The sequence below is a fragment of the Schistocerca cancellata genome, chromosome 12 (assembly GCF_023864275.1).
Source record: "Schistocerca cancellata isolate TAMUIC-IGC-003103 chromosome 12, iqSchCanc2.1, whole genome shotgun sequence".
NCBI classification, from domain to species: Eukaryota; Metazoa; Arthropoda; class Insecta; order Orthoptera; family Acrididae; genus Schistocerca; species Schistocerca cancellata.
Window position 1 is genome coordinate 63,446,564 of NC_064637.1, and position 144,179 is coordinate 63,590,742.

General features: G+C 41.3%; 1 protein-coding gene across 2 annotated transcripts; it reads left to right on the plus strand.

Annotated features, from left to right (window-relative positions):
- Positions 1 to 18,853: 18,853 nt before the first annotated feature.
- Positions 18,854 to 80,613, plus strand: LOC126109606 (peptidyl-prolyl cis-trans isomerase G). Of its 2 annotated transcripts, XM_049914649.1 has the most exons (11): positions 18,854 to 19,024; positions 19,249 to 19,560; positions 19,659 to 19,746; positions 21,979 to 22,008; positions 26,489 to 26,634; positions 38,606 to 38,717; positions 41,854 to 42,151; positions 59,897 to 59,992; positions 70,735 to 70,883; positions 73,987 to 74,324; positions 78,956 to 80,613. In XM_049914649.1, the coding sequence occupies exons 2-11, from the start codon at positions 19,269 to 19,271 to the stop codon at positions 79,930 to 79,932; spliced, it is 2,526 nt and encodes an 841-aa protein (XP_049770606.1). In that variant the 5' UTR covers positions 18,854 to 19,024; positions 19,249 to 19,268; the 3' UTR covers positions 79,933 to 80,613. The 2 variants fall into 2 exon arrangements, with proteins under 2 accessions (XP_049770606.1, XP_049770607.1); XM_049914650.1 differs by lacking the exons at positions 18,854 to 19,024; positions 19,249 to 19,560 and having other exon boundaries at positions 19,700 to 19,746; positions 21,905 to 22,008.
- The last annotated feature ends 63,566 nt before the right edge of the window (positions 80,614 to 144,179 follow it).

Here is a 144,179-nt window from a genome sequence, read left to right on the forward strand (position 1 = left end):
GTGTTGGGCAGCTGAATGTGAATAGCGCGTAGCGTTGCGCAGTTGGAGGTGAGCCGCCAGCAGTGGTGGGTGTGGGAAATGAGATGGCGGATTTTTGAGTACAGAATGGATATTATGAACTGCTATGTATATTATGCTTTTTCAACACTATTAAGGTAAATACATTGTTTGTTCTCTACAAAAATCTTTCATTTGCTAACTATGCCTATCAGTAGTTAGTGCCTTCAGTAGTTTGAATCTTATTTAGCTGGCAGTAGTGGCGCTCACTGTATTGCAGTAGTTCGAGTAACGAAGATTTTTGTGAGGTAAGTGATTTCTGAAAGGTATAGTTTAATGTTACTCAGGGCCATTCTTTTGCAGGGATCTTTGATAGTCAGATTGCGTTGCGCTAAAAATATTGTGTGTCAGTTTAAGCACAGTCTTGTATAATTGTTCAAAGGGGACGTTTCTTATGTCGACCCTTAGCCGAGGATACCTCACTGGAATCTTCTGATTTTTTCTTGTAGTTTGTGTAATTAGTGTAGCTATTGTTTATTGCTAGTGCGTAATTGTAGAGAGAATCTCCTTTGTAGTTGCAGTCTTTCATTGTTGTACAGTAAAACAGTTGTGGCATGCATGTAGATTTGCACCAAGTATTTCGCAGCTGCGCTTGCAATTAACTACATATTATTTTCAGTGCTATGTTAATCATTTTGTGCTTTTCTGTGTTATCGTGTGAAATATTGTGACAATAATGGCGTGTGAAAAACGTAACACTAGGCTTCAAAGTACACTGAGAAATAATAGTGGCGACGAGCGTAGCTTATCAGCACCACTGTGTAGTAAATTAACAGACATTCGAAGTAGTAATTTGGTAATTGTGCATAGGGAAATGGAGCGGGCGGCAAATAATGGTGTAGACAGTGAAACAGGTAGTGAACAAGGAAGCATTATCGATCGATCGGTCGGCAACAGCTCGCCTCAGGAATCCGAAATGTCGGAACACAATATTGCAAATTCTGTAGACTTAGGTTTTGGGTCCTCACCGTTTTCTCAAATGAGTCAAGACACATTTTCTGCTTGTCAAAATGTGAATGTTGCCGGTGAAAATGCACTGCCAAAAAGCATAGAGAAACAGATTCCAGACACTAATACATTATTATTGCAATTAATGCAACAAATGGAACAAAATCAGAGACAAATGGGACAAAGGCTTCAAAAGTTAGACACAATGGAACAACACCAGAGACAAACACAGCAACAGTTAGACACAATGGAACAAAATCTTCGGAAGTTAGACACCACACTTGAACAAACACGTGAAGATTTAACTACTGAGTTACATAACATTGAATCGTAATGTCAAAAAGTCTGTAATGACGTAAAAACACAAATTTGTGAGCATTTCCAACCTATTTTTTCGCGTCATGAAAATGCATTACAGAATCACGAAGTAGCCATAAAAGAACTGCAAACTATTGTTCATGAAAATCACGACACCTTGCAAGCTAAAATTGACTCAGTTGCATCTACCGATTCGGTAACGCAACTTGCAATAACTCAAGAAAACTTAAAGGACACAGTAGATACGATTTCAACACAAATGGACACTCTGAAACTTGGTTCAGAAAAACACACTGAGGAAATAAGTACACTATCGGAGAAAGTAACCAAACTTTCGGATCAGTTCACTAACTTATCTGCAAAGGTAGATGATGATCTGAATGATACAAGACCTGTAGCCATCACTGACACAGAAGAGTATGAACAAATTAAGAAATTCAAACAAAATCAGAATCAAATTAATACGCGATACAAAAGGAGAAAACTACACGGTAAAGCAAATACAAAGAAATTATATATTGGTCAGAAAGTTCTCATTGAAGCTCATTCATTGTCACATAAGAAGAAACACTTGAGTCACAAATTCCTTCTAGCTTACAATGGACCTTACAGAATCTGACGTATACCACATGATAATTGCGTTGAAGTTGAAACTCTGCGTAGTAGGAAGAGTAAAGGTTTACACCACATTTCACATGTAAAACCGTTTATTGAAAGATAATCTGCTTTTTAACTTTGTCTTTGCCATATAACTTTTCACTTTACATTGCTAGTAGGCTTTGTCAGACTTAGAATCTGTTAATATGCAATAATGTTTGAAGTTAAATATCCAGTCAAGAACCAAGAGAACTTATTTCAACAGAAATTATGAATGCATTGTTATAGTGAACAGACGACACAATGTTGTTATTTGTACATTCTTGCTTGTTAGTTGCACGATTACGTAACGACTATAAGGCTCACATACTTAGAACATTTACCAGTACTGATAATGAGATTTTAATGCAACATTTTGGTTTACTTGAAAATACATTCTGAATTTAAGGTACTTTCTGTGAGATACCAGATGAGACAGTAGTTAGTTTATGCGACAGCTTCACGATTTTATCACGACGCTACTAATGAGTGACAATTTACAATGTTGCTTTTGCAGTGTTTCTGTTTCATATCTGCACAGTTTTTCTGTATTATTCTGGAAAATAAAACATGTTTTAGTAGTAACTTTTGTGGTATAGCTACAATGAGACAGCCTTTTCCGTAGCACAACAATACGTTACAGTGCAGTAATTTCTTCATCACAACAATAAGCGTAATAACTAAGATATCTATACGCAAAGCATTTTACTTTTGTTTATCATGAGGTAAGTACATTGACTTCTGCAGAACTTAGCTTTCGGAGGACAATAACTACGACACTTCCACAGAGATTATCTTACAGCAAGATGCACATTTAGCGCTACAGGACACGTGTTTGAGTGATTAATTTTGTACTTAAATCATTTATTTTTAAAGATATTTGAAGTACAATGATACAAAGGTTTTCCGTAACACATTTCATTCCATTCTTGTAATCTGTAACACCTGAGGGTATAATTACATTAATCCTCAGGGGGGTACACGCTTACTTTGTGTATCATGTGTTTGGCAAGCTCAAGGAGCCCTAGCTAATATGGTATTTGCTTATACAACTTTACACATTGGTACCATATTCCTCTAACACATAAATTACATAGCTATCTGATCATTTAACTGAGAGAGACAAACTTTTTTACTACGGCAGTGACAGATGTTTACGTAATTACACCGTTGGATAACTTCACACTTACGAAATTGTATTTTGTCTGTACTTTGTGAACTGTTCATATTTTTTCGGACCCATTGTGATATTATGAGAGCTTTGAATGATATATTTGGTACGGGATCACGATTTTTAAAGTACGTTTGAGGTAGATGACACTACTGAAATGAGCAGAGAATTTTCTTTAGGTTTTGAAATTATTGCAGAAAGCTACGACGTTTTTGAGATTTGACTGAGGTGTTATGATGTCATTATTACGACGACAATGTGTATTATGCTGCTGAGGTATGTTTATGATCAATAAGCTGATGCTATATGAGTTATTTGATTATGCTACGTATCTGTTATGACGAAATATTGAAGAAGTGTCGACGAATAAGGTAAGGAGTAATGAGAAGTGGTTAGGGACTCTGGTTTGTGAAAAAGGTTGTTGGAAACCAAGAATCGTACTTTAAGAGTTATGAAATGTATGTAAATTCGTGAATGTATTACAATGCCGACGAAAATTTTTGAACACTGTTATCAATAGGATTTTGTTTCTACAGCTTTGTAACGCAAATTCTTGACCTGTGAAATATTTTTATATGAGACTGTCACTGTAGCGGAAACTGCTGTCGTAAATATTTCTGTAAGAAAGTTAAGTGACTACCTGCACGTAATGCGTCGTGGGCACCCAGCTGTGTCAGACGCCTGGAGAAAAAGCCATTAGTGTGTGCCTTTTCAGAGGCACAGGTAGGAAAATAAAGGGAGGCCATTTCCCTCGCTATTGACATTCCTTTGTAAAAAGCATCGCAAATACGACACGCTCAAACTTGAAAACATAATATGATTATACTCTGGAGCTCTTAATTTATGATATTTACTAAAATGCCTAATGAAATGATGAGAAACATTTCACGGCTATTGTCTTGCTAGTTGAGAGAAATGCCATATGGCTTGCTTTATGTATTTATTTACTCATTTTGTTTAATATCAAGTTTCTAGCTGCAGCAGCATTGGTTAAAATAAAATTTAATAGATGTACTAATATAAATATTTTATGCCTACAGATTCAGTAAATAATTTTATGATCTATTCAAAAAAATGAAGGAGCATAAAAAGACATTTCCCTTCACAGGAATTGCATACGGAATTTTCTTTTCAACTACTTGGTAATTTTTTTGGTAGAATAACTTCTTGTGGTGCACCACGTTAATTACATAGACATTAAGATGTGAATATACATTTCCCTTGTCTGCATTGTTGTCTTTAATGTAATATTTTTTCTGCTTGAGCTATGTCATGATCAGATGTAAGTTATTGCATTTGCTGCTGCTGTTTGCCAGGAATAGTGCTACTAAATTTCACTTTGTATTACTCTGTTGCTGCACATTGGCTCATATTAGTTGTAATGTTGCATTGCTTGGTAATTTAGATTTACTGTAGCTTGCTTTGCAATTTTCCATTTTTTTTGTCATTGCTGTTTGTGTTAATTGTTTTGTGCTGCTGCATTGCCTCGTCCCTTAGTTTAGCATCTGAGCTCAGTAGATTTAAGTTGGCTTAAGAGGGGGTAGACTATATAAGAAACTAACTATGATGGATTGGAAGAAATGCATTGAGAAGCTATAAGAAAATGGTTTGGCCAAAAAAGTAGTGTACAGTGGAGAAAAACTATTTTTGTAAGAGGATATGAACAGAATACAGAAAGCATGCTTAGATAGGATATTTTTGGTGGAAACAAATGTTGAAATAGGAAAAAAAAGATCTATGGAATGAAGTTTTGGGTTGGACTGCAGTACCAAATGTTACACTGAAAACGAACCCTGTCCGAACCTTTTGTGTTATCCCACTATGTGTTTGTGTACTCTTGTATATTTGTGCTTTTCCTGTCTTTAGGTGTTTAGCTAATAAGATTTATGTTGTAGAAATTTTCTAGTACTAAGCTACATTCACTATGATGAGGAATACTGTTATCCTCAAATATAATTGGCATTAATAATATGTTATTTACCTTGTAAATATGCTTAGACATTATTTATCTGTTCTGTTTTGTTGCTCATGTGTGAAGCTGATGTTTCAAAAGTTATTCTGATCTTTTATGTATGTACTTATGTCATAATTCCTGTAACACTGATGTATCTGTTTATTTCTATTGTTTTGTGAAGCCTGTACTACTACAAATTTATCTGTATTGTTATGTTCTTTAATGATGTATCTTGTACCTTTGTAATTGTATTCTTATGTTATAAAATTGTAATTGACACCAGTTCATCATATTATTAACTTGTAAGTTACATTTCACTACACACATTTCTGTTGGTCATAGTATATGGACAATATGTGAGAAGTAGGGACTGTTAGTGTTTGCATGTGTGTTAATAATTCAGCAACGGACTGGATAACAGCATTGCTGGTTCTAAGGACAATTCCAAAAACTTTGTGAGTGCACAAGTGATGGTTATAGACTTGCTATATTATCTGAAAGACTCTTCAATGGTGATTGTGTACCCGCACAGTCACAACAGATGGCTGCTGGCCATCTCTACCAGGACTACAGTGGGTCTGCATCTCTGATGGCCCACCAATATCATTATTTCTACAAGGACTGCAGTGGGTCTGCATCTCTGGTGGCCCACCAATACCGTAATCCCTACCGGGACTACAGTGGGTCTGCTCTGTGATGACCTACCTACCAATCTTCTTTAAAACGTCTAATGACTCTGCTGTGGGTTTGCTCTGTTGTGGCCCATTACCTGTCAGCATGTCAAGAGTCAGCACTGTCTTTCCGTTGGAAGGACAACACTACTTCTTCAAGACTGCATCGAATTCCACTACTTCCGTGTGCATTGTCTTTTACTGCTCAGACTTTGAGAAAAGAAACGGCAGTTTTACTGTGATGGATGATCAGGACTGTCTTTATGGACTGTGAGAAAATTTTAGCTTTTGACCAACATTTTATTAATAAGTGTGTGCATTTGATATCTTTCTTACTGTGATTATGAAAATTTTTTAAAATCTATATTGGCCAGTGCCCAAAACAATTTGTAAAATTTTTTGTGGGGAGCATGGGGCTATGTAAGTAGGCTGTTTATGTTTTCTTATTGGCAACGTTACGTAGCGCTCTGTATGAAAATCACTGGCTGTGCTGTGTGCAGTCTGTGGCTAGTTTGCATTGTTGTCTGCCATTATAGTGTTGGGCAGCTGAATGTGAATAGCGCGTAGCGTTGCGCAGTTGGAGGTGAGCCGCCAGCAGTGGTGGATGTGGGAAATGAGATGGCGGATTTTTGAGTACAGAGTGGATATTATGAACTGCTATGTATATTATGCTTTTTCAACACTATTAAGGTAAATACATTGTTTGTTCTCTACAAAAATCTTTCATTTGCTAACTATGCCTATCAGTAGTTAGTGCCTTCAGTAGTTTGAATCTTATTTAGCTGGCAGTAGTGGTGCTCGCTGTATTGCAGTAGTTCGAGTAACGAAGATTTTTGTGAGGTAAGTGATTTCTGAAAGGTATAGTTTAATGTTACTCAGGGCCATTCTTTTGCAGGGATCTTTGATAGTCAGATTGTGTTGCGCTAAAAATATTGTGTGTCAGTTTAAGCACAGTCTTGTATAATTGTTCAAAGGGGACGTTTCAGCTGTCTCTGAAAGCTTGTCTAATTATAACCTTTTTTTATGTGTGTCTTCTGTCACTGCTTGGTGAGTAGTTTTTTATCTATCCAATGAAATTATAAATAGCTAAGCTCAGTAATTCTAGGGTAGAGAATTACTATGACCTCTCGAATTATGTTATTAAATACATCAAAAATCAAATTTTAATGCCACTGACTAAAATAATCAATAACATTTATAATGAAGAAATTTATCTGGCATGTTTAAAAATATCTGTAGTTAAACCAGTACATAAGAAAGGAGATATAGCGCTTCCAGATAACCATTGACCTATTTCACTTATACCCATAATATAAAAAATGATAGAATTCTGCATGCATAAACAAATGAGTCAATATTTTGAACATAGCGAGATACTTGCCTCCTTACAGTATGGTTTCAGATCCACCCTTTCTATACTCGAAGCCACTGAGAACATGGTAGCAAAAATATTCAATTATTTTGCAAATAAAGATATTTATCTGTGCAACACTATTGGACCTCTACCACTACAGAGTGAGAAAGAATGCTCTATGCCTAATTCAGTCTTACTCAGACAATAGAAAACAGTTAGTTGAGATAAATAACCAAATAAGAGAACATCTTCCAGTTGTAAAGGGTGTATCTGAAGGATCTATTCTTGGACCTTTCCTTTTCATTATTTACGAAAATGATGTAGCATATGATGTATTGCTATATGCAGATGATACGACACTCATTACATGTGGTACCAACCTTGAAGTTGTGCAACACATAATGGTAGTGGCAGTGGTGAGATATATTTCTTGGTCTGAGGCAAATGTAGTGCAGAAGAATGATAGCAAAACTGAAGACACTGTATTCAGTCTGAATGCTACCAATCATGACAACAAAACAGTGAAATTAATAGAATTGCAGACGATTGATGGATTGTTATTTTTATTCATCTGTATAACAATACAAATTGTATGAATGTCGTTAATTGTGTCTTATGAACTTTAATGTAAATGGGTTCTTAGAATGTTTACAGTCCAATTTTTACAATTTTTACAGGTCAATTCGTACAATATTTATAATAGACTGTCGCTATATGGTATATATGTCTACTAAATACCTATCTACAGTTATTCTAAACACTCATTCCCTTGTAACATATTTTCTTAATAAATATGTTATTTGCTTTTGGCTGAAGATATGAAGTTCATTTACATCTTTTACTTCCTGTGGCACCCTGTTGTACAGTTTTATGCCATTATATAGCATACTGTTCAGTGTTTTGGATGTTTTTTTTTGTTTATGCATAAGGTGTGGCTGGATCTAGTTTCATGGCACTTATTGAGCTGTTTGTAGCATATTTTTCCTTACATACATTACAGCCTGGAAAATGTATTCACATAAGGCAGACAGAATTTCTAGTTTTTTGAGTATATCAGTACAATGGGCCCTATTGCTGCTACCCATTATTACCTGTACAGCTTGCGACGGATTATACGTTGCTGCTGCTGCAATGCAATTTCTTTTGTAATTTTTTGTTCACCTACCTCTTTACAGCGGTAGATCTTCGCATGTAAACTCCTGACTGCAGCTACTTACAAGATCACAGAAAAGCTGGAGGCCGCTAGCAGTAAAATTTGCTGAAAATTGTCTATGTACTTTAAAGAAATGATTCGGAAAGGGGCTGTCACGCGTACTTTAAACATGAAGTTCAAATTTAAACCTTCAATAGATCTTTATTGCCGTTAAGGAAGATCATCAGCCCACATTTACGAAAATTACTAAAGTTTTCGCTCACAGTTATCACCATACCTAAAACAGCCAGAACTTTTACCTTCTCAAACTCTGAAACCAATTACTTGTAACACAGTCAATGATCGGCCAATTACTTCTGCACACGATATTCAGTGTTTGTCTTTAGTTAAAGTTTATGCTAGCCATAAAATACTCGGTAAGAATATACTCAGTACCGCCACGCTATATAATTCAAAGTTCACTCGCGATTTTCGTCGGAACGAATTAGCACAACACTCTAAAGTTTTCATAAACAGTTTCTGGTCACAACCAGATACCATTAACACTGGACCATAACGCAGAAGTCATCCCAAGACTTCATCTTACACATAATGCGAAAAGTCACATCCAGCATAATTGCCTCCAATCAAAGCTAGCTCGCGACTCCCTCTCTCACTCTCCCCATACTCAAAACTCTATCTCCTCACTAGGCGGCCAATTGTCTCGCTTCTCATTGGCTGTCAGCACTTACGACCAATGAGAACCCACTTCTAGGGCGCGGCTCGCGCCAAAATCTAGCAAGCACCAACCACTTCTCTAGGCTCATTGACGTCATCAAATTAAGTAACACAAAATTCTCTAATTAAATAAACAAAACAAAATGAACTATAAGCTTTATATCTGGAAATTTATTATATAGTCGCGAATGTTCTGGCTGTCTTATACATAAGCATATATACTTGAACATCTGACATTCACTAGTAGGGGAACCACTAGTGGATTCTATCCCACGTTACAGAGTTGGAACACTTGCCAGTTCCTGTAGAGAATTACATGAATGATTTTTAATAATGCCGAACGTCCCACATACTCTCATGCACGCATTCTCATTCACACACACTCTAACACACAATACACATATTTACTTAGAATTCTTGAAATTATTATTATAGAAAAATCACAGAGGTTTTCTGAAACTAAAAACTTTCCAAATTTATATATGAACACTGAAAGTGTTATCAGATCATCGTACATAGTCACTAAAGGTGAACTATTACATCACTGTATTTATTTAAATTCTTGACTGTTGGAAAATTACGTTTTTTTATGGAATTTTCCTAACTTCCAAAATACAACTATTTTTGATCTCAGAGTTTGACATATTGTTTGTTTTCACAACAGAAGGATGTACATCAAATATGATGTTCCTCAGGTTATTCCTTTATCAGTTATTAATATTTTTAGTTTCGTAAGTGGCCTGCCAGCGCTACTCCACTGCTTTTACACGCGCAGCTGCAACAGATGGTCGTGACGTCAGTCTGCAGGACATAACTCGTCCGTTACTGACCATATAATACTCTACCGGCCTACATTGCAGCCCACATACATTCTGAAGTAAAGCTTTTAATAGACAAATGGGGATCGCACACTAGTTGCGACGCCACAAGCTCTTTTCTGTACCTAGGGGACAGACTGAATATTCCCATCACTTGTTCCCCAAAACATGATTCCATAACTGAGGACTGGGTGTATGTATCCAAAATATGTCATTTTGAGGCATGAAATATTGCACAGTGGTGCAAGTATTCATAGAGCATAATATGCTGTGGATGGCCTCTTTGTTAAAACTTTTACATGTTCTGTCCATTTCAACTGACAATCTACCTTCAACCCCAAAAATTTGGTATCCATTACATATTCTGTTACATCATCATTTGTTAATTTACCATCATTGCGTCTTTTCTTCAACCAAAAGTACATACAGTTAGTTTTCTTTACATTTAAAGTTACTTTATTTTTCAGAGACCACTTGTGAACATCTTTGGGGGCTGCATTAGCCTTTTTCTGTCAACTGTGTTAGAGTTTTGGCTGTGATCACTATGTTGCTGTCATCAGCGAATCATATTTTCCCCCCACTTCTGATACTCCACAGAAAATCATTATTGAAAAAAAAGTATTTGACCTAATATACTACCTTATGGAACGCCTATATTAATATTCTTTGGACATGATAAGTGTTTCACTAGAAATCCTTGTCAAGTATGTGAAATCTCAAAACACTGTAATCGGTTTTATAGGTAGGACTTAAACCACTTCTTAACCACACTTCTTATTCCTAGTAAGTCTAATTTATATAATAAAATTTTATGGTCTACTGTATCTAATGCCTCTGATAAATCCAAGAAAATTCCATTCACATGGTCATTTTCGTCAGGTGCCTCAAGAATGACCTTTGTAATCTGCACAATACCCATTTCTGTATCTTTTTTTTGTCAGAAAGCATGTTGTTCCTTGCAAAGAAGGTTAAAGTTATTTAGATACTACATTAACCTATTTTTCATAACTTTTTCAATAATTTTGGAAATGGTGCACAGTAGAGAGATTGATCTGTAGTTTTCTACATTTTCTGCGTCACCATTTTGAAGTATGGGTATTACTTTTGCTTGTTTTAGGTGCTAAGGAAAACAGGCAGATTTGAATGATCCATTGATTATTTTTGTTCGTGGAACCTTTATGGAATCTGCACATTCTTTAAGAATGCAAACTGGGATTTCATCTATACCAGTCGATTTTTTTATTTTTTCATTTATATATAACTTGTGCGACCTCTTTCTCAGTTGCCAGACAGAGTGCCATTGAGTTTGGTGGATGGTTCTGGATGGGTAAGACATATGTGTCTAGAACATTCTGTTGTAAATTCTTAGCAATGCTGTTGAAGTACACATTTATAAAGTTAGTTATTTCTTTTGGGTGGTTCATTTGTGTACTTTTGTTTTTATTTCGTGAGTGCAAATGTTTTTGCTCTGTGTTTGCTGTTTCCCATTTGATAATATTAGACAGTGGTTTGCTTTTGTTTTCTGCCTGCAATAGTATTTTAAGGTTTGTGATTTTTTAGCATCTAGTAATACTTTTCTGTAGGTTCTCTTGTAGGTTTTATAAAGTTGTAGAAAGGCTGGATCTGTCTGTCTATTTCTGATTGAAGTGAGATACCTAAGAGATACAGAGGATTTTTTGATACCACTGGTTATCCATATATTTTTTTCTGAATTAGCAATGGTATGTAAAGTTTTTGGGAATGCTTCCTCAACTTTTAGTTTAAAAATAGACATGAAAGTATTAAACATTATGTTGACGTTCATTTCTGCATAGACTTCCTCCACACTTCACATTGTACCTGCGATGAAAATTCATGGACGTTTGACTTTGAGAAGGGCCTTTTGTATACTTCTAATTTAGCGGGCTTTTCTACACTCTATTTACTTTTAATATCTGACACAAATGATCTGATAAACCTAGATCTTGAACATGTATACAGCATTATTTCCTGTCTATATCTTTTGCTACATGGTCTATCAATGTAGAAGATTGTTTGTGTACTCTAGTGGAACAATTTACAAGTGAAGTCATATCATAACTGTACAAAACATGTAAATAGGCTTGGCTGGCGTCATCTGACTTCATTGTATAGATATTGAGGTCCCCACAGACGATTATGCTTGTTTTTGAGCAAGATGCACTAGCTAGTGTCTCATTTAGTTTTGAGAAAAAAATATCCACATCACCATTTGGTGATCAGTAGACACAATATCATTAATTTTCTTCAAATGCTGTACTCTGTTATTTCAGTAGCTGAGAGTTCAAAATGTTTATCAACATTTAAGCAGTAAGGTTATTTCTGTCTTTAAATGAAATACCTCTCTTCACATAAATACATGAATCCCCACCTTTCATGGAGAGTCTAGTGTAGAAACAAACAAATTCTTATGAGGCTAAGGTTAAATATGAGATTTCATTCCCTGTGCACCAGTGTTCCACACAACACACAACTGAGCTGTCTAGTGTTTGTAAGATTACTTCTAGTTGCTGATCTTTATTTTTTGTGGACTGTATATTCTGGTGAAGCACTGTTAAACATTTAGTTGTACTTACCTTGGTGGCCTCCTCCTTTTCACACTTGATGTTACAAAATCTTTCAGAAGGTGTAGAGGCAATGTTTTCTGCCTACTTGCTACACTGTATGTTTCAGTTGCTGTTGTTTCCTTTCCTTCTGGTGGAGTTGCTCCTGAGTCATCTATTGCTGCTGTTGTTGTTGGTTGTGTAGATGTACCTGTGATCGTTTACTTAACCTCTGTAGACATTGGTTATGGCTCTTTTGTTGCTGCTGTTGCTGTTGTTACTAATGCTTTCCTGTTGACACTTACTTCTATATCTGATCCTTCTGTACGTTGTAGCAGTGCTACAACTGGATTCGTTAGGCAGGCAGGGTTTTCCACGACATTGCCAGCCTTGCTTGTGGCAGATACTTTGCAGGCCTGTTTTGCTGTTGGCAGTGCAATTGTGTCATATTTTCCACTTCTACAAAAACACTTGTCAGACACATTTTGAACCTCTAGCAGGTTAATGATTTCTCCCACTTATTTAGGTGCATTCTGTGTCTTGTAAAGTGCTTTCCTTCCATGTCATTTAGGGTAAGAAAAACTGCATTTAAAGTGGATTGACCTATCTTTTTGTAAGCCTTGTTTGCCTTGTGGATCTCTTTGTTTACACATGACGATTCAATAAGGTCTTGCCTAAATCGTATGCCTAGCATAATCATTTTCTGATCCACAAATGTACAAAGTGTCTGTCTTAATACTCTTGTTGCTACTTTCAGTTCATTTCTATATACGTCATTTGCGCCGCCTACAGTCACAGTACACTAGTTTTGCGACACACATTACTGTTTTTATAGTCCTTCAGTATTTCCTGTAATCCTGCTCCTGTTTTCACCACACTTGATGTATTGAGGTCTTGTTGGTAACGAATAATTTCTGCTATTCCTCTGCCGTGGCTGTCAGAGAGCAACACTATACTAACTCCTTTTGATAACCCTTCATTTACGTTGTTGCACTGTTGTTTACTTTCATTTCATAACAGTTGGTTTCTGAAGCTGTATTTCTACATAATGAATACATTGTACGTTTCTTTGCTGCTGCTTCATATCGAAATGATTTATCTGGATTGCCAACCTCTTTCGTTTCAAGTTCGCTGTCTAATGGTAGATACTGAAAACGATTTCTTAAGGGTAACTGGAATCCTTTTGAATTAAGTTTGGGTTTTGTAGATTTCTTTCGTTAGTTGTAAGTTTGGGAATTTCCAAGTTGTGATGGTGTAAATAGGTATTTCACTGTATTTTCGAGCAGCTTTACGTGTTCTTTTGCGTCTTTTACGTCTTTCTGCAATGCTTCTAACATTTTTCGTTCATGGTTAGAACGGTACATTTCAATTGCATCCATACATCCATTATACATTTTCCCACATACACACGATGTGCTGTCTTGATTTACATAGATCAAAATTTCAGCCTGGATACCCACACAGGGAAATTATGTTGCAAACTAGTACATGTCTTCTGTCTGCTGTACAACCGCAGTAGAAGTGTCAGTCAAGAACTTGTGTTAGGTGTATGTAGCATACCTGTGTTATGGGATACTATTGTGGGGCAATTCTGAACGTTCGAAATTAGGGTTTAAATGGCAAAAGAAAGCTTTAAGGTGCATTGCAGTATGTAGCCCATACGAATAAGGTCGAGATTATTTTAAGAAACTAAATATAATGACAAAGCCTAACCCATATATTTACAACTGCCTTGTTTTTGTTAACGAAAATCTATGTGAATTTGACCTAAGCAGGACCATTCATGCTCATCACACAAGAAGTGGACATACAACTAATGTGCCATATGCTGTACCTGCAAGAACTCATACCAGCTATGAATATGTTGAAAATGTCTACTTCAAAAACTTACCTGAAACTGCTTACACAGTCCCAGTAAATAAATTTACAATTAGTCTTTCGATATGGATGGAAAGTAAAGTAATTTACTCTACTCAAGAGTACCTTGAGTGTGTGTCAAATGGCCCACATTTCTTATGATAATGAACAATAAATTAGCTACAAAATTTTATATTTTCAACACTGTGTAACTATTTTACTACTGTTTCATATTCTTATGGTTTATTATTTGTTTGATTACTTAGTATCTTTGCAATTCACTTAATTGTGGAGTTCATTTATCTACTAATTTCTCTATTAGGAAACCTCTTGAGGTTATTTGCATTTATTTAAATATGTAGTATATCTATCTTTGACTATATTCTTTTAGTTCATGACATTTGCCCAATTTATATTATTGTTATTACAGCTATTGTGCTAAGTTTGATGACAACAATTGCATGTAAATATGCTCAAAGGTCAAATAAAATATTTGTATTTGCATACTTCACACAACCAGCACATATATTTAACAGTGTGGAGGCTTCTCCTTAAGTTCTTTTTGTAATACATTCACTATATAAATAACAAGTATGTTGCTGACAGGGTCTCAGTACAAATTTCTCACACAAATTAGAACACTCTTCACACAACCAGCACCCTTGATTTAGCACTGAAGGAGCTTCTTATGTTTTTCATACACATATTGGTATATAAAGTTGGCTGTTCTCACTTTAAACGAAAGTTATCAAATTTGTAATGAATGAAATAGCTGAACACATAATGAGCTTCTGCTTTAATTCGTCTACTACAATGGCTGCTGCAGTAACTACAATATCTTTACCTTAACAACAGACATCTAATGAAACCTTGAAGAAAGCCAAAGTGTATCATTGAGAGGAGTGGAATATAAATAAAGGCACGTCAATGTTGGAAGGATAGAAAATTTTAGTGGTGGGGAACAAATCACAAAGGGTGTTCTAGAGGATACAATTTTGGGTCCACTTCCAATTCTTATACGTGTGATTGAACCCCCACTTAACATACAATAAACAGACTTGGTATTTTTTGCAGATGATATTGGTGTTATAGTAAATCCCATTAGAGAGAAAGCAACAGAGGAGATCGTAAATCATGGTTTCCAAAAAACTATTAAGTTGTTCTCAGATAATAGATTCTCCCTAAATTTTGATAAAAACATACTATATTCAGTTCTGTACAACAAATAAAGCTACCATGAACAGTAGTCATTTAATAGGGTAGAAATCTGCAAATATTACTATAAATGTATTGATGTATCACTGAACTGGAAGAGGCTTACAGACCTGTTCACACTGGTCATCACAGCACCATCACGTCACGTCAAGGTATATTCATATTGTCCGTGCGTCACGTCACAGCACTTCATGTCATGCGATCTCATCGCGTATGGGTGTCCGCAACTGTTTTTTCTGAGGAAGTTCGGTGTTGGAAAGATGATTTCCAACTGTTTTTATGCACAAAGTACACATACACAGTGTGGTAGCTTATACGCATGGATGCTGGAGTCTACATTTGTATTTAAATGATATTTATTGGACTCAAATGGTTTGCAGCTTGCAGGGATAACTTTTATATTAGAGGCGGAAGACAGAAGTGCAGAACAACACAAAAAAGGGTGTGGGTCCAAAAAATGTCATTACGAGGTACAGAAGGAGAAATTCGCACACTATACAAAGAGCTCAAGGAAGAGGAATTTTCATTTTATATTTTAGAAATTCAAAGCATAAGCTTTTTTAATTTTTATGTCAAATTGCACCCAGAATTACTAAAAGGAAGACAGAGTTTTCAGTTGTCATCACATCCTACAAAAACTGGTTTGTTTAAAGTTAAGTTTAGTTGCTAGTCCAATGCAAATTTTAGTGCAATAGTCGTTTCTCCCTCAGTATCTTTTAATTAGAGATTTGTAGGTTTCCTTTATGTCTTATATTTGGGTTTTAATAGTGTAAGAGCTTTATTTGTACTGGAGTTACTACTGAAGGCACATAAATATTGACCACTGATGCTTGCAAAATTGTTTTTCACATAATCCAGAGAGCTAATCAACAATAAATAATCCTGATACAAACTCATATTTAAATAAACAACTGCAGTGTCTGAAGGTTTCAGTCTATTTCTTTACAGAACGCTACAAATGACTAACAAAAGTAAAATAAATTCCACCTACTAATTAATCTGATTATACCCACGTTACTTTGTCCACATTAAGTTGCAGCCACACTGCAACGCATTTTACTGCAAAATATTAAATATTGTACTGGTATGTATAAAAATCCACTTTATAAATGTGGTAGAGAGCTAGCAATTTAGTATGCTGATGTAGTACAATTCAGACCGGCGCCTCCCGACTTCAATTTATCTTTGATCATTTATTATAAATTTTAACTGTTAGGATAAAAAGTTATATATCCAATGTCTAAATGATTGCGCAAAGATTTATTAAAGTGCCAAAACTGAACGTAAGATCAACAACAGAACAACTATACGTTTTTTTTAAACTTTACAGATCTCTAATACAAGGAACAAATACATCAAACATTAACTTTGCATCAAAGATACTTGCACACATATAAGAGAAACAAATATGAACTTGTAATATTATTTACAGTCCTTTAACATTAACAAAAGAAGTGACAGAATGAAACAATTTATAACAACTAAAAAACAAAAACAATGAAATGGAATATAGAGACCTGCGCATGGCGGTGCATTGGGACTCAGGAGGAAATAAACTTGGGGGTCGCATCAAAACTTTCTTCCTGAGATACACTGACGATGCTGTGACGTTATGTGACGTGACCGAAAGGACACTGTGGATGCCATCATTTGAAATGCATCGCAGAATGTTTTGAGGGGGCAGGACGTGACATTATGTGACAGACAGTGTGGATTAGCGTCTCAAACATTTAAGATCAACTAGTTTTGCTCTTCGTATAAAAGCCAATTCGCACTGTCAATCACGTCATGTCAGGATGTATTTACACAGTCTGTCATGTCACTTGACCTCAATTTGCTTAGCCCTGTATGGGATGAATGAAGTGAGGTTACTAATCACCTTCTGTGACACAAAAAGTTGGAGTATAGGATCGGAATTGAGAAACTAACAACGATAAAATTCATTAACGGCCAAAGCAAACTTTATAAGATATGTTCTTGATCCGTTTTTTATTGGTAAAGAGCTCAGAATTGACATAACATTTCAAAGCATTGACATTCATTTGATAGAGATAATATATACATAGAAACACAGGAAATAATATCTATAAAGGAATAATCTGGACTATTAAATTTTTTGGTTTATGTAATTAATGACATGATAGACAGCTGCATTCTTCTCCCTCATTAGAGATCTTTAACTTGAAATGTTATTTAGTGAAAATTACATTATCAAATCATGTTCTTATTTATATACAGTCTGGTCGTTAGCTCTGTTCTGTTATTTTAAAATCTTATTACTTTTCCGCTTTCATATATCTGGTCTCTCTCGTGGAAGAACACTCAATGGAAAAAACAGCCCAATTAGGCCCGAAAGTAAAGTATAATAATGTAAATAAAGCTTGACAAGGCACTGAACCACGAAATACGACAAGCGTGAGAAGGCGAAAATGGGGTAACTTTTGATGTCAACAGATGACGGCACCGTCAAAACTTACTGCCCGAGAAGCTTTGACGTGACGTGACGTAACGGCCCGTTGACGGCCTATGTGAATGCCACAATTTAGAATGCATTGTGGAATATTCTGACGTGACGTAATGTGACATCCAGTGTGAATTGACCGTAATTTCCAATTCTAGAAACAAAAGCATTAACCTCCTGACGTATTTTGCGTATTTCCATTCAATAATGTCTTACGTAATAATTTTCTGAGGTAACTCACCACATAGAAAGTACTGATTGCACATGAGGGAGCAGTAACAATAATATGTGGTGTTCATAAACACAGACGTCATGTTGCTAGCTCTTCACGGAGCTAGACATTCTAAGTGCGCCGTCACGCTGCATATATTCGCTAATGAAATTCGTCATAAATAATCCATTACGATTTTCGGTGAATAGTGATATCCACACCTACAATTTCATAGGAAAAATGAACTTCATTAGCTTTCATTAAAGCTGTTGGTGGCTCAGAAACGAGTTCTATATGCAGTAGCGAAAATCTTTTATCATTTGCCCAATAACCCAAAATGTCTGACAGGCAGCAAATGAAATTTTAGATTTAACCTAAAATCATTTCTCCCGAACAACTCCTTCTGTTACAGGGACAAAATGCTGCTTAAAACTGGTAGCCAGGAAAAAGAACTAAAAACTATATAATTCTAGTGTTTACAGTGTAGTGACTTCGGTAAGACTAAAAAAATGTTAACGCTAATCATGTACCTGTCTACATGTATTCCGTAACCTGACCCGTTCCACATGATTTCGATCAAGGAATATGTAACTGACTAACTAATTGGCGCTTGGTTTTCTAAACTAACTTTTTGGTTATTTCATTCGAATTATTTACTTGACTTGTACTAATGACATGCTGGTCTGCATTTAGGATGTTGGTACATTTCAGAAAATTGTGTGTAGCGTAAAATCTTTGACAGTACGTGACGTCCATTTGTTGTAATGGGGGTCAATGCTAGTTACTGTTTATCTTTGGTGTGAAGTTAATAGTGTTGGGGTAGGAAAAGTGTTTGTTTTCGGGAACAAATATCGTAGCGTGTCGGAGTATTTTTTTGTCTTCAGATACGGTTCAAAATAAGTAGCAGTAGATTGCATTTAAGGTGTGTTATTGGAGTGTGTCTTCATTTGATGCATATTTCTGAAGCATGTGATTAAAGCAACGTATAGCTGCCTACTAAAATGTGTTTTGTTTGCTCTTAAGATTTTATGTCCATTGCATTGCTTATCATCGTGTTCGTAAATGTTCAGTGATATGGGCTTTATGTTGATGGTAAGCGACTGATTAACATAACGTCAGGTACATTTCTTTCTCAATATGTTACAGGCTAAGTGCAAGCTGTAAAAATGACGGTGACGAAGCAATACAGGCCCCGCTGTTTCTTCGATATCGAAGTTGGGGGGTTGCCCATGGGCAGAATTGTTTTCGAGTTATTCTCTGATACATGCCCAATAACATGCGAGAACTTCAGAGCCCTTTGCACCGGAGAAAAAGGTGAAGGAAAAACTACCGGCAAACCTTTACATTACAAGGGAATTATCTTTCACAGAGTAGTGAAAGATTTCATGATTCAGGGAGGTGATTTTACAGTAGGAAATGGCACCGGTGGCGAATCAATTTATGGAGGAACATTTGCAGGTAACATGTCACTATTAGAAAAATCACTACATGTAGTGTTACTTCCTGATGATCTAGATGTTTGAAGCCCCTCAATGAGTATTGTTATGGTTTTTCAGATGAAAATTTCGAGCTGAAACATGATAAGCCATTCTTGCTGTCCATGGCAAACAGGGGTAAAGATACAAATGGGTCTCAGTTTTTCATGTGAGTATAATTGATGAAAGAAATTGAAAACACCGGAATTGTCAGTGGATGCCATTTGTTAACTCATTATTTACTTCATAATACTTCATTGTATAAGAAATTGAAAATAGTTTTATATTGGAAGTGGAGCTGATAATGTGAAATATGACTTGCATTTACTCTAGACTGTAAGATGTGTAAGTAAGAAAATGAGAGATTGTTGTTAAAAAAGAAATCTTGTAGAATCAGTTTCTATTCACGCTGGTTTTTATTATTTAGTATTATTGTCCATTTTTATACAAACACCCGTAGCACATTATGTATGTTATTTTTTGCATAGGGTAGTAGAATAAAAGTAATTGAAGGGGGTCAGAGTCTTTCCCATGATTTTGGGTTGCAGTGATTCCTCAGATTTGTTTTACTATAAACACCTGTAGAATGGTTCTGGGATAAACGTTGATGTGCAGTATGAGTATGGCAATTGTTACACTAATTTAATTGGTTTTAGTCACTGAATGGGTTTGCATGTTTGTGTTCCTGTGGGTGTTAAGATCGATGTTTTGGTCACAGTGTTGGATACGCTCAAAATTGGGATTTTCAGCATGGTGATAATGCCATTGGTAAAAGTAGACGAGTGGTATTCCAGTATCCAGTAATTCAACAAAGTCACACAACCTCATTAAAATGTGTGAATTTGAACACACAGGAATCTGATGATAGGATTAACCATTTCTTCTGGGCCAAGAAAGTGTTACCCTATTGAATTTATAAGCGGATATGTGTGATGTGCTTGACTTTTTGAACTACAATATTTTTTAAAAAAATTTATTTTAATGTGTGTGAGTTCAGGTCAACAAATTCCATTGTAATGTATGACAATTTTTGTTTTCAAGAAGATATACATTGACCCACAAACGGAAAGAAAAGGATGAAATTGACCCTGGGATCAATGTTGCACCAATGGGGTCAGACTCATACCAGTTGACAGTACTGTACTTTATATTCAATGGGAAATGGTTTGGGAGTGTCTAGTGTATTGAATGTAAAACTATCATGTGAATGGATAGAAATTTGAAGTTTTCAGCTAGAGATTTTTAGATTAAAGTGTGGTATTGGACCATTTGCCCTCACCTGAAATTTTTGGTATGGCTACAGACTGATCTGCAGGACAATCTGAGGTATAGGTCTGCAAAGTGATAATTTCGTTGTGACTTAGCAAAACAAACAAATTTGATAGCCAAGTAAAAGTTGCAGTGACAGGTTAACTGATAGTGCAGCTTAATGTTTGTGTCAATGCCATACTAAAAAAACGCAAGGAGAGGGAGTTTCCAGTACGTGTGTGTGTGTGTGTGTGTCAGCACAGCATTTATCGTGTGGTTTAAAGTACTGTATTTGCGTAGTGTCCCAGTATAATTTTACAACAGAATTAAATAAATGTTAATATTCACGTAGTTCCACAATCTTGCCATTGCCATGTAGCTGTCTTTAATTTGATGAGGAAATTTGACTACACTGATATCAGAAATATGATACTCTATCATAATTATGCAGTGTGAGTGTGGGGAATGTTAAGTGCTCTCCCTCTCTGACATTTATTAAATTAAGAGTGCAAGTTTGTGTAATTAATGTATACAAGACTTGTGGTTACTTTGCAATCAGATAATTTTTTTCTTCTTGAGATGAGAGCTCATGCTTTTAATAAATACTTATCACTCTCTAGTTATTCAGTTGAAAGACTAAAAATTAACTTTTTTGAAAACTATACAACCAGTGAAACAACTTTTTAAAAATTTTATTGTATAAATTTTAAGTTTGCAATGTTTTTATGTAGTATTGTGTTGTGAATCTTGTCCATAGACATATGCACTGCTGAAAACATATGTTTGTAATTATCTGTTGATTTCTTGTGACTTGTAGAAAAGTGTCAATACAGTGATATAAAATTCTTCAGTTAATATTGATGGACACATTACTGAGTCTGGCCATTTTCATTTTATATTGTGAGACTCCTTTTTTAATGATTAAACTCATCACTTGCGCTGTTTCACAACTTGAATGGTTTTCAACATTTGTAAGTGACGCTCGAATTTTGTCATTGCCAGTTACTGCTGGAGTTGGTTCTGATTAGAGATATGTAGCTACAGTGCCAGATGTGAACTGCTGTTTTGTTTCTGTGTAGTTGAGATGTGGGCGCCACTGCGGGACCCGTTAGCCGTGGCCGACTTCTTGCTCTTTAATCATGTTTTGTTCTAGTACGACACAACCGGCGCCTCATCTCGACGGGTAAGTTGAATGTAGTTCTGTAATTATACGAATTTCTCATAATGAATGAAAAGTATTTTGAAAAGTTACAGTAATGTTTTAGTGTTATCTATTTGGAGTTGCTTGAACCTAGTGATACCCGGCATTGTCTTTGACTTGTAGCATGATGGTGATGTGGAATGTTCTCATACATACACAGAAAGAGAGAACAGAACAGCGGCGGTATTTATTTTGCTTCTTTATTATTTTCTGAAACAAATGTGAAGATAGTGTTAGTTGTTGTGGCATAATTATCTGTAGATTTTTATGATGTGAGGAGGCAAAGTCAATGGGTGGTATCTACAGATTCAATGTTTCCTCATTATATAGATTCAACAACAAAAATAGACAGAATGGAACAAAAATAGGACCATTCATTTCGAGGGACACTACTAAGACAATTTAGAGAACCTGTATTTGAAGCTGACGCAGATCAGTTCTACTGCTTCCACTGTACGTTGTGCGTAAATACCACAAAGAAAAGATTGTGCCACAAGGAACAGATGTGCGGAACTGTATCGAATGCCTTCCGGAAGTCAAGGAAAATGGTATCTACCTGGGAGCCTTTATTTAATATTTTCTGGGTCTCGTGAACAAATAAAGCGAGTTGGGTTTCACACGATCACTGTTTCCAGAATCCATGTTGATTCCTACAGAGTAGATTCTGGGTTTCCAGAAATGACATGATACACGAGCAAAAAACATGTTTAATATTCTACAACAGATCGATGTCAGATATATAGGCCTATAGTGTTGCGCATCTGCTTGGCGACCCTTCTTGAAAGCTGGGACTACCTGTGGTCTTTTCCAATCATTTGGAACCTTCCGTTGCTCTAGAGACTTGCGGTACACGGCTGTTAAAAGGAGGGCAAAGTCTTTCGTGTACTCTGTGTAGAATCGAATTGGTATCCCATCAGGTCCAGTGGACTTTCCTCTGTTGAGTGATTTCAGTTGCTTTTCTATTCCTTGGACACTTATTTTGATGTCAGCCATTTTTTCGTTTGTGCGAGGATTTAGAGAAGGAACTGCAGTGTGGTCTTCCTCTGTGAAACAGCTTTGGAAAAAGGTGTTTAGTATTTCAGCTTTACGCGTGTCATCCTCTGCTTCAATGCCATCATCATCCCAGAGTGTCTGGATATGCTGTTTCGATCCACTTACTGATTTAACGTAAGACCAGAACTTCCTAAGATTTTCTGTCAACTCGGTACATAGAATTTTACTTTCAAATTCACTGAACACTTCACGCATAGCCCTCCTTACGCTTACTTTGACATCGTTTAACTTCTGTTTGTCTGAGAGGTTTTGGCTGCCTTTAAACTTGCAGTGAAGCTCTCTTTGCTTTCGCAGTAGTTTCCTAACTTTGTTGTTGAACCACGGTGGGTTTTTCCTGTCCCTCACAGTTTTACTCGGCAAGTACCTGTCTAAAACGCATTTTGCGATTCCCTTGAACTTTTTCCGTAAACACTCAACATTGTCAGTGTCGGAACAGAAATTTTTGTTTTGATTTGTTAGGTAGTCGGAAATCTGCCTCCTATTACTGTTGCTAAACGGATAAACCTTCCTCCCTTTTTTTATATTCCTATTTACTTCCATATTCAGGGATTCTGCATCGGCCTTATGATCACTGATTCCTTGTTCTGCACTTACAGTCGAAAAGTTTGGGTCTGTTTGTTATCAGTAGGTCCAAGATGTTATCTCCATGAGTCGATTCTCTGTTAAATTGCTTGAGGTAATTTTCAGATAGTGCACTCAGTATAATGTCACTCGATGCTCTGTAACAAAGGTCATAGTTCACTTTGGCGTTTGTTAAAGGAGGCTGAACAATGGCGTTTGTTAAAGGAGACTGAACAATGGAGGCCATATACAGATCACTGAGACTTCTTGTGCTGTCAGGTAAGGCACTGTGCTCTTCCGGCACTATGCTTCACACAATACTCTGTGTGCTCTTGGAATGGTTGACAACTGCCTTGTTCTTGTGACCAATGTGACACAACGAGCCTAGCTTGTGTGGGGGAGGACAACTTCTGGCTTGGTCTGCAGTACTGGCAACATCTTTTGTGATGAATGAACCCTGTCTTTCAAGACTAGAGGACTCTACAGAAGGCTGTATACATGTTTGTGTCTGAAGTTGATAGCCTGTGATTATGGTCGTATTCATTGTGTAGGACGTAGAACGTTGTTTTTATGTATTTGGTATTCACCTTTCATTTTGCACCTATGCATTAGTGAAATTAACTCCGAAAGAGAATATTTGTAGTGTCACACAATGAAAGTTCATGAAAAAAAAGTTTTCAGTGGATTGAGTAAAGTTCGCAGTACTGCTGTTCTGTTTTTAGCAGTTAATGTAACTGCCAGTGCTTTCTGTGAAGTAAAGGCTGTGGTGATACTGATCAGTAGTATAGCCCAAGGTATCAGTTAGTTGGGAAGGTCAGAGTTCGGTTAAGAGGTGGCGTAATAGCAATCTGTTTTTTAAATATTACATTTTGAAGCTGTCTTTACATCCCCTTTGAAAACCCCTTTTTTCTCACTGTGGTCTCATATTATCAAGTTTGTAAGAAAGTCAAAGGCATTAATAATTGTCCCCATTCAGAACCTCCATATTCTCGCAAGTGTTAGAGTACTTCGATACTTAACATAGGTATGAAAAAAATAAGTACTGTCTCAGTAGCAGTTTCGGTTACGTAGTGCTAACAGGTAGTTGTCTTGTTGATAGCTTAATTGTTCGAAACAGACTGTATTGTCCTTGTAAGTTATATGGTTTTTCCTCAAAATTTAACGTCTTGAGGCTGATCAACAATTGTTATAAATACTGTGTAAAATTGTGCGCTAGAATGCGAGATGTAGCTAATCTGCAAATTGTTGAAAATAAGTTACTGGTATATTTAGATAGTACTATTATACAGGGTGTCCACAATGAGACTCCAACATTTGAACTCATAAAATCTGAGAGAAAACACAATTTACTGTCGAACAAATACAGACAAATCATACAGCAGCTCATCAAGTTTTCATACACAGGTGGACGGTTCAGTACACTTGAACATGGGCACCACGGGTGGCGCGAAGAATATCAAGTCTATAATCGATTCCGTGCCTTGTGTTGCGGAGCAACTGCTCTGTCACACAGTTGATGACAATTCTTATGCACTGTTCAAGTCTTGCAGGTCCTTTACTGGTGTAGCGTATACCCGGTCTTTCACATAACCCCACAAGAAAAAATCGAGGGGGGTGGGTATGTCAGGCGAACGTGGCGGCCAAGTAATTGGACCTCCACGGCCAATCTATCGTTGCGGGAACGTGTCATTTAAAATTTTTCGGGCATAAAGGCTCCTATGGGCTGGTGCACCATCCTGTTGAAAAATCACATTTGGCTGCAGGTCTTTTATCTGTGGCATGGCAAATTGTTCCAACATGTCCAGGTAGATGGCTCCATCCACAGTCGGCTCCTGAAAGAAAAACGGCCCAACAATGCGATTTATCATCAAACTACACCACACATTAACTTTCGGACTGTCAGGCTTGTGTTCCCTAGGTGCATGCGTACATTGTGACGATTGACAGCCCCTGACACGTGAAAGGTTGCCTCGTCAGTAAACATCACGCTTGATAAAAAGTCTCGTCCGCGGCAATGCGATATAACATGACACGTGCAAATTCTTCTCGCTTTATTCGATCATCAGGCTTGATTTCTTGCACAACCTACACTTTATAAGCATACAAATGTAATTGCTGATGAAGCACTTTATGCACTGTTGAACGTTTCATACGAAGTTCTCATGCTGCCTGTTGCACTGAATTCTGTGGACTTTGTTCGAATGACCGCCGCACTTGTTCCACATGATGTTCGCTGATCCTAGGCTTACCACCACCGTGCCCTTTCGCAACACTCCCAGTAGCCATAAACTGATCACACCACTTCTTTCTAGTCTTTGTTATAAACCCGACGAAAGTTTCTTTGCACTTGGGTCGCCGATTTTGTGTCTGCGTACCACCAGATCTCTTGTGCACGCTCCTTCATATCCTCCATTTTGCTAAAACAATTGATTGCAGCTCCACTACGGCCACTTGGCGTATCAAATTTGCGCACCACAAACTTGTTGAGTTGCTCTGTCTGCCCCTTCACGATTCACAGGTCCACCATCTGAAATGAGAAAGATATAGGACATTAAAATGTTGGAGTCTCATTGTGGACACCCTGTATATTTATTTTCTCATAATAAATGAATAATTATTAGCCACATTTACTCTTCCATTTTAGAAATGTTCCTCGTCTGTGTGGGTTGGTTCCCTCTTGCATTCCAGTCCTGGGATGCTGCAAAAGTTGACATTTATATAGATTAACATTAAATGCCACACTGCCCTCAGTTGTAAAGCTGTCTCCAGCAAAGGAGATTGTGCAGTTGTCACTGTTGCAGGTGATTTGTTTTCTGCTGTTAGATTATTGTGTTATGTTGTGTTGCAGAGTACACGTGGTCTTTGGCCACGTGCTATCTGGCCAGCACGTCGTCTCTCACATCGAGGGCCTGCCGGTCGACCGCATGTGCCGCCCCCTGCAGGACGCACGCGTCACAAACTGTGGAGAGCTTGTTTTGAAGATCAGAGGCAAAGGTGAGGCTCTCAGAGTGAAATTTTTATTTCGGGATAGTTTCCAGAGTTACAGCTCATAAGTATTCAAAAGAGAGAGAGTTCGGTTTCCGATATCAGCAGTTGTTTGTCGTCTGGGGAGGAAATGCTATTGCCTACATCTGTATTCCCTAAACCCCAGTGAAGTGCTCGGAAGAGGGTACTTCACACTGCACCTGTTATTAGGGTTTCTTCCCTTTCCATTCACATACGGAGCAGAGGCAGAATGACTGTGTAAGTACCTCTGTACATTCTGTAATTAATCTGCTCTCATCCTTATGAATCAATCGTTACTGGTGTTTGCATAAATGTACAACATTTTGGGCATTTGAAGGATGCCTAGACAGCTGAAAGTTAAGATAAAGTTGACAGAGTTTGTGACTGCCTCCTTGTACTGCACAGAAATCACTGCAGAGAATTGGCCTGCTATTGCAGTTACTGTCATAAGCAGTGAGATACTCAAAGTTTACCATAAAGGTCTCGTGAAGAGGCATGTGTTTTGTGAGAATTATGACCATTACTGAACAGTGTGTGTATTTGCTTTAGAGCGTCATTGTGAGTAATGGTGCTGAATTTCGTTTATCTGGAATTATTTGTAAGCACAGTGTGCAGAGCAACCGTGTTGTCATTGATTCAGATGTGGCAGCCCAAAAGTGAAGGCTAAAAGGAATGTTTAGTATGCCCATTTTATCTCCACGAAGAGAACTACAACCTCTGACAATAAAGTTGGGTGAATGAAGTCAGAACGGTCGATCGGGCAATACTGGTGACTCACAACGCTGCACCTGTGTAGCAGCCGGTGTTGACGACCTGTCCCCACTGTAGTTCAGTTGAGCATCGTGTGTATTCTGTGTTAGACCTGTTGGACAAAGTGCTTGTTTAGTGCGTTGGTTCTGAACTGACAACAGGACAATGAACGAGCAAAGGATCAATTTAAAGTTTTGTTTTAAGTTTGGCAAGACACTAAAAGAAACGCATGCAATGCTGCTACTTGTTTATGGGAATAGAGCACTGTCCATGAAGTGTGTGTACGAGTGGTTCGCCCATTTTCGATGAGGCCGGGAAAGTGTTTCTGACAATCCCCCGGACGACTGGTGACTGCCGTCAATGACGAAAACATTGAGAGAGGGAGGACATTAATCGTGAATGACTGTTGATTAACTGTGCGCACATTAGCCGATGAACTGCAGATGAACTGTGAATCAGTGTGACAAATCCTTACGCAGGAGTTAGGGGAGAGGAAGACGTATTGTTGTCTTGTGCCATATCACTTGACTGACGATCAGAAGCAGGCACATTTAGAGGCTTCACAGAATTTTGTCAAAACGGTGGATGCAACACCCGTACTGTCACTGAGGATGAAACCTGGTGTCTCCGGTATGACCGTGAAATGAAACGGCAAAACATGGAATGGCGTTCTTTGACATCACCTCGTCGGAAAAGGTCAGAGCCAAAAAATCGTGCATCAAAACAATGCTCATTACATTTTCTGATAGTCGAGGCACTATCCACAAGGCATTTCTACCTGAGGGAACGACGTTGAACGCTGCACGGTAAGTTGAAATTTTGACCTGTTTCATGCAATGTCTACACAGGGTATGTCCTCAGTATGTACAACAAGGTTCCTGGTTTTTTGTTTACAACACCACTTGCCCACACAGCAATATCGTCACACAGTTCACTTGCTTTGACCCCCCAGGGGGTCCACAACTCTTTTGTGGATACGTGCGTAGCGAGCACGGGACCCCGAGCTAATGTGGCCTTCCTTCCTTTCCGGGCTGCATACCTTCCCATTCCGCATCCTTCCCCATCCCTATCTTCGCCCCTCCTCCCCTCACCTCTGGCTCTTTCCTTCCCTTTCTCCCCATCTGGGAGTATGGTTTGTGCCTACGTCCGGAGACGGACGCTCGTAAATGTACTGCATTCTTCGCCTTTCTTGCTTTTATGTCTTCTTCCTTCCTTTGTCCTTCCCTTTTTCCTTACCTCTTCTCTTTCCCTTTTCTCCGCTGCGGCGTTTGAGACCTCTCTTCTTTCCTTTCCCTTTCTCTTTCTTCCTCCCTGTGCGTGTCTGAAGGCCGACCCACGCCCTTCGTGCGTAGCCGGTGACGGGGTAACGCGTAATTCCCCGCCCCGGGTAGACAGGTAGGACACGTACGTACCCCCTGGTAACGGCCAGGCCCAGGGAGGGGTGATTACCCGAGCTGATACCTTCCGAAAGTGCCGATTGGTCCCTCCGTCCGTTTGTCGGGAGGTGTGACCTGAGGTGTGAACAATCACCTAAGGCGGGAGTGCCCTCAGAGAGGGCCCCCACAAGGGAGGAGCGCGCCATCGGAGACGCCGGTAATCATGGGGGATTCTTCCGCAATGGTTTCCTCACCTTCCACTATGTCTGCTCACAAATGTAAGTATACTGAGTCTCAGCCACAGACGATTCTTCCATCGTTGCCACAGTTCCTTGTTGTTTCTCGGACTGATGAAGGTCACGACTTCTCCACGGTCAACCCTTTCATTATTCAGAAAGGTGTCGACGCAATTGCAGGTCCTGTAAAGTCTTGTTCCAGATTACGGAATGGCACCCTGTTGTTAGAAACACACAGTGCCCTCCAGGCACAAAAATTGCTGCTTACTTCTCTGCTCCACACCTTTCCTGTCCGGGTGGAACCGCACCGAACCTTAAATTCCTCGCGTGGAGTCGTTTATACACGCTCCCTCGATGGATTGTCTGACGAAGAAATTCAGCACTATCTGTCTGACCAGGGCGTAACGGCAGTTCATAGAGTAATGAAACGGGTTGACACGAACATCATTCCAACCCGCACTGTCTTCTTGACATTTGACACAGTTCAACTCCCATCGAAAATCAAAGCTGGCTATGAGATAATTTCCGTTCGCCCTTACGTCCCAAACCCTACGCGTTGCTATCGATGTCAGCGGTTCAATCACACCAGCCAGTCCTGTTCCAATCCAGCCAAATGTGTTACGTGTGGCAAGGATGCCCATGAGGGTGCTTGTCCACCTCCATCCCCTCGCTGCATCAACTGTATGGGTGACCACGCTGCTTCCTCTCGAGATTGCCCCGTTTTTAAGGACGAAAAGGTCATCCAGGAAATAAGAGTGAAGGAAAAGGTGTCGACCTTTGCTGCTCGAAAATTATTCGCCAGTCGCAAGCCCACCGTGCCTCAGACAGGAAAATACAGCACTGTCCTTGCTTCTCCTCGGCCAACAAAGGAGGCGGCCACGCAGACTTGCGACCTCACCTTTAGTGCCACGGTCGTCAGATCGGCCAGCGCAAAGATCGCTCATTCAACCTCACCACTTTCGCCTGCCCACTCTATGGCTCACCCTTCATCGGGTTCTGCTAAATCTCGAGCCCAAAAGTCGGACGCCAAGTCTTCGAAAAAAGAGCATACTCGTGAAGAGTTTTTACGTACCGCAACTTCCCAACCATCGGTTCCTCCATCTAAACATCATTCTTCCAAGAAGGCTACAAAGAAACCCAGTTCCTCTCCTTCTCCGCCAAGGCGTGTCCCATCTACAGCACCACCTGGCGGAAATCGCCCTCGGCCGTCTTCTGTGTCGCCGAGGCGCACTGCTGGTGGCCGGTCAACCGGCCGATCGCTGGTGGCAGGAGCTGCTCCTGACCAACCTATGGATCAGGATCTTCTGCCTTCGGCTGACTGCCATTCCATGCTGTCGGTCGCTAGCTCCGAGCAGTCTTTGACTTGACAGCAACTTTGGTCACAGTCCTCCATTTTCTGTTCACCCCATGTCCATTATCCACTGGAATATCCGCGGCATTCGAGCCAATAGGGATTAATTGTCGATCCTCTTAAGATCCTACTCGCCGGTCAGCTTCTGTCTTCAGGAAACGAAGCTGCGTCCCCATGACCGCTTTGTTCTCCCTCATTTTCAGTCCGTCCGATATGATCTCCCCTCTGTTGAAGGCTCTCCAGCCCATGGAGGACTCATGATTCTTCTCCATGATACTCTCCATTATCACCTAATCCCCTTAAACACTTCCTTCCAAGCTGTCGCCGTCCGTCTTTCCCTTTCCGGATACACGCTCTCTCTTTGTACTGTATACATTCCATCGTCCACACCAATGGCACGAGCTGATCTCCTTCATCTTCTTGGTCAGCTTCCACCCCCCTATTTGCTGGTTGGGGACTTCAATGCCCACCACCCGCTTTGGGGATCTCCACATCCTTGTCCACGTGGCTCCATATTGCTAGACGTCTTCCACCAAGCGGATCTAGTTTGCCTCAACACTGGGGTCCCCACATTTTTGTCTGCCTCCACGACAACCTTATCTCATTTGGACCTTGCGGTCGGTACTGTTCCGCTAGCTCGGCGCTTCGAATGGTTCGCCCTTGATGATACACACTCGAGTGACCACTTTCCATGTGTCCTCAGACTGCAGCCTCAACTGCCATATATGCGCCCGCGACGCTGGAAGTTTGCCCAAGCCGATTGGACACTTTTTTCGTCTCTCGCGACATTCGATGACCGTCGCTTTCCCAGCGTCGACGATGAGGTCACACATATTACCGACGTTATCCTTACAGCTGCGGAACGTTCAATACCACGCACCTCCGAATTGCCCCGGCGCCCCCCAGTTCCTTGGTGGAACGAGGCATGCCGTGATGCAATACGTGATGCAATACGTGATGCAATACGTGATGCAATACGTGATGCAATACGTGAGCGGCGACGTGCTCTTCGCATTTTCCGTCACCATCCTACTTTGGCCAACTGTATCCGCTATAAGCAGCTCCGTGCGCGATGCCGTCGCGTCATCCGCGATAGCAAGAAGGCAAGCTGGAAATTCTTTATTAGCTCATTTAACACCTTCACTCCCTCCTCGGAAGTTTGGAGTCGGTTTCGACGGTTCTCAGGCGCGCCTAGTTTCTCCCTGGTCTCTGGGCTCACTGTCGCGCATGATACCTTAGTGGACCCCGTCGCAATTTCTAACTCGTTGGGTCAGCACTTTGCTGAGATTTCGAGCTCTTCAAATTACCCGCCAGCGTTTCTCCCGAAGAAACGTGCAGCGGAAGTGCGACCTCTTGCTTTCTCCTCTCAAAATCACGAAAGCTACAATACTGTTTTCTCCATGCGGGAACTCCAACATGCCCTCTCATCTTCTCGCTCCTCCGCCCCGGGACCGGATGGTATCCATGTCCAAATGTTGCTGCATTTATCAACCCCTAGTCTGCGTTACCTCCTTCGCCTTTATAATCGAATTTGGACCGACAGTACCTTTCCCAAACGGTGGCGGGAAGCTATTGTCGTTCCTGTTCCGAAACCTGGAAAGGACAAACATCTCCCCTCTAGCTATCGCCCCATTTCTCTCACGAGTAGTGTCTGTAAGGTTTTGGAGCGTATGGTGAATTACCGTTTAGCTTGGTGGCTGGAATCCCGCAGTCTTTTAACACCAGCCCAATGCGGATTCCGGAAGCATCGTTCTGCAGTTGACCATCTTGTTGCTCTCTCCACTTATATCATGAACAATTTTCTCCGGAAACGCCAAACGGTAGCAATATTTTTCGATCTGGAGAGAGCATACGATACCTGTTGGAGGACAGGCATCCTCCGCACACTGTTCTCTTGGGGCTTTCGAGGCCGGCTGCCCCTTTTTCTTCGCGAATTTATGGCAGAGCGCACATTTAGGGTGCGGGTGAACACTACTCTCTCCCGTACTTTCTCCCAAGAAAACGGGGTACCCCAGGGATCCGTGCTGAGTGTTGTACTGTTTGCCATCGCCATAAATCCAATTATGGATTGTCTCCTTCCTGATGTCTTGGGCTCCCTCTTTGTGGACGATTTTGCGATCTACTACAGCTCTCAACGGACCAGCCTTCTTGAACCGACGTCTTCAAGGATGTCTCGATCGCCTCCACTCGTGGAGCATCGAAACCGGCTTCCGTTTCTCACCCAGTAAGACCGTTTGTGTCAATTTTTGGCGACGTAAGGAGTTTCTTCCGCCCTCCTTACATCTAGGTCCTGTCAACCTTCCGTTTTCAGACGTCGCTAAATTCTTGGGTCTTATGTTTGACAGAAAACTGTGCTGGTCCTCCCACGTCTCCTATCTTTTGGCTCGCTGTCTGCGATCGCTTAACACCCTCCGTGTCCTGAATGGTACCTCCTGGGGAGCGGACCGAGTGGTCCTTCTCCGCCTCTATCGCGCCTTAGTGCGCTCAAAATTGGATTACGGAAGCATAGTCTACTCCTCTGCTCGGCCGTCTATTCTTCGGCGTCTCGACTCTATCCACCACCGTGGATTACGTTTAGTGTCTGGAGCTTTTTACACTAGCCCTGTGGAAAGCCTTTATGCTGAGACTGCTGAACCTCCGCTGTCCAATCGGCGAGCAGTCCTCCTCAGTCGTTATGCTAGCCATCTGTCTTCCATGCCTGCTAATCCAGCCCATGACCTTTTTTTCGACACCTCCTTTGATGTAGGGTATGCAGGCCGCTCCTCCTCCCTACTACCCCCGGGAGTCCGCTTCCGTCAATTGCTCGATTCTCTTTCCTGCCGCTTTCCGAAAACCTTTTTGACAACTTGGGGTAGAGCACCGCCTTGGCTCCGTCCCCGGATCTGCCTGCTCCGTGACCTTTGTCAATTTCCCAAGGATGGTACCCCTACACTTGTTTATCGTCGGGCATTTGCTGCTCTATGTGCACAAATGACGGACGCCACGTTTATTTACACCGACGGCTCGAAAACATCATTAGGTGTAGGGAGTGCCTATATTGTTGGCGACACCCCAAATCGCTTTCGACTTCCCAACCAGTGTTCGGTTTATACTGCGGAGCTTTACGCTGTTCTCCAGGCTGTCCACTACATCCGCCGCCATCAGCGGATACAGTACGTTATCTGCTCAGATTCTCTCAGCTCTCTCCTCAGTCTCCAAGCTCTTTACCCTGTGCACCCTCTGGTCCACCGGATTCAGGACTGTCTGCGCTTGCTCCACCTGGGGGGCGTCTCGGTGGCGTTCCTCTGGCTCCCGGGACACGCTGGTATCTGTGGGAATGAGGCGGCCGATATGGCGGCCAAGGCTGCAGTCTCTCTTCCTCGGCCAGCTCTTCAGTCGCTTCCCTTCACCGATCTACGGAGCGGTTTATGTCACCAAGTTGCTCATTTATGGCATGCGCATTGGTCAACACTTCCCCGTAATAAATTGCGGGAAGTGAAAGCCCTTCCTTGCGCTTGGACTTCTTCCTCCCGAACGCGTCGTCGGGAGGAGGTAATTTTAGCTCGACTCCGGATAGGGCACTGTCTTTTTAGCCATAGACATCTTTTAAGCGGTGATCCTCCTCCACTCTGGCCCCACTGCTCTCAGCCGTGGACGGTCAGACACCTTTTAATTGAATGCCCCTATTTTAATCCGTTACGCTCCCGTCTACAGCTATCGCCTGATCTATCATCGATTTTAGCAGATGACACGCGCTCAGCCGACCGCGTTCTCCAGTTTATTAGTGACAGTGAAATGACGTCAGTCATGTGAAGTTTTTTTTTTTGGGGACAACCACCCCCTGTCTGTACTGGATTTTTAAGCATTCTTTCTACTTTTAGTTTCTCCAATTTTATGAGTTTGTTTCCATTGCTGCTGGTTTTCAATTTCGGTTTTTTACTGTCTTAAGTCACGGGCTGGGCGCTAATGACCATAGCAGTTTTGCGCCCTAAAACCACAACCAAAAAAAAAAAAAAAAAAACTTGCTTTGAAAGGAGAGAGATTTGATGATATTGCTGACATCTGACAAAAGGTGATGTGACTTCTGGACACCATCCCAAAAGAAGACTTGGTGCAAAGTTTCCAGGACATGTATCGTAGAGCTCAGCAGTGCATGGTTATGGGAGGTGACTATTTTGAAGGACGGTAAGGTAACTTTAGTTTGTAGTTCATCTACGTTAATGTTACAGGACTATTGACCGAACTTTGCCAGAGGCTGTATTACACGATATGTTGGGACATTAACTATACCACAACTGGTAAGTATTGGTGGGAGAGGAATAGAGGTACATTTTTCAACAAGAAGAGCCCCACTGCATCCACGTACAAAAGCCTGGAATAACCAAATTTTAAAGCTCACCAGGCACTTTCACTGCAGACAACACGTTCCATGTGCAGACCTCCAGTTCCAGATTGTCGGATCTTTGAAATTTCTTCTTGTGACTTTTCAACACAATCAGTGTTAGCACTTAAGACTTGGAGTTTCTGTGTTTGAATTAACAAGACCCAGAGCTGCTAACGTTTACTAATATGTCAGTGTATTCTTTCAGAGGATTTTCTAAAAATGAGACTGCTACTCAGGTTGGTTGTATTTAGAGATTTGACAAATTCACAGTCTCAGTAAAGGCATTTCAAGTGCACGTTTTCATTTTTTAGCATGTATGGCATTATGCTATAATAAAGAACCAAACATGAGAGGAGACCGTACTGGTACTCCAAGAAAATTTACTTCTGAATCTGGACATAAGAATCTGCACTTTTAGCTGAATTATGCATTTTTAGCATGCTTCACAAAATTCTGATGCTCTTGGAGTATCCTCTAATGTCTTGTTTCTTTTATGACATAATGTACGATCTTCTAATGTTTTACACGTAGGAACATTCGGGCTTCCTGCATAGTCATAGCTGCACAAGTGCGGTGATGCCTCTTATCTGGTGCTCTCTGGCAACTGTTGAAACAAACCTATTTCTAACAGGTTGTGAGAAAATATTGCGAATGGTTGTTTGAAAAGCATTACTTTCAAAGTAATTTTCCTTTTACCCAAGAGGAACTGTGTGTGAGAATGTACGATGAACTTCTAAAATCACACAGCCTTTGACTCTCATTGAAAAATCAACTCTGAAGACAACCGTTTAGAAGAATTTTGAACCCAGAAGATCAGACATATATGTCGTTAAAAATGTTACTGGCACATTTGTGCGATGTATCTTAAAGTGTAACACACGCAAAAAAGATGAACATTATATGTGAAATCTTAACTTTTCTTGCAGCTTTTTAATCTTGGAGACCACTATTATATGTGAAAGCGTTTAGTTTCTTGCAGCAACAGTATATATATACTAATTTAAACCATTAATTTTCTCGATTTGTGTGTTAGCACTACTTGACAGTGATGATGCTTTTGGCTGACATCGTCACATGTCCATATGCTCTGAGTAGTATCTGCTGTCATTGGCCGGCGATATCATGTGACGTGAAATATGACTGGGTTACAAAAGCGCATTGCAATCTTGATTTCAATGCTTCGGAAAGTAACATGCGGTGTTTGGTGGAATATGAATTTATACTTTCGTAATACGGAAATATGTACTGTATGTGTTGCTGCACATCAAAGATCTTTCCAAAACATGAGTTTTTTTCCCCGATTTTTGTTTTCTAAAGTGCCGGGAAATTCTACACCGGTGTATAAAACCACCTCTCCCTGAACTTAAATTCCTTCAAATTAGGCTTCACTGGCCATGGAGCCACGAGGAGATTTGTTCATCATTCTTCTACCAAGCACATCAAGGTCGTTGAAAGGAGCTGTTTTCTTCATAGGGTACAATCAAGTTTCTGAGGGAGAAATCACTTATTGTAACATCACATAATCATCATCGCAATTTTTATTATTTGGAAACAATTTGGGGGAACCATGATAAATCTAATGAACGAGTAAACCAGCTTCCGAAAAATTACTATTAGCTCTCAATTGTTCTGTCGTCGACTGATTACTTACCATAGCTTCAAGACAGAAGTACCAGTACCAGTGTCCTTGTTGAGACAATTTCTTCACAAGGTGAATATGCTTTTGTTGGAATATTCTCACGAAATTTCATGTTACAAATGGCGCTTTGTGCAAGTTCAGTAGACATGACGATGCGTTAACGTTCCATTTGTAGGTCGAAATGCTAAACGTCTTCTGTTGCATGCTTCCGTGTTTAGCACTTCAAGAGATACAGTAGCCATTGGGAATAGGTTATGACACTCTCACCCCCTTCTAGGCCACTGCTTCCCTTTCACGTCCTTGACTCTTAAGTATAGTCTGGTTTCTGTTCAGGTTGTAAATAACCTTCACTCACTGTGTTTATCCGTGCTGTCTTTAAAATTTCGAAGAGTGTAGTGAAGTCAACATTGTTAAAGTCTTTTTCTAAACCTACGAGTGCCTTAAACGTAGGTTTGCCTTTCTTCAACCTATATCCTAAGATAAGTTGTAGGGTCAGTATTGCCTTGCATGTTCCAACATTTCTCTGGAGCCCAATCTGATCTATGTTTTCCCATTCTTCTGTAATAATTTGGTAGTATACTGCATCTGTGGCTTACAAAACCGACAGTTCGCTGATTTACACACCTCTCACCAGCTGCCTTCTTTGCAGTTGGAATTGTGTTACTGTTCTCGAGGTCCGGTGGTATTCACCTGTCTTGTGTGTGTTTCCCACCAGGTGGAATAGTTTAGTCACGGCAGGCTCTCCTGAGGGCCTAGAAGATTCTATGGGATTGCTGTCAGCTACACTGGCTTCGTTTCAACCGACTGTATCTTGAGGCTCGTTTTCACATACTTCATCTTCCCTTTCTATAATATTGCCTGAGAGTCCATTTTCCATTCGCTGCCCTGTAGTATAATTGTGATGGGCTTGTGTGATTGCGCATCAAAAATCTGCACTTAAAGGGGAGGGGGCAGGTACCTGACAGTTTTGTGGGAGGGGATGGGTGGAGGAAATGAAGTGCAGTTTCTAACAAAATGCAACTAAAAACCAATGAAAACTGTTCATTGATCGCCACATGTACTAATTCTTTGTAATGGTACCAACTAATCTTCAAAGTACTTATTTGAGAGAATGTATTTTGTAGGAGATTTGCAAATATTACTTTGCTATCAGGCAGCTAATGTTCAGGTACACAGAACTGTTTTCTGTGTTCGCCTTTTTAAAACTTTTTGACATTGGCTGGTAATGCGAGAAAAGCATTGCAAACTGAATGTATGACTTTACCGGAAACTTTTAGAACAGAGGGTTACCCGGCATTTTCAGTCGCGAGGAGAGTACCAGTGGGTTGCGGAAGTTAGAGAGTTTGCGATCGTGCTCCGGGTTTGTTTGTTACTAATGAACACAGATATTGTGTTCTCCTTTTTTCTAACTGATACCGAATTGATACATCTGTCTGTGCAGTGAAGCCGGATGCAAGTTTTTTGCACCATACAGTTAAGTTGTCTAACAGTCGATGTACTCGGACACGAGATCGGAAACCTTGTGTGTGTACACACTCGCACAGAACTACATTATTTTGTGTGTCTGTGTGTTTCTGTTCAGTTTCATTATTCGAACCCAGACTTTTGAGTGCAGTATTAATAGCAAGTATTAATATTTGGAGTATCGTAAGCTTGGCTCTCGTCGCCCTGTCCTCTGTCGAAGTATTGCTACAATCTGAGTGACAGGAGGAGGGACGCCTACCCAACCTGTCACCTTCCTGTGCTCTCACAGCACTGCCCACTTGTGTGCACCTGTCTGTTGTGTACGACTGATCCATGTGGATTGCCAGATGCCCGCAACTCTGCTGTGGTAGCAACATGCTTCAATTGCGTTGTTGCTGTACATTTTCTGGCCTTTGTCATATCGGTTATCCCCTCACCTAGGCACCTGAGGTACCGAAACTATTGTTATTTTTGGTAAATGTTTTGTGCAAAATTTACAGAAATAAAAAGTTACAAATTATTCCTTGTGAAATATTTTTCAAAAAGTGCCGTTTCAGATACAGTTTATGCCGACGTAAAAATGAAGTTGTTGGTGCTCATAACCCAATATACTTTTCAATTTTAAGTTGCTCGGGTTAATGTCATCAAGGTGGTAGTATGGGAGTATATAAATACTTTAATATTTCTGTCATGTAGAATAAGCTATTTGTAACTTGTAACTGTTGTCGTACTTATTTCCCAATTTTTGAGAAATTCATTTTACTTGTTTCTCTGCTGCAGAGAAGAAGAAAAGGAAAAAGGTATCGAGCAGTTCTGCTGAAACAGGTAGTGATTCTGATGCAGATAAGAAGAAAAAGAAGAAGAAAAGAAAGAAGCAAAAGAAAGAGAAAAGGTAGAGCTCACAAATACTTAGTTGCGAATGTCTGATAATCTATTTTTGTCACTGTACGAAGTCACTTTGTTAACTTCTGTGCCATTGGCAAATTGAAAGGTGACATTCTGTCATAACCTTTATGAATATTGTCTTAATGTTAAACCAGAATAGATAGAGTTTGAAGAATATTTTAATACTTGTTAATGGCTTTGATGTGTCTTCAGAATATTAGGTACGACTAGGTTACTTTTTCAAGGTACCATTTGTCATTAGTGCTGACAGGTATAAATTAGTGAAAAAAATGCGGTTTGGTAATGTTAGGTATCGGAGAAGATTCAAATGTCTGGACATTTTTGTTGCAGTAGTGCTTCTATCATAGATAGCAGCTGATCAGGTAGAATATTAAATGCTAACCTATCTGATTACACACACCCATAGGGAGAACATCTGAAGTAAAAGTTAATTCTAGCAAAAAAGAAAACAGCACTCAGCTATTGTTTAATAACACTATTTGTTTACACAAATAATGCTGTTACTGGATAATTCTTGTACAGTTGCTCACTTTTATGTTTCGTTTATCAGCTTTTACATTAGTTGTTGGCTCTTTTTAGACCTTTTGACAAATTTTCATTGGGAGATGGTGGTGCCCTACATAAAAAAGTATAGGAGAAATATCCTACTTAACTGTAAATGTACTTAATAACGGATGAAAACAATGTGAAAAAATCTCCGAGTCAATGTTATTTTCATTCTAGGTTGCTTTTGTTAAAATTGCCACTTCATTGTGTTGCACACTGTTGACTGCTTGTGTTCACGAAATAGTAAAAAATATATAAAGCAATTTTTTATATATTTATATAGCAGTGCAACATAAAGACATGGGGAATTTCAACGTAAGTAACCTAAAATGACAACAGTTCTATCATAGAAATTTGTTGAAGCTATTTTATTCATTACTTACCGTTCCAGTTAAACAGGGAATTTCACATATAGTGTTTTACTATAGGACACAATCACCCAAAGGACCTTGTACCACAAGGGAGGAAAAATGTCCAAAAACACATTATTTTGCTTTTTAAAACCAATGAACATTGTCTGTAATTTTTAAAGGAATTTTCATTTTAGTTTAGTAGACGTTTGCCCTCTGTGTGTGTGTGTGTGTGTGTGTGTGTGTTTGTGTGCAGCTTTTTTTCTTCTCTGTACGTGCACCTCATGCTGGGGTGAACGCAGTGTATTTGTGAAATGGGTAAGGGGACGGTAATACTAAGTTGTGTTTGCAGCACTTGTTGCTGCATGCAATTACTGTGCCACTTATGTCCCGCCTAGGAGATATACTGTTGTCTTTATGAACAAAAGTTAGCTATCAGTCGAGAGCCCCGATGTACAAGAGACACTGTAAGAGGTTGATGTTGTATGACTTAGGGTTGTAAGCAGTTGTTAAAAATGCAATGTACACATTGTAATGGGATTTAAATACAACTATTGCTAGGAAGAATAGCCAAACTCCTTCAGTAATAGCTGGTCTTCCAAGTAACTTTTCTGCCTGATGCAGGCATTGCAGTGGACGAGGAGTAGTCTGAGACAGAGATACCTGGGCATCAGTAATTGAACTAGCTGTGGCGCTGTTCATGTAAATGAGTAGTATAGTTAACATAGGCTGCTTGCTGTTTATTCTTTGCAACAATCGGCTTGTGTTTTTTATGCACCCAGAGTCTCAAAATGACAGTTTTCGACAAAATAGATTATCTGAGGTTTCGACAGAGTAGCTAGTACAATTTGAGTCCTGAGAAAATGTTGAATAGTGTTGTAACTTTATTACTTGCATAGTCTGTGGTAGACAGAGGTACATTTCCATTCATAAAACAGCAGATGAGGTTTAAGTAATTGTCACAGGGCTTAACTGAAAACCGTGGTCTTCTGTCTTCCCTGTCAAAGATACAGTCAAGGGAAGTCATGTGTTATATGATTGAAGGTGTAGGGAGTGGAGGGGGGAGGGCAGGGAAGGTTGCAGAGAGCGGCGACATGCCTGAAAGAAGAGACACCACACATTTGTATAATTGAATTACCTCGATGGGAAGTGAATTGACAAAATTCAGTGCAAATGCACAATATCATTAGACATCTGGCGGGAATCTAAAATTAGTGAGCATGTAGGACATGGTTAGGTGGCACTAGGTGGGAATGATCGTTAGCTGGGGAGTGTTCAGAGGTAGTCCATGCATTTGTGTGCTGAGCACTGTGTCCAGATGGTGCAGTGGTTAATGCAGCTGCCTAGTAAGCGAAAGATCCCAGATTAAGAGTCCCAGTCTGGCTCACATTTTGACTTGTCGCCTCCAATCCTGCAAAAAATCCTGATTCAATTGATATCACCAATTCCTCTCCTTTTCTTTCCTTTCACCCTCTCCACTTTCAATTTACATATGTCCGCTGCAGATTCCACGTGATGTCTATTCTTTTGGATGTGTCCAAAGAACACACACCACACACTCATATAAATGAAGTCACGTAGTTGTTACGCTTCTGATTTGGGGAGTTTGTTCTTTATCAGCAGTTTCTCCTAAATCACTTTGCCTCAAAACATTACAAATGACAATGAGGATTTCCAAAACTAGTTGGGTTTTTACAAATTGCCTTTCTTGTTTAAGAGGGCAAAGTTCATAGACTCTGTTAAATATAGAAATTAAATGCAGACATATCAAATATAGAAAGAAACAATGTTTTGAAGAACATTTGCTGTAGGGGATGCTGGGATGATTCCTTTGGAAGTCATGACAGATTTTTCGTCTCCATACTTCCTCAACCTGAGCTTGTGTTCATCTCTAAGACCTCATTGTCAGTGGGATGTTAAACCCTGTCTTCCTTATTAACAAGAAACGGTATTGTATATTATGTAGATAACCTCTTATGATTGATACAGCTTACTAGTATCATAATCTGTAAGTGACTTCTGTGGGTCTTCATGTTATTTCTGAATTTAACATTTTACTGACTATCTTATTATTGTGTGCCTGTTTTTGTACACATTGTTTGGTTAAAGCTTTATTGACTAAAACTGTTTCGTTGTTGCCTATCTTAACAAATGACAGTTGTGGATGTAGCATCATTCATATTCGGGCTTTGTGCGTTGTCGTTGACTGTTTGTGTGCGCCCTCAGGAAGAGCCACAGTTCCAGTTCGGAGGACAGTGACGCCAGCGCAGAGAAAGATGACGTCTCCAGCCCGGAGGGGCAGCCGCACCCTCTGGTCACACTCACGAAGATCGATCCCGACGAGATACCGGACGTGCCACGCAACAAGTTCTTGTTTCGTGGTGGCAACGTGGCCGCCGACAAGGAAAAGAAGGACAAAGAGAAGGACAAGGATAGAGACCGCGACCGTGAGAGACGGCGGCGGAAGGCACGCATACGTGGTATTACCAAGAGTGGCCGTCTCATCAAAGGCCGTGGAGTATTTGTAAGTGGAATATGTGTGGGTCTCACTTGTGAAACACGCAATTCAGTTCTTTGGACTTCTTTCGATATTGTGAATATTTTTAATTTAAGAGCAACCTAGAGTACTCCTCCTGGCATTAACATTTTGTGTGATTATGAAAGATGATTTTCAGATTATAATATGCGCATTTCTGATGAAGGGTTTCTTGATAATTCTTTCTCTTGCTTCTGCTACAACCTCTATGAATATATTATGTGTATAAGGAAAAAAATCAAACCGACAGCAATTCATACAAAGCTGATGTATGTTATCAAGAATCACTGTTTCTACAGTTAAGAATAAGTGTCTGCATCCAGACTAGGCCGTATCTCTCTGAAAGATAATGTGTGGGAAAGATGTCTCGAAATTGCAACATCATAAAAAATCCACTGAGAAAGTGCAGCATTTGTAGTAGTGTGATATTCTGTTGCTTCTTTACTGTGATGTTGGGTGGTGACGTAAGGTCAGATTGGGAGCTAAGACTTGGTATTATTCAATCTTGCTCACCTTATTATTTCGTCACACTGCCGGAAGTTAACAGTACATCACAAATAATGACATTATCATGAAAGGGATAGATCGCTACTCGCCATAAAGTGGAATGAGTCACAGACAGGCACAGCAAAAGGACTATAAACGTGTGCTTTCGGCCAAAATGCCTGCTTCTAAAATAGACAACTCTCTCTCTCTCTCTCTCTCTCTCTCTCTCTCTCTCTCTCTCACACACACACACACACACACACAAAAGCACATTTTGTGGCCAATGAGGCCGGACAGCTGGCAACTGCGTATGAGAAGTGGCCTTGGTGGTGGTGGTGGTGGTGGTGGTGGTGGTGGTGGTGGCTGGGATACGGAGGGAAGGATATGTAGGACAGGGATGGGAGACAGTAAACTGCTGCTGGTGGGAGTGTGCAGGGACACGGTGGAGGGGGAAGGGGAGAGCAGGACAAATGGGTGCAGTCGGAAGGTTGGGTTGGGAGGGGAAGGAAGTGTAAACAAAGAGGAGTAACTGGGTGCTAGGGTGGGAGCAGAGAAGGGGATAGATGGTTGAGGATGGGGACTAACAACAGTCGAGGTCAGGGAGATAATGGGGAATCAGTCTTGCAACAATAAGTGCACAAATGGGGAAATTCACCTATGTGAGCGACTTTGACAAAAGCCAGATTGTTGTCGCACAGTGCGTGGAAGCGAGCCTCTCAGAAACACTATTTTTTTTATTCTCTCATACATTTTCTCCCTTCTCTTATAATAATCTATTGCAATTTGATGTTATTCTCACAAGTGGTGTTATTTCTACAGCATTTTGGAAGTTTAATTATAATCACCCTGTATAACAAGGTCGTACAACTTGTTTCTCGCATTCACAAGGTCAGTGATTCGTGCTTGACATATGTACCACGTTTATTCACTTGGACAACAAAACAAATTAAAATATCATCCAGTAGAACTAAGAGTCTGAAATTGAAATTACTAAGTAAATATTTGCTTTCATAAAAATTTTGTTCACTTCATTAGTTAAGAATCAGGTGTTTAACTGACATTTCTTCATTGACTTCTGCACAAGACTTACTGATGTCAAGAAGATATGTTTCAAGGAAAGTTTTAAATTCTGTGTTATTAGGTAATAGTGTGTTTATCATAAGTTACTTTACACAAAATGATGAAATTAATACTTTTTTTGATTATTGTCTTCACAAAAGTTTATACAAAGTTCCAAAAAATTGGGTTGTTAGAATTGTCTTTAATAATTCGTAGCAACATACACATTTTATTGCTACTCTGTGCTCAAAGTGTGTGCTGGTTCATGTGCAAACATAGGGTACTGTCAGGTTGTGAAAACATTCTCCGAGCTGTGAATTTTAAAATTTTCCTGGCGAATTGATTGTTCAAACAAATTTCGGGCTTGCAGCCGGTCGTCGTTCAATACTTCGCACGATATTTCAACTGGGCACCTGCCAGTCATCTTCAGGTGAGCCGTCGCAGACTGGCGATAACGTCCTCCGCTCCACAATATATAGCGTACTATAACTATTCTGCGCATGCGTCGAAAACTTGATAGTTGAACCGACACTGCCCGCCGGCAGCGCCCTCGCTGGTGGAATAGCGGAACTCAGTCGCCCTCTGCGTGTTTGCCACGGCCATCTTCGGCTTAGCAGTGTAGACCTTCTAGTAAGTTTTAATGTGGTCTCACTTTTTACAAAAGTTCCTCTTACAGATTCTTTGACACTGATTGGTAACATGTTTCCTGTTGATATCACTGCTTTGTTCAGGCACGCACTTTCCTCAACTTATTTTATGTTTAATCAAGAATATTTTGAACAGACTGACGGTGTTGCCATGGGTAGCCCCCTGTCTCCTTTGGTCGCCAACCTTTTTATGGAGGATTTTGAAGAGAGAGCGCTTGAATCAGCTACCCTGAAGCCAACAGTTTTTTGGCGGTATGTGGATGACACTTTCATAGTGTGGCCTCATGGAGAAGATAAATTAATGGAGTTTCTACATCACCTCAACTCCATTCATAGCAACATCCTGTTCACCATGGAAATAGAGAAAGATGGTTGTTTGCCTTTCTTGGATGTCCTGGTTCGTAGGAAGAATGATGGTTCTCTAGGGCATTCAGTTTACCGGAAACCCACTCATACTGATTTGTACCTGCAAGCATCGAGTTGCCATCACCCATCGCAAACCATGAGTTTGCTTAAAACGCTTGTTCATAGAGTTCATACTGTCTCAGATCTAGATAGCTTATCTCAAGAACTCGCCCATCTAAAGACAGTATTCAGCGAAAATGGGTATTACATCCGGCAGATTAACAGGGCACTAACAGTTAAAACTAAGAAGTGGGAAGTGAATATTCGTTGGCAACACTTCATTTAAAATAGCAAGAACCCTCCGAAAATTTCAGGTAAAAGTGGTTTTCCGCCCACCATCGAAGATTGCGGACCTTGTGGGATCAGTTAACGACAATCTGTTACTATGAAAGGCCGGAATTTACAAGATACCGTGCCAATGTGGTATGGCTTACATAGGTCAAACCACACGCACCGTGAAAGAAGGCTGCACTGAACATCGTTACACCCGCCTTTTGCAGCCAAGCAAGTCCGCTATTGCTGAACATTGTATTTCTACTGGACATTCAATGGAGTATGAGAAAACAATGATTTTGTCCACAGCAACGTCTTTCTGGGACTCCATTATTAAAGAATCCGTAGAAATACGACTGGCGGAAAATCTGTTAAACCGTGACAGCGGCTACCAGCTGGACAGTGCATGGGATCCCATCATCTCCACGATTTGCTCAAATCAAAGACGACAGAGTGCGTTGACGGCCGTGGCAAACAGCAACGCAGAGGGCGACTGAGTTCCGCTATTCCACCAGCAAGGGCGCTGTCGGCAGGCAGTGTTGGTTCAACTATCAAGTTTTCGACGCATGCGCAGAATAGTTACAGTACGCTATATATTGCGGAGCGGAGGACGTTATCGCCAGTCTGCGACGGCTCACCTGAAGATGACTGGCAGCTGCCCAGTTGAAATATCGTGCGAAGTATTGAACGACGACCGGCTGCAAGCCCGAAATTTGTTTGAACATTCTCTGAGCTGATGACTTGTCATGTGTGGAAAGTGAGCTTCTGTCAGATTCCCTACAGCAATGTATATTGCTATGGCCCAGTTTGTTCTGTCCACATCTGATGAAGAACTTAGTCCGATAGCTGAATAATATGTCTTTTTATCAGTATGTCTGCCTGCCATTTGATGCCTCCTGTGTGATAAGTGGCAGTCTATACTCTTAGTATAGTTACTATTCATTCCTCAATTTTCTGTTGTTTCATTGTTAATTCTTGGCAGGGTTTGTAAGAAGTATTTAGTCGGCTTATTCCTCTGTAGTTCTCAGACATTTCGTCCTCATCTTTGGCACACTGGTATCACCTCCACTGTTTTCCACAATTCAGGTACTACCCTTGTCGTTCGGCTTTCAATTAAGACGGGTAAGAGCCTCAGTTGTAACTTTAACCCTCTGTATTTAAGGGGGTAGCTCTCTTGTACACATGAAAAATAACTGATAGGGTTTATTTCTTCCACTTTTGTCTCTGAAGAAATTATTTATGTATTCACATCCAGTGCTCCCTGTACACCAGGTGAAAGCCCCCTCATTGCCAGAACATCAGTCCACGATGGGAATTCCTGAAACCTTCCTATTTCATCTGTAACAGTATTTCATCTGTAACAGAATAATTTTGTATGTCATTTTCAATATATTCCTATCAGCATGATTGATAAATATTTAGTTAAAAATGTTCTCAAGTTACATTTCCCGCCAATTTGAAAAATACAGTTTAGAGAGAAACACATTTAAAGTTTCGGTCACTTCTTTTGCAGTTAAAACATACCTCTACTCAGCAATCCCTGGACCATACAGCAATGTTTCCAGATGCAAGAGGAGACTCTACTCCATCATCTTCATGGCTATGGCAGTCTTGTGGGCCCCCTTTGGCAGCTTCTGTCATCTGCTGCTCTGCCTACTCGATAGGTTTCTTGTCTGTTTTTTTCTAGAAGTTGTAACAGGCTGGTCTGATCTCAGGTTGGAGCACATTTTTCATTTCTATAATGCCTTTTAGGCTGTAGTGGAAATTACACCGTCACATTCGCTGCAATGTTGACAGTTTTTCCCTCCACAGTAAATGGTTTTCAGAGAGACTTTTTTACCTTTTAACTTGATAATGGAGTTTCTGGTGAACATGGGATGCAATAAAGGAGACATCCCAGAGAACAAGTCAAAAAACAAATAACTATTTTCTGAAGATTTCAAATAGGACTACCCCTATTTTCACCTGCTTTGTGGCCTCCTGTGTGATCTCTTTAAGTTTTTTGTTTTTATTTCATTGCATTCTATATTTCATTATTCCTTATTCTGAGACCATTCTTCTTCCTGAATTTCTTCTTTAACACAGCATCATCCATTGTATTTCTTTTAATGTCTGACGGGATGTTTTCCATTCCATGTTTACATTGTTCGGCACGACAGCCCTGCATTGGCCACATGTGGCTGACTCTTGGTCATCTCCTCCATCTTGAGGATCTCCCACACTGTCATTGTGGTGCCCATTTTGCTGGACTGTCCTAACCTAGTCACTCTTCTGCAGGCTCTTGATCTTGCTGACTAGCTACCCCTGGTGTTAGTGGACGATGCCTCAACGGCTGACCTGGTTTTATTGTTTATTTGTGAAGGTTTTTTTATCTCTCTAGGGGAGTGTGCCTAAGCATTAACGGTCCATTGAGGGATTGGCAGGACACCCTGTTGTCTCCTCTGCCCCATGTGGGCAGTGGTCTGCCCCAACCCTCACCCTACCTGTTCTTTTGCTCTTCTTTCCTCTTCTCGCGTGTTCTGTTTTACTGAGTGTAATGCCTGTGTTTCCCTGTGCTACTCTTATGCATTTCATGTCACTTGTCTTTTCTTTGTATTGTTGGGTAGGGTGCCTCTGGTAAGTGGCGTAGGATATATGTCCCCCAGCACACTTTCTGTCTTTGAGGGCCTCCGTTAGACCTTGGGGAGTTTTCTTTCCTTAGGTTTAGTGCTCTAGGCCTTTTGTGTGCAGTTTTGGTGACTTGACTTGTGTTCCAGGTAGAAGGGACCAGTGACCTCATAATTTGATTTCTTTAGTTGTTAAATCAACCAATCTTCCCTGTGGGCTGTTGTTTTGCTGATTTACTGTGTAACTTTACAAATACATGCCAATCTTTTTGTAAGTCATATTATACTTTTTCACGACTTGACTGAAGCTATTACTTATAATTTGCAGCTGATTGAAGATATACAAATGGCATGTGTTTAGTAGCTTGCATAAATATGATGATGATGATACCTGACCATTATTTTATAAATTTTGGCATGGGGAAAAGATTTCTTCAAACCTAAATGGTGAAGTACCCTTAAATTAGCAAAAAAACGTTACTCTAAATTTAAATTTGTATATCAGTTATAACAAATGACAGTAGGGTAAAACCTGACACAATGATCACTGTCGTTCATTACATCTAGTGTGTGTGATGAAGAAACAAGAAGACAGTTCACAATGGCTTCTCACATAGTGTCTTTTCCTCCAAATGCTGTATTACATAAAATCTAAAATAACAATATTTAGTTATACACAAATGTATCACCACATCTTTTCTCACCACTGAGTGGAAATAACTCTATATAATTGCATATACGTTAAATATCTTATGGCCTGTATCATAAAAACATGTAACTTATGTTGCATCTTGGTACATAGGGTATAAATTTTCTTGTACATTGATATTGCAAAAAAAAAAAAAAACTGTGTGTTTTTGAGCATCATATTACATGCATTTTGAATAAAATTAATCACCAGATATTCTTCCTGTAGTAGCCCCTATTTGTACATTATATCACGTCTACTAAAAATCTGCTAAAATATTCATCTCTTAATTGTATAATGCTTGGCAGAAAATATTCCACTGACCTCTGTATAATGGTAACACATTTTCGTATCAAGAAATTTCTTCTTAACTCGGCCATCATGCCTATTACTAGAAATCTTACGGGTTAATTATAATTGACCACATTTTTGTGCTCTCAGTTACACGTTTAGAAGTCTGATGCAACTGACATTATAGCTATCAATGCAGCAATAATTAAACAAAAAGTGTAATGAGAACTTCAATAAAGAGCTTAAAATAACATAATGAAGACTTCTTAGATGCAATTACTTTGTTTTGACTAGCAAGCACTGGCATTGTGCAAGCAATGCTAAGGTATTATTAGTGTTGTTATGACTAAGATAGCACTGATGCAAGGGACTAAACACCCATCCTTTGTTGTACATTTCTAATTAGCAGATAATTTTCTTGTTCTGATTGCAAATGGAGTTCAAGAAAAAGACTGCCTATAGGCTTTCGTAGGAGCCCTGGCATGACTTTCTGCTCTTTGTGAGACGTATGTCGACTCCTGACCATAAGTGCTCGTTCCATTGTGTGTCACTTTGCACCATTAAATGTAGATATTTGATCGATGTGACTGTGTTTTATACCACACACCACCAATACTGCATTTCAACATTATCGGATTGTTTTTTCTACTTGTCTACATTTTTCCATATTTAGAGCAAAGTGCCATTCATCATAAGAAATAAAAATTTGTCAGTCACTCAAAACATCCTACCTTACTTCCCTGAGGGTACATTGGTATCCAGTGAACACCTGCAGTCCAGGACAACACACTGAAAACATATTCTGAACTGTCTGCAGTGGTGCATTCTGTCAAATGCTATCCAAACACTTTATATATAGGAGTCACCTTCACTTTTTTCCAGTTGTTTGGGACTTTCTGATGGTTGAGAGGTTTGTGATAAATGTGAGCAAAGTATTGTGTGACTCCCGAAGAATACTCCCTGGACATTGTGAATTATTTGTTTTCAACTCTTTCATTTGCTATTACTGCCAGAGCTGCCTTTTTCTATCTCTTCTGTGAGGTAGTTCGTTTGTATATCTGTTTGATCCTGTATGAATCATTTTTTAAATGTAAAATTCAAAACTACAGCTTTCCTTTTGCTGTGTTTTATTACCACACCAGACTGGTCTGCAAGTAACTGAATGGAAATGATTAACCCACTTTTACACAGGATGCAATGGTGGAAGTTCGTGCTTTTCACAACGATCTTTTCATACATGCACAAATTTCTTTATCTTTTGCCTGTCAACATTTCTGTGTTCTTTTTTAACTGAAAGTGCAACAGTCTCTTTTTCCCCAGCATTTTCCAAATTTTGTTATTAAACTATTGTTTGTCTTTTCTGTTCTTAATCCAGTTACTCAGCATGTACGTATCCAGAGCGCGATTTACAATCAGTTTAAATTTCTCCTGCAATTCCTCTATGTCCATCATATCAAAACTAAATGATGTCAGTTCATTGTCTAACAAGGTGAGTGTACGAACTTTCCATCACCGATGTGATTCATTTTGACAGGCTGTGTAGGTCATTACTAGAACTTCAACATATGTCAAGAGCAAGATGCACCTCTCACCATTTTGGAGAAAATATTCCGAAAATTTTCCACGTGCTTACATACTTTGTACGGTCACTAGTAACAGAGCATTCTGCAGCCGAGCAACTAAATGCTTAGTTTAATTTACTTCATTCCCACGTAATTCTAATGACAGATATGCATGCTACTCCGTCAAATTGGATTACATTCGTAAGCGGTTCTCAGTTACCACACAAATTTGTTTTGCAACACAAACATTGAAAAAAATCATTCACACGCAAAGATTCAGCATTTGTGAAGAGTGGTGTATGTTAGTAATTATTGTTTCCCATGAGCAGTATCATCCAGATTTGTACAGTGTTCCATAGATTAAACATTATACTTCACATACATGTAGATAAAATCGTACAAATAAAATTATTTTACTGATTTCATTGAAAGTTCTTGTGTGTCCATTTTTTTTCCAATCTTATTATGAAATTTATTTCTCCTTTTTTTCAGAATAAAGGTTATGAAAATGATACATGAATCATTTACCCCTGTTGACAGTTTGCACAGTCAGAATAATTACGTGGGCAGAAGAAAAAAAGAAATGCGGTCAGGAATATTTATCCACGGAAATAAAATTTTCAAACTCGGTTTTCTTGAAAATGATTGAGAGTCGCGTCTTCCTGTTTACATATTTTGAAGTTGTCAATACGAATGAAATCAGTGATGGGAAGTTTGTGCAATCGCCTTGCAAGAAGGATGCTTACAGCTGCTTCTCTTGCTTGTCTGCTATTTCCAGCACAAAAACTCTCGTAGCATTCTGGGTGGATTTAGTAACTGTTGTGGCTAAGGTGATGACACGATTGCTAACCCGTGTCTTTGTGCTGACGTAACTGCAGGGTCTAAAATATTTCCTTAGCGGGTGGGGGTTGTTGAACTACTTGCTTGACACAGTGTTCAGAGAAAGCATTCGAAACTACTTCACAAGACTGCCTGTCCATACCACCAGCAGTGAACCTGCAGATGTCCCAGTCTACACTCATTAGGTCAAAGTCACCTTGGACTAATTTTACACAATCAGGGTACTAGCGCACTATTGAGTGTAGAATTCCTTTGCATGATTCTGCAACTGTTACTGCAGAATCAGGGTGACGGTGGCTGCGATGTCCGATGAAAAATTTGAGTTTACCTAGGCCAGTTACTGCATGCAGATAACTTCAGTCACTTTAATTTCTACCTCGTTAGACACAATATTTTTGTTGATTGCTGTTAATGTACTCCCTTTATGTCTCTGTGATTTATATTCCACACTTCATTAAATATTTTGGAGCTTTCCACTTTGTGTTTCATCCAGTTCTCCATTTGAGTGTTATATCTTTCCTGGAGGGCGGTAAATTCTTGGACTTTTTTTTTTACCAACGTTTCAGCAATTTAATGTTAAAATTTTGACATTCAAAACATCTTTGCTGATATCGACTGGTTACCAATTGTCTGAGGACTTTGAACATTTGCCTAGGCTAAAAAAAGCCCTCGTGTGCACCCCACAACACAAGTACTCTGTAGCAGAGTACTTGTGTAGAGTAGGTGGCCGTGAGACCCTGGCAGTCGCTTTACACAGACCCCAGTTCGGGGCAGATCGTTATGACCCTAGAAACTTTCCCTCTTTGGCCACTGCAAAACAAAGTGACTAGCAGACAATTTGCACCTGAACAGATGGTGTGTCCTTTCTACTAAACCAGGATTCTATGTGGAGAATATTGAAAACGTATTTTGTAAACTAGCTTCCCTTAATAAATTACAGATGTCAAATCCGACCCAGTCCTGTGTGTTTCTCTCGTGTAAACAATTTGGTCTGTGTTCCTGTTACCAATACATTCCATAAGAACCTTAGCAGGGTACACACATTGATTTTCCAATGGGACTTAAGGTGTAGAGTAGGTGGCCGTGAGACCCTGGCAGTCGCTTTACACAGACCCCAGTTCGGTGCAGATCGTTATGACCCTAGAAACTTTCCCTCTTTGGCCACTGCAAAACAAAGTGACTAGCAGACAATTTGCACCTGAACAGATGGTGTGTCCTTTCTACTAAACCAGGATTCTATGTGGAGAATATTGAAAACGTATTTTGTAAACTAGCTTCCCTTAATAAATTACAGATGTCAAATCCGACCCAGTCCTGTGTGTTTCTCTCGTGTAAACAATTTGGTCTGTGTTCCTGTTACCAATACATTCCATAAGAACCTTAGCACGGTACACACATTAATTTTCCAATGGGACTTAACATTGTAGACGAACCGAGAACTGTGCAAACCCTTGGAGACGTGAGGGATGCACCTTGTTCGTACTGTTGTCTGGAGATTCCCTGAGGTTGCTGGAGCATTTATCCTTACTTTTGGATGGACTCACTTTCAGAAAATTTCCGAATTCTGCATCACCACTGCAATATGAAGATGTATTTCCCACTGCTGACGGGGTGCTTTAAATGCGAGTGCTTCAGCTTCAGCCGCGTGTCAGTCTGGTGTGCGTATGACCCGATTCGAAGTCTGTGGCAGACTACTTCACAAAAATTCACCACTTGCTCTACCGCTCGTCTTTCTCAGTTGTGAGAACAACCATCTTCTCCTGTTTTCAAAGTATGCAACCTACTCAAGGAATGCAGAATCCGAAAACTGGATGTCACAGATTGCCTCTCGTGTTTTGAAGCTCGGAAAAAATATGACCACCCGTATCCGTCCTCGACGATATCAAACTTTGCGACTACCCGGCGTATTTCCTCGCTCGACGTCAGCTGACAGTCGTGCGTATAAAGTCGAGTGTGGGCCGACGGGCCTTCCCCTGTTGTGAATCCTGCGATCTCACCTTCGAAAACCATTCTCCGCACTGTTCCTCAGTTGTCAACCAATGAATGGACTCCCCCCTCCCTGTAAATCCACAAATAGGTGAACTGACAGCAGTGGGTGGCAGTAAGAGCCTCGAATTGTGGGGTCCCTGGACTACCCTTTCTTCTTCTGTTCCTACACCCACAGGGAATAACCCCTCTCGAGAATCTCGACTGCCAAAAGTTGTAAAAGACGAAGGTGTCGAGAAGAAGGAAAAAAAATCTCTGAAGAAGTCTACTCTGGAGACATCGAAATTGTCCGATCCCCCACACCGTCAAACTCCGATCCTATATTCATCGGCAGTGTCTGTGATGACCAGAGACCTGCCCTTCTGATCTCTTCACACCGTTGTCGTCATGCTGTAATGGAACGGTAATGGATATTATTCTCAACTGCAAGAACTGAACTTGTCTTGTTCTGTGACCTGTATCGCTCTCTGAGAAACATGCTTCCCCAGTTCTGAGGCCACTTTGCCTTCTGCTGGAACTGTACTAGTGTAAACTGCTTCCCACAGTAACTTTCGTTCTGTGTGAAATATTTCTTCTAATGACATGATTATTACCACTCGCAGCCAGCCACACTGCTCTGTAAATGGTTTTTATTTTAAAAATTGTTCACGATGAGTGCATTTTGTCATACTGCTGTAATCAGGTGCTCTGTAAATACATAAGTAAGTGATGGTCTTAATATAATAGTCTGTAACTGTGATCAGAAAAGTTAAGATACGTCTTAGGTGCTTTTACCTTGCATACAATATCGTGGCTGCCATGTCCTGTCTTTTTTAGAATTGTTAGTGTCTCCTTATACATGGAGATGCGTATTTGATATTTGTTTTTATGTATGCTATTTTTCTTCTTGATGGCTCGGATGACAGTGGATCGGCAATATTATGTTTATGTAGTTACAACTATAAATAAGTCATGTGGAAATTGGTATGTTTTATGATTTTTATCCAATTCCATTTTTGTCTGGTATTTGTTTATTTTATTTGAGATTTTTATTTTATTTTTTATTTTTTTCATAATAATTTTGTTATTGTCTATGATTTATGTTGGTGTTATATCTGTTTCATTGCCATTTAGCATGTCTGATTTATTACTTTACCCATTTTCTTGATTTATAATGTAGTTGTTGTGCTTTAGGTCTGTTTGTTCATTCAGTAAATTTGTAGGGTTGCTGTATGCATGTGAATATCTCTGTTTCCTCAAGGACGTTCATGAATACTCCCTAATGCATAATATGAAGGATTTCTAGTGCTTCGTTTATAGGTTTTACATCGTGTTTTAATCTTTGTAGATGCAGAAGAAATATGAATGAGTTGTTTTCGCATTCTCTGGTGTGCTCTTTGTATCTAATTTTGAAGTTTGTACTGGTTTGTCCTATGTAGAATCTGTGGTAAGTGTTTCAAGCTGCCTCTGTGGATTTTGCGTTTGAGGCTGCGTGTGTTTTGATTAGCAAAGGCGATGTCAGTTTTGTTGAATAATTTATTAATTTTGTTCAAAATGTTTCCTAGATAAATTGTTGTTACATATGTTGCTTTCTTCTTTTTTGTTGTTTTATTTCCTTCTGAATTGCTTCATCTTCTAGTGACAAATTTATTAATCTGTTAAGCATTGTGTGGAGGAATGCAAGTTTATGGGCTTTCGGATGACACAAGTGTGCATTGTTAATACAGTCTTTTGTGGTGGGCTTTCTGAAAATTTCGAAGCAATGTTTGCTGTTAGTGTTCTTAATAGATCGAGAAAGTTAATTGTTTAGTTAGCTTCGTGTTCTATGGTGAATTTCATTTTGGGGTGTAATTGATTTGGGGCTTTACATATTACGTCGATGTCAGTAAGGTTACCTTCTATAAGCATTAAAGTGTTGTCTATGTGTGTGATTCATTTTCTCGCATATTGGAAGATAGTGGCATTTGAAATATGTAATGACTTCGTGAGTGTAGTTTTTTGTTTATACTTTTCAGTGTATTAATGAAACTGACAAATTGAACTGGAACAGAGTATGTACTGCAAAAAGTGGTATGATACAGGTGGGGACTGGTCCAGTTTGACATGTGGAAGCCTAGCCTGAAATTTTTCACACAGAATAATACCCGAAAGAAAGGCACTGCCAAAATTTTAGCTGCTGAGAGGCACTAGAAGTATTTTTTAAAAAGTTGTAATTACTCATTTTTGCCAAACGAAGAACCGTTAACAACAGTGATTTGTACAGCCCTTCCATCAAACGGGCGATTCGGCTGATGAAGAGGGGCAGCTGTGACGAGAGTGCAGCATTGTGCAGCATATTTGGTGTGCAAGAACGCCAATTTTAAACACCTGAAGGATGAATTTCAGTGGAGTGAATAGAAGCCAACATAAGTGAATGAGAAGCCACAGAAAATTTGCCAGTGTCGAATACCGCTCGCTCGTATTTACGTACGAGTGTTTGCATTAGGTGGAACGGATGATGATGTAGAAAATGAATGTCACCTACGAGCTTTGCAGTACTGGGTTTTGGAACTAATAATCAGCATACAGTGTACTGTATACCTGTAGTTAGAGCCACAGTGTGAAACTTTGATATTCAGAGAGGATTATTTTGCACTGCGAGTACACTGTTCTCAGTAAGTGAGCGAAACAGTGAATGTAAGGAAAAAAGGCAGCTCCAGCTTACCTTAGCATTGGTCCGCACAATTCCAGGGGAAATTTATAAACAGAATACTAATTACCAACGCCAGACTAACCCGTAGGTGTGGTTGTCAGACCCGGCGGTATAGTGGTAAAGTGTGAACACTGAAATTGAGAGGTCACATTATTGATTCCCAGTCAGACTCTAGATTTTTTAGTCTGTGTTTCAATTTAGCCTTCACCTCCTAACAATGTGAAGAGTCACAGAGTGTGTCCCAAATCAAATACGATAGAATACGGTACGCTCACACTCACCTACCATTTCCAACGGAGAGAATTCTCATCACCGGTGCTTGGCACTATTTTTTTTTTTTGATAACTCCCAATTCGTACTGACAGCTAAATTGTCGCAGATATAACTCTTAGAAAGGTTACTAGCAGAGGAAATAAAATCGCGGTAGTGTTTGATCTCACATTAGAGATGACTTCATTAATCGGGACTTTTAACTTGATGAAATGAAGTGTTTCTTGCATGTATTTAATTTTATAAAAGTTCTTGTAGCATAGATCTTATGATAATTTATGAATACTGTACGTTTTGCTAATGATGAAACAGCTCCTTGTTTATAACCTATGGTCATCGCAAAAAAAATGTGATTTGTCTACTGAATTACAAAACTAAACATTTTCCTTACACATTTGGGCACTTCATAATAATTCTAGCTTTATTTAGAGTTGGGGAGGAGTAAGAAATGGCTCTAGCCATTGTTCTGCATGTTGCACTATGTACTGGGCGTACTCAATCGGATTGGTAAAATGTGATGCAAACTGATAATGCACAAATAACTGAAGCTTGAGAATACTGTTCTGCTGATAAACCTGACGTGATAAAGAGCTATTGAAAGTAATGTTGTCGGACAATTTCCAGGGAATGTTTTCCACTATGAATAAATTCTTTACCAGGTGATTGAATCAGAAATAGTTCCAGACAGAATCCACAATATATCAATAGGTTTTTTTTTTTCCTCATCGTCCTCAAAAACAGGTGTCGTTATGTCCGGGCTGAGAGTCTGACAGAAGCACTGAATTATTTTCTGCGAGTGTCAGGAAGCCATTTCGAATGAAATGTTGAAAATCATTTTCTCATTTTTCCAGATTTGATATGATAGTTAAAAGATTTTTGTAACTAAACAGCCAGTTTTCAGTTTTTGGTCCTAAATCATCAAGGTTCCTGAAGACGGATATAAAGCTGGGGAAAGAGTAATGCACTCGTACGTATCACTGACGAATGTGTCATAGCATTTGTTGATTGCACAACCGAGGGCCCCCCCCCCCCTTTTTTTTTTTTTTTTTTTTTTTTTTTTTTTTTTTTTTTTTTTTTTTTTTTTTTTTTTTACTCTGAAATGATTAAGTGTGGTGCTCGTGCTGGTCTTTCACGAAACCCAACTGATTGGCATTGTAAACAACAGTTGCAGGGGTAGCAGCAAGCTTCATCTTCACACTGTGGTGCATTGTCTATCACGAGCAGCCCTAAATTTTTCAAACTTTCTCGAGTTTCATTTTGGCGCATATTTCTTACTTTGTGTCACTCTTTCTTCCACTTACGCAATTCGTATCCAGATTTTACAAAACAAAACTGTCTTTGCACACTGCTTAGCTTGAAGCATTTTCTCCCTTCTTTGTCTAACCAAAAATTAACAGCCATTTCTTTGTCACAGAAAGCCATTGAAATACAGGTTTGATTTGGGGTAGGAAGGTATTCTCGTTCTGGACTCTTTATTGGCACAACTGTTTTCCAAACTGCAGTTCGTGTATGGAATTTTCAGTTATTCCCTATTTGTTCTAAATTTTCCATAGTTTCTAATAAAATGCCAAAGTGATTCGAATGAATGTCCAAGAAACTACCAAATGACACATATGTAGGTCTTAAAGAGTCTTAGGTGATTTCAACTGGTAACAGAGTTCTTCATATTTTGTTTTCACAATATTGAGAACATTCCACATTAATGTGAAACTCTGGAACGTAGACAAAGGCAGATGCTATCAGCAGCCATTTATTACAAGAAAAAAATGAATATTAATTCACTTTTACAGTATTTCAGTTGTTATCTCAAAAATCTACTAATAATTATTGTGGATTTTAAATGAATTACAAATTCAAGTGAGTATTAATTGTGGAGAATAGTGTCTGACAGATGTAAACATGAACTGAAATTTGCATTACAAATGATATTCGGGTTGTTATGTTTTCTGTGTACGGATGTACCATCTACAGAGGCTGTGTGCCTGCCTGTGTAAGCAACAAAGTTCATATATAAATATAATATAAATTTTTTTTTTTACATACGCACAGTTTATTTTTGTATTCCTTTTTGTATTCAATCTCCAGCTGGATTCTTCTTTTCAAATGTTGTTTCCTAATGGCTAAATGAAATGTGCAAAATGCCTACCATTAACACAAGCTCCTAAATGCCACATCTTGGATTGTCTTACTTGCTCCCATATCCCAGATGTCTGCTGAAATCTTCCTCGAACATGTTGTCGAAGAACATCAACATTCACTGTAAGTCCTTTAACGCCCCCAAAAATGAAGGTTGAGTGAAGTTGAGATCAGGAGATGGAGGAGGACAAGATGTTACTGCCCCATTATCTATCTGTTTATCTGGGAAACACCGTGTGCGCGAACCTCACCTCCTTGCGTGTGAAGTGAGACGTCTTCCTGCAAAACATTTAAACGTTTGGTTAAAAATTCACTGTATGATGCTCCAGTCGGCATTCCACAGGAAGTGGGAGGTCCTGCTAATCCCACGTGCAGTCATGCGAGCCTGTGCATTAATGCTAAAATTTTACCTGGTTTCCAAAACTGCATTATGTAAAAAAAAAAGAGATATATTTATTGGCCCCTGATGTATTGATCCATTAGGGATTGTGAAGACAAAATTTAAGATTAATGACAGCATGCACAGACAAATTTGAGCGGTCGTTCTTGCGAGAGGAGGCTATCCTGACACGATACCGTGCTGAGTACCCTCTGCTGTGCATGTCGCATTGTCTTGTAGGGTGTGTATGTAGTTGTAGAATCATTCTGTGTGACCAGTACAGAATCTCAAACATTTTGTAGCAGCATATGCAGAGAGTATACGTTCAATCCTCATCGTGGAACTTTCCCCTTCTGACACTCCTTAGCTCGCTCGGTTCCTGTGTCTCAGCTAACTTGTAACAGTACTTGCAGTGTTTTGTTAACTGATACGATATATTATTGTTGATGCCGGGTTTACTTGCTAGTTCTTGCAACTGTAGCTGTGCTTGGAGTCTCTTGTTAGAGTGGCTCTTCACAAATGTGTATAAGAAACGGATATTAAATGTGTCCATCAGTAAGGGGGGGGGGGGGGAGGGGGGACTAGATGCTAGCAGGTACATTTGACCTGGCAGTATTGGCCTGTATAATAGTATTTCTGTGGGCTCACATACGAGAACTTGTTTGGTACGTAACAGTTTTTTCTACATCAGTAGTCACTTGCTCTAAAGCTCAGTGAATTTAGCACCAAAATGAACCAATAATTTTACATTCCTGTGGGAAGGCTGCGTGAATATATGGTAAAGCAAAGTCTTTCTTGTTTCTTACAGTGTGCTTTCATTAGTACATGAGTTCCTAAAGCTTCTGGTGTTTATTTTATTTATTTGGAACTAGCATTAAATGGAAGCTAACTATTTTTAATAAAAGGTTTTCATTAAAGTTTTATTTCTGAAAGCACAAAAAATTTATAATATTTTAATAAAAGGATTTTAGTAAAGTTATATTCCTGTAAGCAAGGAACATTTGTATAATTTTTATTTATTCGCATTTCAAACAGCAACTACTATAGTTTGCACACCAACCACCACACAGGTTGATCATCAAATGAGTTTGCGACTGCCGTTTACATAAAGCGTATGGAAGATACTTTTAACAATGTTTTTATCTACTGTATTTGGTGTTTGCCAGATATTTGCCTACACGATAAAAACGGGACCTGTAAATTCTGTTATCTAAATTGCATATGTATAGAGGACTGCACACCACTATAATGTACTTAAGCTTATACAACTACAGTCTGTTACGATTTGTATGTGTCTCTCGTTCTAACGTATTCTTATGTTTTTAGCACTGACGATAGCCACACTGTGGTCGAAATGTAGATCTGCAGCAGACAGATTACTAGTGACTGACTGCTGTACTTTTTCTCGACTTTAAATATTTCTGTTCTTTTCAGCGTTACAGGACACCATCTAGAAGCAGATCGAGGAGTGTGACTCCTCCACACTGGAAACAAGCCCAGAACAGAATTATTAAGTACAGTGAGTACGAGGTGAGTGCATGCCGTCAAAAAGGGCAGCCATTTCTATCTGCAGCTGTATCAGAACATTCACATTTCTTACAAACTTTGTGCTACCATTAGTACAATATTTGTTAAATGTCGTGGGATTAGTTGTGCCGATAAAAGGAATCTCATTTGGAAATGTTTGCTCAGTGCTTATTACCCTAATGTGGATGTCAGGAATAGGTTGTAAAGAGAGTCCAGCAGTCGATCTGTTACTTCTGTATCTTGTTACTTTGAGGTGTGACACGTCATTTGTAGAATAAGATTTTCCACACCCTCAATATCTATTGGCCTACAGAAGCTGTTTGTGGGATAATGTAGTCAGTTAGTAGGAAGCACCCCACTTTCGGGAGGTTTTTTGATGATTTGTGCACCTTAGAATTGTACCGATCCTGTGCTGTCGGCGATGTGAGCGGCGTACTGGTGCTTCTACCTAACGGATGTTGACATTTGCCCTGTGGGGCCGTGAGGCAAAGGTATGGAACACACGTGACTTCTATGACACCAAATACATCACAATTGGTCTATGTTCTGTTTTTATTGTTCTGCATCTCATATGAGTGGTCACATGACAGCATCCAGCTGGAATGTAAAGCATCTGTAGTTTATTCATTAAGAGAAGTTAGAATTGCAAATAATAGGAAATAAATGAGTTCAATTTCTCTGAGTGTGTTATTCTAGTGAAATAACACGCATGGAGAAGCTGAACGCAATGTATTTTCTATAAAGTGCAAGTCTAATTTCTCTTAATGAATCAGCTACACGTGCATTACATTCCAGGAAGATGCTGTCACGCATTGGTCTCACACGAGAGTCAGAACAGTAGTATAATAAAAACAGAGTATCAATGCTGTGACGATTTCTTTGGCTCCATACCTTTCCCTCACGACCCCACAGAGCGAACGACACCAAACGGCAGATAGAAGAACCTGTCGGCAGCTCGCATCGCCGATTGCAGAGGATTGGTACGATTCCGATCTGTACAAACTGTCAAAAAACCTCCAGAAAGTGGGGTGCTTCCTACTAACTGATTACGTTATTCCACAAACAGCTTCTGTCGGCCAATGGATATAAAGACTGTGGAACATCCATGAATGACATTTTACACCTCATATTCCCTCACTGAGATGAAAGACTTCTTGCTCATAAACTTAGTTCTAAAAGTTCCACACAATTGCAATGAATATAAATTTTCTAACACTTCTGTAATTTTACAACTCTACAAAATACTAAGGTTGTTTGCAGTTCGTTTCCCTCTAGGACTTTGCATAATGTTTCAGTCAACTCGTCTCATTTTCAACAGTTACTTCCCATCATTACTTTACACAACACAGAGTAACATACAGATCCGGTCCCTATGGGGCTCTCACACAGTTTCCTTTTTCATTACAGTTTTCGTTTATCACAGTACTGTTTCACCTCTGCTCTTACTCTAGCTACATGATCTCTAATTTCCTTAGGTATGGGCATTCCGACATGCACAAACATTTCTATAGGTATCACGATATCTTACACCGGACTATCTATCTTGCTTTCTTTTCTGTATACAGCTGACACCAGTGTACTGTCAAGTTCTCCAGGTCTTGGCAGTGATATTTGTATTATGTTTATTAACTATTTTAAATTACTTCTCTTAATTCATTCATTTGCGTGAAGAGTTGTGTTTGGATTGAAATCAACAATTCATTTAATTATTCTTAACCTCGGATACTTGCTTCCTTAAACCATAGTAGGAATGTACTCATATTTATGAAGTTTAATCAACCTGGTCAATACCACATTACACTAGTCTGGAGAATGCTTCCATAACATCAACATCCTTCTTGTGCACGTTTACACCTCATTCTGAGGGCAGATACTTCTCAGTTATCTTTCGATTTGAGATGTTAGTGTCTCTTTATAACTCCTTCATAAAAGCAGTACAGGTCCATTCTTTTTCAGATGAAGGCGTAAGTCATCCTTTCCGTAGGTCTACTTACCCTTTATCTTCCTAACGTATTGTCTTCGGGCGTACCGCATCATCACTTTTCAATTCCTTTGCGAAGTATCCTACCCTACCCTATCTTCTCCTGATAAGACAACGCTATTCCTTCTGTGTCTTCACTCCAGTGGTCATTACATTGTATACATGGTTGCCTATCTCAAGCCTTGCCTTACATAAATACTTACACCTTTTGACAGCAGAGGTAAAATATGTGTGTTGTATGCTTCTCCTCATGCGATACCTTCTGCCAGTAACTCTATTCCACCTGTTTATCTTGGTCAGTGGTCATCTTATTTCACCCTTTCCCTATTTTGAATCTAACATGTTACAGGTACTTACCGGAATGAATACTAAGTGGTACATGTCTGCAGTTCTTCTGTGTTCCCACTGTTACCATAATTGATGTGTGATGTGTGCACATTCTTTCATCTCCTTTCCCGTCGATGTGCTGTACGAACTCTTTCCCCGACAACATGTGATGTGACTAGCATGTGACACATAATTATCAGTCATAAAATTTTGTCATGTTAGCTGGTATACCTTTTCAATATACATGAGTTACTGCACATTAATTAAAAAAAAAACATTCATAAACAATATGTAACACACAGATTTGAAATGACTCAAAAGTTTTAACTAGTATAAATGTTATCCATATGTATATGAGGTATCATTTTATGAGTGAGTGATTGTGTGTACTCTTGTACACAACATACACACTCTGGTCTGACTTGTGTGTTTCATACAATAGTTGGAACTTTAATAGTGGCAACTATTTCTTTACAGCTCATACAAAATAGATACATGCTTTAAAGTTTTACTGACCTTAAAAGTAGTCAACAGCATTGTGTATAACCTGTTGCCAGCGATGTGGAAGTCGTAGGATACTCTTAGTAGTGGCAGTTGTGTTGACAGTTTGAGCGGCACCGTCTATTGCTCGATGAATTTGTAGCAGTTCTGAAGTGAATGCTGTGAAGAGTTTCCTTCAGTTTAGGAATCAAGTTGAACTTTCAAGGGCTTAAGTCAGGGGAGTGCAGAAGGTGGTATAGCACTTAGCAGCCCCATCAGTCAAACAAATCAGTAACATCTTGCACTGTTCATTTTTGGAACACAACCTAAACCAGCTTAGAGACAGAAGTGATGACACTTTCTGCAGGACCTGATCATCGTTTTGCAGGACAATGCTCAAGCACGTACAGTGCAAGCTGTTACTGATTTGTTTGACTGATGGGGCTGCTAAGTGCTATACCACCTACTGCACTCTCCTGACTTAAGCCCTCGTAAATTCAACTCTATTTCTAAACTGAAGGAAACACTTCACAGCATTTGCTTCAGAACTGCTACAAATTTGTTGGGCAATAGACTGCGCCGCTTGAACTGTCAACACAACTGGCACTGCTAAGAGTATCCTACAACTTCCACATCGCTGGCAATGGGCTGTATACAATGCAGGTGACTTCTTTGAAGGTCAGTAAAACTTTGAAAGACATATCTATTTTGTACGAGCTGTAAACAAATTGTTGCCACTATTAAAGTTCCAGCCCTCGTATATCTAATTGTGGAATAGGATAGTTAAGATAATAACTTTCATAAGATTATAGGATAAAAAAAAGAATCAAAAAGCTGTTTTACATTAAATGAAAGCATAAATAATAGAGCCATTAACTCGGGGCCTGACAGACGTCACCCTGCTGAACTTGCTTAGAAAGCTGGTTTTCCTGAAGATTTAAATTGTTTTATTGTATAAATATTACATAGACCTTTATCTTGGCCTGTTCTTTGTCTACAAGATATACTGCTTTTGGATGTGGTATACTCAGTCTTGTACGGTCCACTCGTCTACCAGTATTTGCTCTTTAATTGTTCCCTAAAGTCTTCCCACAATTTAAAATCCTTGCAATCGACTTTTCCCCATTTTGCAGTGTCCCTGACTAAATAACTGAGTGCAGAATTTATTTTTCCATGCTGCATATATACAGTTTGGCGCTTGAAGTACAGTAATATGTCTGTGCCACGCTTTAACTTCCTACCCTGATAATGAGGGAGGTGCCATATCGGTTAAGACACTGGAGCAAGAATACAGCCAGCCTAAATATCTTAGTACTAGTGTGGGAACTGTTACTCGGCTCCGGTTCCCTGCTCATCCTTGATCAGTCCAATCTGTAATGACGTAGTGATCAGCAGAATGTTAAACTTGGACCATTCTTCTTTATTGCATTGACGTGAAGATAACAAGAGGACACTATTTGTACAGACTGCAATGCTCTTATCACTAAAATTACATATGGTTAGCCATTTCAGTGACTTGATCAACAATTTCAAATTTCATGCACTTGTGTACTCTAGATGGCACGTACATATTCGTCACAGCCCTTCCCCCACCTTTTTTATCCTTACACATCCACTGTATGGCTTATAGTTGGATGCTCAAAGAATTTCATTACCTTACTTCAACAGTGGTACTGTTGAGCCTTCCTTCTTTTTCCCCAGTCCATATTCATCTGCCATTTTTCCTGCTCCTCATTTTCCTTATTCCACATTAGGCCATTAAAATACGCTAATGTGACATACACATTATGCTGCAGGAATAAATGAAGTGAGATTGTCAGAAGAAGAATGTTTAAAGTCTTGATGATGTTGGGAAAATATTCGACACACGTACTAAAAGATTCTTTGGAAATCCGCAAAAGAATGAGGTGGTAGTAATTGCTGTACTTTCTAAAGTATAGCAATTGACAGTGTTCAATAGCAGTCCACAAACTTAGTAACGAAAAATTCTCATCTTCTGCTGAGAGGGTGGTGAATCCGGATTATGTTCCTTGCTTTACTCACTTTTTTCACTTACGTTACACTATTAACATTTGCTTTGCTTTCTCCTTTGAACTCTGGAGTTATTGTGACTGGCAGAGCAGTTAATTGTTGTGTAGGACGACATGAAGTTTTTTAATAGCATAACAGCATATGCAATTTTATTTTGAAAAGAGTTGTTGTTGTTGTTGTTGTTGTTGTGGTCTTCAGTCCAAAAACTGGTTTCATGCAGCTCTCCATGCTCCTCTATCCTGTGCAAACCTATCCATCTCCAAGTAACTACTGCAACCTTCATCCTTCTGAATCTGCTTAGTGTATTCATCTCTTGGTCTCCCTCTATGATTATGACCCCCCCACGCTTCCCTCCAATACTAAACTGGTGATCCCTTTATGCCTCAGAATGTGTCCTACCCACTGATCCCTTCTTCTAGTCAAGTTGTGCCACAAATTCCTCTTCTCCCAATTCTCTCCTCATTAGTAATGTGATCTACCCATCTAATCTTCAGCATTCCTCTGTAGTACCACAAGCTTGTATTTTCTCCTTGTCTAAACTGTTTATTGTCCACATTTCACTTCCATACAGGGCTGATGTTTACTTCTATGCTGGATGTTAAGAAATTTCTCTTCTTCAGAAACACTTTCCTTGCCATTACCAGCCTAAATTTTCTATCCTACCCACTTCAACCATAACCAATTATTTTGCTTCCCAAATAACAAAACTCATATACAACTTTAAGTGTTCCATTTCCTAATCTAATTCCTTCAACATCACCTGATTAAATTTGGCTACATTCCATTACCTTCGTTCCGCTTTTGTTGAGGTTTATCTTATATCTTTCTTTAGACACTGTCCATTCCATTCAGTTGCTCTTCCAACTCCTTTGCTGTCGCTGTCAGAACTACAATGTCATTGGCAAGCTTCCCCCTGGATTTCAATTCCTACTCCATTTTTTTCCCTTTATTGTTTGCTCAAGATACAGGTTCAATAACATTGGGGATAGTCTGCAACCCTGTCTCACTCCCTTCTCAACCACTGCTTCCCTTTCATGCCCCTCGACTCTTATAACTGCCATCTGATTTCTGTACAAATTGTAAATAGCCTTTTGCTCTCTGAATTTTACCTCCTGCCACCTTTAGAATTTGAAGGACAGTATCCCGCTCAACATTATCAAAAGTTTTATCTAAGTCTACAAATGCTATACATGTAGGTTTGCCTTTCCTTAACTTATCTTCTGTGAGAAGTCGTAGGGTTGGTATTGCCTCACATGTTCCTACATTTCTACAGAGTCCAAACTATGCTTCCCTGAGGTGGCTTCTACCAGTTTTTCCATTCTTCTGTAATGGATTTGTGTTGGTATTTTGCGACTGTGACTTATTAAACTGATTGTTCGATAATTTTCAGCACCTGCTTTCTTTGGAATTGGAAATGTTATATTCTTCTTGAAGTCTGAGGGTATTTTGCCAGTCTCAGACATCGTGTTCACCAGATGGAATATTTTTGTCATGCCTGGCTCTCCTAAGGCTATCAGTAACTCTTAACGGAATGTTGTCTACTCCTGGGGCCTTGTTTTGACTTAGGTCTTTCGGTGTTTTATCAAATTTTTCACAAAGTGTCATATCACCCTTACCATCCTCATCTATGTCCTCTTCCATTTCCAAATATTGCCTTTCTTTCTATAGACTCGCTATATACTCCTTCCACCTTTCTGCTTTCCCTTCTTTGTTTAGGACTTGTTTTCTATCTAAGCTGTTGGTATTCATGTAGCTGCTTCTCTTTTCTCCAAATGTCTCTTTAATTTTCCTGTAGGCAGCCTCTAGTGATGTATGCTGCTACATCCTGACATTCTTCCTCTAGCCATTCTTGCTTAGCCGTTTTACACTTCTTGTTAATCTGATTTTTTAGATGTTTATATTCCCTTTTGCCTGCTCGATTTATTGAATTTTTATATTTCCTCCTCTCATTGATTAAATTCATTATCCCTTGTGTTGCCCAAGTATTTCTACTAACCTCGTCTTTTTACCTACTTGATCCTCTGCTGTCTTCACTATTTCATCTCTCAGAACTATCCATTCTTCTTCTACTGTATTCCTTTCCCCTGTCCTTGTCAGTAGCTCCCTAATGTTCCCTCTGAAAGTCTCTACAACCTCCGGTTCTTACAGATTATCCAGGTCCCATCTTAAATTCCTGCCTTCCTGCAGTTTCTTCAGTTTTAATCCACAATTCATAACCAGTAAATTGTGGTAAGTCCACATCTGCCCCTGGAAATGTTTTAAAATTTAAAACTTGGTTCTAAAATGTGGCTTACCATTATATAATCAATATGAAACCTTCCGGTGTCTCCAGGTGTCATGTACAACCTTCTTTCATGATTCTTAAACCAAGTGTTAGTGATGATTAAGTTATGCTCTGTGCAGAATTCTACCAGACGGCTTCCTCTTTCATTCCTTACCACCAGTCCATATTCATCTGCAATTTTTCCTGTTTCTCATTTTCCTTCTGTCGAATTCCAGTCCCCCATGACTACTAAATTTTCTTCTCTCTTAGCTATCTGTATAATTTATTTGATCTCATCACACATTTCCTTAGTCTCGTCCTCATTTGCAGGTCTAGTTGGCATATAAACTTGTACTACTGTGGTGGGTGTGGGTTTCATGTCTACCTTGGGTACTATGATGTATTCATTGTGCTGTTCGCAGTAGCTTATCTGCATTCCTATTTTTTAAATGTATTATGAAACCTAATCGTGCATTACCCCTACTTGATTTTGTATTTCTAATACTGTATTCACCTGACCAGAAGTCCTGTTCATCCTGCCATTGAACTTCAGTAGTTCCCACTATATCTAACTTTAGCCTATCCATTTCCCTTTTTAAATTTTCTAACCTACCTGCCCAATTAAAGGATTTGACATTCCGTACTCCGATCTGTAGAATGTCACTTTTGTTTCTCTCGATAACGACATCTTCCTGAGTAGTCCCCAGCCAGAGATCCAAATGGGGGACTATTAGGAATATTTTACCCAAGAGGATGTCGTCATCATTTAATCATACAGTAGAGCTGCATGCCCTCGGAAAAAATACGACAGTAGTTTCCCCTTGCTTTCAGCCGTTCGCAGTACTAGCACAGCAAGGCCATTTTGGTTGACGTTACAGGACCGGGAGTCAACCATCTAGACTGTTGCCCCTGCAACTGCTGAAAAGGCTACTGCCCCTCTTCAGGAGCTGCACATTTGTCTGGCCTCTCAACAGATTCCCTTCCATTGTGGTTGTATGGCCATCTGTATCTCAGAGGCACACGAGGCTTTCCACCAATGGCAAGGTCCGTGGTTCATGGGGTGGGGGGACATCTTACACTCCTATTAATATACACTCATGTTCGGGGACGGGGGGGTGGGTGGGTGGGTGGGGGCAGAATATCTTGAACAAATGGAGGTAAGGACTTAAATATTTACAGGACATGTACATTAGTATGTTCTGCCAAAATGATTAGTGTTTGAACCATGTTGGCCCTTGGGTTGAAAGTGAACATAGATACTGTGGCACAAAAACACCTACTAGTAAAATATGCCTGTGGCTCTCGTTGTCACTATAAACCTAAGGCAATGGATCAGTCGTGACTTCAGCAGACATACAGGATGCCTCACAAATGTATGCATGAAACGTACCATCAAATCATTGAGTTTGAAAGAGGGCACATTATTGGCACGAGGGCATATGACAGATCCATATGGAAACTTGCTGCTTGTGGGGGATAAAGTGTTTTTGCAGTGCAACAAGTGCGCAGAACATTTCAGGGAAGGCCGTAGAACACTACGACATGGGTCAGTTCGCACCACCTAGACCAACTACCGAGAAGATCGACACCTCGTCCAGATGGCATCGCAGGACGGGTGACAGTCCGTTGCCGTTTATTACAGCACGGGTTACATGCGCATTGTCCACTTCTCTGCCTACCTTTGACAAATGTGCTGAAACGTGCTAGACAGCAATGGAGTACTGAACGATGTCACTGGGGAGTGGAATGGCATCAAATAGCATTTCTGGACGAATCCATATTCTATTTGTTCGAAAATGATGGCCACATTTTGGTTCACCACTGACGGGGAGCGACATCACAGTGACTGCATTCACACAAGACATACAGCGGCAACTCCATGTCTTATGGTGTGGGGTGCTATTGGGTACAACTACAAATTACAGTTGGTGCATGACCAGGACAGTGACCAGTGTGGCTTAAGCAAATGACATCCTGTGACCCGTATCCGTATTCTTTCTGTACAACAACCCAGATACCGTTTTCCAGCCAGACAGTACACAGACACATGCACAAACATGTGCTTTCTTGGTGGTGTTACAGGATGTCAGCCTTTTGCCCTGCCCCCCCCCCCCCCTCCTTCCCATCACCAGACATGTCACCAATCGAAAATTTGTGGAATATGGTGAAATGGCAGCTGCAGTGCTGTGCCCAATGCCAACCACAACAGATGATCTTTGGAAACCAATGAATGCAGCATGGGTGGCTGTCCCACAAGATGCCATTCACACCTTATACGCATTGATACACTCACGTGTGGAACAAGTTATCAGGGCCCCTGGTGGACCTGAGCCTACTAGGCAACAGGACACATGCTGAACCGAGGTGACTGACTGAAATGCTAATCATTTCTGCAGAACATACTAATGTACATGTCCTGTGAAAATGAACATCATATCTCTAGTCATTCAAGGAGTTCTGTTTTTTTTTCCTGAACATGAGTGTATTTCAGAAGTGACAAATTTAAGGATTGCCCACATAATTAAAATATTTGTAAATGTTTAAATATTTGGAATTGTTCAATTGTTGCTATTAAGCTTCACAAATACTATAAAGAAATGAGCACATAATTTAATTTTATTTGTAGTTGTGAAGCTGTGACTGAGTCACATTTATACAAAGGAGGGGAAAAGTTTCTGCCTTAAGATGATCTGCATTCCACACTTTAAAAAGTGCAATGTATTTTTTGAATCCTGAAGGCCACATTTAGATGCTTATCGTCACTGTCGTTATTATTTCCACATAGCAATCCTGGTCAGTTAATCGTATTATTAATTGTACGGCTCAAAGTGAGGGTAATTGACACAGTAAACTGAAGATGGTGCACATTTTGTAGGTTTTTTACATGAGTCAACTATTTAAGTAGCTGTGTGCGAGACAAAAATATAAAATGGCTGAAAGTGGAACCAGGGCAATGGGAATGTCTGCATATCAATAATGGCACATCAGTGTTGAACATTTAAGGTGGGCCTGCAGGTCTTGAAATAGACCTTGGTTTTTAATAAGAACCACAATTTGTGACTTAGGTTGAAAGTTTTTCTTTGATATTTAATGAATAACTCTTTTGGATTTAAAAGTAGGTCTTCAAACCATAAGAGGCATTGTCAGTTAAGTAAAACGTTTGCTGAAGTTATATTTCACTGCCCAGCCTCTGAACTCCTTTCCTCAGAGGTGTTCCTTAATTTCTGAAACTGTCATTTACAGGAGGCTTAAAACTTCACAGACCATCTCTGGCGACAGCCTGTGTTAGATTCATCAACTTTATTGTAAAACTACCATTACAGTGGAGCTCGGCAAAAGACTTTTTTCATGCATGATCCCAACCTCACTCTTTAAATTCTGTCTGACAGACATCAAAATTGGTGTAGTGAATGGCTGTTCAAATTCCCAATTTTCCTTAGTTGGTTAAAGTTCCTTTTAGAAGGCACAGTCGATTTCCTTCTCCAAATCAATCTCGGACACTGTCGTGGTGTCAAACAGTAATCTTCCTTCCTTTTTTTTATATCTGAATTTTTCCATAGATTATCAATACTCCATTTACAGGGGAATCACAATCTCCACAATTACAATATTTGACTGAAGTTACAAATAACTGTGATAGATATTCAGTTTGTCTGTTTTCAGAAAATGGAGCAAGAACGTAAGAAACGTGAGGAGGAGATCAAGCGACGTGAGGAAGAGAGGCGTAAGAGGCACATGGAGCGAGAACAGAAAATGATGGAGGAGGAAGAGGAAGCAGGGGCTAGGAAGGTCCCATCGGCAGCAGCCTTCAGGTGCTCACAGAGAACAGTCTGGAATGTTTAGCACAAATGTCAGATATAAGCTTTCCATCGTATTACATTTGTCTTGCCTTCATACTATATGTACTAAGAAGAAAGGTTGCTTTGCAGTTAACGAAAAAATTGCTCAGCCTGTTAGCGAAGACTGTATTTCTTTAGATGTAATTTCCTGACCCGTACATGGTAAAACAATTGTTACACTAACAGCAGTAGCATTCTTATTTTGCTTCCTCTGTGGTACTTTCGCTCTGTGTATCTTGGTGGTAATGTAAGAATACCTTTCAGAAATCTGGGAAGGTGCACAGTATCTGACGAATGGACAGATAGTGAGAGGAAATAGTTACACGAGAGCAGATGTTCTTGAACTTTTTCCGATTCTTTGAAATGAGGTGGTGGTTGGTGTGGTAAAAAGGAAAGTGAGTATATGTGAACAGTTTCTCCTCACCATGTGTAATTTGTGTGAAAGGATGTCTAAAATAATGGCAAGGTCTTCTAAATCATTTGAGGCTGCTCAGGGGAGCAGGAATATTGCAGGAAGTTAGCAATAAGTGTAGAAGACCCTGCAACAGGAGAAATGACACACATCCCCGGTTGCAGAAATGGTTCAGTAAGAGCTGCAGTAATGGGTGTCAAGTTCGCACAGTCTTGGGAGAGTTCTTAGATGAGCGAGTGTCTTAAGTATGTGACATCTGTAAACGACACAGGTTGTATGCTTACCACACTTACTTCCAGCTTGAATCAGCAGTACTGGCTGAAAACATTAAAACCAAATTGTTTTGAATGTAACTAGTGATGTGCACTACTGACTGTAAGGGCAAATGGAGTAGCACATAATTTCATGAAGCCTCTTGCATTCTGTGAGCAGACTCAGTACGGAGTAAAAGTAGTGGCCACATCTCGGGAAGAAAAGAAAATCCGGGACTTGAAGGTAACAAAGTCCATATTGTACGTTCTGCTCAGAAAGGCATACAGTTTTATTATAAGCTCTGAATGCTACAAATGTGACTGAATAGTACAAATAACATAGCTAGACATTGGCATTTCTGGCACATAAGCTGCTTTTATGGTAATATAGTTTTCTGTTCCTTTGTGGGTGGATTGTGGTGAGCTCCAAAACCATCGGAATGCTAGATTTCAGTGGCTGCCCTCAAACTCTGCCATCAGGGTGAATGCCAACCTCGATAACTCTTCCACTAGCTGCTATGCAGATACCTGCAGGATACAAACAACCACCATTGCCAGTTGTAGCACAGACAGTTGTCCCTGTTACAACTCTCTCTCTCTCTCTCTCTCTCTCTCTCTCTCTCTCTCTCCCTCCCTCCCTCCCTCCCTCCCTCCCTCCCCCCCCCTCTCTCCCCCCTCCCTCCTCCCTCCCTCCCTCCCCCCTCTCTCCCCCCTCCCTCCCTCCCTCCCTCTCTCCTCCCTCCCTCTCTCCCTCCCCCCTCCCTCTCTCCCTCCCTCCCTCTCACTTTTTTTTAAATAGTGATATCATCAAGCAATAGAGCTCGTACAGTTGTACATTTCACAATACTAATCTGTAACAATCTATTCACTTGGCTTGGCTGTTATTCTATACAGGCTATTTCATAATTTCTTCCTAGAAAGGTAGGTGTTTGTCAGGCAGATAACGGAGATTTTCAAAGTCCCGATTGTATTAGGCTTCATTGGAAACATTCCTGATGCACAAGCTAGTTTTCTAGCGCTTTCAACGTGTTGCGGAGGAATCTCAGACGGAATATCTGACTAATCAGTCCATTGTTGTAGAAATTGTAATAGAACCCTTTCTTGTGTTATCAAAACCAGAATGTGGAAAGCTATTGATAAACTTTCCTTCATCTTCAATACTTCTGTAAAATGGCTGTTGTCATCACTTGAAGTCTTGTATTTCAGTAGCGGCAATCCCTCAAGGAGAAATTTGTGTGTTTAGAACTTGTAAGAATCACTTCTTTGGCACCATGCACAGTAAACAGTCTGCCCAGTTTCCTTAGTTTCCTTTTTTTTAATGCCAAAATCTCTATCAGAGGGTAAAAAACTGCCTTCTCATTGGAAATTGTCAAATTTCCCACAGTCACTTAATACAACAGAAATATGCTGAGGATGTGATTCTTATTCTGAGCTTAGCAGTTGTCTGAGATTAGACCAAGTTTTATGTATTCTTCTGCTGTACTCTTGGAAGCATTCATCGTATTACAAGAATATTCGGCAAACTCTACTGTCGACCCATATTGTAATGCACATTTAACTTTGTGGATAATAAAGACAACAGTCAAAACAGTTACAGCACATTGTTTTTTTTTCTGAACAGTACTGATAACACTCTATAGGGTTGCGAACATTTGCAGCATCGTCAGTGCTATCAAAGTTTAGTTTTCAAAAGGGCACGAGTTAACGACAGATACCTCTTTACTTTTGAAAGGGCACAAGTTGTGGACAGATGGCCCTATAAAAACACCATTGTTTTTCAGAATCCTACAGAATGTTGTACCCACTAATGGACCGATATCCTTTTAGTGCCAGTTTGTGCTGTTACAAATGTCATACCTGAACCAATAGCAAACTCTATCACGAAATTATGGACTGATCCCCATTTAAAAATATGATCAGTTTTCCTACACAGTAGACAATTTGAAAGTTGTCTTTTCCTACCTTTATTTTTCTTAATAAATGTATTTGTGTGGGAAGTCTCACGTAACTTGTTTCCAATCCTACCTTCAATCAAAATAGCCTCGAGGCTTAGTATTGTCTGCACACTCCGAGAAGATCCTCGACACAGTGCAGCTGGGAGCAGGCAGATCGACAGAAATTGGAAGGATATCGGCCGGTATCAGTTGGTTTCTGGCCACTACCAATTTTAGCCATCAGACAATATTATGTTGAGATGACGAAGTCTAGCAAATGAGAAGTGACATGCCAAGCCGACAGTTGCCAAAATGTCATATGTAGTTGAGTTTGAACTGTTTTAAACATATTATTTTTCTATCACTTATCTGATCCTTTGCTGACACGAGTACACACTTTCAGTTGTCGGGAGCATTTATCGCAAATCAAACTTTATAGTATTTATGTATTTGTCACTAAGTTGCTTATTTATGTGCAGGCGAGAAGACAGAAAAGGGACTGCTTCAGATGAAGAAAGCCACACGCCTCCCCTGTCACAGCGGCGACGGCGGGATCCTCCATCGGAGCCGGAAGAAGGAGAGGTTGTAGCGGACGACGAGGGCCCGGCGGCTCCGGATGAGGCTAACAGCGAGGTCCGCAATGGCACGTCACCGTCTCGGCAGACGAGCAGCAGGGAAATGCGTACTGCTGGGCCTGTCGACTACAATGCCCTGGACTACGACGAGGGTGCAGGTTCTGAAGAGGAAGGCCAGAAGCGGCTCTCTTCTGTTGCGAGTAGCGTGAAGACTTCCGAGAAACCAAAGGAGTCTGCAGAAAGTAAGTGGAGTTGTTTTACATTTTTATTAGTGTTCAGTGAAAATGGAACCCTTATAGAGTAACTTTATTTTCTTTCAGTTAAGAATCCATTATGTCAGGTATGAGTAGATGTATCAAGTTGAAAATCGAAAGATATGACGATTTATGTCACACAATTTTAATGCTCACCGACTCACTCATCAAAAGCCATAGGGTTCTTCCTATTGACTTAAAATTGTGAAATTTTGCTAGAAGCAAGGTTTCACAGCACAAGTAAGGGGGAAAAATCCAAAAATTTAATTTGTAATTAAATCACACAAGAAAAACATTTTTTTGTCTTTAGTTATCCAACTGTCTGCAGCTTGTTAGGACCCCTTTCTCTCAAGAATAAATTGACATATCAAGTTGCAATTTGTCGTGTATTAAGGTCTACGGTGTAATAAATTTAAGGTTCTATGTCTATGCCATCAAGATGTACAGCTGTTTGTCACATATTTTGATATTTTGCAGTATCATTATCAATAACAGGTTCAAATGGCTCTAAGCACTATGGGACTTAACTTCTGTGGTCATCAGACCCCTGTAACTTAGAACTACTTAAACCTAACTAACCTAAGAACATCACACACATCCATGCCCAAGGCAGGATTCGAACCTGCGACCGTAGCAGTTGCGCGGTTCCGGACTGAGTGCCTGAACCGCTAGACCACCGCGGCCGGCATCAGTAACAGGCAGAAACTGTCAAGAGTCTACATTCTCAGGATTTGTGAACTATCTGTATACATAATAACTTTGTACAGAACCTTCGGTGTGCAAGTCCTACTAGCACTTACACGGATTTTTCGGTTTATTGCCAGATTTATTTCAGGTCGCTGTGAGATCTTAGGACGTCAGTCTTGCATACCAGTTGGATAATTTTGCTGTCTCAAAAATTTTAATAATGCTGAAGGGTAGTTGTCTATTCTTGGGGCCTCATTTTCAAAGGTCTTTCAGTGCTTTATCAAGTTCTTCTTGCACATCTGATTTCAATTATTGAGTCTTCCTTTCCGTAACATTACATTTAAGTTACATTCTTCTGTCTAGTCCTTTCAGCATCCAGTGTTCCCTCTTTCGTTTAGTTATGAATTCTCAATATTAATCCAAGCACCTCTCTATCCTCTATAATTTTCCTACAGATGACATCTGTCTTCCTGATGAATCATACAGCTTTGGATTTCTTCTCCAGCCATTCCCACTTTGTTGTTTGTGCTCTCTGTGTCATTTTTTGTGTCTGTATTCCTTTTTGCATGCTTCATTTTCATATTTTCTCCTTTTGCCAATTAAATTCAGTATTGGTTGTGGTATCAGATTTCTCTAGGCCTCATTATTTTGTGCACACACACTACTGCATTCATTATTCTCACAGCTACCCATTAGTCTTCAGTTGACTCCTGTCGCCTGTTTGCCAGTCATTGTCTAACCCTCTCCGTGAAACTGTCAACAATAAGTGTTTCTAAGTTTTAATCTGTAGTTCATGATCAATAAATTATGGTCAGCCATCATTCATTGTTAGTATGTTTTTAAGTTTAAAGTTTGATGTGGAATTCCCTATTTGACCGTTATATAAACTATCTGAAGTCCTTTGGTACCTCTTGGTCTGTTTCATATATACAACTTACTTTATTGATTCGTCAAAGAAGTGTTAGTAATGATTAAATTGCACTCTGTGCAAAATTCAACCAGATTGCTTCTCTTTTCATTCCTTCCTTTCAGTCCACATACTCCTATTATTTTTACTTATCTTATTTTGTGTACAATATAATTCGTGATTGACACATTGAATTTTTCATCCTTTGTAACAAACTAAATAATTTATTTTATCTCATCATCCATTGTATCAACGTCTTTGCAGCAGAGCTAGTGGGCATATAAACTAGTACTGTTGTGTTGGTTGTTACCTTTTTTATCTGACTTGGCTACAATAATGTGTTTTCTGTGCTGTTCATAATAGCTAATCTGCATTCCTGTTTTCTCGTTGACAATTAATCCTACTGCTGGATTGGTGCTCATTGATTTTGTGTTCACAGCTGTACTCAAGTTACTAGGAGTTCTGTTCTTCCTGTCACTGCATTTCACTATTTCCCATTACATCCAACTTAAACATTTCCATTTTCCTTTCCCTTTTTAAATTCTCTCAACTACTACCCTGATAATGATATTTAAAGTCCCACACTCGGACACATAGAATGCCAGATTTATTTTTTGTGACATTGTCCTGAGCAGTGCTCACCTAGAGATCCAAATGACAGGAATATTTTACTTTCGGAATATTTTACCCAAACATATGCCTTCAGCTTGTACCCATATAGTAAAGCTGCACATCTGTGGAAGATATAATGTTGTAGTTTTCCCTTGGTTTTAGCCATTTGCAGTACCTACATACTGAAGCAATTTTGGCTAATGGTACAAGTCAGTCATTCCTCTATGGTACGAGTCAGTCATACCTCTTTAGGAACCACAAATTCGTGCTGCCTCTTCACAGATATCCCTCTGTACAGGTGTCAGTATTGTCTAGTCATGCGAACTGCATAAGTAAGTCTCGTACGGTATAGATTATTCTGTGTTATAGCTTTGAGCTCCATTTTTCATATATTGTAAAATTGCCACTCGTTAATAAAACCTAGTGTAGGTTTGCTTCCTTCTTCGAAATTACCCACCTTGCAATTCTACATGGTTGGCTCACAACCAAGACATAGGGATGAAGACTTCAGAGGGGTAACAGCAGCAATCCCACCTACAGCACTACTGCTGTGCATGTGTCCGAATTAAAAAAAGGTATTGCAGAGAATGCAAAAACACTTATTGTGAAGGCATAACATTTTTAGGTCTTCACTTTGTAGTGTTTTTATCACTTACACTACTGGGAAGAGCGCCAGGCTCGCTGGCGTGGGGTGAAACACTTTCCCTGTTGCCTGGTCTGTACTAGCATGGACGGGGGCACATTCACTTCCACAACCCCGTTACTTTTTTGTGGAAAATATCGAAGAAAAGTTCAGTGAAGTGGAGTCTCCAGTAAGATGCGGTCAGGTCGCCTGCTGATCAAAACTCCTTCTGCCACCCAGTCTGCAGCTCTTTGTCTTTGTGGTCATCTTGGCAACATCTTGGTGTCCTTAGCACCTCACCAGTCTTTCAGTGTGGTCCAGGGAGTCATTTTCCATAGGTTCCTCGATGTTCAAACTGAAGAGGAACTCCGGGTCAATCTGGAACGACGGAGTGGTCTTTCTTCGGCATGCGCAGAAAGGTCGTAGGGACAATCACACTGATAGTGGCACCTTTAGTCTGGCTTTAGAGCGAGATGCCCTCCCAGAGAAGGTTAAAGTTGTGTGTCATCGGTATGATGTGAAGCAATTTGTCCTGCTACTCGTGAGGTGCTTTTGGTGCTTGCTTTTCAGGCCAGTGTTCTTCCTGATGATGTATGGCAGACACTCTACGTGATGACCGTGGACATCCACTCCATGGGATGATGCCCTGTGTCCTGCCACCCGTGTGTGTAAATTATCTTGACTGTCAATCTCCATGCTGACCAGCTTGCCCCACTTATAAGAAAGGAAAGAAGATACAAAGATACAAGAGTATAAGTCCACGGATCGTTTATCTTACATTGAGGCTTGTCAGAAATTTGACTTCTACTTTTGCCACTGTTAGTCCTTTCTCCCTCCTCTCTCTTCCTTACCCCAGTCCTGTCCCCCCTCTCATCTCCCCCTCCCCTGTGGTTCTCACGCCCTCCCTTCCATGTGCCAGTCCACCTACCCAGCTGATGAAGTGCTCCCCTTCTTCAGAGCCAGTCGGCGATGGGGCTCCCTCCCAGAATCCCTCCTCCAGCACCACTCTGGCTGGAGGCCTACTTCCACAACTTGGCCACAGGGCACACATTTGTGCATCCCAAGGTCACTTGCTGTCTTTTGCTTCCGGACCTTGCAGAAGCCTGCTCTCCCTCTGTGCACTGACCTCCTAAACTTACGAAAGAGGAGGAGGAGGAGGAGGAGAAGAAGAAGAAGAAACACAAGTTATAGGACAAGGCACCCCTAGCTCTTGTGGAGGTGCCACCTCTCCCATCACAACCTGAGTATGACATCTTATTTATGGATGTCACCCCGTTGTCGTTGACGGATGGTGACCCGATGGCATTATTGGCTCCAGTCCGTTCGGCTTGCATTGGGACACATGTTCTGTGATTATTCAATGGAACTGTAATAGATACTACTATTATCTCAGTACTGTATACTGACATGAATAAATGTACATACACTGTTGTAACTTTTGGGAATAGTAGTTGTATTCTAGGGCAGGAGAGAGGAATAGAAGTGGAAGGGAGAAAAGGGGGGAGGGGCTCATCTGGGCTGAGTGAGCTACACTTCCCTCTTGTCTGCCATAGGAAAGTACTACTATTCCCAAAAGCTATGTGACAATATTTGTACTTTCATACATGTCAGCAGGCAGCACCATCCACACAGTTATGCCTCATGACACACACACACACACACTCTCTCTCTCTCTCTCTCTCTCTCTCTCTCTCTCTCTCTCTCTCTCTCTCTCTCTCTCTCCTTTAACATTTCTGACATCAAATGTTTATACTAAACGTGTCAATTAAAAACTGTACTGTTTTTCTTCAGGTGATATCATCAAGACAAAGGCTGAAAGGAAAACGGAAAAGGCGTCTCTTTCTGAAACAAAAGGTGTGAGTAAAAGTTTGCCTGCCCAGGATAATTTGAAACGATCTTCAAAAGTCCCACAGGATACGGAATCGAAGAAAACGAAAGAGAGTAGTGGAGACCGTGACGATTCTCACAACAGGTCAGTTCCTGCGCACGTGGAACGTCATCATAAGAGCCAGAGAGAAAAGGAAAAAGACAGAGACAGGGAAAAGGAGAAGAAGGACAAGGAGGGTGGTAAAGACAGGATAAAGCAGAGAGAGAAGGAGAAAGAGAGAGAACGCGAAGACAGAGAGAAGTCGAGAGAGAAGCACAGGGAAAAGGATGAAGAAAAGAGGAGGAGAGAGAGAGAGAAGGGGGAGAAAGAGCGAGAGAGGAAGTCGAGGCGGTCCCGTTCGAGGTCTCACCACCGTCGCGGGGGATCTCCGCAGTCGAGGAGGAGAGATAGTGACCGCAGTAGACACGGCCACGAGAGGGACAGGGAAAAGAAAGAGAAGGACAGAGAGAGGGAGAAAGATAAGGTGAAGGAGAGGAGGCCAGAAAAGCAGATAAAGGAAGAGAAGCAGATAAAGGAAGAAAAACAGATAAAGGAAGAGAAGCCGCAGGTTGCGAAGGACGCCGGAACAAACTCGGAGGGCGGAAACCGGGACAGAGGCAAGCGGTCGGAGCGGGAGCTGTCGAAGGAGGGGGTGCGTCCCGTGGTGGTGACACCGACCCTGGCAAAGGCGTCCACGGCCGAGAAGGGTCCGGCGAAAGCTGGACGGGGAAGTGCGGCTGCCAGGAGCCGCAAGCGCTCCAGCAGTTCCAGCAGCAGTAGCTCCAGCAGCAGCTCCAGCAGCTCGAGCAGCAGTGGCAGCAGCAGCTCGTCATCATCGTCCGGTCCGTCTTCTTCGGGCTCGGACTCCAAGCGGGCTGCACGGGCCTCCCGCAAGAAGTAGTGCGGCACCTGTGTGAGTTTGCCGTCAGATGACTGTATCTGAATGTGTGGGACAGTTTTTCAGTTTGTCATTTTTCTTTTTTTACCACTAATGTTTACGGTGGCATTCTATTGACACGAGACAGCGACTGGACTAGAGCTTGTCGGCACCTATGGAAAAAATGTTGGCTCTGAGGAAAGTGTCCACTTAGAGGTACATTTCTTATATGAATCTTAGGTAAGAGAGGAAAGACGAGATACTTAACATGTTGAGAAAAAATTGTGCTCTGCGAACACCTGACACTATCGTCTGGGATGTGCTTCTGCCCCTTTAATTAATAGAGTTGCCTATTTCCGTAGCGTCGTACGAGATTCGATTCCAAGTGTCTCTCTTGAAAATGGTAAAAAAAATGGGAGTCCGTAGAAAGTTTGACAAAACATGATGTACCGTGTGAACTGTTCAGCATTGCAGTATGTATTTCAGCTGACTGCTTGATAAGTATTGCAAATCAACTAAGCAGATGTTTGTTTCTACAGACCAATTTAAAAGTTTCAGCTAGACGTAGCTTTAAATTTGACACTTTCCAGTGGCATTTTAGATATACTTCTAGCTAAATATTGAGGATGTGACTAGATTTGAAAACTTTTGAGGCTAACATACCACATGGAAAAAGGAGGGATTAGACTCCGTGTATGCGTTTCATTTGTATGCTTGACACAATCGAGCTCTCGAAAATATTTTAATCGAATGTATTGGTTCTTAATCTTGGAAAACTAAAACCATTCAGTCATTTACCTCCATGCTGCACTAAATATTTAGCGGTATGCGGCACTAGTGTACTTTCTGGCTTAGAGTGTATCTCCCATTACTTTTTCTATAGAGTCAAATACCGGGTGTCGCACATTTTTAGTGAGACTATGATCTTACTCATTTCAAGAGATGACATAGCAGTATGATGAGAATCTGAGGTACAAATTCCTAAGTACCCCATGTTTCATTTCATTCCTGTAACTTAGTTCACAAGTGACATCTAACACTCTGAAAGTTCTCCATAGTATCAAGTGGATTTTATTTTTTGGGTTTTGATATGTACATCCAACACAGTACAAAAATATCCACAAGCAGTTATCTGGTAACAGTGTGTAGTGTAAGATCTGAAAGAAAGAATGAATTGCCTTTTAAGTGCAGTACCATAAAGGGATGTTTGTTTGATTTATATATTTATACTGTACTCTTGTTGCTAGCATTCTTCAAAGTGTCATTCGTAAATAAACCAGAGTGTGCAGATTCACTATCTTGTTATGACAAGGTGACAGTTTATAACAATCATTAGCTCTAAAGACTGTTGTGTACTGTTGTTTTGAATTATGGCTATAGTTTGGAAGCAACAGTGTGCATAACAAGAATACAGTTTAAAGTGTCGTGATTGGAATATGTGCACATAATTGTAGAAATCTTGGAACTCCGTCTCATAGTTTGCAAACAATTTGAAGTGCTCTTAGAATTTTTAAACTAGCTAGTAATTTGTGAAACAGAGACAAGTTTTTCAATAGTTTTAAATTTGTCTGATTTGCCCTAAATATTTCTGTTGAGTGAAACATTTGATAATGTGCAATATGTTGTCTCAATAAACTGAAGCTCCCAAATTGTTGTGTTGTCAGAAGTACATCTTATTTTGCTTGCCAGATATGTAGTCGATTGTGTTTTAAACATTTACATGGATATACCAGTTGTAAAGTTTCATGCCTGTATGTTATAATCTTAACCATTTTCCCAATCACAGTTTCTTCTCTAATGCGCTACTTCTGTTACAATTCTCTCTCAAAATTTAACAGTACATACGCAGATAGCGTTCAACAAATATTGCAGTTAGCGTAAGTTACCTAAAGTCTTGCAACACAATTCTTCTCCTTCCCCTCTCCTGCTATCCCCTTTGGAAAAGATTTGAATATATCTGACATCAGTAAAATACACAATATTTTAGCTATTATAATACAGTTGCAGATAACTGAATGCCTTAGTGTAACTCACTCTATTTTTAGAAATGCGTATGTTCAGATCAAAATGCGTGTCTTCAGGTTATGATCAGTTACTCTTAAATTCTCAAATGCTGTGGCTTGAACTAATATTCAAACAAACTGTGTACTTGGCATTAATGAGGACACCACCATTGCAGTTGCGTGCTGGAATCGTAAACTTTGATCAATTGTCAACTTTCTACTAAATATAGTAATAGCAAGCATTTCTTCTGAAACACTGTTGTTCCTTCCATTACAACCCATGTGTATAGGGTAACACTTCACATACCATTGGTGTACATACATTTATGACATTACATCAGTCCTTTCTGACATTAACGAATAACAGTTCTGTCCAAATCTGACCAATAACTAAGCTTCATTTATCATCATTGGCGTAAGTCAATGGCCTGCCCTGTTACTCTGAACCGGGATGCCTCAGGAGGTACTGTGAAGCACCTCATTGCACTTCGAAGAAGCTTGGCATCGCCATCTGTTTACGAGCTAGATCATTTGCTAATTAGATGGATGTTGGGAATCACTCACTTTATCAAAGTGATATCTTAGACCACAGTACGTAGCATATGTCCTGTAATTGAGAGGTCACTGGCTAAATTCCCATTGGTTGTTATAACGACGAATCACATGAAAATCGAAAGTATTCAAAACAAAAATTTGGCACAAAAATGTGAAACCTTAAATAGAAAATAAAGAAAGTATTTTATCTCCAAAGATCGTGCAGTATTATTGATGTATTCTCGTTTAACACTGAGACATTTGCATGTCTTATGTCGAGTTTTATTTTGAATTAAAAATAAAAATTTTAATTGTATTACAAATTATATTTCTAAATTTGGTAATTAACTGTTCCATTTGGTAATAGCTGAATTCTTCCCCCAAACAACATTGTAACTGGTAGCTTTGCCAGAAGCAAAGCTGAAATAGCATCCTGACACCCTGCATCTACTGTTTAAATTATTCCTGCCTCACACTATTTTTAGTGCCATTGATAAAACCACAGAACTGTTGTGGCAAACGATGGTAAGTGAAGGAATTATGAGTGATGCACCACATGTTGCGAGAACGAGCTGACTGATAAAAGCATTCAAATAAAGGAAGTAAGTGTAAAGTTAACATTTGTGAGTGAAAAGACAGTAATTGCAAGGTACTGAGGTGTAGCAGATGCCCTTATATACTGCGGAAAAATGGTCCTATTTCTGAAAAAATTGTTACGTGATTGGATGAGTGGAAAAATGTAATCCTATGTGTAATGAAGAAATGTTTCTGATAGTTCACGTAGGAAAAAAGTTCTGTGTGTTAAATATTTGCAGAGTTCTAATGTAGTAAAACACTTACTCAGAACTGGAATGTTTTGACCATAATGCCTATTTTTCATGGTGAGATCTACACCATATAACAAGGTGCAGCTCTATTGGAAATTTATGTTCTCAGTTACGACATGCAGACACAAGGTTTTCCAGTTCACTGGGATGGCTGATGTAAAGAGACTACAACAGATGAGAGTTCGTCTTGTCATTGTTCACTTATATATCATTGCACATAGAAATTGGTAAGATACACATTTGTCAAAAGACACTACATAATGCTTTGTGTGTTACCTTTGTGGAGGGCAAATTGTGATGAACAAATTAAAGAGAAATTCATGCCTCTAAGGGAAATAAGGAACACATTTTGACAGGCCTTGCAGAATTTGGATTGTAACAGAGACTTAATGAAGAAACAGACTGAATTGTTTCTGTAGCATGAAAGCTACTATTTCAAGTATAAAAACCTCAATTGTTGTTTAATCTCAGATTAGAAATTCTGCAAAATGCCTGTACTTTTTCAGAAGTACATTGGACTAAATAACAGTGCAGAAATATTTTCAATAGAAACTTTACTTCAAAATGTCATGTACCAAGGTTGAATGCATGCTCATATTGTCTGACTCTTTATTCAACAATGTAAGGAAAAGGCAGATTGCTACTTACCACAAAGATGACACGCTAAGTTCCAGATAGTCACAATTATAAGATATTTACACATAAGTTTTCAGCCACAGTGTTCATAAGAAAAAGAAAGAAACACACACACATATTTAAAGAAGCAAGCACAGCTGAAGTAACGAGTGCCATCTTTCTCAGCTTGGGCCAGAATGCAACTGGCGGGTACTAGACTGCAAACAGGTGCAGCATGTGGGGCAGTGAGGTGGAGAACAGAGCAAAAAAGGAGAGGAGTAGAGGAAAATGGGCTGGTATGTTGCCAAAGGGTGGCATGCAAAGAGGGTGGGAGACGAGAATAGGGATTCACTGTGCCAATTATAACTCCTATACCTATAAATCCTGCCAGAGTGATCCCATCCTAGAAGCCTAACACAACCTCCAATCCCTGCTTAACCCCTTAGGCACTTCCCAGAACATCTCCACTGAATCGAGTTTCCTTCTCATCCTTATGACACCCTGCACATCCGCCTTCTACATGTATACCAAATCCCACCAACTCAACAATCCTGGATGCCCCTCTGTGGCTGGTTATTGTACTTCCACTGAAAGAATTTTGGCCCTCATTGACCAACACCTCCAACCACTTGCCTTTGATTTTGCCTCCCATATCAAAGATATCGACCATTTTCTTCACCGACTCTGACTTCCCCATGCCTTTACATCTTGGATCCCTATTCGTAACTGTTGCCACCACCTCCCTCAACATCCTTCAGACTCCAAATCCACTACCTCATTCCTCATACACCCTAACACACTACTACTTCTTCTTTGAAGGGAAGATATACTAACAAATCTACAGCACAGCCATGAGCACCCGCATGGCACCCAACTATATCAGTCAGTTCATGGTCCACCTAGAGACCTTCCTCGCCTCCCAAATCCCTGAGTCTGGTTCAGTTTCCTTGAAGATATGTTCATGATCTGGACTTAGAGCCAAGACACTTCAATTTCATTGCTTCACAGTCTCAACGCCCCTCCCATCCACTTCTTCTGGTCCTCCTCAATTCAGTGTGCCGCATTCCTGGATGTTAACCTTCTTCTCTCCGATGGCTCCATCCACACCTCTGTCTCCATTAAACCCAACAACCAGCAACAGTACCAGCATTTTGATAGCTACAGTACCTCCCAAACCAAAAAATTTCTCCCATGTGGCCTGACCACCCCAGGTATGGCATATCTGCAGTGACAAGAACTCCCTTGTCCAGTATGCTGAGGGCCTAACCAATGCCTTCACAGACAGGCACTATCCCCCCAGACCAACTCTGCAAACTGATCTCTCGCACCATTTCCCCTCACACCTCCAATCCTCCCATCACCCCCAAGGAGTGCTCCTTCTATCAACCAATACCACCCCAGACAGGAATAACTGAACTACTTCCTTCGTCAGGGCTTTGATTACCTGTCATTGTGCCTTGATATGACAGACATACTACCTCTGCAACATCCTAGTCCACTCCTATGCATCTCCCAGTCCCAATCTCTTGCAATAAGAATCATATTTGTATGGAAGACCAACCCGACCCAATCTACCCACCCAACAATTCCTATTCAGTTCTGTCACAGACTTATCCTACTCCACCAGAGGCCAGGCTACTTGTGGAGTCATATACCAGCTCTGCTGGAATCATTGCACAACGTTCTGTATTGATACGAGTACCAACCACCAGGAAGAACAGGCACTACCAAACTGGCCAAGAGCAAAGCAGATCACCCTATACCACCACCACCACCACCATCACATCACACTGTGTAGTGGCGTGATGTGAGGACCTGTTTGGTGTGCATTCCACTTGTTTTTGCGTTTGTGGTGGGAGGAAATGGTCAGATAGCTAAAGGTGTAATGTCACATTATGCAATAAAGACTAGTTCGGAGACTGTAGTTTGGCCGTGACAGGTTTTTTTCTGTGACAGTGAATGTATTCTTGCATGCCATTTGGCAAGTTTTGTCGGGGGAGTGGGAGGCCATTATCTTCTGTCGGCTGTGACACAGTGCGCCTTCTGCTGATGTGTGGCATGCAGTGGGCTGAGGTGACGTCAGACGCGACAGTGCTGACATTGCGGCTTGCGGCAGACGGACTGCGCGAGCTACAGCAGTTCATTGCGTCGGGCGTCCCAGGCAGCAGTGGCAGACTCAGCAGATGCCATGTACAGAAAGTGGGTTGCAGGTACTGTCAACTGGCGTGTGACTCTTATATCCTGGCATTACCTAGAAACAGTGTGGCAAACTGTGGAGCAAATCAGACTTTACTGAGCTTGACGGAATGGTTGTACTCTGTTTAGAGCCGAACTACTCGTGCAACGGATCCATAATGTGCTGTATGGCAAATTTAGTCTGGTGTGCACTCGCTTTGCTCCACTTTGTGAAGCATTTGGGAGGTGTACATCGGCTTTTGACTAAGTTAAGCTTCACATCTGCAAATATACACACACTGGAATATAGAACCTGGCCCACTGTGGTGGCAGCCGATGCTACTTTCGAGAATGCCGAACATGCTCTTGGAATCAATTATGAGCTACACATCAGAGGACATCGAAACAATGATGCAACTCTGACGGGCATGAGCACGGGGTCAGTAAGACGAGCTGTATCCAGTAGAGAACACCAACCACACACAACCAAGGACCTCAAGCTGAATGCCGTTAATCACGTAAACTACAAAAACTTAGAAGCTAACCTACAGCTTAGCAGATAGAAAACAAAGATATATTTCAAACAGCTCTTTGCTCTGTAATACGAACTAAGCTTGAAAATGAGGATAAAATCTGCTTCCCAACTTCAGAACGAACTGACAGGATGATCCTAAGAGTTGAAAATCTCTCAACAAATTGTGTGAGCTTTTAGGGGAGGCATGTGCACAAAGAGGAGAGGGCCTAAACCTAGGGAAAGTATACAAGGACTTCATAAGGGTGCAAGGACGTGTGTTTCTGGATTTCAAAGAAAACATACCCAAGTGTTCTTACTTAACTAGATACACCTTCTGGATGTAATACAACTAAATTTCCAGGATGATACCCTAGTATGCATGGAACTAGGTAGGCTCTTAGATGAAACAAAAGCAGACATCACCTGCATTCAGGAACCCTTTCTGTGAGGTGGGAAGATTCCAGGGCTCTCCCTACATTGCATCACAGTAGCAGGAGCACCAAACGCGAAAGCCGCTATAGTAGTAGTTAATAAAAACCTCATAGTAACACTGATCACCCAGTTTTCCTCTGAACACATCCCCACAACAGAAGTAACAAATGGGCAGGATGATAGCTCATGTTGTCTGTATATGCTCAATACTCGGATGATACAGAACCTTTCTTAGACAAAATAAGACATTACACTACACTCAGAAAGAAAAAGGCTGCTCATTCTAACCGATAACAATGCAAAATCTCCCTTGTGGAAGTCAAATAGAACTGACGAAAGAAAACAATTAGTGCTTGACATGGTAAATGAATGCAACCTCTTCATACTGAATAGGGAGAACAGCCACCTATAAACTGCGGAGATGCTGGTGGTATTAGCAACATAGATCTTTCTCTAGGGAAAGCAAAATCTCTTCCAACTGTCAGCATATGGGGGTAGTAGATAGAGCCACACACAGCGACCACAATGCAGTTGTCATAACCACAGACAGATATGTCAATGCACATTACACGGACCATGAACAGTAGCATCTACTCACAGGAAGGGTCGACTGCCAAAAAGTTTGAGACATTGTTGAGGTGGCGTCAATGCACACTGTTCAAGGCAGTATAGACTACAAAATGCATGTTCTGACAGAGGTCCTACAAAGAGCACAGGCAGCAGCTATACCATTGGCAGAAACTGGGGGACAGAAACAATCATGGTCGACAGAACTGGCAAGATTAAGGAAGTATGCACGGGACAAAAGAAAGTAGTACCAACAAGCAAAAACAGCTCCTGAGAGACGGATTCTTATCTGTATCGTGATGCTGAACAGAAATACTAAAAACAACTAAAGACCACAAGGCAAGACCACTAGGCAAATTTCGTCAAAACCCAGCTACAGAACATCTGGGGACGACCATTCAAGATAGAAACAGAACAAAAGATACTGACAGTTCTGTCAGTACTAAAACAACCGGATGACACAATGACCACAGGATGGAGAAGCACAGCAGAATATCTCCTGAATAGGCGCCTCCTAGATGACAACCCGACACAAGATGAGTGACACCGCACTGATGTAAAGGAGAGGATGAGGCAACTATACATCAGTGACAGTGTAACCATACCCTTCTCACAAGCAAAAGTCACGACAGCAGTCAGCAGACTTAAAAACGGAAAAGCACCGGGCCCAGACAAAATGCTCTCAGGAAAAAAAAAACAGTAACACAAATGACACCTTTTCTTACTAACATGTTCAACGAGGCACTACTAACAGGCAGAATTTCAAACCTCTGGAAATCTGCTAATGTAATTATAATCAGTAAATCGAAAGACAAAAAGCCAACAATGTACCGACCGATCTGCCTCTTAAACACTCTCGCCAAGTTACAGGAAAGGCTCTTGTGTGACCACTTACAATCGCACAGATGCCTCCTGGGCCTAACCTCCCATCAAGTCGGTTTGAGGGAAGGTAGATCAACAGAAGACACTGTCAATCAAGCACTGACAGTAACAAATAGCATCAGCGACAAATACGTGACCGCCATACTAATAGACATCGCCGGGGCATTTGACAACCTGTGGTGGCCGTCACTCTTTGCCGGGTTAAGGGCAATGAGGCTATAGGTTCCCTCTTACAACAGCCTCCTCGACTATTGCAGAGGCGGAGTGGAGGGCTGGCACACACAAGGTTGTCAAGAGACTAATAAACGGATGTCCACAGGGCTGTATCTGCAGACCAATATTTTGGGATATCGCAATCGAGCCCTTGCTGAACACCCTCTGTGGGGATGACAGTGTAAGAGGGGTGATGACGTATGCAGATGACCTGCTCGTATAGGTGTCAGCGAACTCAATTACAGCACTAGAGGCAAAAGCATGCAATTGCTTCATAAAATGAAGAATTGGTGTAAAGAAAATAACCAAAAATAGTGCCCAACAAAACTGTATACTTACTGTTCAGAGGGACACAACAGAGGAACTCAATTCTAAAATCAGACAGTGCTAGATTACAGAGGAAGCAAGCCACATGTTATCTAGGATGTCCACAGGGTCTGACAATTGACACAGCCTCCAAAATAATGCACAAACCAGCAAGACTCAACACAACTCAGTACAAATTACCTATTAAGACGACAAGGATGTACCACATTGTGATATTTGAACATATCACATACTTCACTGCAAGTGTTTGGGTTCACAGACTGAACATACTGACTGACCAGACAATTGCAAGATGATGTCAATGAAGCGTACTCCTGAGAATGAGAGGAGCCTTCTTCAACACCACATATCTAGAGGCTGTGATGGGGACCTACCGTATAGACATAACAATACGTTATAGAGCTGCACTTTACTGGATTAAGAGGGACAGGCTTGATAAAGTCACCCAAATTACAGGAACCAACACTATAAACAAAACACAAATGAAACAATGGTGGTTTCAAACACAGCAGAGAGAGTGGGAGGCATCTGACAAGGATAACCTGGTACACTCCTTTCCTGACATGCATGAAAGATCACAACTACAACATGTCAACCCATGCCAGGGGATGGTCCATTTCCTAACAGGCCATGGGCTGTACTCAGTACACTTAAACTGCATGGGACTAACAATGAAATATGTATTTGCAGGGAAACTAGGACACCAGAACATGTCACACTGCTATGCAACACACTAGCTCACATGAGACTTATACAGAACGACAGTGACATTGCCAGAATAATATGTAATCCCGATGATCGGAACTCAATAAATAGCGTAGCCAATATTGTATCAAACACATTGCATGAAGAATACAAGCACCAAAACACATATGGAACACTAAGTGAACATGACTCAGAAGGGGTCTACATGTAAGGGACCTGAACCAACAACACACGACACTGCATGCCATAACACAGTCACAAACAACTCAACAGGCAGTAACGATCATAAAAAAAAAAAAAACACTGACACCACATACTAAGACTCTAGTCATAATGTAACGTTGCTTGGGAGGAGAAGACTTGAAGAACTTTTATTCCAAGGCTCCTCCTCCCCAGTGGCACAATGCATATTGTTTAAAGTATGCTGTACACAAGACGTAATGTATTATTCGTCTTATTACGTGTAGACAGAAGTATATTCTCTTCTTTATGTAAAGCTACAGTCGATGAATTTTATGTACTAAATGTATTTTCTGTATAAACTATGTATAAAATAAAAAATATATAATGTATTAAGTTATTTAAGGAATACTGCACTTGAGTAGCAATAAACTTCATTCTATTTCTGCTAACAAATTTCCAACGGTATGTGTATTCTTCATGTAAAGCTAAAATTCATGTATTCCATGTTGAAATGCTCGATGAGTATTTAATCTGTATAATGCCAGGTGTATGCATCGAAGGTATCACACAGGATATACTATGACTACCGACAATAAGACGAAAAAAAAAACTATTCAATGTCATGTAGTGCCCTGACATGCAACACTCCACGTAGTATATCAGCACACACAAACACACATAAACACAAACCATTTCAGATGAGAATAGCTCGAGGTTCTGCTGAGAACTTCTCACCTGAAGGTAGAAATAGGGTATAATCAACCAACAAGCTACTTAGACTATATTATGCATCCAAATATACACTCCTGGAAATGGAAAAAAGAACACAGTGACACCGGTGTGTCAGACCCACCATACTTGCTCCGGACACTGTGAGAGGGCTGTACAAGCAATGATCACACGCACGGCACAGCGGACACACCAGGAACCGCGGTGTTGGCCGTCGAATGGCGCTAGCTGCGCAGCATTTGTGCACCGCCGCCGTCAGTGTCAGCCAGTTTGCCGTGGCATACGGAGCTCCATCGCAGTCTTCAACACTGGTAGCATGCCGTGACAGCGTGGACGTGAACCGTATGTGCAGTTGACGGACTTTGATCGAGGGCGTATAGTGGGCATGCGGGAGGCCGGGTGGACGTACCGCCGAATTGCTCAACACGTGGGGCGTGAGGTCTCCACAGTACATCGATGTTGTCGCCAGTGGTCGGCGGAAGGTGCACGTGCCCGTCGACCTGGGACCGGACCGCAGCGACGCACGGATGCACGCCAAGACCGTAGGATCCTACGCAGTGCCGTAGGGGACCGCACCGCCACTTCCCAGCAAATTAGGGACACTGTTGCTCCTGGGGTATCGGCGAGGACCATTCGCAACCGTCTCCATGAAGCTGGGCTACGGTCCCGCACACCGTTAGGCCGTCTTCCGCTCACGCCCCAACATCGTGCAGCCCGCCTCCAGTGGTGTCGCGACAGGCGTGAATGGAGGGACGAATGGAGACGTGTCGTCTTCAGCGATGAGAGTCGCTTCTGCCTTGGTGCCAATGATGGTCGTATGCGTGTTTGGCGCCGTGCAGGTGAGCGCCACAATCAGGACTGCATACGACCGAGGCACACAGGGCCAACACCCGGCATCATGGTTTGGGGAGCGATCTCCTACACTGGCCGTACACCACTGGTGATCGTCGAGGGGACACTGAATAGTGCACGGTACATCCAAACCGTCATCGAATCCATCGTTCTACCATTCCTAGACCGGCAAGGGAACTTGCTGTTCCAACAGGACAATGCACGTCCGCATGTATCCCGTGCCACCCAACGTGCTCTAGAAGGTGTAAGTCAACTACCCTGGCCAGCAAGATCTCCGGATCTGTCCCCCATTGAGCATGTTTGGGACTGGATGAAGCGTCGTCTCACGCGGTCAGCACGAACGCTGGTCCAACTGAGGTGCCAGGTGGAAATGGAATGTCAAGCCGTTCCACAGGACTACATCCAGCATCTCTATGATCGTCTCCATGGGAGAATAGCAGCCTGCATTGCTGCGAAAGGTGGATATACACTGTACTAGTGCCGACATTGTGCATGCTCTGTTGCCTGTGTCTATGTGCCTGTGGTTCTGTCAGTGTGATCATGTGATGAATCTGACCCCAGGAATGTGTCAATAAAGTTTCCCCTTCCTGGGACAATGAATTCACGGTGTTCTTATTTCAATTTCCAGGAGTGTAGTACATCCCTTCCCTCTATATATTGCAACTTATTTTCACCTCGTTTATTGTATTACTTGTTTTACATTTGTTTTATATAAATTACATTCTCCTCAACTAGGCAGAAACAGATAGAACCACTTGAACATTCAATTCTGTGTCACCTTAGAAAATTTTTTATATATTATGTTTTTTATATTATTTAAAAAGCATTAAAAGCTGCATGCCAATAATACTGTAATAATAAGAAGTCTTTGTTGTTAGATCTGACCCACCTTACATTTCAAGGTTATTGGTTACTCTGTACTGTTAATGAAATAAATAAATAATTCACTACCCAAGCTATATGGATCCTCCACTCCATCACCAGCTTTTCTGAACTGTGCTGATGGGAGTTATCATTACAACACATTCTCCGCTCCCAAAATTATCACGGCCGCAACCTACGGTAACCAACTCTCCCCACACCCTCTACCCATCAGTTTCAAACCTGTCTGTACTGTCATCTGCTTCTTATTCTCGTCTTCCACCTGCTTAGTGTGCCACCCTCTGCCAACACACCTGCCCATATTTCGCCGTTCCTTTCCTTTTCCTCCCCATTCTTCACTCCCTGCATCACAGCCTCCTGATGCTGTACCTGTTGGCCATGTAGCCCCTGCACACTCCACCAGACAGCACCCCTCCCCCCGCCCCCCTATCCCTTTCCTATCTCCACCTTCTCCAGATTGCTGCTTCCATTCCGTGTTAAAGTTGCAGTCCGACCCAAGCTGCTGGAAATGATAATCGTGTGTGGGAGGTGGGCTTGTTTGTGTGACTGAATTAATTAATTAGTGTGTGTGGTTTTCTTCTCTCTTTTGCTGTCGATCCATACAGTAGGTAGCAATCTACCTTTTCTTGATGATGATGTCCCATACTCCTTGACAGAGCGTAGAGGATGATGAGGGAAACCCAAACCACGTTTTCTTACATTGGTCATACTCCAACTTGGAGTATGCACCGTTTAAACTTTTTACTCATTTAGTTCGTGCAGATTCTGTTGAAGGAATTGAAGTAGATGAAATAGAAAACTCGGTTCAGCCTCTGAGGTCTAAAATGGCATACAAAACGCTTGCTTCTGATACTGGGAAGTCAAAACAACAATTCATAATGTGTATCTTCAGCAGGTACTCTACTATCCACAGCTGAATTGTCCTTTTGTACTTAATCCATAGAAATTCTCTTCTTACAGTAGGACAATACATACGAGGTGCTATCCAAATTTCCGGGACTGGCCCTGCCACCTGTTGAAAACGTTACCTTTGGCCTAATGGTCACCATCACCTTTGAAGTAGTTCCCATCCGCACGTACACACCAGTCCCAGCGCTTCTGCCACTGGTCAAACGTTTTCTGGAAGTCCTGTTCTTTGAGGGTGTTTATCAACACCAGCGGTACTTCTTGAATCCTGTCTAGAGTGTCGAACCATTGGCCTTTCAACTTGAGTTTCAGTTTTGGGAATAGCTCGAAGTCACGAGGTGCCAAATCTTGCTAGTATGGTGGGTGGGGTAAAACCGCCATGTTGTTTTTTGCCAAGAAGGTCCTGGTGAGCAAGGACGTGTGACAGGGCGCGTTGTCATGATGCAGCAGCCAATTCCCCTGACGCCAAAGTTCCAGCCAATCACCACACGTTTTCATGGAGCCGACGCAAAACGTCACAGCAGTATGTGGAATTCACTGTTTGGTTGAGTGGAACAAATTCTTTGTGCACAATTCCCTTGGTATCAAAGAAAACAATGATCACGCTCTTCACCCGTCTCGCTTGTTTGGGTCTTGGAGAGCACGGGCTCTTCCACTGGGATGATTGTTGCTTTGTCTCTGGGTCATAACCGAAAATTCAGCTCTCGTCGGCGGTGATAACCCGTGATAAGAAGGTTGGATCATCAGATGCGGTCTTACAAAGGTCCGTGCACACTTCAACACATTGTAAAATTGCCACACACCAAACACAGAGTATTACGGAAATCACTGTGGACACGCAACACGTCCTCCCGGCTAAATCCCATTCTCGCCACCTAGGAGTGCAAAGATATACTACTCCTACTTTACAGATGGCAGCACCAGTCCCGAAAATTTTGGATTCCACCTCGTAATATGGGCAGTACCACTCCATTCTTGCATCTTTGGCATAAAAGCATGAGATGTTACCATCTCAGGGTGGGTCACATTGCAATCTCTCTATAGATACATTAGTGATCAGACAATTAAAAACTATTCCGCCTGAGTGCATCTTATGTAACTCATAGGCAAAGTAAGTTCCACTACTTTCTTCACAGAGACCGTGCCTGACCACACCTCTGTTGTATCCGAAGATTAGTAAAATTGTTATTTAGAAAGGTTCACTATGCTCAGCGGTCGAACTGTGGGCACTGAATAGTATAAATGCTCCAGAAAAAAATATCTTTTTCGTAATTACGTGAGTTAAAAGGAAAAAGCTACTCCTGTTCGTTTATCCGTTACTATGCAAACCAAGAATGGCTGTTAACGCCAACATCCATAAGCACAATTATCTCTGGTAAGCGTATTTAAATTCTTAAATGCCGGAAATCAAATAATTTGTGTTCAATTTAGAAGCCTCTTCACTAATAAAGCTAAAATTGTTTAACTGATATAACCTGTCAGATCAACGTGGTTTGAAATTCTTTCCTAGATTCACAGTTTATGTAACTTTTCGTAAACTCGATAACTCAGAGATTAAACATGACTTCCTTTTCGCGTCACAAGGTATATAAACATTCATTCAGTAAGAATCACCGTTCTCCTTTATCTTCACACACAAAACTCTGTATAAATAAATACACTACAGGCCATTAAAATTGCTACACCAAGAAGAAATGCAGATGATAAACGGGTATTCATTGGGCAAATACAGGGTCTTACAAAAAGGTACGGCCAAACTTTCAGGAAACATTCCCCACACACAAAGAAAGAAAATATGTTATGTGGACATGTGTCCGGAAGCGCTTACTTTCCATGTTAGAGCTCATTTTATTACTTCTCTTCAAATCACATTAATCATGGAATGGAAACACACAGCAACAGAACGTACCAGCGTGACTTCAAACACTTTGTTACAGGAAATGTTCAAAATGTCCTCCGTTAGCGAGGATACATGCATCCACCCTCCGTCACATGGAATCCCTGATGCACTGATGCAGCCCTGGAGAATGGCGTATTGTGCCACAGTCGTCCACAATACCAGCACGAAGAGTCTCTACATTTGGTACCGGGGTTGCGTAGACAAGAGCTTTCAAATGCCCCCATATGAAAGTCAAGAGGGTTGAGGTCAGGAGAGCGTGGAGGCCATGGAGTTGGTCCGCCTCTACCAATCCATCGGTCACCGAATCTGTTGTTGAGAGACGTACAAACACTTCGACTGAAATGTGCAGGATCTCCATCGTGCATGAACCACATTTTGTGTCGTACTTGTAAAGGCACATGTTCTAGCAGCACAGGTAGAGTATTCTGTATGAAATCATGATAACGTGCTCCATTGAGCGTAGGCGGAAGAACATGGGGCCCAATCGAGACATCACCAACAATGCCTGCCCAAACGTTCACAGAAAATCTGTGTTGATGACGTGATTGCACAATTGCGTGCGGATTCTCGTCAGCCCACACATTTTGATTGTGAAAATTTACAATTTGACCACGTCGGAATGAAGCCTCATTTGCACTGAATGAGGATTGACACATTGTTTGATGAACCATTCGCATAAGTGTACCCGTATAGGCCAATCAGCTTCTGATAGTGCCTGCACATGCTGTACATGGTACGGAAACAACTGGTTCTCCCGTAGCACTCTCCATACAGTGACGTGGTCAACATTACCTTGAACAGCAGCAACTTCTCTGACGCTGACATTAGGGTTATCGTCAACTGCACGAAGAATTGCCTCGTACATTGCAGGTGTCCTCGTCGTTCTAGGTCTTCCCCAGTCGCGAGTCATAGGCTGGAATGTTCCGTGCTCCCTAAGACGCCGATCAATTGCTACGAACGTCTTCCTGTCGGGACATCTGTCTCGATACAAACGTACCGCGCCACGGCTATTGCCCCGTGCTAATCCATACATCGAATGGGCAGCTGCCAACTCCGCATTTGTAAACATTGAACTGAATGCAAAACCACGTTTGTGATGAACACTAACCTGTTGATGCTAAGTACTGATGTACTGTAGAGCAATGAGTCGCATGTCAACACAAGCACCGAAGTCAACATTACCTTCCTTCAATTGGGCCAACTGGCGGTGAATCGAGGAAGTATAGTACATACTGACGAAACTAAAATGAGCGCTAACATGAAAATTAAGCGTTTCCGGACACATGTCCACATAACATCTTTTCTTTATTTGTGTGTGAGGAATGTTTCCTGAAAGTTTGGCCGTACCTTTTTGTAACACCCTGTATATTATATTAGAACTGACATGTGCTTACATTTTCACGCAGTTTGGGTGCATAGATCCTGAGAAATCGGTACCCAGAACAACCATCCCTGGCCGGAATAACGGCCTTGATACGCCTGGGCATTGAGTCAAACAGAGCTTGGATGGCGTGTACAGGTACAGCTGCTCATGCAGCTTCAACACGATACCACAGTTCATCATGAGTAGTGACTGGCGGATTGTGCCGAGCCAGTTGCTCGGTCACCATTGACCAGACGTTTTCAATTGGTGAGAGATCTGGAGAATGTGCTGGCCAGGGCAGCAGTCGAACATTTTCTGTATCCAGAAAGGCCCGTACAGGACTTGCAACATGCGGTCGTGCATTATCCTGCTGAAATGTAGGGTTTCGCAGGGATCGAATGGAGGGTAGAGCCACGGGTCGTAACACATCTGAAATGTTACGTCCACTGTTCAAAGTGCCGTCAATGCGAACAAGAGGTGACCGAGACGTGCAACCAGTGGCACCCCATACCATCACGCCAGGTGATACGCCAGTATGGCGATGACGAATACACGCTTCCAATGTGCGTTCACCGCGATGTCGCCAAACACGGATGCGACCATCGTGATGCTGTAAACAGAACCTGAATTCATCCGAAATAATGACGTTTTGCCATTCGTGCACCCAGGTTCATCGTCGAGTATACCATCACAGGCACTCCTGTCTGTGATGCAGCGTCAAGGGTAACCGCAGCCACAGTCTCTGAGCTGATAGTCCGTGCTGCTGCAAACGTCGACGAACTGTCCGTGCAGATGGTTGTCGTCTTACAAACGTCCCAATCTGTTGACTCAGGGATCGAGGCGTGGCTGCACGATCCGTTATAGCAATGCGGATAAGATGCCTGTCATCTCGACTGCTAGCGATACGAGGCCGTTGGGATCCAGCACGGCGTTCCGTATTACCCTCCTGAACCCACCGAATCCATATTCTGCTAACAGTCATTGGATCTCGAGCAACGCGAGCAGCAGTGTCGCGATACGATAAACCGCAATCGCGATAGGCTACAATCCGACCTTTATCAAAGTCGGCAACGCGATGGTACGCATTTCTTCTGCTTACAGGAGGCATCACAACAACGTTTCACTGGTCTATGCCGGTCAACTGCTGTTTGTGTATGAGAAAGCGGTCGGAATCTTTCCTCATGTCAGCACGTTGTAGGTGTCGCCACTGGCGCCAACCTTGTGTGAATGCTCTGAAATGCTAATCATTTGCATATCACAGCATCTTCTTCCTGTCGGTTAAATTGCGCATCTGTAGCACGTCATCTTCGTGGTGTAGCAATTTTAATGTCCAGTAGTGTAATTTTCAAAGTAATTAAATCTTTAACACTTTTCTTTTTAGAAGACACAAACTGTTTAATTGTGTAACACCGTAGACAGAAGACATGTATGGGTGCCATCAGAACAGCTAACATCGACATCTCAAACAGAACTCTAGTTACAACATTACATTTTCATTTATGAAACGTAAGTTCATTGTTAAAAACATAGGCCACAGCATATAAGGGAAGCTTCTGGCAGCTTCTTCCGGCACGCAGTCGGCGGCTCTCTGACATTTGCGTCCGGCAACTTGAGCATTCTTGTCCAGGTGGAGGATTCCTTCCGCTGCCTCCTAGGTGCTGCGCCGCTCATGAAACATAAGAAGCAACAAACATACACATTTGTAGGTTTCAAAAACAGAGATTAAAATTATTTATACAAACATTGTTTATGTTATACAATACTTACCATGAATAAATTCAGGCGGACACTTGCCATATGTCATTGCTGAGATAACTGATGCGGTAAAAAGCCCTTTACCATCACACAGGCCACCCTCAGCTCAACGACATACGGCAGTAGTTATTTTAATTCCTTACTAAATCTAGTGTTACTAACAAGATACCAATTTCCATTTACTCTTTGGCTATGATCTCTCTATGTTCGATACTGTTTAAGACACTATAGTCTACACATATATAACATAACATGTCTTTGTTTTTCTTTTACAGTTCTGTCACAGTAAAACTAACATTTTAGCTTACATGTCACCAGCATTTAATCATTCCCTTTTGTTGCAAACCTTCTCAGTCTCATGCTCTTAGAATAAAGGGAGATTTACATGCAAATAAAAATGACACATTTATCTATACACTGCCAGATGAACTTTTGTCACTCTTTTGTTTTTTAAATTAAGTAAAAGATGAACATATCGTCTACTGTTTCACTGTCTCTAAGATAAGCAGGTTGCTCTTATACATCATCAGTTACTTTAGATCAATTACGTTTTGTACAAGTTCCAGAGCACTTTGGTTTATGACCCAATGGAGTTACCTTAAACTTTATAGTTATTATCATTTATGGCTAATTATGTTGGCACTTGGATCTTCCCTCTTACTTGTATGACTATATTCCTTTTAATTACACCTCCATAATAATAGATTTGCACATCTAATCGACACCATCTTAAACTTTTTCTAATGACATATATTATGTAATAATAAAGCCTTATTATGTACCATTTATTTTGAGTTTCTATGATGAACTGCATTTTATTCTTGTGATCCACACAGTAAATATCTTTGCTGAGTGTTTGCTGCTTCATCGATGCAGTTAGGTGCATACTGTTAACTTACACCTCAAAGTAGAAGTTCTTTGTAAAATTTGTCTTCTAGGAAATCACTGCAGGATGCCCAGGGCCTTAGGGGTACTAGATTATATGGTTCTAATTATGACATTCAATTAACTTTTTCCATTGTTAATGGAGTGTGACATTGCAGTTCTTAAGCTATCTTGAGGCACACTAATTATAGTAATATTTTGGTTAGTGAACCACAATATCATCTTCTCATTAATGACTATTAACGTTTGCATCTAGTTATTTTTAACTGCTAACACATATAGCCTTTATAGCTTTTCATGCCTCAATAGAGATTTCTTGGTGTATGGTACAAGTTTACTATGAACTTAATTTACCATAATTAATTGTTCTGGGGTCAACTGTTTTACCACTACCCAGACACTTCCTGTCCACACTAAGCATTTTGATCAGCAAAACATCACTTATCGGAATCCTTTATCTGCAACATTCCCACAACTAATACCAATATCTGACTACAGTGAGAAACTTTTTCTGGACTTAGCCACTAAAATACATAAAATAAGAACTGAATGAAATGGTTCTAGATCAATCTTCGAAAAATTTGTAACGTAGGCTGATCTCTTTTGACCATATTATTCACAGCTAAACTATACACAACTATTTATCATGCTTACGCGGTACTCTATTACTATAGATCCACCCCTAAGTTGGAGATTGTACACACCCATCATCTGCACTGCCATTAATGACGGAATTTTCCCCCAAACAAATTCATAAATTATTTCCGGCATCTGCATTATTGTCTAACCGCTTTGTAGCCTGTTCTTTATGTTCCTTCTTATAGAGTTGATCTTAGCCAACAATTATCACAAGCAGGATCATGTGTCCACTTCCTTTATTTCAGTAACTGATACTGCTAATTTTTTTCTTAAATTTTCTGAAAACCCAGATCAATTTTATCCGTTCTCTTTTTCTTTTAATTTGTAAATCTGAATATGCACCATGAACTTTTCTTAGTTGGCGTTTGCGTGGTCTACTGCATTGCTTATAATACCGTGATTTGTACATGTTCTTATCTGATGACACAAACCCCTTGTTTTTATATCTTATACATGTTTTCGAATTTTGCACGAATAGACCCCACTAATCTCATGCATGCTAAAAGTACCATTCAAATTAGTTATCTATTACTAACTTTCCTATTTTCTTTACAATTACTTTACTCATTTCTCGCTTCTTTTGCAGTAATTGACATTTATATATATGCTCTATATTATACAGGGTGTCTCACCTAACTATGCCACCTAAAATGTCTCTGGAACAACAATAGATATTCAAAAACTGTTTTCACCAGCATGAACGTACGGCAGGAGATTAGGAAAGCAAATACTATGCGAAATTTTAAAACGTAAACAAATACTATTTTCAACACAAACTTGTGTATTTTTTCCTATTATTTCGTATGCAATCAATAGCATGAAAAATCGCAAAAATAATGATGTTGGTTGCATTGCAGTGTGGATGATGTGAACCTTACATACAGAAGGAAAGGATGTGGAAGGAGATGGAGATGTGAAAAAAAGAAGTGTGTTCAGAGTCTACCTAAGTGAAATAAGTATATTTATTTGTTCTGTAAATAACCTTACTTAACCTTCATCAATTCCTGAGAAGGTGATTTGTATATTGGTTCACATGTTTCTGTAATAATATGTAAAATGGAACATGGGGACTCGATAACTATGTTGCAAGCTGTAATGTCTTCCGCCTGTTGCTAAAAACCTTAACATAGCCATGAGATGATCTTTGGCAGAAATAACATTCACGGTTTAAAAAACGAAACACTGCACGTATTATAGCACGGTGCTTTGCGAGAATTTATTTTCACGATCAAGCACAGATATTTACATAGGTATTTTATGTGACTTTTGGAAAGTCGGACAAGCGAAATGTCCGACTGCAGTAAACCAGGCAGACCAAGACACATACAGACACCGCATAAAATATCTATGTGAATATTTCCTTTCGGTAATGAGAATGAATTCTCGCAAAGCGTCATATTAAGCATGAAAAAACTACGTAACTAAAGCAGTGTCTCATTATTTAAATCATAAATGACACACTGGAGGTATGAATTAAAAAACACCTTCAGTCACAGCGTTTCGTGTTTTATTAAGTACACGATGCGTTTCGGACCCTGTGTGTCCACCATCAGGTGTAATTTGTCGTAATACAAGCTTTACTTTTTCTCTTGAATGAGGTGAAATATATATTCCTGTCACGAAAATGTTTGATATTAGGTTATAAATTTCGTAAGTGAAACGTGAATTTCATAACCAAATATCAAACATTTTCGGGACAGGAATACGCATTTCACCTCATTCAAGAGAAAAAATAAAGCACGTATTAAGATCAAATAGTTCCAATGGCTCTGAGCACTATGGGACTTAACATATGAGGTCATCAGTCCCCTAGAACTTAGAACTAGTTAAACCTAACTAACCTAAGGACATCACACACATCCATGCCCGAGGCAGGATTCGAACCTACGACCGTAGCAGTCTCGCGGTTCCGGACTGAAGCGCCTAGAACTGCTCGGCCACCGCGGCCGGCGGTGTATTAAGACAAATTACACCTGATGATGGACCCACAGGATCCGAAATGCATCGTGTACACGAAACACGAAACACGAAAATTGTGACTGAAGGCCTTTTTTTTTAATTCATACCTCCAGTGTATCGAATTCAGTCACGTTTGAAGCTGTGAAATATGGATAAAATTAAAAAAAAATGACAGAATTGCAGGCTTTCCACAAGCATCGATATGACGAATGAAATTAAGAAATAACATTTCTTAAATGAGCTTAAGGTATCCAAATATCAGGGTCCACTTTCAAAAAGGCAAACCGGAATGTTTATTCGTCAATTTTCAAATAATTTTCGTTTTTCTTTATATCGTCGCACTGTAGGTCACGCAGCCAATTCTGGTGAACTCTTCCAGGTTCTCCTCTCGCTATCCACAGTTTGACCCACTATCGTTTCCATTACCCTTTCTGTTCGAGCAGTGCACTCACCACAACATGTTGCGTCGTTACCAGTTCGGCACCCGTTCTCGAACAGCCACGATCATGTAATAGCTCCAGTGGAGTACTTCGGTCAAAGAAGTCTGACGAAACCTCTGACAAAGCGTGCGTCTGTGTCGGCCGGCCGTACCGCTACATTGCTGACGTCACACAACGTGCACGCAGGCCATGGAGGTAAAAATAAGAGGAGTTGTCATGACGTCACAAACTTGAAGCCAACCCAAGAGAAGGTCCGCCATGTTACCTACCCCAAAACATTCGCATTTGGTGGTTTGATTCCGTGTGGTCGTGAAGTGTTTTGATAAAAAAATGCCGGCTTGCGTCTCTTACGGGTGTACTAATCGTTCTGATTGTAGTCTAAAGTTTAAACAAATCACATTTAATTCGTAAGTGGACTTATTTAAGCGCTATTTTCTTATATATACTTGAAATTCTGATACACTGTAAAGTTTTACTGTATGGTTTTATTTCTGTGATTTGACTTTAGATTTCCTGTCAATCCAACGCGAAGAGCTCTCTGGGTGAACGCTTTGAGAAGGAAAGATTGGAAACCAACCAAGTACAGTAAAATATGTTCGCAGCATTTCCGGGAGGAAGATATTGATCGAACATCAGTTTCGTCAGTCCGCATTAGGGAAGATGCTGTGCCATCAATTTTTTCCGCTTATCCTGCTCACTTGCAAAAGGTTCGTGAAATGTAGCATATCAATATGGAATTCAGCTGCCATAAAATTACGGTTTAAAACCTCAATATCTGGAACTACTTGTCTGGAGATTTCAATTGCAATAGTTACGCACGTGTAGTAACTGAAATGTGGAGATTGCAACGGAATTAACTGTATGTAATAAAAGTGTAGAATCTGTTCATAGATATGTTAATTTCACTTTGTTATTGTATTACACGTTACTATCAATCATTGCTTTTGGCGTTCTGGCTTTATCAATAATCGACACAAACACAATGAAAGTGAATAGAAATGGATTACGAAAGCACGTTTTTCATATCACATACTTCTCTTCTCGGTTATTTGAAGTGTATAAACAAAAAGGAATTACAGTACTGAGGCCAGATGCTTCGTATTTTCGTGTCGTATTACTGTATCGAATACGCATTTAAGACAAGAAAAACGATGGACGTTGCGTTCCTTATGCTGTGTTGTTCACTTTGAACTGTGTAACATTTACTATATAACACAAATATCGTGTGCACAAGACAGAAATGACGAATAAGAAGCAATTGTAAACACTCGTCTGCTAATGTTTTGGGGGATCCAAGATGGCGGCAGGCCTTGCCCACTGGCTTCAAAACAACGTACAGCGTAAGTCTGTAGTGCCATCTCCCCTTATTCTACCTCCATGACGCAGGCCCATATTTATCGCTGGCCACGCGCATCACCGGTGTGACGTCACACATGGAAGACGTCACTGCGGCCGTGCGCTGCGCTGGTGAGCACCGCCGTATCAAAAGCCGGCGACCCAGAGATCCACGACCCACGACCCTTGACCCCGTCCCGTGAGCGTCTCAGTGTTTTCCGTACAAATAATCACTCACTGATAAAACAACCTCCGATATTGCTGCTAAATGATTCAGTTACCGTTCTTCTAAGAAAGGAGATCTGCTACAGGGGAAAACAGTCAAGTAACACATTGCCTGGTTATCTGATGATAACTTTGCTTCCGCCGTTTCGCATTAGACAGCATTAGTGCAAAGTAGTGGCGCAAGCCGTAGATCGTAAAAGTACACTACTTACCATTAAAATTACTACACCATGAAGATGACGTGCTACAGACGCGAAATTTAACCGACAGGAAGAAGATGCTGTGATATGCAAATGATTAGCTTTTCAGAGCATTCACACAAGGTTGGCGCCGGTGGCGACACCTGCAACGTGCTGACATGAGGAAGGTTTCCAACCGATTTCTCATACACAAACAGCAGTTGACCGGCGTTGACTGGTGAAACGTTGTTGTGATGCCTCGTGCAAGGAGGAGAAATGCGTACCATCACGTTTCCGACTTTGTCAAAGGTCGGGTTGTATCCTATCGCGATTACGGTTTATCGTATCGCGACATTGCTGCTCGCATTGGTCGAGATCCAATGACTGTTAGCAGAATATGGACTCGGTGGGTTCAGGAGGGTAATACGGAACGCCGTGCCGGATTCCAACGGCCTCGTATCACTAACAGTCGAGATGACAGGCGTCTTATCCGCATGGCTGTAACGGATCGTGTAGCCACGTCTCGATCCCTGAGTCAACAGATGGGGACGTTTGGAAGGCAACAACCATCTGCACGAACAGTTCGACGACGTTTGCAGCAGCACGGACTATTAGCTCGGAGACCGTGGCTGCGGTTATCCTTGATGCTGCATCACAGACAGGAGCGCCTGCGATGGTGTACTCGACGACGAACCTGAGGGCAAGAATAGCAAAACATCATTTTTTCGGATGAATCCAGGTTCTGTCTACAGCATCATGATGGTAGCATCCGTGTTTGGCGACATCGCAGTGAACTCACTTTGGAAGCGTGTATTCGTCATCGTCATACTGGCCTATCACCCGGCGTGATGGTATGGGGTGCCATTGGTTACACGTCTCGGTCACCTCTTATTCGCATTGATGGCACTTTGAACAGTGGACGTTACATTTCAGATGTGTTACGACCCGTGGCTCTACCCTTCATCGATCCCTGCGAAACCCTACATTTCAGCAGGATAATGCACGACCGCATGTTGCAGGTCCTGTACGGGTCTTTCTAGATACAGAAAATGTTCGACTGCTGCCCTGGCCAACACATTCTCCAGATCTCTCACCAATTGAAAACGTCTGGTCAATGGTGGCCGAGCAACTGGCTCGTCACGATACGCTAGTCACTAATCTTGCTGAACTGTGGTATCGTGTTGAAGCTGCATGGGCAGCTGTACCTGTACACGCCATCCAAGCTCTGTTTGAGTCAATGCCCAGGCGTATCAAGGCCATTGTTACGACCAGAGGTGGTTGTTCTGGGCACTGACTTCTCAGAATCTATGCACCCAAACTGCGTGAAAATGCAATCACATGTCAGTTCTAGTATAATATATTTGTGCTATGAATACCCGTTTATCATCCGCATTTCTTCTTGGTGTAGCAGTTTTAATGGCCAGTAGTGTAAGACAGTAAGCTTAGGCATTTGAGAACTTAACGCCATCAAAATATTAGTCGTTTTTTGATTGCATCTTGAAGTTATTCTCGGTTGAATATGTCAACTTACGAGCCCACTTCTCGTCATCTGCGGTAGGTTTTAATTTTCTGTTTTGATATGAAGAAATCTGCGGCCGAGGCTCATAAAAAGCTGCGTAAGACCTAATGTGAGACGCCTGTTAGTGACAGAACTTTGCAATAAATGGTTTCCATGCTTCAAGAACGGTGCTTTTGACGTTGAAGACCGGCACGGTTGTGAAAGGGAGAAAGCTTTGCCGGCCGAAGTGGCCGTGCGGTTCTGGGCGCTACAGTCTGGAACCGCGTGACCGCTACGGTCGCAGGTTCGAATCCTGCCTCGGGCATGGATGTGTGTGATGTCCTTAGGTTAGTTAGGTTTAAGTAGTTCTAAGTTCTAGGGGACTGATGACCACAGCAGTTAAGTCCCATAGTGCTCAGAGCCATTTGAACCATTTTTTGAGAAAGCTTTCGATGCTACTGCAACCGACCGGAACAATCGCAGGAGATCGTTATCGAAAATAATTGATGTGTGATGACGGAAAGACAAACGGCCAAAATACAGCGACAGACATGAAAAGGTGATTTTGCTGCATGACAATGCTCGTCCCCATGTCGCAAAACCTGCCAAAACATACTTGGAAACGTTGAAATGGGATGTCCTACCCCACCCGCCGTATTCTCCAGACATTGTTCCCTTTGACTACCAACTTTTTAGTTCAATGGCACACGACCTGGCTGCCCAGCGCTTCCTGTCATATGAACAATTGCGAAATTGGCTCGATGCACGGATCACATCGAAAGATGTGAGAAAGTAGTGCCCAGCGATGGCCAATACTTTGAAACGTAAATTTTTTGTAAGATGCTCACAATAGAACCTCGAACTTTGAGAAAAGACGGCGGAAGCAAAGTTGTAGCCCCAGTATTTACAGCCGGTCTGGGTGGGCGAGCGGTTCTAGGCGCTTCAATCTGGAACCGCGCGACCGCTACAGTCGCAGGTTCCAATCCTGCCTCGGGCATGGATGTGTGTGATGTCCTCAGGTTAGTTGGCTTTAAGTAGTTCTAAGTCTAGGGGACTGATGACCTAAGCTGTTAAGTCCCATAGTGCTCAGAGAAATTTTTGAACCCAGTATTTACTGCACTGCTGTAACTTCATCGCTTTCATTCTACATATTAACCTTATACGCTTTAGAAAATTTAATTTATTTTACTCTGATACCTGGACATGTTTCTAGATTTGTGAAGTCCAGCTATTCATACTATTAATTGTAAAACTTTTTCAGCAAAATTATGGAAATTTCAATTTCTACAAATTTTATTTTGTGAAAATAAGGCTTCCAGCTACAATATATTAAACTAAACTTAAAATTCAGCACTATTGGAATGTGACAATCGCACGGATATAGACAAGAGAAGGATGAAAATCTTGGAAAGTAATGATTATAGAGACGTAGAAGAAACGATAAATTCTTCAGCAAACGTTCCTGCGCAAGGAGAAAAAGATGTGGCAATCATGAATACGGCAGAAAAAGCTTGTGTTGTCTGCTGAAGACTATACGAATATGTCAGGCTATGCAGCACACGTCACCAAGCACAGTTACGTCGTGGTATCCATCCCACCCTAAGAGGATAAAATCCAATCTGCTTCACACTTCGACCATAAATATAATAGACTGGCCCTGACGTCATTTTCGTGGCTCCAACATCTCTGGGCTAAAGTCACGTGAATGTTGGCTAAACATGGTTGTTTCGTGTTGCGCTTATGGCTGTACTCAGCGTTTTGTCGGGGGAAATGGCATTACATTTCACGTGTGTTTCTATGATAATGCAGATGCGTTTATTGAAATCTGCTGAAGTGACTTTTATATGTTTTTTACACTTGAAATAGAGTATCACGTAAATTAAAGTGTTGAAAGTGATGCCTGTAAAGGCAGACTCATATTACATTTTGGAAAGTATCTGTGATAGTTCGGTTACAGAAGTAAGTATAACTGTTTCTCGTTCCTACTCATAGGTTCCCTAAGGATGAAAACCGAAGACAGCTTTGGATACAGGCGCTGAAACGGAAAAACTTTAAGCCATCTGCACATAGGCGCCTTTTTGTATATACAAGTGAGATTATAATAAGGTAAGAGCACCTATAGTCGACACATGAAGAGCATTTTTTTCTACCTTCTAATACTATTAAATAAATGTAGGTTCCAAAATTATTTTCTGAAACTTCAGAGTCTCACCTTTCATCTAAAATATCATTTTTTTAAACTGATAGTTTAAACTTTTATAAAAATAATAGGAACTGAACCTTTGAAGTGCACCTAAAATTGATACTCTAAAATGGACCTGCTCCTAAAGTCGACAATTTTGGGACCTATAGTTGACATAATTCCCACATACCATTTTCTTTTATAAGTGACTAGAGCTCAAAACGCGGCGAATCCAATATTTAAAGTTTTGACACCCCAGTCTTACTGTTTAAAAGAATTTTAACGACATTTTACTTTAACTGATAGTTTATAGTAATTTAGTCCCACTGCCCACCAGAGGGGCCTCCGATATATTTTTTAGATTTTATAAATGGTACTGTGAACAAATCCAGGTCAAATGTAGTTCTGACATAATTTTTCGCAAATAAAAAAGTAATTTTTGTTGGAAGCGTTTGGCCGTCAATTGAGAAATGTGGGTAAAATACGATACAAACACAGGATGGCAGACCGCTCATTTCAAAATCCCGCCACGTTTTGCCAACAGTCACGTGGTTTATATTGCAGCCACACCGGCCTTATAGCTTCTTCACAGCAAGGCCAGTCTACTAGTATCTATGGTCGAAGGCTTCACACATAGAATAGACTCTAACCAAACCTAACTTCCTTGACTCTGCCAAAATTGACGACGGTTATCGGATGCACTGTGACCACGCCGTCGGCCGATGTTATTGGGAGACATCTGGCGACCGTGTCTGACGACCGTAGTCGGTGCCACTGTGAACGCAGCCTTGCACGTCACGTCTCCTTAAGGTGACAAATTATTTGCCCGTTGTGCGTATCTCAGAGGAAGGGACGGAAAGGCCGCTGAGGGGAACGCCTTGTGGTGGGCGGTGCGTGATCGTGATGGAGTAGGGTCAGCAGCCTACAAGAAGAGGAAAGTGCAACCTGTCGTGTCTAGACAAGACAGCCTAGACACAATGAGAGGAAGCGGAAAGGCACGCGCTTAAACTCACGCAGGCTGGCGTGAGGTCTGAAACAGGATACGTAATGAATGCTATAAAGAAAAGTACGTAGCTTCTGGAATACTTAACTTTAATCCACATTTGTAGAACATCGCTCTGGATGATACATTAATAGAATCTCAATATAAATTGAATACGGCGCCTTGCTAGGTCGTAGCAAATGTAGCTGAAGGCTATGCTAACTATCGTCTCGGCAAATGAGAGCGTAGTTGTCAGTGAACCGTTCCTTGCAAAGTCGGCTGTACAACTGGGGCGAGTGCTAGTACGTCTCTCTAGACCTGCCGTGTGGTGGCGCTCGGTCTGCAATTACTGACAGTGGCGACACGCGGGTCCGACGTATACTAGCGGACCGCGGCCGATTTAAAAGCTACCACCTAGCAAGTGTGGTGTCTGGCGGTGACACCACACAACCGCCGTGTTGTCACGTGCCTCTTGTGTCTGTGATGTATGGTGTGTCTCACTGATATAACACTTAACTCGAGAAGTGATTTTTCTGTAACGTATACCACGAGGTGCGGTCTCTGGGAACCCAATGTTTACGCTGAGATTTAAGACAAAAATCATATGAAATTTTTAATTTATGCTATACAACATTAATTTTTTACAATAGAATCAGTGGTTTTGAAAAGGGCAAGAGTCCACAAGAAGCAATTTCGCGAAATAGATTGAAACTGTTTTTTAAAAAAGGTTTGTGATTTATATTTTTTAAGAATTTTTCATTAATGTATGTATTTAACATCTATTCTTTACCTAAATTTCAAGGCATTATCTTTTTTTGATATCGCAAAAAAAATTTAAAGTAAGTGGACTTATACACTTTTCAAATCATCATCATCATCATCATTTAAGACGGATTATGCCTTTCAGCGTTCAGTCTGGAGCAAAGTCCCCCTTATAAAATTCCTCAATATCTCAATATCTCGGGATGGAATGGGAATATTGCGATGCAATCAACGCCATTGCGTATGTGCTTTGTCATGCTATGGATTGCTGAAGAAAAAATATAAGAGGTCCATTTAAAAAACATAAGTTTGTGTTAAAAACACATATGCTTTCGTTTTAGAAAGTTTCCAAATATGTACATTCATGGGCCCCAACCCTACATTGATACCGGTGAAAGTCGTTTTCCAATAACTATTATTGTTCCAGAAATATTTTGGGTGGACAAGATAGCTGGGACACCCTGTATATATCATCATCATCATCATCATCATTTAAGACTGATTATGCCTTTCAGCGTTCAGTCTGGAGCATAGCCTCCCTTATACAGTTCCTCCATGATCCCCTATTCAGTGCTAACATTGGTGCCTCTTCAGATGTTAAGCCTATTACTTCAAAATCATTCTTAACCGAATCCAGGTACCTTCTCCTTGGTCTACCCCGACTCCTCCTACCCTCTGCTGCTGAACCCATGAGTCTCTTGGGTAACCTTGCTTCTCCCATGCGTGTAACATGACCCCACCATCTAAGCCTGTTCGTCCTGACTGCTACATCTATAGAGTTCATTCCCAGTTTTTCTTTGATTTCCTCATTGTGGACACCCTCCTGCCATTGTTCCCATCTACTAGTACCTGCAATCATCCTAGCTACTTTCATATCCGTAACCTCAACCTTGTTGATAAGGTAACCTGAATCCACCCAGCTTTCGCTCCCATACAACAAAGTTGGCCGAAAGACTGAACGGTGCACAGATAACTTAGTCTTGGTACTGACTTCCTTCTTGCAGAAGAGAGTAGATCGTAGCTGAGCGCTCGCTGCATTAGCTTTGCTACACCTCACGTCCAGTTCTTTCAGTATGTTGCCATCCTGTGAGAATATGCATCCTAAGTACTTGAAACCGTCCACCTGTTCTAACTTTGTTCCTCCTATTTGGCAGTCAATCCGTTTATATCTCTTTCCCACTGCCATTACTTTCGTTTTGGAGATTTTAATCTTCATACCATAGTCCTTACATTTCTGATCTAGATCTGAAATATTACTTTGCAAACTTTCAATCGAATCTGCCATCACAACTAAGTCATCCGCATATGCGAGACTGCTTATTTTGTGTTCACATATCTTAATCTCACCCAGCCAGTCTATTGTTTTCAACATATGACCCATAAATAATATGAACAACAGTGGAGACAGGTTGCCGCCTTGTCTTACCCATGAAACTACTCTGATAAAAAAAAAGGAAACTTGAATAATAGCACTTTCTAAGAAAATTTGTTTTTATTTAATGTTGAACTTCAATATGTTAACATTGTATCAAAAATCATTACTTATTTGGATTAACAATAAAAAATAGCAAAATAAGTGCATTTTAAGGTTATTTTTAATATTCAGTCATCATTGAGTTCTTTGTTTTGTGTCGGCCATTCACATATTTCTCCATAAAAGGGGAGATGCTTCTGAAGAATGTATTTTACCAACTTTTCAGTATCTTCGACTTTCTTCTGGTTGATTGGGCACTAAGACAATGTTCCCTGCATTAGCCAGAGTAAAGTGGTATACTTTCAACCCATCAACATGTTCATAAGTATTATATTTTTCACACTGCAACATGAAATAATTTTATATATTAAAATCAATTTTGTCCTTTTTGGGCACCCTATTTCCCAAAGATTCAGTCGACTTGTTTGTCTTTTTGTGAAATTTTGCCCACCAACCTTTATAATCAATACTGAACGATTTTTCATGCGGTTCTTTAGTAAATTCACATTTTGAACTTGATTCTGCTACTTTCATTGCATACTCTGTAGGCGAGTACACACGGCCACTCCGCTTTATATATCTTTTAATTACTCCAAAGTCACGGTCACAGGGGAGGAAAGAGCGCCCCCGTGTAGGATAATATTGTACAATTTTGTAGAATCTTCCTGTTGCGACCAGACTCATGATAAAGCGTGTGATTGTGTGCTTTCGGTTTTGACCACCATAGGAATCTGAAAATAAATGAAGCTCCTTGGTGCTGTTAGGTATGTTATGAAAGACGTATACATTGGCGGCGATGGGCGAGGCATGACAGAATCTCTGACCAGAGAGTAGTTTATCGTTAGTTGTTACTAGTCTGCGCTTGACTGCGCGAGTCGACAGTAGTAGTAGCGAGTGAGTAGTAGTCTGGTGTAGTCTGCGCGAGTCGGCAATGTGCTCTGCTCGCGACTCTGGTCAGGACTCTGGAGGATGAGTATTGTTGTAGAAGGTAAAGAAGCAGCCTTGCGCATATTTAATAATGTATGTTAATTGTAATTTAATTTGTTCAAAGAAATGCCCCAATAATAATTTTTATAATATAAAGCAACTCTTTTAAAGGAAAGCATTCATTTCAATTTAAAGAATATTTCAAATGCATGATCATTCCTTCCAATAATGAAAAAAAATATACGCCAGCATTGCACGAAGCTGTGTCGAAAAATTCCAACTTAAGAGCAGATATAATTGCAGTTTTTATTGAGGTAAGAATTTTTGCTTTTTTTAATTCAGAATACAGGGCCGAAGGTCAGCGCTGCTGTCCTCATAAAATTCATCAGGTTACAAAACTTTTTTTTATTATTTTGGTGTTTAGGGATTTTTCTGTTTCGAACTTGACATTAAATGAGAAAAGAATTTTTGTGGGAGTATTAAGTGTGAATGCATTTCTGCACACAGACAATAAATGGGAGCCAATTTTGTTCAGAGGTTACAATATTAGAAAAAATTCATTTAATTGTTATTTTTTGTGGTGAGGTTACACTTGGCTCAATTTTCATTTTTATGTCGGGAGGTTACACATGGCTCATTTTCATTGACATTTTTCTTTGTGGGGAGGTTACAGTTATTACAAAATGGTTCAAATGGCTCTGAGCACTATGGGACTTAACATGTTAGGTCATCAGTCCCCTAGAACTTAGAACTACTTAAACCTAACTAACCTAAGGACATCACACACATTCATGCCCGAGGCAGGATTCGAACCTGCGACCGTAGCAGTCGCGCGGTTCTGGACTGAAGCGTCTAAAACCGCTCGACCACCATGGCCGGCTATGTTATTACATATGTGATGATTAAGAAGTAAGCACACTTCATTGGGTTCTTTTATGCCCAAGCCCTCATGATATAAATGATGTACTGAGGTTCCCTTTTTCAAATCATGGATGCAAAACAAGTACACCCATAGTTCTCATGTAAAATACCTCTTGCACTGGAATGTGCGGCGAGGCAAATTCTGCATGTAATCAAAACAAACACATGCCACGTCATCTAGTTCAACACAATTTGCTGTTACTTGCTTCATTTTGTTGTAGAACTTTTGTGATCTACGCTTATCTACTAACAGCCCTGCGGCTGCAACGCGCTTAGCGTTATCATGTAGAAAATTTCTTTTAAGTTTTTGACCGTGCTCCTTACAAGTAGCCCACACATCTTTTTGTGAGTTTCCAAATGCATATCCGAAGTTCTCCTTTTAATTCTTCAAATAAATGATTAAGTAACTTTCTTACTTTTTGCAAAAAGAGTGCATGCATGATTTTTACTGTTAGCTCGGCATTCAAATACTTGATATTTCGATTTGCATAATGTTTCCTTTACTGGGAAAGAGGAAATACGCTCATTTATTTTTTCACAAACTGCTCCTGCTACAGAATTGTTTCTAGCGTTTCCTGATTTTCCTCGACTTTCTTTTGGAGACTCCCGTGCACCAATCAACGAGTCTTCTCACTCTATTTTCGGATACTCCATACAGACTGACGAACGCATGTCTGTTACCTGCAAGAGTAATGCTGTACGAAACATTGTGGGGTCTGCCCTTTGGAGCATCCTTCCATGGTCTACGGTGATAAACATCAGATAAAGTCAGCTGGCCTTGTGAGAAAATATCTTGCTCCGTTTTAGTTTCAAATTCATGGAAATTTTTCTAAATTATCTTATCTAGGTCACTGAATTTCGTAAAACACTGCATACTGCATCTGAAAAGAAACAAATGCTACTCGTTTTGGCTTTAGTGTTTTGTAATGGGTATTTAGGCCAACTGTGTTATCTGCATAAATCCGTGGAAATATAAATTTAGTACTGTAGATTTTTAATTTATTTGAGCTTACATACACGTGAGACTGTATTTATGCTATGTGAATGAAGATCAATAATTACAGTGAAATTCATTGATTCATTCCAGTAAACAGAATAAGCCTACATTAAAATTTTGATTATTTATTTTATAGATTTTCATTAGTGAAGATGAAGTGAATGTTTGACCCATGCAAATGTGATTTTTATTGTTCTGCTGACCATTATGTTGAAAGCTCATTTTGTATTAGATTGTATTTTTAATAAGATATAACCTACATAAAAGTTACGTTAGAAACTTACCTGCAATCGGGTCTTGTAGACCTTTCTGCAATGACTTTCTTCGAATAGCTGACGTATTCATTTCCCTTTACTTTACACCTTTTATTCTGTTTGTATTGTTCTGGGTTTCGTTGGCCATTTTTGCATTTTCGAGGTGATTCGGTAGTATCACTGTCCACGTTTGCACGCAAGTAAACAATTAAACTACACTCAACCAGCTTCTTGAAGAGTTTACCAAAATGGTCACCAGATAGCAGCACCGTAGTTGTTTTGAAAGGGTAATGAGTCCATGAGTAATGACCTTTTCAAAACATTCAACAAACTCATTGCCTTCCCCTGCCTATGTTATGCATTGGACTGATGCCGTTTTCACACAAAACGATGTATCTATCTCTATAGATACCGAATCCAAGCATAACTGAATATGGCAAAAAAATGTGACTCGTACCCTTTTCAAAATAACTGACTCAATTATTTAAGTGTCGTTTAAATGCTCAAAGTTTTTTATTACTATAAGCAAAGGTTGCAGCATTTTACTATTTACAACACAAAAGCACATACTTCTGTATGTGTATACATAAATGGACTGCTAGAGTACTGAATTTAAAATTCTGAAAAATTATCTAATCTCTGTAGCAAATAAATTTAAATTCCAGGGTTTAAATTCGCGCATAGAAATTCCACCCGATAGATACAAAAAGCAAGTCTGTCAAACTGACATTCATTGATAGGAAATACATTTTTCTTCTCACTACTCAAAATTAATTCGATTTTAACTGGCACTTTACGTACTTCATTGAAGAAACAGACAGATCCACATCATAACTTTCCTGATTTTCTTCCTCTGAATGACACTCTTGTTCGATAGCAGAACTGTGATCACTGGCTAATGTAAAATCGTCGTCTTTTTCGTTTATTTCTTCATCGGTATCACTGATATCTTTCTCCATAGACCGACTCACAGTTTAATCAAACTCGAGAAAGTTAAAACTGACACATTCGTGCGATCACATTTTGAGCTATACGGTACTGTACTGAAGAAAACAGGTACGTAGTTCAAGTTGCTCTTAGCACTATGGGACTTAACATCTGAGGTCATCAGTCCCCTAGACCTAGAACTACTTAAACCTAACTAACCTAAGGACAGCACACAAATCCATGCCCGAGGCAGGATTCGAACCTGCGACCGTAGCGGTCGCGCGGTTCCGGACTGTAGCGCCTAGAACCGCTCGGCTATAACGGCCGGCTAGGTACGTACTTCACGAGGCTCCAACACAGATAAATAACACGTGTCAACAATAAACACAGTAGGTGAAACGTAACCGACAACGAAACATCGTAGGCTCGGCAATGTACGGAGGGTAGGAGAAGCATAGAAGCATTCCACCACAACTGGCCTTGGGGAACGAGTTCGAAGATTTTCGCGCGGTCTGAGAGATCACACCTCGTGAGTTAAGGAATAAGTATCAACTGCGTGGTGATCGTTAAATAACTGCTAGTTGTTTTGTAAGGTCGTTATTATTTTTTCTTGTGTATTGTTTGAAAATATTGTAGAGGTAGGGCTGGAAGAGAGGTACTGGCGAAATGTTGGCTATTGGGTGTCTGATTGTAAATTGTAAACTTTCACTGCCACAGTTCTCAGAATTAATAAAATATTCCGGGCTATTATGCTGATTTCACGGTAAAACCCAACGTATCGTCCCCATCTGCGTAGAACATTTTCGAGTGGGATCGTAGCTTTTTTGAATGGCCCTGGCTCGCTACTGACTACAGCAAAATTTCCGATTCCGCGTAGTGGCGTAACGTAACATGCTTTGAAACGAGGCCTCTTTGAAAGCGAGAGCGCAATGGGCGCTGTCGGACTGCTGTTGCTTCCCATGGTGAAAGACTGGTGCACATCTTCTTCAGCACCGGAATCCAAATTTCATTCAATTTCACGCCCTCCTCCTTCCTGGGGTGATTCACAATCTGTATGGCCTCTCTGTATAGCCTTTCGTGGTATCCGCTTGTGGTTGCTAATACACTCCTGGAAATTGAAATAAGAACACCGTGAATTCATTGTCCCAGGAAGGGGAAACTTTATTGACACATTCCTGGGGTCAGATACATCACATGATCACACTGACAGAACCACAGGCACATAGACACAGACAACAGAGCATGCACAATGTCGGCACTATTACAGTGTATATCCACCTTTCGCAGCAATGCAGGCTGCTATTCTCCCATGGAGACGATCGTAGAGATGCTGGATGTAGTCCTGTGGAACGGCTTGCCATGCCATTTCCACCTGGCGCCTCAGTTGGACCAGCGTTCGTGCTGGACGTGCAGACCGCGTGAGACGACGCTTCATCCAGTCCCAAACATGCTCAATGGGGGACAGATCCGGAGATCTTGCTGGCCAGGGTAGTTGACTTACACCTTCTAGAGCACGTTGGGTGGCACGGGATACATTCGGACGTGCATTGTCCTGTTGGAACAGCAAGTCCCCTTGCCGGTCTAGGAATGGTAGAACGATGGGTTCGATGACGGTTTGGATGTACCGTGCACTATTCAGTGTCCCCTCGACGATCACCAGTGGTGTACGGCCAGTGTAGGAGATCGCTCCCCACACCATGATGCCGGGTGTTGGCCCTGTGTGCCTCGGTCGTATGCAGTCCTGATTGTGGCGTTCACCTGCACGGCGCCAAACACGCATACGACCATCATTGGCACCAAGGCAGAAGCGACTCCCACGCTGAAGACGACACGTCTCCATTCGTCCCTCCATTCACGCCTGTCGCGACACCACTGGAGGCGGGCTGCACGATGTTGGGGCGTGAGCGGAAGACGGCCTAACGGTGTGCGGAACCGTAGCCCAGCTTCATGGAGACGGTTGCGAATGGTCCTCGCCGATACCCCAGGAGCAACAGTGTCCCTAATTTGCTAGGAAGTGGCGGTGCGGTCCCCTACGGCACTGCCTAGAATCCTACGGTCTTGGCGTGCATCCGTGCTTCGCTGCGGTCCGGTCCCAGGTCGACGGGCACGTGCACCTTCCGCCGACCACTGGCGACAACAACGATGTACTGTGGAGACCTCACGCCCCACGTGTTGAGCAATTCGGCGGTACGTCCACCCGGCCTCCCGCATGCCCACTATACGCCCTCGCTCAAAGTCCGTCAACTGCACATACGGTTCACGTCCACGCTGTCGCGGCATGCTACCAGTGTTAAAGACTGCGATGGAGCTCCGTATGCCACGGCAAACTGGCTGACACTGACGGCGGCGGTGCACAAATGCTGCGCAGCTAGCGCCATTCGACGGCCAACACCGCGGTTCCTGGTGTGTCCGCTGTGCCGTGCGTGTGATCATTGCTTGTACAGCCCTCTCGCAGTGTCCGGAGCAAGTATGGTGGGTCTGACACACCGGTGTCAATGTGTTCTTTTTTCCATTTCCAGGAGTGTACTTGAGTCCTATCAAAATGGATCTGTCAGTTTCCCCTCTTCTGCAATTGCCCTTGTGCTCTTCGAGCCGTTTTTGACAGTTCTTTTTGTAGTACCTACGTACTCCTCCCTACAACTGCACGGGACCCTATAAATTCCAGCTTTTTCCAGCGGTTGGCTAGCACCTTTGGCCGATTGTAAGTGATCTCTCTTCCTTGTGGGTGTGTAAATTACCGCGATGTTCCGCTTTTTCAGGATTTTTCCTGTGCGGTCAGTGACATCCTTAAGGAATGGTAGGAAAATTTTCGATTTCTCCGGCGCTTGAGCATCGCTACGATTTCTAGGCTGTGGTCTTAATGCTTTTTTCACCTCAGCGAACGATTAACATTCTTGGGCAATGCAGTGGTGAGATGTTTTACTTCTGCGTCAAGCAGCTCTGGTTCGCATATTTTCCTAGCTCTATCCTTTAACGTTTTTGTGATACCGCTCTTTTGCTGTCGGTGGTGGTTCGAATTCCGGTGTAGGTAATGTTCTGGGGGCGTGGGTTTTCGATAAACCGTGTGGCCCAAGCAACCATCTTCTTCCTTGAAAACTAGCACACCAAGAAAATTTAATCTTCCGCCTGTCTTCTCGTCCTTGGTAAACTGAATGTTTTGATTGATACCGTTCGTCGTCGGCTGAAACTCGTATCCGAGTCTTCGTTTCTCTCCTGAGATTTTCTTAGTCACAGTTCAGGCGTGCAAATGTCTTTGATGGCTTATAGTCCAATCCTAGCATTGGAACATGCGAGCACAGAAATTACAAATAATGGAAGGTGGAGGACGTGGCTGGGCCTGGAGGAGTTTGTCTCTGGAGTTGTCATTCTCCAGTTTTCGACGTTAAAGTTCTGAGGGAACATTTGAGGTAGTTGAGCGCCAGCGATTGCGGTCTTCTACTATGGTGGATCAGTTGCTTGGATAGATGTTCAAGGTTTATAGATTTTCCAGAATGAGATTTTCACTCTGCAGCGGAGTGTGCGCTGATGTGAAACTTACTGGCAAATTAAAACTGTGTGCCGGACCGAGACTCGAACTCGGGACCTTTCCCTTTCTTGGGGAAGTGCTCTACCATCTGAGCTACCCAAGCACGACTCACGCCCCGTCCTTACAGCTTTTTTTGGAAGTTAGGAGACGAGTTACTGACAGAAGTAAAGCTGTGAGGACGGGGCGTGAGTTGTGCTTGGGTAGCTCAGATGGTGCAGCACTTGCCCAAGAAAGGGAAAGGTCTCGAGTTCGAGTCTCGGTCCGGCACACAGTTTTAATCTGACAGGAAATTTCTTTTATAGATTTTTCTTGCACTGATCCTTATAGCGTTTAAAAGGGGCACCTCGCGGCCTTTTAGCTGTGCTCACTTCACTGTACAGCATTTGACGTGGAAGTCTGTCATCTCTCATCCGCTGGACATGCCCAACCCATCTTAGCTGGTGCCGAATAATGAGAGTTTCTGTACTATTCGCTTTCTCGAGAACGGCGGTATTCGATATAAAGACATCCCATTTCATGGTCATGATGTATCTTAGCTTCTGGTGGTTGAAGCGTTTTAGTTTCTTCAGGTCGCGGCGGTATAATGTCCAGGTTTCGAAACCATAGAGCAGCGTTGAGATGACAACAGCTTTATACACCATCAGTTTGGTGTATAGTGTTAGGTCCTTATTCAGGAAGACACGTATTCTCAGACGACCAAATGCTACATGAGGAGCACGTATTCTGTTCTCCACGTCTTCACGTCTTTTTCAGATGACCAATTAGATGACAATATGCTTCCTAGATAAAGGAAATGGTCAACTTGTTCCAAGGATGTATCAGGAATGGGTATGCCGAAATCGGGAAGGGAAGAGCCAGGAGCTGGCTGTGCTGGCACATTTGGCTTTTGAATATTGATGGAAAGACCAAATAGTTTGTATGCCTTGCTGAAACAATTAACAGACTGCAGCTCTGCTATCCGAGTGATACTTGTGAACTTTTTTTGAGTGGACTGGTTAAATAATCCTCCACCGAACCTGTACTTTAGTTCTACCCCAGCCTTTTTCACAGACGTCTCATAAAGCATTGCTGCCAGGTGAAAGGCAAATAATGTTGGTGCAAGAACGCACCCTTGTTTGAGCCCACTCGTTATTGGGAATTCATTAGACGTTTTATTCCGGCAGATGACCTGCCCAGTGTTGTCATCATGGAGAGCTTTAATCAGCTCAACAAAATGTTCAGGGCAGACCACCCACATGGCTTCTCTAGGAACTGTATCAAAGGCCTTTTCTAGGTCGTAAAAACTAATAGTAACGGCTTTCGTCGTCCTCTGCACTTCTCCTGCAGTCGTTGTGCACAGAAAATCCTATCAATTGTCCCTCTTGATTGGCGAAATCCGCATTGAGACTCAGGTGGCACAGTCTCCGCAAGTGCCTGAAGGCGATTTGAAAGGATTCTGGCAAAAATGTTACCAGCTACAGAGGGCAAGGACATTCCACGTTAGCTGCTACAGATGCTTCAATCGCCTTTCCTGAAGGTGGTGACAGTTGTGAAGTTCTTCTTTTTTTTCTTCTTTATTGAGTTTCGATTCCCCCTAAAGGGGGCGGGATGGCAGCAGCTTATTACGCCGCTCTTCAGCCTACAGAATTTGGTTTAAAAAGATGAAGATAATAAAAAATAATAACAGTTGGCGATAAAATCGGTGACTTAAAGGTAAAATGGCAGAAAATTCTGGAGCTTAAAACATAAAACACAGGGTTGATGATGCTAATAAAATACACAGGAAGCAGAAAAATAGTAGACAGACAATTAAAAAACACGGCTACAGTCTGGGTTCTGTTCGCAAGAGATATAAAATGCAAACCCAGCAACAGCATGATTTCTGTTCGCAACACTGTGGAAAGACGCACAACACTGAACACTCACTTAAACACTGCACTAAGAAGTTGGCACAAATATGACATACCACACCCGAGAGCAGGTGGGGGGAAACTGGTCAGATGACGGGAAAAAAAGTGGGGGAAGGAGAGGAAAAGTGAAGGGGGAGGGGGGACGAAGTTCTTCATGTCGGCTGGTGCCTTGTGGGTTTCCCACATTGAAAGTATGAGTGAGAAGAGCCTAGTTTTTAGAGACAAGCCGCCAACCTGTAACATCCAACGGGATGTTGTCAGGCCCAAAGGTTTCATACTATACAGGGTGGTCCATTGACAGTGACCGGGCCAAATATCTCACGAAATAAGCATCAAACGAAAAAACTACAAAGAACGAAACTCGTCTAGCTTGAAGGGGGAAACCACTTGGCGCTATGGTTGTCCCACTAGATGGTGCTGCTATAGGTCAAACGGAAATCAACTGCGTTTTTTAAAAATAGGAACACCCATTTTTATTACATATTCGTGTAGTACGTAAAGAAACATGAATGTTTTAGTTGGCCCACTTTTTTTGCTTTGTGATAGATGGCGCTGTAATAGTCACAAACATATAAGTACGTGGTATCACGTAACATTCCGCCAGTGCGGACTGTATTTGCTTCGTGATACATTATCTGTGTTAAAATGGACCAATTGCGATGACAGTGTATGGCATCCCGGTCTCCTCTTTAAACTCCGAACCTACGCCCTGCCTATCAATTTTGTCCGTCTGGTCGCTTCCTTCCTCTCGCACCGTCCTTCCTATGTCACCCTCCACAACACCAACTCCCGTATCTTTTATCCCACGGCTGGCGTCCTCCATGGTTCTGTCCTCTCCCCTTTCCTTTATCTCTTGTACACAGCTGATATGCCCAAGCCACCCCCACCAGCCACCTTCTCCAGTATGCTGATGACACCGCCTTCCTGGCTCTCTATCCTACCCTTCAACGGTCTCAACGTACCCTCCAAACCCACCTTAACCAGTTCACCACTTGGTGTAACCAGTGGTTCCTCCGTCTCAACCCCTCCAAAACCCAGGCAATCATCATAGGCCGCACCACTCGCTCCTTTCGCCTCCATGATTTCTACCTCACCCTTTATGGTCGTCCCATCCAGCTCACCCCCACCCTGAAATAACTTGGCCTCACCCTCAACCGACACCTCACCTGGACCCCTCATCTCCAGACTGTCCAGCAGAAAGCCCATTCCCGCCTCCCCCTCATCTGTCCTATCCTCTGTTATGCCAGTGTTGCCTGGATCTCTGCCCCCATCCGCTTTTACAAGGCCCTCCAAATCCTTGAACGTCATGCGCTCCGCCTTGCCTTCCGTATCCGCCTTCCTTCCCCCACACGGGTGCTGTATGAACTGATCCCCTTCCCCCACCTCCTCCTGTTCCTCCAACATCTCCGCATCCTTTACATTGTCCGCAGGCTTGATCCCCCCCACCCTCTGGTTTCGTCCTTCCTCTCCACCCAACGCCCGTTGCCGCGCCGAGGTTTTAACCTCCACCCCCTCCATCTCCTTCATCAGGGCAATTTCCAACGCCTCCCCCTTCCAACTATAACCTGGCCTTGTTCCCCCCCCCCCCCGTCCCCAGGGCTCCCTTTTTTCCTCTTCCCTCCTTCTCCCAGAGCGGATTTTCCTCCTCCCCCCCTCCCCTGAGACCCTGCACCCCATACTTGCCTCTTTCCTTCCCATATTCCTCCCTACCTGGCCCTCTTCAGCGCGCCCCCCGCTCATCTCCCCCATCTCTTCTGCTCCCTCCCTTCTTCCAGTCTCCCTCATCTCCTTGCGCCTGGCAGATCCTCTGTTTTGATCATCGTCAGTGTGCCACATCAGTGTTGTGTTTAGTGCTGTTTCTCCTGTGCGTCAAGAGGTGTGATTTTAATTGTGTACTGCCTTGAGGTTCGCCGTCAGTGTTTGTTATGTGCTACACCATCCGTCGATACCTTTCATGCTCCAGTCATACTGTGCCTTGTGTTCTTTTAATTGTAACAGTGTGTGGCTTTTTGTGTGTGCTCCTTTTAAACAGTTTTAACAGTTTTTTTATCTCCATTTTACGGTCACCCCGTTTTTTGTGTATTGCCTTCCATGATGTTCCCCCTTTTTTATATCTATGTTCACCATATTCTCTCCTTTGTTCTTTTTAAATGTCTTCTATTGTTTGTTCTATGAATGTCGGCTGAAGAGCAGCGCATATGCTGCTGCCAGCCCGCTCCGATGGAGAATTGAAATACAATAAAGAAAAAAAACCAATTGCGGAAAACGTCGATGTCGTGTTGATGTATGGCTATTGTGATCAAAATGCCCACCGGGCATGTGCTACGTATGCTGATCGATATCCTGGACGACATCATCCAAGTGTCCGGACCGTTCGCAGGATAGTTACGTTATTTAATGAAACAGGAAATATTCAGCCACGTGTGAAACGTCAACCACGACCTGCAACAAACGATGATGCCCAACTAAGTGTTTTAGGTGCTGTCGCGGCTAATCCGCACATCAGTAGCAGACAAGTTGCGTGAGAATCGGGAATCTGAAAAACGTCGGTGTTGAGAATGCTACATCAACATCGATTGCACCCGTACCATATTTCTATGCACCAGGAATTGCATGGCGACGACTTTGAACGACGTGTACAGTTCTGCCTCTGGGCACAAGAGAAATTACGGGACGATGACAGATTTTTTGCACGCGTTCTATTTAGTGACGAAATGTTTCACCAACAGCGGTAACGTAAACCGGCATAATATGCACTATTGGGCAACGGAAAATCCACAATGGCTGCGATAAGCGGAACATCAGCGACCTTGGCGGGTTAATGTATGGTGCGGCATTATGGGAGGAAGAATAATTGTCCCCCATTTTATCGATGACAATCTAAATGGTGCAATGTATGCTGATTTCCTTTGTAATGTTCTACCGATGTTACTACAAGATGTTTCACTGCATGACAGAATGGCGATGTACTTTCAACATGATGGATGTCCGGCACATAGCTCGTGTGCGGTTGATGCGGTATTGAATAGGATATTTCATGACAGGTGGATTGGTCGTCGAAGCCCCATACCATAGCCCGCACGTTTACCGGATCTGACGTCCCCAGATTTCTTTCTGTGGGGAAAGTTGAAGGATATTTGCTATCGTGATCCACCGACACCGCCTGCAATATGCGTCAGTGCATTGTCAATGCATGTGCGAACATTACGGAAGGCGAACTACTCGCTGTTAAGAGGAATGTCGTTACACGTATTGCCAAATGCATTGAGGCTGACGGACATCAATTTGAGTATTTATTCCATTATTGTGGTATTTACAGGTTATCACGCTGTAACAGCATGCGTTCTCAGAAATGATAAGTTCACAAAGGTACATGTATCACATTGGAACAACCGAAATAAAACGTTCAAACGTACCTACGTTCTGTATTTTAATTTAAAAAACCTACCTGTTACCAACTGTTCGTGTAAAATTGTGAGCCATATGTTTGTGACTATTACAGCGCGATCTATCACAAAGCGAAAAAAGTGGTCCAACTAAAACATTCATATTTCTTTACATACTACACGAATATGTAATAAAAAATTGGGGTTCCTGTTAAATAAAAAAAACGCAGTTGATATCCGTTTGACCTATGACAGTGCCATCTAGCGGGCAAACCATAGCGCCATCTGGCTTCCCTCTTCAAGCTAGCCAAGTTTCGTTCTTTTTAGTTTTTTCGTTTGTCGCTTATTTCGTGAGATATTTGGCCCGGTCACGATCAATGGACCACCCGGTAGAGTGCCTTGCTAAATTCTTGAAAAGTTGGAGGATCAACCATCCAGGATTGTGGAAGATGCTGTGGGACATGTTTGAGAAAGTCTCCAGCGGCAGTAGAAGTGCAATTCAACAGTGCTTTTTCCAACGGTTTAAGATGTCCATCCCATTCAGATGTCTGTGAAAACGATCTAGTTCCTACCTGCTGTGATGCCACAAAGGAAACGTATCGTCCACGTAACGGAACCAAATATTCGGTTTCTTGTTCACAGTTTTCAATGACTGTTCCTCGAATTTTTCCATAAAGAAATTCGCTATAACAGGGCTTATGGTGATCCCCATAGCGACACCATCAATCCGTTCATACAACTCTTCGTTGTGATATATGTGGTTGTGGGGCAATTTTAAAGAATCCTGCAACATCGGGGTTTTAAAGTGAAATCGCTTCGACCACGGCATAATAGATTGGAATATTTTATTGATTGTATCGGGTGTCTACAGCCAAGTAACATCCTGAGAGGAAGAGAGATTGCATCGAACTGGAGCTGTTCGCTGGAGGCGGATACGATAGCAAATTCACACTATGCATTAACTTTTAAAATGGTTAGAGCGCTGCCCCAGAAGTGTTAAAAGTGATTCAAATGGCTCTGAGCACTATGGGACTTAACTACTGAGGTCAGCAGTCCCCTAGAACTTAGAACTACTTAAACCTAACTAACCTAAGGACATCACACACATCCATGCCCGAGGCAGGATTCAAACCTGCGACCGTAGCGGTCGCGCGGTTCCAGACTGTAGCGCTAGAACCGCTTGGCCACTCCGGCCGGCCCCAGAAGTGTTTAACATGGTTCTAATGGGAAGTACAATTTTGACGAGAGTATAGCAACATTATCTGATCTTCGATGTCTGTTAACTCAGGCAGAGTCGGGTTTGATTGTTCGAGGTTGTTAAGTCAACGGGATGGATTCATTGCTGGTGGATATTGTAGTTCAATAACTGTACTGCAGCTGCCTTCGAAAGATAGTAGGACAGGAACATGGGGGTACATGAAGAGTTTGGTTCAACGGCGAGTCGGAGGTGGATGGAGCTGGAGATGCTCGTTAATGCGATACTATTTAAAAGGTTTGAATGAGTCGTTGAATGCGGGGAGGGACTGTATGTTGATTGCTGTACATCAACAAACCAATTCTCAAAAAATGGCTCTGAGCACTATGGGACTTAACATCTGTGGTCATCAGTCCCCTAGAACTTAGAACTACTTAAACCTAACTAACCTAAGGACATCACACACATCCATGCCCGAGGCAGGATTCGAACCTGCGACCGTAGCAGTCCCGCGGTTCCGGACTGAGCGCCTAGAACCGCTAGACCACCGCGGCCGGCTAAATCAGTTCTTTGCGGATATTTCGTGTGATGACCATCCGGAAAGTGGTTCCGATTTTGTTCCGGGTTATTATACAGGGTGTTTCAAAAAGAATATACGTATTTCGAATGCATATATTTATCAAACTTTAAGAGATACGAATATGAAACTTTACACACATATTGACGAACCTCTCAAGTTCAGATTACAGATGGTCAATATGTCCTCCATCAGCGACACGAACAGTATCACATCGACACTCAAATTCCTCCCATACTCGGACAAGCATGTCCTTAATCACTGATTCTATGGCAGTACGGATCCGGTTCTTCTACTCTTCCAGGTTCTATGGGAGTAGAGGTACATAAGCGTTGTCTTTAACGAAACTCCACAGGAAGAAGTCAGAGAGCGGTTCTAGGCGCTCAGTCCGGAACCGCGCGACTGCTACGGTCGCAGGTTCGAATCCTGCCTCGGGCATGGATGTGTGTGATGTCCTTAGGTTAGTTAGGTTTAAGTAGTTCTAAGTTATAGGGGACTGATGACCACAGATGTTAAGTCCCATAGTGCTCAGAGCCATTTGAGCCATTTTTGAAGAAGTTAGAGGGTGTCAAATCTGGTGACCGTGGAGCCGAGCTGAGACATGCTAAGTCACCAGTTCCTTGAGAAACAATCCAGCGGTTCGGTCGAGTTTCATTCAGATACTCACGCACTTGGCGACTCCAGTGAGTGGGTGCCCCGTCTTGTTGAAAAATAAAGTTGTCTTCGTGCAGCCTCGGAAACAAACAGTTTTGTAACATAGCGAGATTCTGCTGACCATTAACTGTGTTTCCATCAAAGAAGAATGGTAACATGTTGTTTTGTAGGGCGGGAAACCACAGCCAAACCTCGACGTTTTTCGAAGAAAATGCCGCACTGGCTGTATGAATAATTTTTATTTAATGTTCAGTAACCCCCACGCTTCACACCTAGTACACGGCCTCTGGCGAACCTCGCGCCACTGCGTGAGCGCTTTCCGGGTTCCGGCCAGTCAGTCAGGCCGTGTCCGCTGCCGCGCTGTTGCTCTCTGCTTGCACGGTATGTTCTGATATGTTTACATGGCCCAAATTCCGCTGTTTGTTCATGCTAATGTTCCGCTCTTCGTCGTTCGTATTTAAGGGAGGTTTATCAGCATCGTATTTTATTTTTATTTTCGAGGTCATTGCCGCTCCCATCATTTAAAACTTTTTTAAAAAAGATTTTTAAACTTTAATTACCGCTTTCACCAGATGACGGTATATTTGACGTGAATGGTGAGGAGTGGCTATAGGGCAATGTTAAACGTTACTATGTTATAAATATGTATGTGGGTACTTTCTTGTTTCATTCAAAAACTGGCTGTTTAAAAGTTTAATTTACGCCTCAGAATTGGGGGATCGAATAGTTTATATGAGCTCTTATTATATTTTGTACAGATTACCTGAGGATGCACCGATAAGTGGTGCGAAACCGGTCGCAGATTTAATAAAAATAATTCATACAGCCAGTGCGGAATTTTCTTTGAAAAAATGAAGAATGGGCCATAAACAGATGATCGGGACATCGCACAAAACACATTGTCTTAGTGGCGAATCTCGTACATGTTCAATGGCTGCATGTGGGTTTTGTAGGTCCCAAATTAGGACACTGAGTTTGTTTACATGACCACTAACATGGAAAGTCGCTTCATCACTGAGCACGGTGCGTTGTGTGAAAGTGTTATCAGGAACACGAGGGCGGCCAGAACTCTTCTACATACACATCGTGTATCTACGAATCTTCCACCCGTTCGGAGGATCAATTTAGTACCTCAACCTCACGTCTTTGCACTGTAATCACGGAATTGCAATTCGCAAACTCGAGAACATAAAATTATTTATGTTGCGGAGTAGCCATTTTAAACTTATGACGGTTACCAAGCAAAACAGAAGAAAACTGACATCTAGCGGCTATTAATATCAACTCGACTATGTATTCGTTTGTTCAATAGCCGAGCCGAGGCGCAGCGATCGTATGTTTGGACAAAATAATAGTTTGTAATACGTATATTCTTTTTGAAACACCCAATACTAGTGGGCCCATGCTGAAGCCTTTCGTGAGGAAGACTAGCTGTTTATTGTGTTTGAGATTGGTTGGCGAATTGCATTGAGATCGTGAGGTAGAGCCCAGTGAGACTTGTTGCACAGCGAGAAATCTTAAAGTAATTGACCAGGTAATACAAATACTCCAGTTACTGGTCAGAGTTCAGTGTTACCATACTCTCAACCGACCACTACATACTGTAATATAGGCCTATAGCGACAGCTGGCCGGCAAAACCTGAATAGCTTAGTTGGCATATTTTTAATGTTAGGTTAAAAGTGGCGATAGCACTATTAATTTTTTTTCTTTCTGGCATGTCAGATTTGTTTGTTAGTTTGGGTTACACTGGCCCTCGTTCACAGCAGCTGCGCTATGTACAGAACTATAAAATTTCATGAATATACCTTTGTTACATAAAAGTCAAAATTTAGTTCCCGGCTTTTCATTTTATATCGTACTTAAACCGAATGGTTTGTGACCAGTATTAAAGCAAAGTTCGTAATTGCATGAAGGGAAAAGATAAACTTTTATTAGCTCTATTATTACTTAAAATGTTTAGAAGAAAAACGTAGATTATTTCTAACAGTAAATTTAATTTTATCGTCAAGATAGCATACATTGATGTACCTGTTTTTCTACAGAACCTTAAATAACGAAAAATATTTAATACTTTTGAATCTTTTCCCTATAAAAATCATTATTAAAAAAGTAAGCAAAAGAAGGAAGGGAACATAAAGAAAAAAATATTTACCGTACTTAGTAATAATTAACGGATTACAAAATTGTATAGCTCAAGTTGCAATTAGATAGATCTCTGCTTTCTTGATAGCAACATTGCAGAAAAAAATAGGCAAGTAAGAGTTTTGACGTTAGTCATAGAGTGACTACTTAATTACTATAGTAGACTTATGTCTACGATAACCATTTCATTTGGTAATAAAACTATAAAGTGTTTAAGAAGGAAAAACGCAGAAAAATGTAACTACAAATCAAAGCCAAGGATATAATTGTTTTGGTACGCTTAAGCGACGTAATGTTTTGAGTTCAGGACCTGTAAATGAGCAGTAAAAGTATTTACTTTTCCATTTCCTGGGGCGATCAGACTTCCAAGTTCTTAGTGGTGCATGTGTATTAGTAAATGTATTTAACTGATCTAGGTTTGCGAAGTACACAGCGATGAAGTAAAAGCTGCAATCTCTTGAACTATGTAGTTGCTCTTACTGTATATTACAGAGTTATAATAATCATTGGAGTTAACAGCCAGTATAGCTGATGATTAACGTATAAAAAGCAGTGAATGTTGTTATATGCTTACAGATCTTACCGTATTTACGTGAACTGTGTTGGCCCATATTACATTGCAATAAAGTGTATCTGTACATTTCGACGTTAATTTACTTTTAATAGGACTAGATAAAGTAATACACGTAAAAGCAATCTCTTAAAAATAACCTGAAATTTATTTCGTACATGTACGCATCAGACGTTATTTTGCTTAAGATTGCCTGTCCGTGCAGTAATTAAAATTTATATTGGGTTCAAATGGTTCAAATGGCTCTGAGCACTATGGGACTTAACATCTGTGGTCATCAGTCCCCTAGAACTTAGAACTACTTAAACCTAACTAACCTAAGGACATCACACACATCCATGCCCGAGGCAGGATTCGAACCTGCGACCGTAGCAGTCGCGCGGTTCCGGACTGAGCGGCTAGAACCGCTAGACCACTGCGGCCGGCTTTATATTGGGAAGAAGGGGAGTCGTTTTCAGCAGACTCAGGGCATATCTTGCGACACAATAAACGTCACGGAGCAGTACTTTGAACGTCAGACGTGTGCAAACATTACGGGATCAGGGGGTTCTGGAGCAGGGGGAGACTGTGGACAGAGTCCAGCCCAGCCGCCTCCACGATAAGACGGTCTGGAGTCCAGAGACAGTACTGGAGAGGCTGCTACGGCGTGGACCGCGACGTGTTTGGTAAGTCTCTACGTATTTCTTCCGTCACCGTGCGGTGTGCTGTGCACACACTTTTCTCAAAGTGACAGTCTCCTGTTCTCAGTGTTACTAATTCATAAACTAGTTTGAGAAAACTAGTGAAACGAAGTTTTCCTTTCCTTTTCTCAACTATTTTCCGCGACATGTAGCACGAAAGGTCTACTGAAGCATCGCTGTATCGGTTCGCGTCATCTCTGCGTTTTAGCAGACTACTGCTCCTTACAGCATAATTTAATAATAACGCTACTAGTAGTACTTACATCTACATGGTTACTCTGCAGTTCACACTTAAGTGCCTGGCAGAGGGTGCATCGAACCATTTTCATACTACTTCTCTACCATTCCACAATCAAATGGCGCGTGGGGAAAAGGAACACGTAAATCTTCCGTTCGAGCTCTGATTTCTCTTATTTTATTGTCATGATGATTTCTCCCTACGTAGTTGGTGGCTGTCAACAAAATATTTTCGCATTCGAAAGAGAAAGTTGGTGATTGAAATTTCGTAAATAGATCTCGCCGCAAAGAAGACAGGCTTTGTTTCAGTGACTGCCATCCCAAATCGCGTATCACATCAGTGACACTCTCACCCCTATTGCGCGATAACACGAAACCGGCTGCCCATCTTTGCACTTTTTCGATGTCCTCCGTCAATCCTACCCGGTAAGGATGCCATACCGCGCAGCAATATTACAGCACAGAACGGACATGTGTAATGTAGGCTGTCTCTTTAGTGGGTTTGTCGCATTTTCTAAGTGTTCTGCCAACAAAGCGCAGTCTTTGTTTCGCCTTCCCCACAATATTATATATGTGGTCTTTCCAATTTAAGTTGCTCGTAATTGTAATTCCTAGGCATTTAGTCGAATTGACAGCCCTTAGATTTGTGCGATTTATCGTATACCCAAAATTTATCGGATTTCTTCTAGTACCCATGTGGATGACCTCGCACTTTTCTTTGTTTAGTGTCAATTGCCACTTTTCGCATCATACAGAAATTCTCTCTAGATCATTTTGTAATTGGAAACGATCGTCTGATGATTTATTATTGCGGTATGTTATATGCATTTGAAACAGGTTCCTGGAAGAATGCTGTTATTGCAGGAAGCTTGTCAGATCCGAATGGCAGTAGCAACAGTGCAGACTTGTTGGAAATCTTTGAATTGGCAATATACGTTAGCCTCATATACCAGTTGGCAGAACATTAGATACCCAGGGAACACCAATATTTTTTGCTAGACTAACAAGGGAGGCCACGACGTTTGGAACACTGATTTACTGCGAACTTCGCACACTCTTAGTACTCCATGAGGACAACAAAATGCGTAAGCAGTAGCACTTACTTCTGAAGCGTTATTGAGAAAATCGCAAGATAATTTCGGTCGACCTATATATATACCTGTGCGTGGCCATTTTTACCATGAAGCGGGGGCAGCCGAGTGGTTAGCGTTAAAGTCCCGTAATCGATGGATCGAGTCCCGTTCGTCAGTTTTTTACTTCTAACACAGTTATTTTCTTTACTATTTATATTACAATTGATATAATCCGAAAAATAGTGTAACTTTTATTAAATTTACAATCTTATTGGGCAGTCTAACAATTTTAATTATCACAAATAATATAACGTTCATAACTATCGACTAAGAAACGACCAAACGCATAATGTGATAATGAAAATGAATGCTTGTCCGCGTCTTCAAAATTGTTCGTATTGAATCAAAAGAGATCGAGAAATTGCTTCTCGTGAAGAAGCTATTAAAATACAGTCGATACTGCATGACCAATCATCAGCGCCGATATTTAAGGAAATGCTGCGTTATGCATGGTTTGCTTCCAAATTATCGTCTGAAAGAGAGGATTTTGAAAATCTTAGCGAGGTTTGTTTTTCCAAGGAAAACCTCAAAACGCTACGGTCGCAGGTTGGAATCCTGCCTCGGGCATGTGTGTGTGGGGGGCGCGTGTGTGTGTGTGTGTGTGTGTGTGTGTGTGTGTGTGTGTGTGTGTGTGTGTGTGTGTGTGTGTGTGTGTGTGTGTGTGTGATGTCCTTAGGTTAGTTAGGTTTAAGTAGTTCTAAGTTCTAGGGGACTGATGACCTTAGAAGTTGAGTCCCATAGTGCTCAGAGCCATTTGAACCATTTTTGAAAACCTCAAAAGACCTTGTGAATGCGGAAAAATAGTATTTATTCAGCTGGTGTCGTTTGTTTTCCATGTTTTTACCATCTGAAACTTGTAATGTCGAAAGCGACGATTAATTGTACATCTTTCGAAAGCAGTCCGTGCCAGTCAAAACTTGGAGGTAACAAGTCGTTTAGGGCTCCATCCAGGTATAAGGGATTTCTCAAATCACGGACAAGCATATATTTTCAGTATCACTTTATACGTTTGGTCTTTTCTTAGTCGATAGTTATGAAAATTATATTGTTTGTGATAATTAAAATTTTTAGACTGCCAAATAAAATTGTAAATTTAATAAAAGTTCATTCGATTACACGTATTTTTCCCATTATATCAATTGTAATATAAATAGTAAAGAAAATAACTGTGTTAGAAATAAAAGCCGGCCGGGGTGGCCGAGCGGTTCTAGGCGCTACAGTCTGGAACCGCGTGACCGCTACGGTCGCAGGTTCGAATCCTGCCTCGGGCATGGGTGTGTGTGATGTCCTTAGGTTAGTTAGGTTTAAGTAGTTCTAAGTTCTAGGGGACTGATGACCTCAGAAGTTAAGTCGCATAGTGCTCAGAGCCATTTGAACCAGAAATAAAAAAAAAACTGACGAACGGGACTCGATCCATCGATTACGGGGTTTGAACGCTAACCACTCGGCTGCCACCGCTTCATGGTAAAAATGGCCACGCACAGGTATATATATTGGTCGACCGAAATTATCTTGCGATTTTCTCAATAACGCTTGAGAAGTACGCGCTACTGCTTACACATTCTGTTATCCTCATGGAGTACTAAGAGTGTGCGAAGTTTGCAGTAAATCCGCGTTCCAAACGTAGAGACCTCCCCTTGTAAGTAAGAATGTGGAGGAAATTTGGACGTACAATTTCTTTCTTTCACGTGTTACTTTGCAAGTCGAAAACTACAAAAAAGTGTAGGAAGTATTCACATATAATAGAATGCCGCATGGCAGACAGAAAAATAGTATGTACTATTCTCTCCCGATCACGATGATTGTTCTAGGCAGCGGGTCCCTGTTTGTCCACCTTCCAGGGTCTCTAGACCTCTTGCACGTTTACACCCACTGACAGACAACTTGTACACATTTATGCAGCCTCCGCGTCAGGAAAGTGAACCTACCGGGGTGTTGGAAGAGTTAAGGTATACGTTAACAGAAGACAGGAAACTCACAGAAATATCACTATACTGCTTAATGCTTTCACGCTTGTGTGACCTAAATTGAATCGAGTAAATCGGAGAGAATGCGGATACCTTGGAAAAAGATGCAGCCACCTCAGTTACACCAGACAGTTGTTTTTCTGCTATTGAAAGCTTAAAATTTGCTTCCCCACAGAGTTTTTTTCCTCAAAACCCTTATTTAGCAACACCTGTAACTGCTGAGTGCTGTTTATAGCACGCTACTACCTATCAAGCAACATTCCAGCGAACGCTGCTACTACTAATGTAACTGACGCAGCTTTTTAATTCTTGAATATAGACATCCGACAGCATGTAGAGCGGCTGGCTCATGAAAAGTGTTTTGAAATTATGGTAGCGTTTCCCAGTTCTCTGGTTTTTGTTAGACGGAAAAATGTTGAATATTTTCTCACCAGAATTCTTAACTCTATTCTGAGCCGTGGACGAGGAATCAAACTCCAGATGAACATAATTTTTGTGTGTCTTGTGTCGTCATTGTGTAAATCGCAAATCAGCTGATACTGCCTTTTATTGCTAGTGACAGCTGTGGGGAAGGCTAACGAAAGACTGCGTTTTATTGGCAGGACACTTAGAACATGTAACAGATCTACTAAGGAGACCGCCTACACTACGCTTGTCCATCTTTAGAATACTGCTGCGTGGTGTGGGATCCTTAACAGACAGGGCTGACGGTTTACATCACAAAAGTTCAAAGAAGGGCAGCACGTTTTGTGTTATAGCGAAATAATGGAGAGAGTGTCACAGAAATGATACAGGATTTGGGCTGGACATCATTAAAAGAAACGAGATTTTCGTTGCGACAGAATCTTCTCACGAAATTTCAATCAGCAACTTTCTCCTCCGAACGCGAAAATATTTTGACACCGACCTACATAGGGAGAAACGATCACCACGATAAAAATAAGGGAAATCAGAGCTCGTACGGAAAGATACAGGTGTTTGTTCTTTCCGCGCGCTATACGAGATTGGTCGCATTCGGGAGGACGGTTCAATCCCGCGTCCGGCCATCGTGATTTAGGTTTTCCGTGATTTCCCTAAATCGCTCCAGGCAAATGCCGGGATGGTTCCTTTGAAAGGGCACAGCCGACTTCCTTCCCCATCCTTCCCTAATCCGATGAGACCGATGACCTCGCTGTCTGGTCTCTTCCCCCAAACAACCCAACCCCCTATACGAGACTGGAATAAGAGAGAATTGTGAAGGTGGTTCGATGAACCCTCTGCCAGGCACTTAAAAAGAGTATCCTTGCAGATGTAGATAGAAACCATTAAGCAGTAAAGGTGTTGGAAAGTGAGCAAGAATTCCAGCAACCACAAAAGAATTCTACGATCTTCTAAATAAACACTTCATGTACTTTAACCCTTACAATACCAAGCCATTTTCAGTAGCGTGTACTGCCAAGGGGGTGGGGATTACTTTGTGCCCATCATAAATATATTTAAAAAATAAATAAAATTATTTAATTGTTCTTGAATTACATTAATAACATACTTTTGAAAGGTGTGTTGGTGCTTAACCAGGATCCAGAACCTGAATATTTCTTTTAAAACTGTTTTCAGAAATGCATTTAATATCTTTCACTCACTTCGTCATTTGAGTTTACTAAGTCTAATTATCTTGAAAAAAAAATTAGTAGTCAAAGTCGTTATAGTACTGTTGCTATAATGAAAAAATATTACAAAAACTTGAGGTAATATACAAATAGCATATCTACATAACATAGTTTTGTTAGAAGAATTATTCACCACTTTCTTCGGAATCTACTTCACACTTAGAACATACAACAGTTTTTTTGCTGTTATTACCACATGTGTATCTCTTACACAACTGTTGCCGATTATTGTGGTTTTGTTCAGTGTTGTACTTTCGTGCTTTTGAACGTTTTCACTAACACACAAATGACATCTGTCTTTACCTCCATGAGCTTCCTTTGCACCGAAATTCTGCTTGATCTTCCGTTCGAGAATACCTTCCATACTTGAAACTGCAGGCTTTGGTAGTCCTCAAATATTCGTAGCCCTTTCTTCAATGTATGGTTTCGTGAGCTGCAGTCCCAGCTCTTGAAGAAAAAGTCGTCGCTTATTAGGCGTTCGTGCGACAGTTTAAACGATGAAACACGGTAAGATCTTCCTTAGTGAAACGACTTTGGAAATAAGTGTTCAGTATTTCGACCCTCTTCTTCTTCTCTCTCACACTTTCTTTTGCTTTATTTATTTAACTGGCACTAGGCCATCACCATAGATCCATCTATCACATTTTCAAAGTATCTTTCTTAATGGTTATTCTACTACACAATTCGCGAATTGCTATTCACAAAAGCATTTAGGGTATGAATAAATGGTTGAAACATGTCGATCCATGAAGTACTCATAAAATGATTATACCAAAATAATAAAAACGGAAAACATAACTTATAAAAATCCACACATCATGTACACAGTGTTTGTATAGGTAGGTCACACGTATGAATGACTGAACATCACACTTAAAACCAGTGCACTATCTTGCGTTGACAACAACACTACAGTCGACTTTGAAAGGGGAATATTTTCGTTAACCAACGCGTTAATAAAGGACTTTAGTTGTCTTGCATCTGGTACAGGAGAACAGTAGATGGTTCCCGTTCCTTCTTCATTGCACTAATCACATAACGGAGTTCCTTCAATTCTATTAGGAACAGGTGGGTTGCGAATTTGCCACGATTTAAGCGCATGCACAAAGTTGTTCAAAAATGGTTCAAATGGCTCTGAGCACTATGGGACTCAACATCTTAGGTCATAAGTCCCCTAGAACTTAGAACTACTTAAACCTAACTAACCTAAGGACATGACACACACCCATGCCCGAGGCAGGATTCGAACCTGCGACCGTAGCAGTCCCGCGGTTCCGGACTGCAGCGTCAGAACCGCACGGCCACCGCGGCCGGCACAAAGTTGTGATGAAGCGCCCTACCACAGTCAGTAAACCGAGGAGAGAAAACTATTTGAGGGTCCATCTGGCCATATTGTTCTCGTTTTGATATCATGGTCGAATCCCATTGCGTCTGCCTGTCGTTCCTAACATTTCGTTGATTAAGCTCAGCATTTACATTGGTAAGGCAGTATCTCATCTAGGATGTCACCTAAGTTCATTGGCCGCTTCGCTAAGCTGTCTACTGTTTCGTTTCGAAAGATGCCACTGTGCCCTGGAATCAACAAGAAATTTGTTACTACTCCTGTTCGTTTATTTGTAAGACTTCTGTAATAATGTCTATAATTATAGGCGACACACGTTTGCTCCATTTTGGTTTTTTAATCCTCTCTCTTGTCATCCGTTTCGATGCCATTATCGTCGCAAAGTGTCTGGACAGATGGTTTCAATCCGTATACTGATCTAATATAAGACGAAATTTTCTTAGGGTCATGTTAGTATACGAATTTTTTTCTTGAATTCGTTGAACCTCACAGTTTAGCCTCATTTGTCCATAGATCTCTTAGAAAGTAGACGATTTATTTTCTCTTCATCCTGAAATAACTTTCTTTTTTCAAACTCTTTAACTCTATTCTGTCAGAGTATAAACCTTCGTATTTCCTTGTTTTCGAGTGGATTCACAAATTTACGTATAAGAAAGCAGTCGGTTTCAATGAGATAAATCGTAAGCTCTAAACATTATTTGCATTAAACTGTCACCTTGTCCTCTGGGGACAGTGTCTGGACGTACTGAGACCAGAAAATGAGAGACAGGGTGGGCAAACGTATGACCTGCACCAGCGGTTGGTTCGCCTTTGTGTGTCTTGGAGAATGGTCGTTCACCAGTGCTTTAAATAATGCACTTGCATACACGTACGAAACTAAGAGGGTAAGTCCATTATTATCCGCAATTTAGTTATATTTTTGTTTATTTTAGTAGCACCGTCGTTTTACGTTGATGCCGCATGCTTTATTTGTTATACATCTTTGCAGTTTTCAAGCTGCTAGGTTAGGCCGCGCGGTCTAGGGCGCTGCAGTCGTGGACTGTGCGGCTGGTCCTGGCGGAGGTTCGAGTCCTCCCTCGGGCATGGGTGTGTGTGTTTGTCCTTAGGATAATTTAGTTTAAGCAGTGTGTAATCTTAGGGACTGAAGACTTTAGCAGTTAAGTCCCATAAGATTTCACACACATTTTTTTGCTAGGTTAGTTTCGTCATCGCTGCCTTCCTGTTAATCATGGCTGCTCCGCTGTCTATTTGCACCGAAGAAGAGCAACGTTCAGTGATCCGTTTTTTGTGCTCGAAAGGCTATCAGGGGCCTAAATTCATCGAAAACTTTCGGTACAATACGCGAACAGTGTTTTGCCATAACGGAGTGTCTACGAATGGATTGAAATATTCCGAAATGGTTGCACAAGTGTTACGCACGATGAAGGAGCCGGACGACCGTTTACCGCGACAAATGAAGGAACCATTGAGCGTTCACGTGAAATGACTCTCTTAGGCGATTAACTACTGACGAAGTGGCACATCGTCTGCAAATTAGTCACGGTTCTGCCTACGAAATCATCCACAACAGACATGGGTTTCATAAAGTTTGCCGGCCAGTGTGGCCGAGCGGTTCTAGGCGCTTCAGTCTGGAACCGCGCGACCGCTACGGTCGCAGGTTCGAATCCTGCCTCGGGCATGTGTGTGATGTCCTTAGGTTAGTTAGGTTTAAGTAGTTCTAAGTTCTAGGGGACTGATGACCTTAGCAGTTAAGTCCCATAGTGCTCAGAGCCATTTGAACCATTTTAACCATAAAGTTTGTGCAAGATGGGTCCCAAAACAACTGACACACTTGCATAAACAAACGAGCTTGGACATCCGCAAAAAACATTTGGATCGCTATGGTAAGGAAGGGGACAACTTCTTAGACAGGATCACTACTGGTGACGAAACATGGATCCACCATTACGAGCCGGAGAGTAAACGGCAAAGTATGGAAACATCCAAATTCGCCGTGCAAGAAAAACCGTCCGCAGGAAAACTGATGCTTACGGTTTTTTGAGACGCACAAGTCCAATACTGGAACATTATGGGGAAGGGGCACAACAATAAACAGTGTACGTTACAGTGAGATGCTTACTGCCAGGCTAAAGCCTGGAATTCTAAGCAAACACCGAGGATTACTGTCGAAAGGTGTGTTCAAATGGTTCAAATGGCTCTGATCACTATGGGACTTAACATCTGAGGTCATCAGTTATTGTGTTGGCAGAAGAGCCAACACCGTGTTGCTAGAGGAGGCCGAAATGCACGCTTTTAAGCTCACGCAGGCTGGCGTGAGGTCTGGAAAATGACAATGTAATTAATATAGCCAATAAGGTACGTTGCTGCTGGAATACTTAACTTTAATCCATAATTGCTGTACATCGCTCTTGACTGTACAAGTTTCACAATCTCAATATTAACTGGTAATGGCGCCTTGCTAGGTCGTAGCAAATGACGTAGCTGAAGGCTATGCTAACTATCGTCTCGGCAAATGAGAGCGTAGTTGTCAGTGTAGCATCGCTAGCAAAGTCGTCTGTACATCTGGGGCGAGTGCTAGGACGTCTCTCCAGACCTGCCGTGTGGCGGCGCTCGGTCTGCAATCACTGACAGTGGCGACACGCGGGTCCGACGTATACTAGCGGACCGCGGCCGATTTAAAAGCTACCACCTAGCAAGTGTGGTGTCTGGCGGTGACACCACATCAGTACCCTAGAACTTAGAACTACTTAAACCTAACTAACATAAGGACATCACACACATCCATGCCCGAGGCAGGGTTCGAACCTGCGACCGTAGCGGTCGCGCGGTTTCAGACTGAAACGCCTAGAACCACTCGGCCACACCGGCCGGCGGTGTTGTGTTGTTGCACGACAATGCCCGTCCGCATACTGCTGCCCATACTGCTGAAACGCTCCAGAAACTCAAATTTGAAGTACTGGATCATCCTCCATATAGTCCCGGTCTTGCCCATTCTGAGTATCCCTTGTTTGGTCCACTCACAGGCATTAAGAGGCCGTCGCCTTGCCTCGGACGAGCGGTGAAAGAAGGGGTGCATTCCTGGCTCGCAGCTCAACAGAGAACCTTCTTTCATGAGGGCAGCCGCGCGGTATTAGCCGAGCGGTCTTAGGCGCTGCAGTCATGGTCTGTGCGGCTGGTCCCGGCGGAGGTGCGAGTCCTCCCTTGGGCATGGGTGTTTGTGTTTGTCCTTAGGATACTTTAGGTTAAGTAGTGTGTAAGCTTAGGGACTGATGACCTTAGCAGTTAAGTCCCATACGATTTCACACACATTTGAACATTTTATGAGGGCATTAGGAAGCTTGTACAATGATGGACCAAGTGCGTTGAAACGCAAGGAGACTCTGTCGAAAAATGATGTTCTTGTAAGTTTCCTATTTGATTTTAATAAAATTTTATAACTACTGTGCGGTAATAATTGACTTACTCTCGTATCTATAGGCCTAATAATTTATAGACAGGTTAGCGAACTGTTGAAAATTGGATTGAATAGGTAAATACGATAAGGCTAATAGTGTTGACTGAGACGATAGGACTATAATCCTAAACTCATTCAGATTTAACGACATTACTGAAGGAAGTATCAGCGAATGGCGACCTCATGTATGCCTGAGCTCAGTTGAGTTATGGGAAGTGTAACGTTTTACACAAAGAGGAAGTTGGTGTTAACTCGTGCGTCTGACCTGCCGACTAGACAGCCAACAATATTCACTGGAACGGCTCACCAAGAAAGAAAGCTGCCGAAACCCGCTCGAGACAGCACGAAAATCCGTAAGACGCAAGGGCCATGCGCACGCCAATTTGCGGCCCTAAATACTCCCTGAAGTACCAGTGAATCCAAGTGTAATGCTCACCAGCATTCAGAATTAAAGCTATTCTCTCATGCATGCATTGCATTAAAATAATCTTGTATTCATCACAGTCCTTCTGTTGCACAAGATACAAACTACGCGATAGTGTGTAACAAGAGCTACCGGGTGATCAAAACATCAGTATAAATTTGAAAACTGAATAAATCACGGAATAATGTAGGTAGAGAGGTACAAATTGACACTCATGCTTGGAATAACATGAGGTTTTATTAGAACCAAAAAATACAAAGGTTCAGAAAATGTCCGACAGATGGCGCTTCATCGGATCAGAATAGCAATAATTAGCATAACAATGTAAGACAAAGCAAAGATAATGTTCTTTACAGGAAATGCTCAATATGTCCATAATTCCTCAACAATAGCTTTAGTCGAGGAATAATGTATTTTCTCGTCGTGCAATGGAGTTTCCACGACAGTTCTAAGATTTTCGGTAGCCCAAATTCTGCAGTTGTGGGCGTTGACAGACCCTTGGAGCGTGAAATGAGCTTCGTCGTTCCACAACACGTCACTCAACCAATCATCTTCCGCCATCTTTTGAAACGCTGCACCGCAAATGCCCTCCGCTTCACTAAATCGCCAGGTAACAGTTCATGATGCCGATGGATTTTGTACGGATAGCATCGGAGGGTACGCCTCAGTGCCAACCAAACAGTAGTGCAAGGAATGCCGGTGCGACGTGCGACTGCACGAGCGCTGACTTCCCCGTGCATAGTCTCCACTTCTTCCTGAACTGTGGCTCTGAGCACTATGGGACTTAACTGCTGTGGTCATCAGTCCCCTAGAACTTAGAACTACTTAAACCTGACTAACCTAAGAACATCACACACATCCATGACCGAGGCAGGATTCGAACCTGCGACCGTAGCAGTCGCGCGGTTCCAGACTGTAGCACCTAGAACCGCTCGGCCACCCCGGCCGGCTCCTGAACTGTCTCAGCAGCATTACGCCTTGTGCTCGGTCGGCCACTACGGGGTCTATCGTCTACACAACCCGTGGCTTCGAACTTCGAAATCATTCTCGTCACAGCTGCATTTGTCAACGGACCTTTCCCGTTCGAATCCCCTTCCTATGGCGATAGGATCGTAACGCTGAACTAGCACATTCCCCATTCTGATAATACAGCTTCACTAAAAGCGTCTTTTCGGGTAACGTCAACATGCTGCGACTGCTGGCGCATCTGATTCTCTCTCTCATTACAGCTCCTTTTATACACGATTGTCATGCGTAGTCACTGACGTTTTGCTGTCCAGCGCCATCTGTCGGACATTTTATGAACTTTTTTATTCTAATGAAACCCCATGTCATTCCAAGCATGTGTGTCAATTTTTACCCCTTTATCTACATTATTCCGTGGTTTATTAAGTTTTCAAATTTATACTGTCTTTTTGATCACCCGGAATATCGTGCTATGATGAGTTTTTCTGCACACATTGTAAGTGAAGTTAGACGGATAACTGTGGCTTGCTTAGCCCTTCGTTTCGCAGAATGTACGTAGAAGGAACCCAGAGGCCTATATGGGTTGACTCCTATAGGAACGTACGTTGCCGGAATTTTAGCAGTAAACCACGCCGTGTCGTAGAAAGCCACTCCTGCCGCGTCTGTCACCGCAGATGGCTCCTTATTAAATGAACCTGTAACAAAACGTGCTGTTCTTCTTTGGCTGTCTGGTCCCGTAGTTCTTACCACAAATTTCCAATTTTTTTCTTCTTTGGCTCTCCTTTGTTTCCGCTGTCAAAACTATCTAGTACGGACAGACAGACGAGCGATATTCAAGTATCGGTCACACGAATGTATTAGAGGCTACTTCCTTTGTTGACGGATCACGTTTCTCGAGAGCTCTACCACAGAATCTGTCTGGTATGTGCCTTACCTGCGATTAATCTTACGTGACCGTCCACTTCAAACTGCCCTTAACGCACACTCCTAGATGTGTTGTGGAAGTAATTGCTTCCAGTGCGTGTTCTAGAATCGTGTAGTGATGCAGTAAAGGATATTTCTGTCCGTGGACTCGTTGTACGTTACATTTGTCGTGTTGAAGGTCAGTTGGTACCGCCTGCAGGTCCTGCGTTTCACTAAATTTTTCAGCGTTGCGACTTTTCTTTGATGAAGAACAGGAAGAAAATCCTTTGGTACGCCTCTGTTCTCATCGTTCACTATCGACAATACGATGAGTTATGGATTCTAGAAAAGTTGCAGCAGAATTTGCGAGTTATTTTTGTCTGAATTGTTAACCTTTCCTCATTTGAAGATGCATTTATGAGTAATGGTTAGATTTCTCTTGTTGACACGCTTAATGTTGCTTCTCTTGCCAAAACACAGTATAGTTTGGACAAACTCGACTTACAATAACTATTGAGATATAATTCTGAAACACTGCTGCATTAAACAAGCAATTGGTGACCATAGATGTCAGTAGCTTACAGAAAGCCTTATTCTTTTGGTTTGCACTAACATAAGAGGAGACATTCCAGGTTAATTCTCATGCTCTTTTCGATAGCTGTCGAAGACTTAAAAAAATTACAATACTAGATTGGAAAAAAATAAAAAAATATATTTATAGCTTCTGCTGTATCGACGTAGATAGGAAAATCGTGTATGTTAACTATAGAGCCAAATACTCTCCTCTTTGTGTGTTATCACTTGCCAAAATCTGTTATCGATATCTCGAAGGGTTTTGGGTGTATGGGGCATGTTGTAAATACTTCATTCTTACACACACGCGGTCGGAAGCGAAAATGCTACATAAATTCAAATTTCTCGAGATTGGACATGGACAAATCCCACCTCCCAAGCCTGAAGAAAAATTCGGTATCTCCGCTCAGTTTTCTTTGCAGCAACATATTACGTAATACGCACCAAACGCAAAATCATAGCGCCACCTATTTTTCATAGCAAACTCCTCCAATTGAGCGCAGTATCGTCGTCGTCGTCGTTGTTGTTGTTGTTGTTGTGGTTTTCAGTCGTGAGACTGGTTTGATGCAGCTCTCCATGCTACTCTATCCTGTGCAAGCTTCATCATCTCCCAGTACTTACTGCAACCTACATCCTTCTGAATCTGTTTAGTGTATTCATCTCTTGGTCTCCCTCTATGATTTTCACCCTCCACGCTACCCTCCAATACTAAATTTGTGATCCCTTGATGCCTCAGAACATGTCCTACCGACCGGTCCCTTCCTCTTGTAAAGTTGTCCCACAAACTCTTCTCCCCAGTTCTATTCAATACCACCTCATTAGTTATGTGATCTACCCATCGGATCTTCAGTATTCCTCTGTAGCACCACATTTCGAAAGCTTCTTTTCTCTTGTCCGAACTATTTATCGTCCACGTTTCACTTCCATACATGGCTACACTCCATACAAATACTTTCAGAAATGACTTCCTGACACTTAAATCAATACTCGATGTTAACAAATTTTTCTTCTTCAGAAACGCTTTCCTTGCCATTGCCAGTTGCCAGTTTCCATTTTATATCCTCTCTACTTCGACCGTCATCAGTTATTTTGCTCCCCAAATAGCAAAACTCCTTTATTACTTTGTCTCATTTCCTAATCTAATTCCCTCAGCATCACCCGACTAAATTCGACTATAATCCTTTATCCTCGTTTTGCTTTTGTTGATGTTCATCTTATATCCTCCTTTCAAGACACTGTCCATTCCGTTCAACTGCTCTTCCAAGTCCTTACAGAACTACAATATCCCCCTCACGGGGGTAGTTAGCGCCTGCGTCCGGAGACGGACGGTTTCACGACCTATAATCGTGGTCTTTTTGGTTTTTCACTTCTCGTTTCTTCCTTCCTTTTGTTGGTTCCTTTCTTTGCTCTTCTCCACCTCACTGTCTTCCTTACTCTTTCCCTTGACTTCTCCTTGCCTTCTCATTGCCTTTTTCTCCTTGCCTTCTCATTGCCTTTTTCTCCTTGCCTTCTCATTGCCTTTTTCTCCTTGCCTTCTCATTGCCTTTTTCTCCTTGCCTTCTCATTGCCTTTTTCTCCTTGCCTTCTCATTGCCTTTTTCTCCTTGCCTTCTCATTGCCTTTTTCTCCTTGCCTTCTCATTGCCTTTTTCTCCTTGCCTTCTCATTGCCTTTTTCTCCTTGCCTTCTCATTGCCTTTTTCTCCTTGCCTTCTCATTGCCTTTTTCTCCTTGCCTTCTCATTGCCTTTTTCTCCTTGCCTTCTCATTGCCTTTTTCTCCTTGCCTTCTCATTGCCTTTTTCTCCTTGCCTTCTCATTGCCTTTTTCTCCTTGCCTTCTCATTGCCTTTTTCTCCTTGCCTTCTCATTGCCTTTTTCTCCTTGCCTTCTCATTGCCTTTTTCTCCTTGCCTTCTCATTGCCTTTTTCTCCTTGCCTTCTCATTGCCTTTTTCTCCTTGCCTTCTCATTGCCTTTTTCTCCTTGCCTTCTCATTGCCTTTTTCTCCTTGCCTTCTCATTGCCTTTTTCTCCTTGCCTTCTCATTGCCTTTTTCT

Bases quoted from the DNA above. Each gene is read 5' to 3' on its own strand.
- LOC126109606 (XM_049914649.1), top strand. From the start codon at position 19,269: ATGACGGTGACGAAGCAATACAGGCCCCGCTGTTTCTTCGATATCGAA. The intron at 59,993-70,734 runs GTGAGTGCATGC...GTCTGTTTTCAG, and splicing joins TTAAGTACAGTGAGTACGAG to AAAATGGAGCAAGAACGTAA. The intron at 70,884-73,986 runs GTGCTCACAGAG...ATTTATGTGCAG, and splicing joins CCATCGGCAGCAGCCTTCAG to GCGAGAAGACAGAAAAGGGA.